Source organism: Rhipicephalus sanguineus, chromosome 8, assembly GCF_013339695.2.
Source record: "Rhipicephalus sanguineus isolate Rsan-2018 chromosome 8, BIME_Rsan_1.4, whole genome shotgun sequence".
Taxonomy (NCBI): Eukaryota; Metazoa; Arthropoda; class Arachnida; order Ixodida; family Ixodidae; genus Rhipicephalus; species Rhipicephalus sanguineus.
Window position 1 is genome coordinate 99,631,349 of NC_051183.1, and position 130,000 is coordinate 99,761,348.

Consider the following 130,000-nt stretch of genomic DNA (forward strand, 5'->3'; position numbering starts at 1 on the left):
GGGATGAACCCGAGTGTGTGCAACAAAATTTTTTTTTGCCTGTTGGCATCCATATAGTACATGACCTTTCCATCGAGCTGGCAGATGACCTACCTGAAGGCACTAAGTCTACCAGAATGAGACCCTCCGCTATGAATGAACGAAAGAAGGGGAATTTTAGGGCCTCGTTTTTCTTTGTTAGACACAACATTAATTAGGACCAACATGCAATCAAGCCAAAGAAGTATAGCTCAATTGGTAGAGCATTGGAGGTGTTATTGGGAGGTTGCAGGTTTGGTCCCTGTTGGCAGCTAGTTCTTTTCATCCACTTTAATTTCTTTTAATTTAAACATAGTTACTACAATAAGGTCCCCTATACTTCCTGGCTTGATTGTCTGTTGTTCTAATAATATTGTGTCTAACAATGAGCCTTAAGATTCCCCTGCTTTCATTTGATTAGCATGTTACAGACCACATTGTACCATGCATGCATGCATGCATGACAAACATGCAATAGTGAATGACCTGTCATGACATGAATGCCTTGATCGCCTCAAGGACAAACAAATGCGGTGTATGCAGCTCCTAGATGACTGCTTCGGATTACATTGATTCCCACAGTATGGGAAATCGCCAGTTTTCTTCATTCAGGTAAACCATTAATTCGATTAACATAAGTGTTACCTTGTTCCGGCATTGTCAGGCTCCTCGTTGCAGAACAACGCATGAAGCATGGGAATATGCAGAACAAAGTTTTAAAAACCAGCACCTCGTGCCTGAAATGCTGAACTATGGTGCGTGCATAGCATCCACCTCCATCCATCTATATTGCTGCAACATTTTCAGAAAACATACACAGGGAATATGCATATTTGCAAAGTTGTCTTTTCGCCCACTTTATTTTCTTCACATCTATGCAACATTACTACAATGCGCTTAAAACAGTACAAGTAATGTCCCCCTATACTTCATTGGTTTATTATAGCTATAAACAAAAGAAAGAGCCCTCAGAATTCCTTCCTGCATTCATAGTTATGCACGTGCATCAAAACTAAGATGTTCTTCAGAGCAAACTAAAAACAAGAACAGATCCTCAACGCATCGCTATGCGACTAAGGAGCTTGTATTTCGCGCTTTTTTTTATGCGTCTTGTCTTCAGACTGCTCCCTGAATAAAAATACAGATCTTGGAGCCTTCTGCTGGCTACGTGCGGCGGAAGCAATTTTAGGCAACGTTTAGGAGCCTGAAATGTTGCAATCTCGGAGGCCATGTTTCGACACGCATATGATGCGGTCACTGACTTAATTTGTACTATTGACCTCGCAAGTATAAAATTCCCTACATATTGCAAAGATTCTACTGTTTTCTTTACGCAAACATTACAGTGAAACCATCACGTCGCACTGACTTTTTACGTAAATTTAGCGAAAAACAGACAACCCATGTAAGCAACAATGTCGCAAACGTCGCGTCCTCTCGCGGCCAGATTTTTTGTTTTTGTTTGGTTTAGTCATTGGTTTATCGCTCGCATGTCTCTTGCATGTGTTTTTTACCTCGTACGTCATCGCGCTCCGTCGGTTTCGCCTTTGTGCCGTGCGCAGCTGACTCCGCTGACAGCTAAGTGCGAACTCTACGATCCCGCGGACGGACGGACAGATAACCGCAATCAGCCGAGCCCCCGAAGTCCGTGTTTATCGCATCGAAAAGCCATGCCAGTCCTCCTCGTGACTGCGAAGGACTAGAAATCGCGAGGAAGCAGCTGGCGACTTCACTCGCGCCTGAAAGCAGCGGCGGTCGCGTTTATGACATCCAGCGATCGATGGCGTCGACGGGGGCCCCGCTGGGACTTCGGCTACTTCAGCTGACATTCCGTAAGTGCTGTGATTCCATTACGGCCGAAAGGAGGCTCGCTTACTACCGCGGCTTCGTGCTCGTGGCCACTTTCTTGGCCTACACTTGCTACCACATGACGCGGCGGCCCCTGAGCATCGTCAAGTCCGTGCTGCACCAGGACTGTCGGTACGCCACGCCCGACGCCTCGATCGTCGTTACCGAGAACACAGCCAGACGTGGTGCAACTGGGCCCCTTTCGACGGTGACGACGCTCCGCGCCTCTTCTCCTACCTCGACTCCATCTACCTCTTCACGTACCGCCGCGTGCATGTTCTTGAGCGGCTTTGTCGCGGAGAGAATGCACCTGCGCTACTTCCTCGGGCTGGGCATGCTCCTGAGCGCGCTCACCACGCACATATTCGGCATGGGCTACAGCCTGGGCATCCACTCGTTCGCCTTCTACTTTGTCGTGCAACTGCTGGCGGCGCCTTCCAGAGCACCGGCTGGCCCCAGCGTGGTGACGTGCGTCGGCAACTGGTTCGGAAAGAAGAAGCGCGGTCTCATCTTCGGCGTCTGGAACGCGCACACGTCGGTCGGGAACATACTGGGCGCCTACATCGCCGGTGCCTTCGTCAACCGCGACTGGGGCCTCTCGTTCGTCGTGCCGGCTGCCATATGCGGTCTCGTCGGCGTCTTCGTGGTGCTCTTCCTCACGCCTTACCCTGAAGAGGTCGGATGCGACACGCCGCGGCGCAGTTCGGCGTCGTTGCAGACGTCCCTCTCGTCCGCGGTCGTTCGGCCGGAAGACGTGCCCAGCGATTGACGAGAAGACGAAAACTACGCGAGCGGCACCCTGAACGAGGACGAACAGCGGTATCTGCTGGAGAGGAGACTCAAGAAGGAAAGCGAGAAGAAAGCCCGTGACGTTTGGTCCAGGCACTGGCCATCCCCGGAGTACTCGACTTTTCGCTGGCACTGTTCTTCGCCAAGCTGGTCAGCTACACGTTCCTCTTCTGGATACCCTTCTACATCCACGCTCCACGACGTTCAGTTCCTCGAGCTCGGCGTTCATATCGACCGCGTTCGACTTCGGAGGCATCGTGGGGGGCATTCTGGCCGGCTACCTGTCCGATCGAAGTGGGTGCCAGCGCCATCACCTGCGTCGTTCTTCCTAATGGCCGCCGTCCCCATGATGTTTGTTTTCGAGCACTACGGAAGCGTCAGCCTCACCATGAACCTGGTCCTCCAGAGTTTAGCGGGCCTTCTAATTAACGGCCGTACGCGCTCATCACAACCGCCGTCTCGGCGGAGCTCGGCACCCACCCGACGGTGACTGGCAGTGCCAAGGCGCTGGCAACGGTCACGGCCATCATCGACGGCACGGGTTCCATAGGAGCTGCAGTGGGGCCCTCTCATAGCGGGACTCGTTCGCAGTACGGCTGGAACACCGTGTTCTACATGGTCATGGCGTCCGATGTTCTTGCTGGTTGTGTCTGCTCAGGGTCACCAAGTACGAGTTCCTTCGACTCGGATCTCGGAAGACAGCTCGAATGTCTCTAAACTAGTCATTGTTATTGTTTTTTTATGGACAACGACTGACTGCCTGTTGTTTGGGGCTGGTGAGACTTGCCCCAAAATGTTTAGAACTTCCATCCTCACGATAATCGTGCTTTAGACGAATTTACAGGTTGTCAAGCAGCTTGCATTTATCGCAAGTGAGACAAAGGGCTACCAGAGGAGTGCCAAGGTATATGTACAGGGTTGACACATCTTACAGGAAACACATCATTAGTATTCAAACTGGTAAAACAGTGTTTATCCTACTTCACGACGGCAATGTACATCATATGACGTCTGATCACGGTGTCGACAAACGCCAGGAATGATTTTCCTAATCATGTATTAAACATCAATTTCTGTGAGGTTTTGAATACTAATGAGGTGTTCACCTGAGATGTGGAACACGCTGTACATTAGGATCACCTGAGGATTGTACATACATATACATAGTATACATAATGTGTTATGCACACTTATACACCAGTGTTTGTTTTATGTGCAAGCGACTACATTTTTGTTGTCCAGCGATCAATTTGTCATCTTCATTTGCACATTCCAAATGACGCAAGTTGTTCTTGCATGTTGTTTCACCTAATGTGAACTAACCTCTACTGCATACACATTTACTGTGCACTTGTGAAAACCTGAGTGGTTGCATCATCGTGTACAGCAAACAAATTAACCATGTAAAGAACCAAATGGTGAAAGTGACCGAGAGCAGCGTGGCATTGCACCGTAAATCTGTGCACTTGTTCATCGTTCTCATATGGGCAGCAGATTTCAAAGATATAGAAAGAAAATTTCACTATGTAGTGCTTTTGTGTAAGCGTGACTGCTTCTAAACAGTACTTTTAACCACGGTTGTGTACAGGAATGACCAGGAGAGCTTTCATATGTACTTACCTGAAAGGAGGGAACTTTTCTGAACCACCCGCAAAAAATCAGGCAGGGTACATTCCAGGAAAATTGTGCATTTTCATTAGGACGGGCATTAGGAAATGTGCATGTGTTGTGAGCAATAATGTGTTTGAGGGATGGGCTTTTCCAGGCTCTGGAGTACGCATGCGGCCAGCAGTAGTGTTGGTCACAGAAGTTCATTGTAATATAAGGACCTGTCTTCCGGTGACTGCCGAGACTGCACCGGCATTTCACTGCCATTAGGCAGACCAAGTGTTTATGTGATGTACTGACACTCCGATACAGCACGGGAACAAAAGATCTGAAAGGCAGTGTTGTGAGTGCTGTATACAAGGTGATTGTTGCAGTTATTAAAATACTTAAGCGCATGGTGTCACTTCTGTGCATTTTGACTGATGTGGCAGCAGATTTGCTGACCCTGACACATGTAAAATAAGATACAAGAAACAAGTGAACTTTGCTTAAACTGATAAATATCACTGTTTTTTTCACGACTCTAGGCTGTTGTGTGGCCTTACTGCAGTCAAGTTCCGCGTAGAACGATAATTTGAAGATTGACCGGTCCAGGATTAACGCTTCGTGAATGTGAGAGTACAGATGCACTTTGACTTTGATTCCTGTTTGAGTTTATGCCATTGATACAGCCTCCACTGTGCTGTGTGTCGCTATAGCGCAGTGTCAAAGACTTGCGGAGGCTACATGAAGCCAGTTAGTAACAATGCCCATGTGGCTCAGACTTTTCTCAAAATGAATGTTAAGCCTTGTGCCACGACTCCGCGCGGCACCCGTTTTTTCTCTAGGCCATGAAATGTCATCAGTCAATCAGCACTACACTAGCGGTACATCTAAAACGCGTACGAGCAGCAAATATTGGTCGAATAACGCGCTCTGCTGCTAGAAGCTTTTGTTCATGGGTTTGATAGATTTGACTGCATCGCTGTGACTATTCGCCTGCGTGATTAAGGGTTCCATTGTTCGTGAAAGAACTTCAGGCGATCAATCCAAATTTGTCGGAAGACCTCCCAGCCAAACTATAGGAGCGAGCCTGAAGCGTAAAACTCGATACGTATCATCAACGCTAGCGAGGAAAGAGCATCCATTTTTTCCGTTGAAGTGCTGCGGCGGTGCATTGTTTCACGAGGACGCCGTTATCTTTTGTGCTTCGCAATGTCGCGTCCTCCATGTCTGCAATCGCCGTCCTTCCGCAGCGGCGAGATAGGGGCTCAATTGAAGTGCATGACGCTTGTGAAAGGTGCAACAATTAACCGTTGACCACTGAGCTTATCTTATGCATGCGCATACGCGCGTGGGGAACGTATAGGGATGGCGCGTGTGCGCGACCCTGAACATTTCAGCGCTGTACGTTTCGGACGCGGTAGCACTTACAAACATGCACATCTTCGCAATTTATTATGTAACTGAGCGGCGCGAGTTTACGGCAGGCAACAACAGCTCGAGCCGCGCGAGCTTTGTTTAAAGTTCCGTTAATTGCCCTTAGCTCTTCAAACACCACAAGTGCCGGAACAAACAGCACTTCACCTCAAATAGTACTAGTTCAAAGATAGCAAGGACGTAGCAAGGATTATATTTATTTATTCGGGAGTATTGCGAAGATATACATCCATGCACGAAGTTATCATTGAAATGTTGATGCCTTTTTTTTTCCTTTTTTTACAACAGGCGTGTGCCCCTTTGTGCCATGACACAGTAACAGTTAGCCACATTTGTTGATAAGATGAGTAAACAGCGGAGAAAGCTGGTAATGATTCATTTTGGTCAAACTGCGTGGTGGACAAACAAGCGCAGACTAACAACCCAGTTGTTAGTCGGCGCTTGTTTGTCTCACTTCTTTCCTCGTGTCCCGTCCCACCAGGCAGTTTGACCAAAGTCAATTGTTAAAAAGATGGCCGCCGTGTTCGGTAGACGAGTTGACGACGCATGGTGAATCATTGCATACGGTCCGGACAATCTTGTCTGGGGCCCGCCCCGCACCCTGATATCGACAGCGTCTTATCAGACAAGACAAGGAGCTTACGTTCAGCCTTTGCTGTCAGCGAACCACTTTCGCGCGGCTTCAAACACAAGGCAAGAGCTAGGCTGATTGCCCGCGGCGAGGTCCTGTTGTCTGCAGCATCAAGTCATATCAAATCAAGTTTATTGGGGAGAACGCTTCGGAACACTGAGCGACACTTTAGGTGCGCGCCGCTAAACAGTAGTAATACATATCGCACTTGTAGCAAAGAAGAAATGGTGACAGTCTGCGAGTAGGTGTGTGCGAATAGTGAAATTTAATCTCGAATCGAGTTCGAATAGAATAGTGCCGAATAGTGGCCAAAAATATCGAATCGAATATCGAATAGTATATTTACACGAAATGTGTACCGCCAGTTAAGGCAAGACAAAGGAAAAATCAGGGACGCTACGGCGTGGTGACAGCTTCATTACGCACTTGTTCGGGAGTGGTTTTTGTTTCAGCTTTTACGGGCGAGCAGGCATGTTGATAGAAGAGCCGCCATTCCAGTCAGCAGCGCCACTCCTAACAGAGGGGAGTTTCTTTCCCTATGGTCGAGCAATAAGGCTCATCTGCAACAACGGTAATGTTATGCTTCATCGCCATGGGTGCTCCAGGCCCGAAAGTCTTCGGGCGCCAGTTCACAGCAGCGTTTTAACTGCGCGCCGGAACGATGAGAGTTTCTGAACTAATTGGTGCGGTGCGGCAGTGGCGACTGCCCAGTGGGAACAAATTTTTACATGCAAAGCCAATCACCGAGGGTTTTGCAGGCCAAAGTCAGGTCGTTTATGGCGCTTGCGGCATATGCAACCGAACTACGCAAGAAGTCCGTGCCTTCGTTTCGGGAGCGAAGTTGTGAAGGACTTGACAGTTTTCTCATGTGTTTTTCTACGTGTGTAAATGACATAATATCCTTTAAGATCAACATGCGCTCGCTTTTGAACCAGGATGTCAGAGAAATTTGAACGAACGGCGACGTTAGCTTTAGTTTTAGCCGCCGTATACCCTAACAGTTGCACCATTGGCCTTTGTCGCGTTTTAGACATTCGTCTTGTCGAATTATTCAAAACTTCGAATATTAGCTATTCGAAAGTCGAATCGAATTATTCGATTAGGAACTATTCGATTCGAAACTCGAATATTCGCACACCCCTATCTGCGAGCGCTTTTTCCGAAGATGTAGATCTTTCGAAGATGTAGATGTGGGGAGGTAGCCGCCCCCTTCGATGATTAAAGGGGTGGCTACCCCCCCCACCCCCTCACTCCTCTCTTCCCTGTGCGCACGCATATGCCTGGTTGTCATCCATTTGAAATCAGCGCGAAAAAGTAACCGCCTACGTGCTTATGAGCCACACCTGCGTCTAGCACAGGTCGCGCGACCATTTGCGACCGGCGGACCAAAAAGCGTCCCGACGCAACCGACGTTCACACCTGCGTGCGACTTATATCCGTCGACATACAGAGTTCACGTTGCTCACATTGCCATCTGCCCCGTAAAATAAGCTGACGTCCTGTTCCTGTGCATTTGATTGGTTAAGAGGTTTGCGGCTGCAGTAGTGCTACTGCAAAATCGAGAAGCGAGCACCTGAGCCAAAGCAGTTGCCTTGCGACCAAGCGGCCATTTGCGACCGTTTGCGAGCAGCTCGCTGTGCGACTAACTAGGTCGCGCGACCAGTTCTAGCCGCAGGTGAGAAAGATCCTTAACGGGACAACGCCGTAAACATTTGTAATCAGAGTTTTTCGATCTGCAGCGATTATGCAGTCTTAATATCACATGCTGCAACCGTGAGAGGTGAGCGCGATAGCGATTATACGCCAGCCGTGGTGACAAGTTATGCCCTAAGTATGAAAAGGCAATGTTACGTTTGCAAAGCCTGCGGTGCCGCGACTACTGCTTTCTAGCCTATTAAATTATTTTACAATAGTTATACTTTGGCCGTACACACGTCGCTTTATCACATTTTAGTCAAGCCAAGCCAAGCTAAGCCTTCGAAAACGAAACAAGCGGTAGGATACACCAGCAGTGCTGTTCATGAAGTGGCAGCAATCCTCCACAGAACAGTAAGTCGATGGCATTTTGCAAGCAGCAGCGCAAACTCGCGTGCTACTCTTCAAAAGTCCGATACGACGAGAGCAGACGAGAGTCGAGCTATGCGGGAAACACAGCCGGACGCCGCGCGCATGCGCCGCAGCCTCCGTTTCACTGCAAGCCACGAAAGCAGCGCCGCATCTCATGCTTTACTTCTTTTGCCTTAGAAACAAACGGGAATTGACAATAACATACATATTCAAATTTTCAGCCCTCGTTCTGGTGCGTGTAAAAGCATTAGACTACGTACAACAAAGTGCTTAAGACTGCATACGACTGGTTCATGGCGCTCGCGAGGCTGCGCGACATACCGGTTTTTGTTACTTTTAAACGCGATTTAAAAATATAAATCCTACTCAGATCGCGAAAAGTATTCTGGAATCTGTCACTATAATTCACGGCCTTTTCATTTCCACCAGGATCTAATCGCCCGTTCTGCTTTCGTTCGGTCTCTGCCGTAGGTCGCATTGTCCAAACAAAAGCCACAAGGACCATGTACTATAGGAAGCCATAGCTGTTGGATTGCCCCGAGTGTCAATTTCTTTCTAAAAATGTACTCTTATTTGGGAGAAGTTCGGGGGAAGATGAAAGCTTGAAAGGATGAAAAATTCGTCAGCACGAGGTGTCGCTGGACCCGACGTTTCGACAAGCGGACTTGTCTTCTTCGAGGCTGCAACTGCTGCAGCCTTGAAGAAGACAAGTCCGCTTGTCGAAACGTCGGGTCCAGCGACACCGCGTATTGACGAATTTTTTAGCCTCTTCTTTGGGAAGCTACACGATGCAGATTAGATCACCAGCAGCGTGCAGTAATTTTTCAAGTGCGTTGACCCGACGGCGACCGAAGGCATATATCGCACTGCCACGTGCCGTCAGAGATCAAACTATATGTGGCTATGAAACCTTTTCCGTTCTTTTCCATATGCGGTAGCATGCTATCTTGTCTTGTCACGCCTCTTCAATCATCACGCTTATATATTACTACCGCCGGCATAAAAAAGGGGGGGGGGGCTGGCGCTTCTGATGTAATTACGTACAATCTTCCTGTCATCTCAGCCATAAAACTTTGTTATCACAAACTTCCATTGTTTCAAATACAGACCCCGGAGGATCGATTTCCTGTGGCACGCGCGCAATCGGAAATGTGGTTGCGGCTTCGCTGATAAGAATATATTGGCTTTTGTACACAGAGAAGGCCTGTGTATCAATATATTACGTTGGCAGATAATGCGACAAGCACTCGCCCGCAGCGGCGTAGCCAGGATTGGCACACCGGGCACCCTTGAGCACCGGGTAATATGTATGGCTTGACTGACTTACATGACCTCCCCCTAGATGCTCTTTTATGTATTTAGTTTTTTTGTTTTTCATTGCTGTGATTTTTCACGGATTCTGTATCAGTGCAAATGAGTGGCCGGTGCTATATATAAAGCGCTGACATCTAAGCAGCGGAGCTGCTTAGCGCAGCTGTTTGTCCCGGGCTGCGCATTGGTTGGTTGGTTGGTTGTTCCTATATATACTCCGTTTCACACATCAAGTGCAGCGCTGTGGAAGCTATGGAAGAAGTTCGGCCAGCAAAATGTGTAAATCCGCGTGTCTTCTGCTTGGCCTCCGCGATCAGTTCCGGCTGCGCGCTGCCAGTGCGAGTCGCGGAGCCCATGACACACACACAAAAAAAGAAAGAGACGCTGAGCGATCCAGAACAAACTATCGACAACAGTGTAAATAACGGGGTTCATTCATTTCTTGGACACAAATCACCTTCTTTTATTACACAGCCCATGAACGAAAACAAAAAACACATTACGGGTGGTAAATTCACTGTACTATTTCTTAGTGCGAACGCATCTACAGCAAGAAGTCTCGCCAGCTTCCGTAGCGTTGCACCCAAGGAGGTTTATAACCTCCTTGGTTGCACCTGATCTATTGAACGGAGTATAGAGGAATGACACAACCCACTACGGGGGATCGGCCCCGAATCGTGCGGCGGTAGGATTTGTGACTGAAGAAAAAAAAAAGGATAATTCTAAAGAGATAATTTGTAGGTAAGCAAAAATATAATTTGTGTTTACGGTTTCCGAAGTGAATGCTAAAGACATATTGGTTGGTCCGTGACGCGTGAACAGAAATGATCATCATCCCGAACCGGCACGCGCTATCTATGTCCTCCATCTTCCTCGTCTTCATCTTCTGCTTCGCTCCCAGACTACATGCGCCAACTTGTCCGGCGCGGGATGCAATAACTCTGATGGGCGAGAGAACGAGCGCAGAGAGAAAGAGAGAGACAGAAATAAAGAAAAAGATAGGAAGAAAGAGGAAGAGAAATTCTTGGGGGAAAATTTTTCTTGGCGAGGCGGGATTCGAACCTGCGTACCCACGATACAAAGGCGAGCGTATTAACCACTCGGCTATCCAGGCACGCTAGCATAGCATAGCATAGTATAGTGAAGAGGGTGGCGTCCCCTCCCCCTCTCTCTCCTCTCCTACGATCCCCTCCCCCCTCTCCTGCGTCTGTCGACCGCGTTCCCCGCTCGCCCTGTGAGAATTAAAGGCCAGGCTAGAGGGAAGACACGACACGCGTAGCGTTCCTCTTCGCGTTCCCCGACGCTTTGAATGGATGGATGCAGCTTACGGCGCGGGACTTCGCCCCAGCAGCTTAAGAACCTGGCGAGCCAGCTCCTAAAAAAGATTACACCATCTCCCGCTCAATTGCGAACCATCTCCCCGCTGCTTCGCATCCACACATGGTTCCCTTTAGCGGGAGATGGCGTAATTTTTTTATTATTTATTTTATACAAGATGATGATTTTTCGCTCACAACCAACGTCGCCGACCCTGGAATTTCTGCGGAACGAGCTCTTTAACGCTATCGCGTTAATAAAATCGGCCATGACCATCCGCGTCGCGGCTGTATGGGCAGTCCGAGACAAAGAGCTGTTTTTAATCACCTCAGCTCTAATCTCGCGCGTTAGTGAGCGCGCCCCTTTGAAAATGGAACGGGGAAGCAAGAACGCCGCGATAACGCCGTGTGTAGATGGTCCGAAGGTCTGTGTTGGCGCTCAAAGACTCCGATAAAGGGACGCGCTCGCCTTTTGTCACTTAGTGGTTCGTGAAGAGACCGCCAGACACAAAAGCACGAACAAGGCGGCGGCAGCTAATCGGCCGGAATGCGCGGGCGGGTGCGCTGACGCGAGACACGCCTTCGGAATGGTCACCTGGTCCGGGTGGCAACATTCACAACGCAATCTTTAGTTCAGAGGCCTCAAACTCACGTCAGCTAGCGGGCCTCAGTTACGAAACTTAGTTTATCGTAAAGGCCGGGACAGTGAAGAAGATTGGAGCGGGGGGGGGGGGGGGGGGTAACGTTACCTAACTTTTTGTTTGAACAAAATGTTAGCTAACATTGCATTTTAAATGTTTTTCTCATATCTTATATATGGGTCGTTTATGAAGGGGATTCGACGTCGGGTTTCACGAAACATATCGATAATGATCGCCACAATGACCGAAATCTCAACGCCGATTCTGAGATATAGTTTTTGTTCCTTGTTCATGTTTCAACACACTGACGACCGCATCGGGTGCCTCACGAAAAGAATACTTGATACCAGTCACGTCTCTATCGCTCATGAATATATTAAGAAAAGACAGTTATGTGCGATCCGGGCCGCGTGTTTGAGACCCCTGCTTTAGTTGAATACCTCGTTGGAGACTTGGCTGCGGACATGTCCGTTTTGTGTGTCCAATTGCAAGGTGGACATATGTGTGACAGGGAGCTGGCATATTTAATCCACACAACCGAGCTCAGTATCCACATCCATCCGCGACGGCACCTAATTTGAGGTCGCGGGTTCGACTCCCGGCAGCTGTGGCATCTCTGTAATGGGGCTAGGAAGCGCAGGGACAACGGTGCACCGTTCCTCGCGTTAAACGACGTCAGGCGGTCGAAAATCAGTCCGTAAATTTCCACTATAGCGACAACTGAGGTCTGCGGCCGTCTTTCATTGCGCGATGAAAACCCTGGTGTGTGCGCATCACTTGTTGTCCTTTATCTTTTTCTGCTGGCTGCACCTCCCCAGTGTAGGGTAGCAAAAATCATGCAAAAATACTTAACTTTCGTTCTTTTTCTTTGTTTTTCTATGTCTCATGAGGAAGTCAAATAACAAAGTTAGAATAGAACGGAAAGGTGGGGTTACCTTTTCGAGATTACAGTCGCCGGGGAAAATTTCTGAGCACCGCAAAGGTACGCGGCATGCAGGCAACACTGGGCGGCCATATCTCTTCCAGGTCGCCCGACGCATTGCCAGCGTGCGTTCAGAAGAGATCGAACTTTCAGCCTGGATGAGTTCCGTTAGGTGAAAGTGGAATACTTTGTGTGTAAATTCTTCATTTCTTAGGTGGTTCCGATATATTGATGGCTATGAAGGAACTGCGGTAAGCGTCGTAACTGTGTGTAATGCACGGGGAGGGTTACGATGTTCGCTAACTCTCTTCGTGGCTTCGTCTATCTCGTTTTTCGTTATGCTGCTGTGTTCACTGGCCCGGGGCAGTAAACATACTTGCATACGTGCTCAGTGAACTCGCATAAAATGTCGTTCAATTGCATACTGCGCGTATCCTAATTGAGGTTGTGTTTGCGCAAAAGCTCGACAGCCGATTCTATTGGCAGTTTTCGAATATATGGTACGCAGAGACAGCGTTCGTTGGGCACAATACGCTATTAGGCAGTTTTAAAATAGGGTACGCAAAGCTTTGCGTTACCGTTTGCCGCCACTGCGCACGCCTCATACGCTATCCTCTTGGGTACCCACGTTAAGTGACGGAAATAGCCCCGCAACGAACGCTATCTTTGCGTGCCCTATTGTAAAACTGCCTATTTCCGTAACCTAACGTGAGTACCCAAGAGGCTAGCGTATTAACGTGAGTACCCAAGAGGAACGCTAACACAAAGCTTTGCGTGCCCTATTATAAAGCTCTCTAATGACCTGCATTACGCAGTTGGTGCTCAGTTTGCCTTCATACTGCTCGACTGCATCCTTCGACCGATCGTCGAAGTACACAAGCAAGCAAAGTATAGACTCTGCTAGCTGCTCTACCGGTTGATCAATGTAACCAGTACGAAGTATATGACTTACGTTTACAGCGTAGCCGTTAGCAAGGACAACAACAACAACAACAACAAAAAAGACAAGTGCAGAGACGCGCGCAGGCTCTGCCATTTTTGAATCTCTATTTTTCGTCCTTGCTAGCGGCTAGCTGCCACGACCAGGGGTCTCAAGCTCACCCCAGCTAGCGGGCCGCAGTAACAGGAGCGTCAAAACGGGTAACAAGGGGGGGGGGGCTCACTTGTACAACATGTCAGGTACACCAGCTGTGCACCGTGTGACGTCACTGCTCCTCGTGCATGCGCAGCACGGCTCTTGTACGTGCACGCCAAACCGCTCCGGCTCGACCAGTGTAGCTAACGCTACAAAAAAAAAAAAAATGCTTTACACCAGTCATGCCTCTGTAGATCATTTATTATTTGTTAATAAAATAAATAAAATATGGGACGAAGACAGTCAGGTGCGGGCCGGGCCGCTAGCGAGAGGCCCGCGGGCAGCGTGTTTCACACCCCTGCTCTATACCAATGATAATGAATCCTCTAATAACCCCATAGAACACCCTTCTATGTTATATGCGGTATAGGTGAAAGTTGCCCACCACGTATTTGCGTGGAGGAGTTGAACGCCAGTAGCCGAGCATATAACATAATAGTTGGGGTTTAACGTCCCAGAACCACGACATGATTATGAGGGACGCCGTACTGGAGGGTTCTGGGAATTTCGACCATCTGTGGTTCTTTAACGTGCACCTGAATCTAAGCTACCACACGGGACTCCAGAATTTTCGCCTCCACTGAAAATGCGGCCGCCGCGGCAGGGATTCGGTTCCGCGACCTAGTGGTCGAGCATGACGGGCACTCGGCGTGCTGCGGCTTTTTATAGTGTACTTCACTGGCGTAGCCAGAAAGGGGAAGGGAGGTTGATTCCCCCCCCCCCCCCCCCATCCGAAAATTTTCAAATTTTGCATGAGTATATATACACGCACGTATACAAACACACGCACGAGTATACTTAAAGAATGGTTGAACCACGAATATACAAAAGGCGGCCAAGTCTACGCGGCCTCGTAGAACGTCGCTCTGCCAAGCCATCGTTTTCATTAGTGCTACAAGGCACGCAGAACCGTGCTCTGCACAACGCTAAACTTAATTGGCAGCCATCTTCCTGCGAAAATCGAAAACCCTTCGAATCCTGGTGTCAACCGAAACTGCCCCAAAAGCTCTGGTCTGCAGCATATAGGGACAGTGAGAAGGGGTTAACGTATTGTCAAGCGCCTTTTCTCAAACTTACGCGAAAATACAGGGCTTGCAAAAAAGATTCATTCGTTTCGGGAAGGCTATAGCTTCAAAATCATTAGGCGTACACGCATGAAAGATATGCACTTTTTTCCCGCTTTGGCCGTCATAATGCCACTCTATAACGCAAGTAGCTAACGCATTGTGTTCTTACCCTAATGCATTGAAAGTACCTTACTCACTGTTACCCATAATCCCATGAGGCATTGACAGCATCGAACGAAGTGTGCCCTTATAATCCCAATGCATTCGAAGTACCTAACACAGTGTACCCTAACCTTAAATAATCGAAAGTACGTAACTCGTTGTATTCTAACTCTAACGCACTGAAGGAACCAAACGCAATGTGTCCTAACCCAAACTCATTGAAAGTATACATTACGCATACAGTGCCCATAGTACCCTAAGGCATTGACAGTACGTAACGCATACTGTATACTTAAGCGAAATATGGAATTTTTAAGGGATTTGTTTTCCCCTTGTTGGACACGAGCTTAATGAAAACCAACAGACAATGAAGCAAAGGAAGGAAACGTTATTTGTACTATTTTAATTGCATTACAGTAATTACGATATAAGTGTCAAGAAATTGAGGTGGACGAAAAGAAAACATGCCTCCGGCCGGGTCCGAACCTACAATCTCGAAATAACGCTTTTGTCTTCGTCCACTTTAATTTCTTCGCATTTATATCGTAATTGCTGCAATAGACTACAAATAGCGTCCCCTACACCTTCCTTGTCTGCATTGTCTGTTGGTTTTCAATTATATCGTATTGTTATTACTCTGACGCATTGAAATTACTTAACAGAGTCTGCCTTATAGCTGGAACGCATTGAAAGTACCTAACGCTCTGTACCCATGGACAGTATCCCAACGTATTGAAAGCAGCTTCGCCGCACCAACAAACATCCTCGGGGATGTAAGTTAAAGGGACACTAAAGAGCAAAACGATTTTTCTCATATTAGTAAAGTGCTCTTTCACGATACCGTAAACACCACGCTTGCTGCGAGAAGACGCTCAGTAAGCGAGAAAACGCGCAAAAACAAAATGTGGGTGGCGACGCCACCTTGAGGTTTCCGCACCATTCGCCGTGACGTCACATGTTTTGACGGCGCCTACTAGGGACTACGTAGTTCCTAATCGGTAAAAATGAAGTACATTGTCCTCTGAGGGGGCCATAGACTTAACATACCAAGTTTGGGGTAATTCTGTTGAGCCAACGGCGCCAAAATACGATAGATACACTTTGAAATCAGTGACGTCAAGCGGGGAGATGTCGGCGCGAAATTTAAAAATGAAACTTTGAATTTGATTTTCTCCTCTATTAATAAATCTATGATGGCGAAATTAACGACATTGGAGTTCTCAGAGCAAATTTATCGATCAAAACCGATTCATTGTTTCTCTTTAGTGTCCCTTTAAAGATGACTCGGCAGTCGCTTTTCGCGACGCATGGAACGCCAACAAAAGCCAAACTGGCATTGTGTTAAGATAACATCGTTCAACATTCCTGCCACACTTGGCCAGTGCGACGCCACGGGCTTCGTTCGGCAAGGCGATACTACATCGCCAGAGAAATCCGGCTCGCTTATCGGCGACGGCTCCATGGTATCGCCAGCGGCGGGTGTGTGCGTGTTTGCATATGTGTGTCCTCTTATCGTTCGCTGACGCGGTTTCCCAGTGGCTGAACTCGGAAGGCACGGTCGGACCACATGCTCCGAGCACGTGGTGACAACAGAGAGACCACGTGGTGGTGGTCGTGGTCCCACGCGTCGACTCAGCAGCCTCGTCAGCGCTGTGGCTGCTGCAACTCCCATATATATAGGCGTGCGCACAGTGGCGGGGAGGGGGGGGGGGGTGTCATTAAATGTGGGCAACATTTATAACAACATGTATACATAATCACACGCGCCTCTTGGGTGTGCAAAAGAACAACCAAACATTTATGTTGCCCGCACTTTGTAATTTGCGCAGCACTTCCCATGGTGAAGCTGTTCAGGGTTTCTGGCCGGCGAATGGACACCTTCGAACAGCCTAATTTGCTTTTGCGCCAACAAACTCGATTTCACTATAACTTATAATTGTAAAACTCGGAAGACTTTTTCGAACAGGAAACGTTACTTTCTGTGGAGTGTTCGAGTTAATAAAACCTCTGGAGCACGCTGAAGCATTGCGTATAGTATTGCGATCCGACACGTTGGTCTAGTGGTTATGGCGCTCGACTGCCGACCCGAAGGTCGCGGAATTGAATCCCGGCCGCGGCAGCCGCATTTCGAAGAAGGCGATATGCTATAGAGGCCCGCGTACTGTATACATGTCAGTGCGCGTTAAAGAACTACACATGGTCAAAATTTCCGGAGCCTTCCACTCCTCGTAATCATATCGTGGTTTCGGCACGTAAAACCCCATATTATTATCACTGAGCATAGAGAATGGTCAAGGAAACAATTTCACAAAATAGTGCCAGGTAAACCACGGCACGTGAGACATGCATGGGATGTACGCAAAAAAAGGCACACAGCACTGCGTTCTTCTACGTTCAAATGTCATTTCAAGACTGCCTTGCACCGACATTGTTTTAAGTAGCAGTGGCACCACGGGTTATCACAGTAACTACATCCAGGTCAATTGCAAAACGAGCTTCTCGCTGCAGTCTGGCGTTCTACAGCAATATGTAGATTCTTCGTGCTTCCCTTTCTCTAAAGGACGTTGTTGTAGGATATGTTCGCAGCCAAAATAATAATAATAATAAATTAATTCATTAATTACCTAAGACACTAATAATAAAAAGTAATAATCAGTCGCAGTTAGCTTGGAACGTGCTATCCAGTTGACGGTAGTTAAGTAAGTCAAGTAACTCCGCCAGGCGCCCCGATATCTTTCATTTCCGTGAACTTAAACCATGCTACATTTCGCCTCCAGGGCTCTTGTTTCATATCCCGCTTTCCGCACCCCCCTCATTTTCTTTTGTTTTCTTTCTTTCTTTCTTTCTTTCTTTCTTTCTTTCTTTCTTTCTTTCTTTCTTTCTTTCTTTCTTTCTTTCTTTCTTTCTTTCTTTCTTTCTTTCTCTTTTTTCCGCGTAGTCTGCTTACCTTGTTAACAGACGATGATTTCGCAGAAACTGAATACGGGCTGTTGGTTGTCGCCAGATATATAGACTTTACGATGTTCGTTCGGCTAGTCAGCTGAAGCTAGTAAAATCGATGCGTTTCCACTAAACAGCTCGCAGTCACATGGGGTCGAGTAACTATAATTATCGCGCTGTCCCTCTGCTTCATCGTCAGCGTTGTCAACGACCGGCGCTAGTCAGCGCCGTGCTAAAAACACACTTGCTTTGCTGCCTAATCCGTACACAGAAAGCAAACAAAAGGTGTACCTGAGAAGCATGAGAGGGGATTTCCGATAAACGTGGAGAGAAACACGGAACACAAAACGCAGCACGAGTCAAGTGCACAGCGATACTGTCTCTATAGAAGGAGCCGATAAAATGAGTGAAAGCTGTGAACTCTGTTCCTCATTGTCTCTTTATCATCACAACGAAAGGTGCGTTGCGTACACGGAAAACTCCACGGAAGGTTAAGTCGGTGTCCAACAGGATTGTAGCGCCATCATCATCGCCTTTTCATCAACATTATCAGTTTCCTGCCACCGCGCCTCTCGCGCCGCTCATGCCTAGCGCTCGAGGTGCGAGGCGATGCGCAAAGCGCCGACGACGCAATCTGCCGCCACGGCTAGGAAGCGCTGACGGGTCCCGGCCTCCCGGCGAGCAGTGTTCCCGCGAGCGTCTACGCGAGTGCACGGATGGATGTGTTTGCGATGTCGAAAAATAACTGCTGCATTGTCGGCTGCTCAAATACACACAAAAAATCGCAGGAACGCACTTCTACAGGTTTCCGGTGCTGTTTTATGAGCGAGAGCGACGGCGGCGGTGGATTGCGGCTGTACGACGTAGAAAGTAAGCAATCGCGCTTTGTTTACGGCAGTGTTAGAACGATTACCGTGTATTTATTTCTCCATTTATGTCGCTACGTATTCAGCGAACGCTACTACGTTTACACTTGGTAGCCTCGCCTGCATTGTCGACGCTACAATGCACATGAGGTTGTTATTAGGGATAAGACGCGATGCCTAGGCTCTCTTGAAAAACGAATGGCGCGAAGCGCAATGCCAGAGAACGTGGGGAAGGTGACGGCTCCTTTACAAAAGCGCCGAGGAATCACACGTGTGCTGGACGAAATCGGCTGCAGTCTACCTATTGATGGCACTGGAATGCGATCATCGGTGCAGAATGTTCGCTGTGCGCTTCTGCACCGATGATGACAAGTGTATCGTTTATTTTAGGGGCGAAGCTCCTTAAGGCGGCACCCGTTCGTCCCTCGTAGTCGTAGTCGTAGTCCGTAACCAGTCTTACGCTTTGACCTCCAAGGTGGTGCCGGTGGAGATTTTTCCTGTGCGTTGTTGAACAATAAAAAATTCGCAGCGGTAGCTAAAAGCCGACTTCTTCTGTCTCTCATTCCCATTAGCAGCCATTCTTTACCTCCAAGGTAGTGCCTGGTGAGATTTCTCCTGTGCGTGATTAAAAAAAAGTCACAGTTTCGCCGCAAGGGCGAAGCAATGAATGCGATAGCAAGGAACTAATGCTATACGAAGTCAGGCTCGCCAATGGATACTCTCAGTTTGAACAGCGCTTCTGTTGCAAAGGCGGCCGAAGCAGCGAAGGAAACTAGCGTGCTTCAAGTGTCGAGCTGTGACACTTGATAGTTCGCGCTCATCTTCTGTTTGTTCGTTTAGCGGCGTCCCTGAGCTCGAGTGACATTCGTACGCGCCGTAACATGAGCGCGGACAGCACGGTGAAAGCGTGAAACATTCCTCTACCCCGCGCCACGAGAAAACCGCGTGAGCAGACAGCGGAAGGGCAAGCTTCTCCCATGCGCAAATATAAGAAGAAGCGAGCGAGCTCGCCGACGACCTTTAAATGCGCCCCTCGGGCTCCTAGCGCCACCTCGCTGGTAATGAAGAAACGCTTATTATCGCCTTCTGTCTCTGAGTCCGTCCAGCGCTAAATGGTGTGTATATAACGCTCGCCGTTAGCTGCGTAGAGGATCTGCGTTTCGTGGCGTAGTGGATAGCGCCGCTGACTGCGGAGCAAGGGGTCCCTGGTTCGATTCCGCGCTTCGGAAGCATTTTTCTGAGTTATTTTTCTTTGGGGCCTTTATATATATATACATACTTATACATATACGGTGCATGACGGCGGCGACGGCGACGGCAAAATCCAGCCGAGACTGTCCATATAATTGCTATCGCAATAAAATAAAAATTTTATTCAAAACACCGTGGATTGATGAAATAAACCAACGAAAGACGCCAGATGTTTTGTAAAAGCAAAACGGAAGAACGCCAGATGTTTCTAAAGCAAAAGGAAAAGACGCCAGCTGCTTAACGAAAGACGCCAGATGTTTTCTAAAGCAATGGTTTTCTAAACAATGAAAATTCACAGCGTACATGTAAAATTAAAGTGAGCTGCAAGTCGTCATAACTCATCGAACCTTTAGTATAAACGCGCCCTATCTCACGTCGGTGATGATGTACTGGGCAGAATTCACGGAAGATTCACGGTTTACCGATGAACCTCCGCAGCTTCGCCCACTCATCATCATTCACTCCGTGGATATGCTGTGATTTTTTTTTTCACAAGTTTATCGTGCTGGTTTCAAAGTTTTACCAACGCTGACCCTTCGCGTGGCCGCACCTGTGAAATCTATACGCCGGTACGACAGCACTCCCGCAAAATCTACTATATAAACACATGGCACGTAAACGAAGCTACTGTGTCGAGAAAAAACGTTGGTTCAAGCGTCAACGCATGCAGGCATTATTGATCGCGACGTTATAACGAAGACGGTGTACTTACGATGAGCTCCACTTCGTAGGGAAGCTTGTTGACGCTTGTCTGTGGCAAACACTTGGCGCGTATGGTGACTTACGTTGTCGTCCCACACAGCTTTGACATCGGACACGTGTCCACTATTATAAAGTGCGGCTCCTTTGCGCACACTATCGCCGCAAAAGTAATTATCTGGGACGTGCACAAGCGGCAAACCGCACGCGCGCAAATGAAGCGTCTGCTACGCGACCCACCAGCGGTTCCAACGGACGCCGCTACGTGGCTTTCAGTGGCGCTGCGCATCGCGGATAGAAAAGAACGTGCTCACGCTCCTGGCGGTCTGGACGCCGGCAGCCGTTGCCGCTTCGGCCATCGCCTTCTAAAGGCCTGAACACACGTACGCGTTGCAGCGCGTGACGTTTTGACGCGGCGTCGCGCCCTCTCCCTATGGAGAGAGAGAGGGCGCGCAGCTTCGCGTAGCCGCTCGCCCTCTCTCCCCACAGAGAGAGGGCGCGGCGCGCGCCGCGTCAAAAGGTGACGCGCTGACACGCTGCAACGCGTACGTGTGTTCAGGCCTTTTTGCGCAGCGCACGAAATTGACAAGGACACAAGAGAAGAGGCGCTGCGCAAAGATGGATAAGTTCCAACTCGCCCGCCTATCAATCCTACTACCCCTTTAATGAAGTGGCGAGATCGACACGGCCGCGTCGGTCGTCTCACGTCTCTTTTTCTCTCGTTACAGGATCATAGGAGAAGAGCATGCTTATTTATGTGAAAGCCTTATAGACGCCTCATCAAACGCGAAAATTGACCGTCGGCCTCATCAACACGAGTGATGAAAAAGATCATCATCACGTGGTGACGTCACCGATCGCCAAAAATTGTGACGTCATCATGACGTCGCATAACATGGCGTCATCAAATTATATTGGCGCTTGGTCAAAGGTGGGCCATGCACGGAGGCGATGCAAAGTCAGTGCAAAACTACGTTAGGTGCAGAAAGCTTTCGGAGGGGGGCGGGGGAGTATCAATAGATCGATTGAGAATAAAAAGAAGGTGGCTTTCGCCTTCGAGTCGTCTTAGGCGAATGCATAAGGGACCCTGCGAGTTTTTCTAATGCGGGAATGAATGACTAATATAAGTAATAATAACCACGGTAAAAAAATTACAGCATATCCACGGGTGAATGATGAAGAGCTTGGGCGAAGCTCCTGAAGCACACATGGTCTCGGGATCGGCTTCTCGTTGAGCCCGTTTCGCAGCGGCGTCCTTGGCGCGCATCGTCACGGGATCCGCCTGGCTGCCGCCAAGCGAGCGCCCGCCGCTGCGCATCGTTCATGCTCCACCAACGATCCGACACGTACGGCGACGATCCAGGAGAATGAGAGAGGCGCTCGCTCCCCGCGCAGCCCGCGCAGCAGCCAATCGGAGAGCAGCGGCACTTCTAGCGCCACCTAGTGTCGATTCACACAAGCGCCATATTGCATACAATTCTATTGGACCAACGCCATCTAGGAAATGAGACGAGAAATGGTGATGACGACACGGATAAAGTCACTGGAAAATCAGAGTACCGCAAAGGTAGGCTGCACGCGGGCAACATTGGGTGGCGGCGGCCATGTCCCTTCCAGACCGTCCGGCGCGTTGCTAGCGTGTGTTGAGAAGTGACCGATCTTTTAGCCTCAGTGCCGTGTTACGCTCGGCAGAACGGCATTATGTATGTGTGTGTTTCTTCAAGAGGATATTAGAAGGGATTTCGAGTCATCGACAGGTATGGATCGACTGCGCGGTTAGCGGTGTAACTAATGAAACGTACGCCGAATGTTGCCATGTGCTCGCGAACTCTCTTCATGGCATCATCGGTATCTTTTCGTGTCACGCCCGGGCGTGTTCGCTAGGTCCGGAGCTGTAAACATAGTTGCATTAGCGCAGTGACATCGTGCGAGATGCCATTTACTTCGACATTTGGTGAATCTTGACTCTTTGCGCTAGCTTTGCAGTCGGTGTTAAGGTTCACTGCACTCGAGAACGTTATCGAACAACATCGAGAACATTCAACATTGCGTACTTCGACTGATCGCTGACGCATAGCTTGTTTGCGCACCGTGCTTGCTGTTCAACTGGTTGATATACGTAATAGAAGTTGTGTGTGTACGGTAATTGGAAGTTGTGCGCGACGTCTTGATTCGGAACGCCAGCAGTCGAACGCACGGGCGAATGGGCGTGCGGTAGGTAAGGTGCATCTTATCTTGCGATACGTAGAAAATAGGCCATCAAAAAGGATTGGCATCATTACTTAAATTGTTTCATTTCCTATTTCTTGTCTCCGTAATATTCCCAACGTTGCAATGAATTTGCAAATATTTTGCTGTGTCCCGACAAACAGTTCTTTTTTTTTTGGCGTTGCCAGCGCGTAAACAGCTGGGGTTCGGTTTCTGCACTGCTGCACTTTTTTTTAAATAATGCACTCTTATCAAAACTTCCTCGGCACGGTGCTTTATGTTCTTTTGATCAGAAATAGCACATCCCGGAATTTTTAAAGCGCATGCTACTGCAACACAGTATGTATATAGACCTAGGATTTGCATAAAATCGACTCCATCAACGCGTGGGATCTGCTTTTTTTTTTTTTTTTTTGCTGTGACCATTTCTCACCAACTATACAGTATTTTAAGGGTACGCTCGGCGCAATGCAGCATTTTTTTTTTCAAAAAATTTAAAAATACGCTTGATAACATTGCCTTATACCAAGTTTATCAACAGAGTTCCACGCTTCTGTTTTGTGCAATGCCAAATGATCATGTCATAATTGCCTTCATGGTATACGAGTAAACAGTTATTATTTTAATAAATCTTTGATTTCGCTCTCGTGCGTGACACGCTTATAACTCGGATAGCCTGCGTAATCTGTTCAACACATCGAGATATAAACAGCCGAGCAAATAGAAAGGTATGTAGTTTTCAATATCGCTGACCATAGCGAACCGAAAATGTGAAGTATCCTGTCGCATAAGATCTTTTCCAGCAAAGTTAGTGTAGTTCACTGCAGGAAGGAGTGTTATTCGAGGGGGGCGAATTCGTCCAGGCCAACTATGCAGCCACGTAGAACGGCGCTCTTTGACATTAAGGAAGAAGGAAACGAAGGAAAGGCAGGGAGGTTAACCAGACGCGCGTCCGCTTTGACATTAATTTTTCGCACACGGCAAACGAGATTCCCAGAGTAGCTCACCAGTAACGTTCGATTTATGGTGAGCTACTCTCTTCTGGCATCTGCATGCAGTGGCGTAGCCAGGGGGTGGCACACCGGGCCCGTGCCCCTTCCACCCCCCCCCTCCCCCCGAAATTTCTTCCCGTGGCATACATAGCACGAGATGGCACTCGATCACATCTGCCTGCCAGGCCCCCGCTTCAGATCAAGGAGGTGCCCCTCCCCCCCGAAAAAAATGTCTGCTTACGCCCCTGTCTGCATGACGCGTTTAAAAAAGGGACGAAGTACTTCTGGGGGCCGTGGTACTGCTAAATGTCCGGCCACGCTCTGCATTGAACGCGCCTGCACCCAAAGCGCTTGGAAGGGATATGGCGGCGAAAGGTCACGTGATGCGAGTAAGCCAATCGCGGCGGCGGCGGCGCGCGGAAATCAGATGCGATACTCTGAAATTTTTCCAGTGATTCACGTTGCAGTGACTTGCAGTTGCAGTGACTCTAGACTAGAGGTGTGCGCCACCGCGCCGCGCCGCCGCCGCCGCCGGTTTTTGTTCACGCCGCTTGCGCCGCCGCCGAAGTCCCAAGAGAGATCACGCCGCCGCCGCCGCCGCGCAATAATTGAGGCGCGCCGCCGTTAGTCTTTTCTTTTAAATCGAATGGGGAACCTGGAAATAAAATACAGCTCTTCGCCGGAGGAGCTCTTCTCGATGTGTCCATGTAATGAACTGTCCATCTCAGCGGCCGCTGAATAGCGGGAGCTCGGCGAGAAGCGCGCCCCGTTTCCGGTTCTTGTTCTGCAGTGCCATCATGACATCACGAAGCTTTCAAACACTCTCGACACAAATGATAGGGACGGAATGCGCTTCAATGCAACGAGCGCAGCCCTCAGAGATCCGATTTTCGGTGCACATGTATTTTGATCGTGTTAGCCATCGATTTAAGGTTTAATGCGGCCGCTCGTCTAACGCAGCTGTAAGCTCGGTACGCGTTCCCTGCATCGTTCTCAAACATCTGGAACACATTCATATGCAAATTCAGACTTGAAAAGTTCCTGTTTCTGTCCATTTCGTCCACTCTCTTCTTGCGCTAGGAATGTGCTGGCGGGTTCGGTGCGGCGACGTGGTCAAGAGCGAGGTGACATCCCGGCTCACCGCTTTTTCGAATCATTGAATGCGCTCTGCCGAAATGGACTGTAGACATCTCCTTTGGATGAACGCATCGAGAATAGCTCCCCAGAAGTCAGGCACGTAGGCAAGGGGGGGGGCCCGGGCTGCCCCCCCCCCCCCCCGAAATTTTTCCAGCCCTCTATATTTCCAGGCAACTTTCTTTTGCTTTGCCATGGAAAGACTGTCTTTCGAACAATTAGGCCTGCCCCCCCCCCCCGCCCCCCCCCCCGAAAAAAAATCCTGGCTACGTGCCTGCCAGAAGTTGTAGTATCTTTTTCTTCTCCAGAAATATCACGAGTATTGCCTGACCTTAACGCTGCCGCGTCCTCCAGCCTTAAAGGGCGACGACGCAACTCGCTGGATAGCATATTCTTGGAATCTTGGGCCTAGTTCACTGTGCATAAATAAATCAAATATATAAGTAATATATATATCTCGGTGCTTTAGTACAGCTTTTCCTTTCATTCTTACTCGACTAAATCGACAAATAAATACAGAAGTAAAACTTACAATATAGCTGAGCTAGTTGGTAGGTACTCATGTTAAGACATGACGTGGAAACACGGACATAAGAGAAAAGTCGAGAGAGTGAACAGCTATCACTCACGTAGACCAGTACTCGCACTTAATAGGTATGGCCTATTATGTGGGAATGCGCAGATGAATATTTGTGTCTACCTTCGGTTCCGCCGTTGTGTGATTTTTCAGTTGTTAGCGGCGTTTCTGGTGTCTTGACTACTCTCCTGTATCCGTGTTCGCACGCCCTGTTTTTATAAAGGGCTCCTAACAGCTTTTGAAAATACCACAAAAAATAAAAACAACGAGCGCGTTATTCTCTCTTGGCGTTTCTTGTCTTTTGGTGCACTTCGTGATGCCAGAACAGTGATTCACGTGACATTATCAGGGTACATACTCTCGACTGGTCCATATACGAGAAATAACAGTTGTGAATTTTCTTCCATACTGCTTTTCTATGAAGCCGCCCACCCGCTCTTGCTTCTCTCGCACGACTATCGTGCGCGATTAACTAACTGACTTCGCTCCATTTTGTGCGTTTGCGACCGCGCATGCGAGATAACAGACTGTAGCCGACAAGCGGGATATCATGATAGGTTCAACGCTTAGTGCTGACATTGTACGCGTGCTTTATGAAGAAAAAGGCGGCCGAAGCAGCGAAGGAAACTAGCGTGCTTCAACTGTCGAGCTGTGACACTTGATAGTTCGCGCTCATCTTCTGTTTGTTCGTTTAGCGGCGTCCCTTCAGCTCGAGTGACTTTCGTACGCTCGGTAACATGAGCGCGGACATCACGGTGAAAGCGTGAAACATTCCTCTTTCCCTCACCGCGAGAAAACCGCGCGAGCAGACAACGGAAGGGCAATGTTCTCGCTGCGCAAATATAAGAAGCGAGCGAGCTCGACGACGACTTTTAAATGCGCCCGTCGTGCTGCTAGCGCCATCTCGCTGGTAATGAAGAAACGCTTATTATCTCCTGCCCTCTCTGAGTCCGTCCAGCGGTAAAGGGTATGTATATAACGCTCGCCGTTAGCTACGTGGAGTATCTGCGTTTCGTGGCGTAGTGGATAGCGCCACTCGCTGCGGAGCAATAGGTCCCTGGTTCGATTCCGCGCTTCGGAGACATTTTTCTGAATTATTTTTATTTGGGGCTTTTATATATATATACATACTTATACATATACGGTGCATGACGGCGGCGACGGCGACGGCGACGGCAAAATCCAGCCGAGACTGTCCATATAATTGCTATCGCAATAATAAGTGGCGAGGAGATGTCCCCTGTAAAACGGATATTGAAGGCGAGAACGAAACCAGTGGAAAAGGCGCCGGATTATATGATTCTTCCAACGGACGCACTCTTTACAGCGGAGACGATGCAGCTTTCCAGGAAAAAGGCGAGCCCGCTTCGACGGTGTTTTGTACATCTTTTATTGTGTTAGCAATTGTATGGACACTCAGGACAGGTTTTCACCGTCGCCGTCATGTTCAGTATAAACTCTAAATCGATAACATCGCTCCGCGCATTGTATGTTCTACCCGCGAGTAAAAGCTCGCGAGCGCGTTGGCAAGGAACATGGCTAAAGCAGAGATGAAACAAGCTGGCCGTCTCCGTCACACGGAATAACATCAACCCGCGTGCGAGGCCTGCCATCGATTACTCCTCAAGCAGAAGGAAACTCCCCGCCCGTCATTTGCTGGGCGAAGGAGCAGGAAGTGATGTCTAGGGAGAGCGACTGCATAACTCGAGCAGCAACTGTGAACTTTGACTATAAGGGCGCGGTCGAGAGCGCTGGCAAGCGGGCTATTTCGGCAGACATCCCCCAGCGAACGGCTCGTATACCTTCTACGCGCTGTGAGCGCTGTGATCTTACTGCTTCGCGCTCGGACCACTGATACGACAAACTTACTGAAAACCGCTTCTCTCCCGGGAGCGGCTGTATTGCCATACACCAGCGTTTTGTAGAGTTAAGTGAGATCGGAGCAAAAAGAGTTAGCTGCCAGCCCTCGTTCATGTAACATTACCCCCCCCCCCGCGCGCCGCGCCGCCGCCGGTCCGATGAACCCCGCGTCGTTCACGCGCCGCCGCCGGAGGTGGAAACACCGGCGCGCCGCCGCCGGTGATTTCGGGTCCGGCGCACATGTCTACAGTCTAGACACGGATTGTTTACAGCGCCATCTAGAATATTGTCCCTGAACTGCAGTTTGTATGTACTTCTATGAGACAGCGCCATCTGCCGTTTACGCCGGACAGAGATACTACCGTTGACGCCGGACAACGGAGACGTGACAAGGTTAGACTAAGAGGAGCTACGCCCCTAAAATCACACGCCTCATCTCTCGTTTTTTTTTACCGCTGTATCCTGGCCAGCCATTTAAAGGTAAGTCGAAAGGGTGGTCCACCACGCATTTAAAGGTAAGTCCGCACTCAAGACAGTCGCTTTTCGCGTGTCTTCAGCATCTTCTGACAGCTGCTCGCATGGTTATCTCGCCGAAGCGAATCCTTCGTCGAGCGGCGCCGATTAGTTTTCTACGAAAGAAATAAAAAGTGTCAGATGTAAGCAAGTCGTAGCCTGTCAACGTCCTTCTCTGTATCCTAAAGGCAAATAACAATTTATGTCAGAATGAAAGGTCAATGCTTGAGAACGTCTAAAGCGTAAATATTACACGCAGCAGCGCTTTAGTAATCGAGAAATTAAGGCAAATGTAGGACACGATTTGCACCGCCAGTATTCTGGAACGCAGGCCCGCCCGATGACGTAGTAGGGCCTCAGGGCAAGTAATTACAAGTGTTCAAACTATCCATGACAGAAAAGAACAATCCAGTGAATTACAAGGCGGAATAAAATGCGCCTAATGCATTTCAGTCTGATTCATGCGATACCCTTGTTTACCGGGCTGTAAAGCCATTTGCTCCGTTGCGCCGCAGCGCCAGCTGTCGGGCAGTAAATCGACACAAAGATGGCTTCGACACAAACATGGCGGACATGGCTTAGTCAGAAGGCCGTTCTCGGAGGCGGGCGGTTTGAATTGCGCTAACGGTACGCAGACCACTAAAACGGGATTTTCTTTGAAACTAAGCATAACCTTGGCACGAAACAAGCACTACGATGTTTCTGGCTACGCTATTTCAACGGTCCACGTTATTAATATTTGCCTTTAGTGTCCCTAAAGCAGCGTGTAATGGAACGAAAAATGGTAGAAGTAACATTAAGAGATCGGAGGACGGAAGAATGGGTCAGGGGATAAACAGGGCAGATATCCTAGTTGACATCAAGCGAAAGAAATTGACCTGGGCTTGCCACGTAATGCGTAGGACGAACAACCGGTGGTGTTACGTCTGGTCTTGGAATTCATCATGGCGGACGCCATTGTGCACGAACCTCTCGGTCAAAAAGCTTTCCCCGGGGATCGGCGCTTAGGCGGGGGCGCTGAACCCCGCATTTTCCTGGTAAGTGCTTATGCAGCTGTGACACCAGTGATCGGGTGAGCGAGGCAACCCCATCATGATATGGCGGCGCTGGAGAGGTTAACATCGATCCACGGCATGTCTTCACCCGAACGCAGACATAAACGTTTGCACGTGCTCGAGACGGCTGCCGCCATCTCCTCCGAAGTCGACGACCCCCTTTTCTGACTCATCCTCCTCGCCGGAAGTTCTCGGGATCAGGTCGCTCAAAGTGTGGGACTCGTACGTCGACATTGTGTGGTGCAGTTGTGGCCGCGTTGGACATCGATCTCGACTATGCTCTTCACCAGGTCACGGCCGGTCTGGAGGCGCGCGCTCGCTCCTTCCAACTAGCGCGTGCCTCCAGACCGGCCGTGACCAGGTGTATCGTGTGGCCCCTTCACCCTTTCTGGTGGGCGGAGCACTGCGACGGCAAGAAACCGGATTGGTGGTAGGTGCTGTCACATCTTCCCGAGTGTCCCAGTGTTAGCAGACGCGGGGCTATATAAGCCGAAGACTTTTATACAAAATATCTGTGCTCTCTCTTTCTCTATCAAGTAACTATGCAAGTAAGCCTCTGTTCTCTCTTGTAAGAACTCACCTTCCTCTCTGCAGAAGATGGGCTATGGGTCCTTAGGCGGGGCCAGCTACCGATGACAAGACCCACCGGACCGGAGTCGTAACAGTGGGCAGCAAGAGCAACAGATTAGTTACCAAAGGATGGGAAACGCAGTCGAGGAAGGCAGATAGTGAGATGGGGTGACGAATTTAACGAGTGGATAAAATGGAATCAGCTCGCACAGGTAGGGTTAAGGGGTGATCTTCGGGAGAGGCCCTCGTCCTGCAGTGAACTAGAACAGGCTGTGAATGATGAGTGTCCCTTTAAATCAAAAGCATAAAGACCAGCTTCTGTCAGCCAACATTACTAGCTATCTTATAAAAGAAACAAATTGTATCACAATCGGATAGGTGCAGTAGGAGCAACAGCTGCAAAATTCAGACGTATGAGCGAGAAATTCTTCACGCTGAATCTAGCGAAGCTGACTAGAGAGCCACTATATATCGCCGCAGAAAGCACTGACTTGTCGGTTTCGGCCGAAAGCTCTACGTACGTCCTGTATATAAGCGGCCGTCAGGGAAACGTTAGGTGGTGTTCGGATCACGCATGTGTAAGAAGAAACTCAGCTATATATCAAATGCATTCCTCACGCTGAGGACATTCAGGTGCGGTTTTACTGCGTAGTTCTGCAGTTTATAGCCTGATCAACCAGTGCACCTAGGAGTCGGTTTCGATACGATCCTTCATGTCTGGACGTCTTTTATGGCACCACCATAAAATATTTCAAAGAAACCTTCATAGATAAAATATTTTTTTACAGCAAGATGGCAAGTTGGGCCAGTTGGTGAGTGTAAGCGCTGTCCTGTCTGCTTCTTCTAGTCTGTGGTTTTTCGGTGCGCTTGAACCAAATTTTCTCCTTTTACATTCGTTTTATATTGCCGGCACAACGCATTCGTATGATTTACATATTGTAGTATTCTCGAAGCGTGGCTGTTTAGCCCAGTTGATAAGAAACTCGCCTTCTGGGCGTGGGGCCCTAGGTTCCAAGCCCAGCACTGCCAAGAAGGTTTACTAATTTTACATTTTATTTCACTATATGCGGTCATTCCGCGCCAAACGTCGCAGCCAATTTAGCGACCATCTCAAATCTGTTAGGAAAAAAATCGTGCTGATTTATTGCATTGAACACGGTGAATTGCTAGAATATTTCGGAGCTGATTTTCAATTGGATCACCACGTGGTGTGAGCTGCGTCTCAATGTGGACCAATTGAAGCTTTTCTCAAATTAGTGATTTTTTTTCTCGTAAGATTCACATACTTCAGCTAGCTGAAAACACTTTTAACGCAAAATACGCCTTCCGTAGAGAAAGGCTTGTTTACAGAGATGCTCATACCTAGCGCAATATTACAAGGGGAAAAAATATATACAAACATAGAACATTATGGCAAAATTTTTGGAGAGGTGCATGACAGAAAAATTTCTGTAATATTGTTGAACGTCGAACACCTTACACCAGGGCTCTCAAATATGCGTCTCGCGGACGTTGCACATGCGTACTACGGCTTCACGAGGAATAAAATGTTTATGACTTTGCCAAATGGTACTCGCGTTGTTTACTCGCTCGTTGCGATTAATAACACTTTGTTCGCGTAAGCTATACGGACACGAGCATCTTTTTCGTGAGGCACACCATGCGGTCACTCTGTGTTAAACGTAACCGCGGAATAAAATCTCTATATTTCTCAATCATGGTCCAGATTTGAATAATTCTGGAGATGAGTATCAAGAATATTTCTCGAATTCTGACGTCAAATCCTCTTTAGAAATGATCCATATATGAGATATGGTAAATACGTTCTTTCAAATGGTAACGTTAGACGACATTTCATTCACCCTCCCCCCCCCCCCCCCCCCGCCCCTGCTTTAGCCTCATTCACTGTCCTGGCCCTTGCGGACGAAATTTCGTGACTGTGGCCCTCAAGCTGAGGTCAGTTTGAGACGCCTGCCTTACACAAACGCCTTGGATTAACATGTAAACCAAATTTGCTATTGAAACGAGGAACGATACTCTCGGAATACATTTTCTGACAAATATCTCTCAGATGACATTCTGCAAAATTCGGAAGGCTCCCTCCCATGTGCCCAAGCAATTTTTTTCACTCCGAAATATTCTAGCAATTCACTGTTTTCAATGCAATAAATCAGCACAATTTGTTTTTTCGAGTACATTTGATATGTCGCCAAAATGCCTCGGACTTTTGGCGTGGAATGACCCAATAGCGATTCGTCTTATCTTACAGAGGGATGGAATCACAGTTTTTCTCGTTGAGTCGATCAGTAAAGATATTGTTCAATAAAACTTGCTGCTGGGCGAGTTGGTTCATACTTGCAAGGAAAGAATATTGATGCGCACACACATAAAAACACGGACTCAGGAGACAAGGACGAGCGCAAAAAATTTCCTTGCAAGTAAAGATATTCTTCAATAATAATAAAAAAATGAAGTGTACCTTATCAGTGCGAAATTTAACTCTGCGTCTGACAAAGGGGGCGCAACAGCATCGACAAAACGGCGCGTGAAGTGTCCTCAGCGGCTTCTGATGAAAGCTCTGCACACGACCGGTAAGTTGCCAAGGAAACGCGACCGTCACCGAAGTCGTCGACTTGATGTGACGTCTTCACAGCAACTTAAGACGCGGCAAGTACACCAGTTGTGTCTGTATTGATTGTATAGGCGTGCCATTGATTGTATAGGCGTGCACGGTGTTCCCAATTAGGGGGAAGGGGGACGCAAAGTTTCATCGCACATCGCTCACCACCCTTTGTTCAAGTTCAAAGAACAACGTGCTCCCCGGTGGATCAGAAAATCAAAATGAAGCGACGACGCGCTTCCAATTGTGGCCTGCGTTCGGTCGCTGGCTTTCTGGGAGTAAAGATTGGAAGTAAACAGTTTTTCATGATAAGCAGAGGGGCGCGATACAACGGTACACAAAAGGAAAACAGTTTTTGAAATGCCGCACCAGGGACCATTATGGTCCAGAACCTGCGTGACCATTAAAGCCCCTCTACATTCGGAAGTAGAGGGGTTTTAGTGGCCATAACCCTGCCATTGAAGCAATGAGGAGACAAGTGCGATTGAGTAACAGTATGGGGCAGATTTAGACCCCCCCCCCCATGCGCACGCCTATTATTGTGTAGTTACCAGAGTGATTACGCATTACCCTTATTGTTGAGTTGCATAACCGTAAACCGAATGCTTTAGTTTTGCGTGATTTCGAAACCTTCAACACTTTCTGTTAAAGAACTCTCACGGCCAAAATAAAGATTACTGTTTGGCACAATCGCTTAATTTTAACTTCCTAACTGAAGTGTGACAAACCTCATCAACTTTGGTGCAATGGCTGCTGAGAAAAAAGAGGTTAATCAATTCCCATGCGTTTAGATATGCAGGGTGTCTTTTTGTTAGACAATACATATTTTTTATAAAATACTATGGCAGTCAGGCCACTCTCGTCTTCGCAAACGAACTTCACGCCGAGGCGGGAAAGCTTGCCGCACTCAAAGTTTCATTGAAATTAGTAATTAACAACACTAATTAATTAAGCAAAAGGGAGGGTTGGGCTAGTTGGTTCGGGTTCATTTCGGAACAGCGCAAAAGACGAAAGCCACAGAAGAAGACTTAACAACACAGCGCTCGTGTTGTTGTCTTCTTCTGTGGCTTTTGTCTTTTGCGCTGTTCCGAAATGAACTAATTAACTAAATTTTTAATTACTACATTGAGTACAGTTTACACATGAGAAAGTTGTAGGACGTGACAATTTATGGCCCATTTTTAAAAAAAAATCTTATAAAACACGGGTAATTTGAGATGGAAGGCCCCGATCCTGGCGATATCAAAACTGAGCGCGCCGGGCGCGCAGGAAATGCGGCAGCTTTTACGTCACACCGGAAGTTTACGTGACGAACTTTGAAAAAAGGCGCATCGCAGCTGAATCTTGTCAGGAAAAACGGGATGTAGTCTCCAAATACACGAGTGGACCGCTTATTCTTTGCGTTTGATCTGTAATGCTTATCCGTTTCTTTGTTAAAACTCTGAAGTGCAAAGAACTTTAAAGTGCAATGCACTTATAGACTGAAGGCGAATGGCGGCATGGTCACGCAGTTCCAAGCGAGACAGTCGCCGAGCTTCGCCGCTAGGCCGAGAGAGGAAGCCACCATCCCATCATCCGAAATTTCTGAGCGTTTCATCGCCAGGGGCCGCTCCCACGCAGCAGCCAATAGGCTGCTGCGTGGGAGCAGGTCCAAGCAAGGGTCGGGCTGCCTTAGAACGCGTAGTTATAAAGCGAGATTCAGTAACGAAGAAGAACAATGTACATGCTGCGGGGGAACTAAGGAAACGATGGAACATGTACTGATTGAATGTGGCGATATTCACCCAGGTATACGTGTGGGCACGAGTCTACAGGAAGCCTTGGGTTTTAGGGACAACAATGGAAAGCTGAACACGTCCGCGATAGAAATAAGTAAGAGACGGTTAGAGTATTGGTGGCAGAAAAGTAGAGATAAAGTACAAAAATAAATAGTGGGAAAAAATAAGGTCATTCTGCTTTAAGAGGCAGAGAGATGGACCGTGAACTTTAGATTTTTTGGTATAATAACATAGATGTATCAGTATAGATAAGGTATTAAGCCAACTTGAAACAAGGAAGTTTTTTTTTTCTTCCTTCGAGCATGGTGGCAGACATGTCACCCGCCCCGTTATAAAGGGGACGCATCATAGCATCCATCCATCCATCCAATATGAAGGCGCCGGTTGGCGGAGGGTCTTTCTCGCCATTATTGTACCGCAATGGGACGCCACTGAGGAGGCTCGCCGAGACTACAGCGCTCGCTCGCCCGAGAACGGCAGTGCCGACGGAGAGCGCATCGCGCCGTCAGGGCTAAGCGAGCAGACAGAAAAGAAATACGTCGATTGCACAACAGGAAAACAGGACACAGCAGCCAAACGCCAACACGTAAGGAAATCTTGAGATGAAGCCAGAGAAACACGCAGCGAAACGCGGGTATCGAGCGATCCCGAGGTGCGGGCGCGAAAAAATGCTGCGCTAAGAGAAACACGGGGACAGGGCGTGCGTTTCAATTTCCCAGCATTCACTTACGTAGAGCTGCCCACAATTTCTTCGCTTGCCTCCGAGAAGTAGCCCACAATACCTGCCGCCCAGTTTTTACGCTGTACAGTGAAAGAGAAAAGGTGGAAATTGTGGTTTCTCGGAGCGCGAAAGAAACAGATATAAGCACTACACACCAAAGCAAAGAATAAGTGGTCCAGTTTGGCATTTGAGACGACTGACCGTTTTTCCTGGCCACATTCTGCTGCGACGCGCCTTATTTCAAAGTTCCTCACGTGAGCTTTCGATCTGACTTAACACAGCTGCCGCGTTTTACGCGCACCCGGCGCGCTCATTTTCGATATTGCCGGGACCGGAGCTTTGATTTAACGATGATAAATATATCTAATTACGTGTGTGTGTGTGTTTTTTTTTTGTATTTAAAAAATGCGTATGCCATCAATTGTCAAGTCCTACAACTTACCCATGTAAACAACTGCCCTCAAGTTAATAATTAAGAAGATAACTAACAACTTCTGGTTATAATTACCCGTTTCAAAGAAACTTTAGGTGTGGCAATGTTTTTCCGCCTCGGCATAGAGCTCGTTTGCGTGGACGATAGGAGCCTGACTGTCATAGCAATTTTATAAAAGATGTGTATTGTCTAAGAAAAAAAAACACATCCTATAGAAGCTTTCGCAGCGAAATCTTCGTCTTGGCGCGTTCCCTTCCCGGCGCGTAGCTCGCAGTTTTGTGCGGCGAACGTCGATGCGTGAAAATGGCAACGCGAAACGAGCCCCGCTTGTTGCGGCAACGGACCCCCCCCCCCCCCCCAAATAGCAAACGTTCAGGAATACTTCAAACGAAGTAGTTCGCTTCGGCGTGGCGATTTGTATGCTGCTAATCACGTTTACTATACGTGACATAAGAACTGCACAGTGCCGTCGGTCCGTCGGAAGTATCGGAAAATACGTCGCACAAATAAAGAGCGTGGAGTACGACGTGCGTTTGGAAGCGAGTAAACTTTTTTTTTTGGCACACGATAGAAAATACTTTTTATCGGCAGCCTCGCGCGTCGCTTGTCTTATGGCCGGCGCGATTAGCAGAAAGCTGGGATAGTTGAAATGACGTATTAGCAACGATAAAGAGATAGAGACCGCATGAAGTGCCCTTCTCTTAGTTTTCTAGCGCTGTTAGTACGTCGAACACTTTGCTAAATTATTTTTGAACATGTGCAACTCTGTTTTCCGTCTCGTACGATCATAAAGCCGATCCTGAGGCCCCTCAGCCCGCAGTCGTGCACAGCCGACAAAGGGGCACTGCAGAGGACTGTTTTGCCTCGCAATGGTTGCCACGAACCTCCGTTCGGGCTAACAATAATAAAAGAACAAGGGAACCAACAATGCGCCAATATTACCTGGAGCAGTAGCGTAGCCACAAATGTTTTTTTTTTTTCGGTGGGGGTTCAACCATACTTGTGTATGTTCGTGCGTGCGTTTGTACGTGCGCGTGTATAAATAAACATGCCAAATTTAAAAAAAATTGGGGGTGGGAGGGGGTTTAAATTCCCATGTTTACGCCAGTGACTTGGATAGAAAGTGAAAGAAACCGCGCGAAGCAGTGGCGTAGCCAGGGGGGGGGGGGGGCACACCAGGCCCTGCCCCCCTCCCCCGCGGAAAAAATTTCCCCATGGGATACAGAGCACAAAATGACACTCGGCCCCACTTATCTGCCCAGACCCAATGGACCCAATGTCGGATCAAGGAGGTGCTCCCCCCCCCCTGAAAAAATTTCTACCTACGCCAATGGTGCGAAGACAGGACGCGTATGCTTATCGGGGGCGGCGAACCACTGCGTTCCAACGTTTTCCGCCGATCAACCTCGTACGACTTCCATGGAAAATGATGAAATTGCACCTTCGGCAGTTTCCCGGCCGTGTTCTTGTAGCTGTTATGGCATGCGAACTCGCAAGAGCAGATAGAAGTCGATTTTTTTTCGCTGCGTACACACGCTTGCGCTGCTAGCCCTAGCAAAAATGCCAATAGGATTTTCTATTGGTCCAATAGAAAATCGCTATTGGTTCTATAGGACATCTATTGGAGCTGTATTGGTTGTATAAGACTTCTATTGGTACCAATATATACCAATAGCCACCACCTATTGGTGTCTTATTGGACCAATAGAAGTTGTATTGGTCAAATAGGGGCTGCCTTTTGGTGTCTTATTGGACCAATAGAAGTTGTATTGGTCAAATAGGTGCTGCCTATTGGTGACTTATTGGGCCAATAGAAGTTGTATTGGTCAAATAAGTACTTCTATTGGTTTCTTAATGTACTAACAGAAGATGTATAAGGCCAACAAGAGTTTTATTGTTCAAAACAGCTACCGCCTATTGGTAGCTGTTTATAACATCTTATGACTGATTGAGCGCGTCGGACACGATCCCGATCAAATTTCTTGATCATGATTGGCTATTATACGCAAGCTGCAGACGGGTCAATTCACTTTTGATAAGTCTGATCCCGATTGAGCTTAATCGTACACCGTGAGACACCGTGTGCAGTTAGCAACTCGTGCGACTAAAAGAGTTATCTGCTGTCGACCACGGCGGTACGGTGTCTCCGTACCTGCCGTGCGGTAAACGGGCACTATAGTAAACACGCTAAAGAAGAACTTGCGAAGGAATCGACAACACAGACACCACGGAATAATAATAAAGAAACCGCCATGAGATCACAACCGGCATAGAACCAGCCAGGTGACAAAAAAAAAAAAAAAAGTGAGACGGTGCGCGGCGTGGCGACGCTGCATGTGTGAAAATTTTTTTTTTTACACGTTCCTTGGTTAAGCAGGCTAAGCCATGTGCTAAGCTTTAAGAGAAGCTTTGGATAATATGTACAGTTTATAACTATTTATGCTAAGCAATATAAGTAGCGCTGTAAAGATACAGGAGAAAGAATTGTGGATCATCAAACGCGACCGACCGTGCGTTTGGCGCGCCATCCGCGCTCGGCCGATACGAAGACAAACCCAGCCTGCGGCCAAGCTAAGCCAAAACGTTCTGTGTCGCTACAGTGAGTCGCCTTCCTTAGCGCGCGCTTTGTGTGATCTCGATGCATCACGTAAGCCTCCTTACACGGTGTTTGCTTTAGTGTGCTTCCGCGACGATAACGTGAAGACTGTGTTCAGCGTGCACCAGATGGAGACGTTCTGAGCCATAAATGTTGGATTTCGACCGATTTCGACTCTTCAAAGTGGCACCAAGAATAATGGCAAGACGAGCAACAAGGTTATACTTCAAGGCCCATGTGCTCCGATTGTTGGTGAGTTGAGTGGGCATGGTTTTACTCCTATTTAGTATTTATTTGGTATCACCTTTCTTTTTGTATTCAAACTTGGGACGAAGCCGAAAGATCGGGAAAACAAGTCCCTCGTCCTTTGTCTCCGGTATTTGATGACAGCGAGACCAGCGACGCCTCGATTGCAAGTCCACACGCTCTAATAGAAGTTGAATGATTGAGCGCATATATTATTGCAGTTTGTTTTTGTGTTGTCAGTGTGCACAAAAAAACGTAGCATAGATTAGAGGTAAAGAACAGGCGCCCTGCTCGTGAGTGTAGTTGGAGTCTCGCAAGCCCTTTGTAAGTATTTACAACGTGCGTGTTGAGCCGAAAACGCGTTTATCGCCTCATAGTAAAACGCTCTAGTCGATGCGGTTTGTGTGTTGTAGTGCGCGCCAATCGGCTTATCATACTTGTTCGACATAATGTCACAAGACAACATAAAGGCCACATGACAATTCATTATACAAAATGTGCATAGCATATGTACTACACTGGTGCGATTTATTAATGTTGTTGGCTTAACTGCACAAGCACGTAACTTGCAGCACGTGTGTTATATCCAACTCATTGCAGCCTGACTGCTGTGTTGGGCTTGCAACGATATGGAATCTAGGCTGCCTTTACTACAGTCTTACATATTACTGTTGCCTCATCGTGAATCTACCCTAGCTTAATTTATTTCATGCCATCTTTAAGTTGAGATTTAGTGGCATGCTCTAGGTATGATAGTCGCACCACTATCGTGAAAAAGAGCACGTCACAGATAGTAAGTGATTATTGAGTTTGCTGTAATTTAAGGACGAGTTTGCAGTTCATTCTTGGGTACAGCTCAAAAAACACAGGACGCAAGCGTGTAAACGGGATAAGGCGCTGCTTAATTTTTTAAAAAATTTTGCCCCTTTCTTTACTTCCTTTTTTGCCGCAAAATTTTGCCATATACTGTTTTCTTTCACGCAATAAGCCACAGTTTGGTGTGTAATATTTCACTCAGTTTTTTGCTATAGTTCAGTTCCTGCAACATTGTGAACATGTGCAGTGAATGAAGGTCTAGATCATTTCTCACTGTGCCGCCTACTTTCTATACATGATTCAAAGGTAAACTTTAATTAAATATGTGTTACTGTTTTCTGATTTCATGGCTCTGTTTACTTACAGAATCTTTCAGGCACTTCCTCGAGTGCGGATGAGGCAGTCCCGAAGAAATTGACACAAGACATAGTTGCCTTGGCAAAATAGTCGCCCGCAAGATCGCCAACATCAAGGGCCAGAAGAAGCACTTGTAGTTTGATTATGAGAATATATTTGAACATATGCCTAATTCATCCACTGTGATTATCATTGCAGGGGCGCTGCCACATTGTGGGCCTTCTGCATGACAAGACACCCATAAAACACTTGCGCAAGACTAATTGTAATGGGGCTGAGAAGTAGGCAAATACAAAACTAATACAATGCCAGCAGGCAAATACAGAACCAATAGGCCAATATAATTCCAATTGGCTAATAGAGAACCAATACACCAATATAGGTCCAATAGGCTGATATAGAACCAATAGCCAAATACAGTTCCAATAGACCTATAGAACCAATAGACCAATAGGTGTCAATAACCCAATAGGCTATTGGTTTTCTATTGGGAATTTTTGCTAGGGCTAGGTAACAGTGGCGGGCTACAAGTGCAATTTTGGCACAGTTGGCAACGATCTTGCTGAGGATCCCGCCCCCTCAGCCCACGAGGGAACTGATGCTTTTTCAATACCCTTGTAAAGAACAGATGGTGCGAGAACCGTTTGCCTGCTCACACCAACACAAGAACATCGCGGAGGAACACATTATCTTGAAAGGTCCCTTTCATGAAGGCACGTTCTTTCTTCATCATTGGAGTGTCAAACAATCCCTCCTGTGACTAATGCAACTGTGAAGGGACAAAAGAACATATATGTTGCGTTTTTTTGTCATTTTAACGTCGAATGTAATGTCCTTCAGATTGTTAAGTGAATCATGTTTCAGGGGTCCTCAAACGGGGTTCCACAGATCGGGCTTGGTGGAGCTGGTGGGTGGAGGGCAAAGGGTTCTCAAATCGTTCAAGAACAAATGCGACACGATCTCCATTTGTCCCACCGATACACAACTTCTCAAAATAGAGAAACAATTTAACATTCCATTTTGGATTCAAGGAAACCATCGCACGATACGCTGCATGCTGTTGGCAATTCGTCGGTCCAAGAGCAGTGAGAGAGAAGCCTGTAGACCTTTTCACAGACGGCTCCCTGGGCGCCGCCATAGTTATCCCTGGGCTGCGCTAAATAGGCGTGACCCCCCCCCCCCCCCCCCCCAATGAACTGCCGAGGCTGTGAAGTCAGCCTTTGTACTCCTGCGTGCAGCCCAGCATGGAGGCGGTTTTTTCTCTCCTGTGAAAAGGTCTATACATGATGGCAATGACGCTGGTCCATAAAGCTTGTCATGATGCAGTGTGTCGAGGTTATGTGGCTCTGCTGAGCGCTTTTACTTTATGCTCATCAGTACAGTTTGTAAGATGTTTGTGAGAGTCAAGTCGCAGGTTCCGCAAACTGAGAGCGCCTTGTTTACGGGATGCGACCGACCTGTTTTGTACACATGGTAGGCTTCACCGTGTAACATTCTTTTGTTTTTTTTCCCCATCCTCTCTCTATTCTTCCACAACCAGTATTTATGGTGGAAGTTCAAAGAATAAACTTTCAGTTGTTAATTTTCTCAGTGTGTGCGCGTTGGCTCCACCATTTTGAAAGTACTCTTCTCTTTCATGTGTTGCAACACACTATCAAAGTGACTCTGTGCACTTGCTCAATGCACGCTTAAGTTTGCCCACGTGACAGGGGTATTAACGCAACAGCGTTAAAGAGCTCGCTTGCAAAAATCCGGTGTCGGCATCATTGCCTGTGAGCGAAAAATCGCTATGAAGCAAATAATAAAAACCATCGGTCCAAGGCGGAGTCGAACCTAGGCCTTCCGTGTGGTGAGCAAGTGTTCTTACTGTGGTGTCGCGTCTTACCAGTTTCGGTTTCGATTGTGTGACGCAGAGCGCCACACAACGGGTATTTCATGTACGAAATCGTATGACCAAATCTCTTTGTAAATAAACTACAGTCCCATCCCCGCTCTTCGACTGTCTTGACGTAACTGCGGGCGCTCCGGCGCTGAGCCGCCTTCCTAGCCCGCCGGACGGTACCTCCGGCGGCGACACTACAAAGTGGCGACGAGGATGGGATTTCGTACAGGGAATACCCGTTCGCCTTCCTAGCCCGCCGGACGGTACCTCCGGCGGCGACACTACACTTACCACAGAGCCACGTCAGTGCTTGAAACTGTTTCGCAAGAACACCCTATACTAATGACATATAGTGCAAGGAGTTGAACTGCACGGCAGAAGCATAGAATAGAGCCAGGTGTCACACCATGCCAGTTGCGCAATGAGTGAGTGGTTTAATAATAACTGCTGGTGCTTAACGTCCCAAAACCAAGACATGATTATGAGGGACGCTGTAGTGGAGGGCTCCGGATATTTTTACCACCTGGGGTTTAATGTGCTCCTAAATCTGACACGGGCCTAAAGCATTTTCTCCTCTATCGAAAATATGGCTGCCGTGGCCGGGATTCGATCCCCCGACCTTCGGGTCAGCAGTCGAGTACCATAACCACTAGACCACTGTGGCGGGTGAGTGGGCGGTTTAAAGGCCCACCAATTACAAAGCTTTCAGACCACCATCAGTAACAGCATCAACAAAGTGTGCATTTGCGCAGGTGCAAGTGTTGGACGCACGGTTTACCTTGACGATTTGCAAAAAGAGGAATTACGCCGTAGTGGGCACTTCGCAACTGTGCTTACAGTAGCCATTCTAGGATAGCTTGAAATGGCCAATGTTACGCAGACAGACGTTACTGTCCTTGCGGCACGGCTGAGGTGTCCACCGAGATGCGAAGTCAGGCTAGCGATTGAGAAGGCAATGTTAACGGGGCTCGATTATGCTATCCCGCTTTACTCTTGAAGGCGACGCTCAAGTGTCCTCCAAGTTTTTATTCATGAACTGAGGACTAAGGCTTTGAGAACCTTCTGCATCACCAACGGTACTATGGGTGGATGAGTATCCGAAATTTTCAAGAAGACAAATCCAACAGTGTCCTTTTCAATTCACTGTACAAATTGCTTTGTCACTACTCTTAAATACATAATTTGTTAGTTTTTACTATATTTCAGTAAATTGTACACTTGGTCATGAAGCACCAAAAGTTGCTGCACTATCTTGCCGTGTATACAGACATTTCGCCAAAGTGCTCAGCGTGCGATCAGCTAGCAACTTTTTCTCATTTAATGTGGCGGTGCTCCCGCTTGCGCGTTTGCACAAGAAAGCATCACGGCAACAAGACAGAATTCTTAAAATGCATCGCAAGTCCGGATCTTGCGAATCAACTCCGGGCAGTCCAGCGAGCCTGCGAAGCGATCGGGAACCTTTTGGTTCCCGACCCCTTCGCGGGCGATGCCCTCCGCGGGTTTTTAGGAACCCTCGTCCCAGGACACAATAAAGTTCCTCTGTCTGTCTGTCTGTCTGTCTGTCTATCTTACCAAGTCTGGTGAGTCCCATGGGTGAGTCCGGTGATGGCGACTGTGGTGTCAATTGGTGAGTCTGGCGGGTTGCCCCACAATACCTTTGCTTTTTGTTAATCTAGTAGAAACAACACAGGTAATTGAGAAGCACTTCCTTTGGCCGCATTTGATTGCCCCACGTAAACCTTCAACTCAGTTTCATTTTGGTTGTTAGCGTACAAGGGAGATGCCAGGGGAAAAGGTGGTGCTGATTGTTCTGTTTAAGAAAGGGAACCAGGGAAATGAATGAAACTCAACTTCTGTTTCCCTGTTCTTATTTTATACCTCACAGTAACAAGCTTTGTCATAATGAGCAGTCAACGTAATGATGCAACTTGTTATGCACCTTGTCAACCAAGGCACTTTGAGCGCCGCCTTAATCCTCTCTGGGTCGTTGTTGATAAGCGTGACCCCCAAAATTGTACTGCCGAGGCTGCGACGTCGGCTTTTGTACTCCCGTGCAACAGCCAAGAAAGGAGGGGATCCTCCTCTCCGTTGAAAAGGTTTATACGTCCTGTACAGTACCCACACATTGAAATACGACATTGTCTTTTTAGTATAATGACTGCTATGATGCAACTGCTCATGATAAACGCATCATGTCGCTGCAAATCTGGCTGTTAAAGGCTATGTTGGCTCTGATGTAAATTGCTCCGTTATGACACAAAGTGTAGACGCTGGAAACAAAAGTTTGTGCATTACTTCGCCGTAAATTTTTGCATTTCATTCCACGGGTACTGTACATAGTACAGCATGTATTCATAACCTCAATATAACAAAGCATATTTATCTGCTGTGTCAATACTGTCACGTGGTCGTGACGTTGATGAAGGCAGCAGTCGGCATGTTCAAGACTAAACTTTTTATTTGGGCGAACTTGTGCCTGGAAAATGAAAAGACAAGGTACAAGCAATTCACACTGTACACTGCTAGCGGCAAAGAGGGCGTCAGCCGTCGGTAATGTGGTGATCGGTGGAACGCGTCGCCTTTTATAGACTATGTTACGTAAGACGTGGGCGCCACCACCTTGGGCTGTTAAACGAATGTTTTCTTATTTTCTATCTCGTAACGTGAACTGATAAGGCTAGCAAACGCCGAATGCACCAACCCAACCGTTTTAATGTGCATACACGTGTACCGTAGTGCTGTTCGTTTAGTTGTTCAAGATAAGAAAGGACAAGTTTAACAGCCCAATATGGGGGCACGGAAACCCATCCGTAAAATAGTCTATACATCATCCATCGAACCTTCCGTTGTCATCGCTGGTGCCCGTGTAAGCTCTTGAATAAACTGCACTATTCGCGTCCTGCGTGCAATCTTAACAAAATATCTCAAACAATCGCGAAGCTTCTCAAACACCGTGGCATGGTCTGCACCAAGTGTTGCCAACAATCTTTGTGGGTGAAGCCCGAATACATCAAAATAAACACGCGCGACAATATATATAATGAAGTTTCACTTCTGCTACGGAAGAATGAGGCAATAAACTGAAACTTCCATGTGTGCCAGTGGTTCGGTTAAAACAGCTCTTGCTACTGCACTTTTCAGGTCTCGTGTCGGAAGGTGGCCGGGCCGAAGCGAAGCTGCGTCTTCCCAGGAGCGGCTGGCCATGACTTTTTCTTAGTTTTGTCGCGACTAATGAAAAAACCAACTTTGCACCTCAATTCCCTCTTACTCCCTGTGCTTAATGTTTCATTTTGACATGCTCATTGCTGTTGTACTTGTACAAATTTTCGACAATACAAATAATAATCAACGTTGAGAGAAAATCATACCAATGAGATTGTCTCGGTACTGATTTATTATAGATACGTTTAGGAATCGCCTGCACCACCATAACCAGTTCACAGGCTTGTGCACCCTGCCGTGCATTTTAACAGTGCAGCAGTGGTGTCCTCTAAACCATGCTAATAATACTGTTGGGTTTTTACGTCCCAAAACCATGGTGCGATTATGAGAGACGCCGTCGTAGAGAGCTCCATAAATTTCACCCACTTGGGGTTCTTTAATGTGCACGAAAGCCTAAGTACACAGAACTCTAACATTTTGCCTACATCGAAATGCAGCTGGGATTCGATCTCGGGATCTCTGAACTGTGCCGATCATTTTAAAAGGAGCAGGATTTGTTCACGATTTTCCTGTACCTTCCCTGGTGACAGTAATGGCATAGCGCAAGCATGCAGGTGCAACGTAGTAATACAGTAGTCAATGCAGCATACAGGTGTCTGCACTGTAGAAAACCAGCTCATGCGAATCTGAAGTGTCTATGTAACGTGACATCGGTGGAGCCAGTGAAGGGGTTCGGGGGTTCAATCTCCCGCCCCCTTCCTCGAAATGTTTGCATTTGATGGGGTGAAATGCAACAGACACCCATGGGCATTTATGTGTGGTTTCTTTTGAAGACGATAGTCTTTCTTGGGATACTTAAATGCAGAAATTTTGGTCTGTCTGTCACACGATTCAGCCAACCAGCCAAAGTTTAAGCACTTGCTGAACGCCCAGCCATCTTGAACTGGCAGCTGCGTTCATACTTGTGAACACTGTCGATCATAAAGCAAATACTACGCACACCTGAGGCGCAACATCAATATGTAAGTATTAGGTGGTGCGTTCCTTTACTAGAAAATACATAGATACGTAATTCTAAAGAACCTAGTGTTTCTTAGGCTGCGCTGATAATGCGACGCTATGAATGAAAAAGCCCGCTGCAGACAATATGGTGCTGCCACCTGGCAGTGGCCCTGGGTTCTGCACAAGCTCATGTCTTCCGACGCCACTGTCAGATGGCGTCCATATCTCACGCAGCGCCTCTATTTTATCAATGCCAGCCAGCCAGATGCGGCGATTCAACATAGAAGAGGAGGACTCATATAGTACGGCCTGCAGAAGACTATCGTCTTTTGACGACACTTGCAGCGAAGCACACATATACGCGGCCAATTTTTTTCTCGCTTACTGGAGTGCCTCACCCAAGTTCAAGGCCTGTAAGACGTCAACTATACATTTTTTGGCTAGGCTATTCTATTCCCTACACCAGCCCACCACCTGCATACCTTGAGGAGTTCCCACTGGGATATGTTTATTATTTCCGTAGATGGTGAAGCTTATTTCCGAAGATATAAGTGCTTCTTCAAAAATTCCCTCCTTAATACAAATACATTGGCATTCCCGTTTTCCTACACTTGCGAAGAATGCCAGGTGTGTACTACGTAAGGAATTGAAATGGGGCTGCACTCTATTTTTGCACAATACAATTTTTTCAATACCTTCTACCTTTATGTACACTCTGTCATGGAAATTACATTGAGGTGCTTAAAGAAAGTAGTTCTGAAAATAAACACAATCTCTGCAGTTACTTCTTTAGCTAAAAGCATTCGTAATCCTGCCGTCTTTTAGAAGCATTGTCATATGTTTTTGCTTTGGAATTGCAAGTTTGGTGCGATATGTCACACGAGCATCAGTCTGTTGCCATTGTCTTTATTATTTGCAATGGGACACTTGTAAACTGTCACACATTTAGCTGCCATTTTGCATGCAGTGCACAAACACAATATACCTAAACGACACAGGTGTGCCATTTTGTCTGTTGCTGGTTCAGCCATTTTTGCCAGCTTGGGATTCTGTGGGACAGGAGCTGCCCCTAAGGTGTCGTTTGCACCTGTGAGCACCATGGTTGCAAGCGTACCGGTCTTCAGAACTCGCGGACACACAAAACGAAGATGCTGGTCAAGCTCTCATGAATGTGCTAGTGAATGCTTCCAGTGCACAAGCTCGTGATGGTCGCGCAATGCACTTCGACTGGGTCCTCTGTGTCATTCTGCCGTACCGCAATATCAATGAGAAACATTGCCCACTATCCATCGTCTAATCACAACTAGGATGTGCGTCTGGCCTAGGATATATGTCATCTAGTGCACATATCCTAGCCTTTTCACTCTGACTTCAACGTCTACATCGCTGATTTCTCTCTTCCTTGTCATTGGCAGTCATTTTAGGCCCAAAAGTGGAGACCACAGATGCGTTCCTATACCTTCAAGTTCTTGACGAGGCCTTGTCACTATGCATTGTCTAGTTTGCATATCCAAGCTTCTTCACCCCAACTTCTGCGTCTGCATTGATGGTTTCTCTTCCTTGTCATCAGCAGCCATTATAAGCCCAAAGTAGACCACACAGAGGCGCTCCTACACTTTGAAGTTGTTGATGAGGCCCAGTCACAGTGCAGTCAGTCGCATGGGTGCTAGGGTGCATGCTTTGTGCGTTCGTGCTTCCTGAAACCACTCAGCCGGGTGAAGCTCTGGTTGCAATGGCTGCACTGAAAGGGCCGCTCGCCTGTATGCCTCCGCATGTGACGCTTGAGTTGATTCCGATCGCGAGACTTTTTTTGACACAATGGACAGGCATGCCTTACGGCATCCGCCGAATGTGACTTCTCGTGGCGCCTGAGGCTGCTCAAATACTTGAAGCGTTGACCACACTCATCGCACTTGAAAGCCCTTTCCTCTGCGTGTATGATGCGTTTGTGCGTCTCGAAGTCTTCGATGCTGCTGAAGCGCTTGGCGCACAACTTGCAATACGCGTGCTTGACCCCGTGGATCTGTTCGTGCGCTGCGTGACAAGCCCTGCGTGTGAGTGTGGAGAGATGTGAGAGAGATTGTTAGTGCATCAGATTGTAACACATTATGTGCATCTTCAACTGACTTCAGATCGTCAAGGCTGACTAAACAGAGGAGCTGGTCGCACCAGCGCTCCTTCCCTCCGCTTTCGCCAACACTCGGTGTGCCCTCCCGCCTCTCTCACCAGTACTCAAGCACGTGCTACTACAGTAGAACCCCGCTGATACGTTTTTGAAGGGGCCGTAGGAAATAAACGTAAGAGACGGGAAACGTAAGAGACGAAAAACAGGAAAAACGGCAAAATATTTAGTGGTACAGAATTTTATTTCAATTCTTACGAGCAGCACGAAAATTGGCGCGCTCAGCCGCGATCTAGTCGATGGATAGAAACGCGGAGCTAAGGACGGCCTCATCCACAGAAGCGTAATCAACGTGTGTGATTTTTTTAACACCAACAGCTGTAGGCATGAAAGAACTAAGCACACGCAATCACGACCAGCGCGGCGAGTCCGACCGCGAACCGCACGCACGACCATGCGAGCTCCAACCAGCTCGAACTCCTCCCGTTCTCCGACAAATAACGATGATGATGAGTCTACGCCAACGCCATAACAGAAGTGAATGCCAATCTCGAAGGCCTTGCTTTCGCAAGCAATTACGTCATACACGCCATGTTTGTGCAATGCAAATCTCAAAGGCTATGCTTTTGTCAATAGTAAATGCCAATCTCGAAGGCCTTGCTTTCGCGCGCAGTTACGTCATAGACGCCATCTTTGCAATTTGAATCTCGAAGGCCATGCTTTTGTTTGCATCAATTGAAAGATTCTGTTACTTGCGCCTCTCATGCGGCTAATATTACGGTCAAACGAGGCCAAGCTGCGTGAAAATGCACCATGGCCGCTCTCTTTGGTAGTCACTCGGTCGGCTCCGAGCGCACTTCGCGACGTATCATACGGGAACGGTCCGACAGTTACGACGTAACAGCGGGGTTCCCAATACATTGTATCCTATGGGAGCTATGCCGGGACCGGCGGAAAACGACGTAACAGCCGGGAAAACGCAGCAGTGAGGAACGTAACAGCGGGGTTCTACTGTATTGGTCGTCTCCTTTCACCGGCACTGCCCATTACACCCCTGCTCTCTCCTCTCCACACCACGTGCTCTGCTCGCACCACAGCTTTGCCTTTGCTCTCCTCCTCTCTACTGAGCTTCACCCTCTCCACATTGCTACCCTTTCTCCATCAGGCTCAACTCGCTACATTAAGCGTCCCTCTCATCCATTTAGCTTTGCCCATGCCCTCCCTCTCGTCAGGCTTGACTCTTGCAGCTGGGCTAAAAAGTGGGGGGGACGACGTATCCCCAGGAATTTACTTCCGTTTAAACAGCTCTACCGTTAAAAATTTGTAAGACTGCCCGGGCCCATTATGAAATGAGAATAACGTTCGAGGCAGGAAGTATGGCAAATTTTGTTTGTTCCCACTGTAGCATACATACGCATTTTCTATACTGCTATTCATGCACTTATGTGGCAAAAAGATATATACAGCAGAAGCATAGAAGAATATTGTACAGTTCACCTCCTGTGACTGAATGTGACAGAACCGTCAAGCTCAACTAAATTATCCCATGCTTCAAATTAAAACAACGAGCAGGAAACAATGCCAAAACACAGTGATGATTCATAAGTAAGCATTCGTGCAGTCCTAATGCACACTTGTTGTTCAATGTAGGTAGAAAATTAGTGTAGAAGTGATATCAAAACTACCAAACAAAGTGGAAATCAAGCATATTCACTCTTGGATATAGGTAGTAACAAGAGGGTGAGCAAACTCTGCCTTAACAGAATGGAAACTTATTTACAATTGACGTCCACAGCCGTCATGGAAAGACGGCACCCAGTCACTGTTTGTGAGTTGCAAAATGCCCTTGGCACATTCCTTTCATATTTAGTACCCGATCTAATGGACATTTAATACTAAGTCTAAAAAATGCAGAGGTTATTCAATAAAAGAATTTCGATATACAGGGTCTGTTCATGAAGTATTGAGACTGGGTCGGGTAAAAGAAATTTAAAGATCCAATCGGTACATATTTAAATTCTTCAATATAGTTTCCTCAGGCATCAATACACAATAGCAACAATCAACAATACCCTCAATACCAAACGATTCCCACACTGCAAAGGCTCTCTGAAAGCCAGCTGCCACGGCCTCTACCAGAGAATGAGACAGCCCGTTGGATGGTGGGAACACCGTCGAAATGATGACCTTTCACATTCCTCTTGAGCTTTGAGAACAGGAGGAACATCAGGTCTGCATCAGCCCTGACCTAAGCCCAGAAGACTTATTCATGGTCCCAATACTCCAGAGAAGCCTGTAAGGTCAACGTTTCGACGGAGTGCCTGCCATCCCACAGGCTGTCTCATTCTCTAGTAGAGGTCACGGCAGCAGATTTTCAGGGAGCCTTTGAAGTGTGGGAATGGTGTTGAAAACTGTGTACTGATGCCTGAGGAAACTATTTTGAAGAATTTCAATGTTATTTACCGATCAGATTGATATATTATTTTTACCGGACCCCGTCTCAGAGTCTGTACGTGTGGTACAATACTATAATCTTGCATGGGATTACGAAGGGGATGCCAGGAATGTTCGACATAGCAAACAATTCAATACACATGGGTTTGACTGTCACTTCTTTCACAACATAGGGAAACGAAACACTGTCTCACTTGTTGTAGTTGGAATAGGAGCAGTAGGAGCACTTGTAAATGAGCCTACCATCCTTTTTGAGTGAGGCATTTTGGTGCGAGGCACGCTGATGACTATACAGTCGCATAGCTGTCACAAATGTGCCACCACACTCCTTGCAGTAGAATGTCAGATCTGTGGTCATACCACAGTCACCTGCAGTGGACAAAATTGGGCTACTCATGCAAGAGGTCTTTTCAGTTGCACACGATGCTTCAAAACCTGTGCAACGGAACTTACAACTAACACAGAATCTCTTATTCGCAACAAAAAGAAAACTCACACACATGCGTCTATTTTTTTTTTTTGCTTCTCATGGCCGCTGCAACATCATATACGGCTCTGAAGAATTGCAGTAATGTTTTCAGATGCCTGCATTCATACCAGCGCTCATAACCACAGTGCGCATGTGCTGTTATTACATACGCGCAGGGCAGTATGTGCTATGGCCCGTGAAATCCAGTATCCCCTTCCCAGACTAACTGCACTTCGCCGCATATCAGTGCACAATGACAAAGCTGACTGGCGTGTGCTGCAGTATGATGTTATCTAAAGCTCATCATAGAGATAAAGATGACATGCCTAACTGTAAATAACCAAGGCCACACACAAACACAGCGGCCTTCCCCTTCCTTTACATCAGTGGGTAGAGGGAACGTACTCTCAGAAAGCACTTGGGGTTCCTCAAGGCAAGCAAATCTTTAGAACAGCTGTCCTTGGTTAGTTCCACTTCAGGTGGGGTTAGGGCTGTTTATAGGGAGGTTTATGGCCGCGCCCATCCAATCGGGAAGACTGGTCACAAATCAAGAGTCTTCTGGTCGAATCGGGAGAGTTGGCAGGTATGCATTTGTTCTGACCACTCGCAAAACTCCAAAACACATTTTGCAAAACTCCAGGGTTCCACGGAAACCAATTTGAGAACACCAACTAGACCTCGTTGTTGGCCTAGTGTGTTGAATATACTAGAAAGTAAAAGGTTGCGCGTAGAAGGACACGTTTGTATTGAAGGGTATGGGGACAAGCGCAAACTCACATTGTTTATTCATGGGTGGAACCACTCAATAAATAAAAATATGTTACACCAAGGTCACATGCGCATAAACCAAGAATAAGGTGCTAACAACACAGGCGCAGCCAGAAACACCATCTAACAACAATATCCGGTGGTTTACGTCCCAAAAACCAAGATATGATTATGAGAGACGCCGTAGTGGAGGGCTCCGGAAATTTCGACCATCTGGTGCTCTTTAACGTGCACTGACATCGCACAATACACGTGCCTCTAGCATTTCGCCTCCATCGAATTACGACCGCTGCGGCCGGGATTGAACCCGCGACCTTCGAGCCAGCAGCCGAGTGCTGTTATTGCTACGCCACTGCTGCGGACAGAAGCACCTTCTTTTCACTGTGCAGGCTGATGGAAGGATAACTAACACAAGTAGTTGCCTTCCGTGTTATAACAAAAACTTGAAGTACCAACCGTGCAATCATATTACCACTTATTCTTAAACTCATACAGTCGAGGATCACACGTGCGTGCATTACAATGCCCGGCTAAATTACTTTTTTTTTCCTTTTCCTTCACCTTTAGCAGACGCTCCCTCGCTCTGTCATTTATGCAACATTTCACCTATGTAGACCTTTCCGCAACTAAGTAGAAAGGTCTACATAGGCGCTTGTCCCCATACCCTTCCCTGTGAACATGTTTTTTTTTTTTTTGCGCAACCTTTTACTTTCACGTATGTTGAGAACCCCTGCTCTAGGGCCATCTCTACAGACAGTTTTTGGGCGCCAAGCGTCTAAACCTGTTCTTTGTTCTCCCAATGTCACAAGTGCCAGGCGAACATTCGCTGAAACAAACCGCACTTACGCGTCCTGCAATTCGAGGGCGCCTCTGGAAGCTCAGTCCCGGACTTCTCAACAACTTCCTGTGTCTGGGTTTCTTGAGTGCAGGTCATTGGTAGGCTCGTCTGGACACATGCAACGGGGAAAACTCAAATAATTTCAAAAGGATCAATTTTCGAGCTCAAATGATGCATTAAAGGCTAACTGAACTAATCTGAATGAACATTTGCAAAGCTGCTGGCCTGATAATGGTACGGTTTTCTAGCTAGCGGCCTTCTGTTCTCAGTTATTGGCCTTCAAACAGCACCTAAGCAGACGACATGTGCATCCGATAGTTTCACTGTGACTCATGTCTATGTACTTTGCCTCAAAGGTTGCATTTTGAAACATTCGTAAGCTAGTACAAAAAATGCCAGGCCTGCTCGGAGCGCGCAGCACAGTCACAGCAAAAGGTAGAAGAGCAGCCTTTCTAAACTCTCTTGGGGAAGCTAATACAAGTACACATGCAAGGTATCCACTACGCCACAAATAATTTTTTGTGAACTAGGGAAGCACCACTATGCCATTATTCGTCTTTCTGTGGATAAGTGAGGTAGCCGCTACACATACGTAAGGCATTATGTGCACTTTGTTGATGCTGCATGTGGCTGATGACAATGAAGAATTATGGTTGAGCACTTTGCAGTGGGTGGGAAGCTTTAAACCACACACTTGTTGTGCAATTAGCACTGTGTGATGCCTGGTTGTTATTTTACTCTGCTGCTACACTATATTACACATGTTAACGGGATTCCTTGCCCGACATGACACCTGTATAGTGTCTTTTTGCAAAGGAGTTTCAAGCACCAGTGTGGCTCTGTGGTAGAATACCCGCCGTTCACACAGAGGGTCCTGGTTCAAATCCCAACCGTTCCTGGATATTTTTTATTTCATTTTTTCTTATTTCGCGCGATAGTGGTTATGGATGCCGGAGGTGGCGGCGAACAGCTACCCCATGCTGTTGTGATGTGATAACAGCTTTCGCTGTGAAACATTAGTTTACGAGCGAATAGCGGTGATGGGATTTAAAGGCCAAATCAAAAAGGGCCGCACTGAGTTTTATATTTGCATGTCTCAAATATCTGCACACACCTATTGTCGATTGCACAGTACACCCACATATAGAATGTAAGCTCCACCCACCAAGGATTCCTTGTCCTTCACCTGTGAAAGACAGTTGTACTAGCCGGTTTCTGGTCGAACCTTAAGTGTTTTTTTCCGGCTAATGCAAATACTTTTAGGCACATTAAGAGTTAAAAGTAGGGATGGGCGAATATTCGGGCGTTTCGAATATTAGAACAAATATTAAAGTATTCAAATTCGCTTCGATACGAATTTAGATTATTCGAAAGCTCGAAGTCTTCGAAATGAACGAATATATGTTTGACCGCACATAATCCCCTGTAAAGGTGGTTTCACTGCAGCGTCGGGTTGCTGTACCGTGAAACCACCCATCCAGGAGAAATCTGCACTGCCGCGAAGCCACACTTCAAGGTTAGGTGTACATATTTTTTTTACGTTTAAAAGCGTGTTCTGTGAACTTATATGCGCTAAGTACAGTAACTTTTAAATTGTACCGTGTTGTACCACTCATAACTTGAACCATACTGCTACAAATTTTGACACTATTCAAGGTTTCTTCCACTTCATTTCGAAACAAAATAGTGACATTCACTCATACCTAGTTCCAATTCTTAAAAATATGGTGCAAGGGTCATGACGAAAATGTTCATTTTTCTTAATAATATGTGATGGGTACTATTCGAACTATTTGATTCGAAATTATTCGGCCAAATCACTATTCGCTTCAAACCTCAAATTTACTATTCGCCCATCCCTAGTTACACAAACCTGTGTCTGTTGAAAACGAAATTCCGAGAAGAGGCAGAAGAGGGCAGAATGTTTGGATACGGTCCCCAGCCCGGAGAAAAAGGTCCCTTTTACGGCCTCTCGGGCGAGCTCGGAACGCGCCCCCCTGGCTGTAACCTGACACCGCCGGGCAGCTGCGGGTGAAGAGAACGAGGGCACCGGACAGCGCTGTGACCACCGGGAGAGAAGGGAGGACGAAGACGACGCGGTGACGGGCCAGTCGCAAATCGCCCTCCGTGCCGAGAAGAAGCATTCAACTCATTGTGTACTCGCGCCGCGTTTTTCGTGTTCTAATTAAACAGTTATTTTTGTTCCCAAACGGACGCATCAGTCTTTCGTTTCTTAACGAACGTGAACGACAGTGTCTGTATGGGAGTCGATTATTTGTAACACTCGAGAAGTGCTTGGCGTTATGAAAATGAGTAAGTGCTAGTACACAGAGCATTTATGCAAATTATCTGAGGGAGGGATAGCGATGGCCGCGTGCAGAGCCGACATTTTTTCTTAGGCTGAAATCGACTATAATATAACCAGGGCTCCATGTTTTCTAGAGTTTATCTTTTGTAAATCCCCAATTCTCCGAAATTCAGTTTAGTTTTGCAGTATATTCTCAATAGTTCAATAACCTAGCTGAAATGATATCTGAACACAAAAACATCGGAACACACTAATGATATTTCAATTGCCTGGAAGGTTTTAACACCAAACACATATGCACAAAAACACAAATACTTGAATACAAAACGCCTACGTTTGTGGGTCTTACAACCTTAAAGCTTGTTGTAATAGATGGAAGCATACTTTATGAGGTTCGCATATTCGATGTTGTCTGGCGCGCCCCAGTGCAGCCAGGGGACCGTATATCAAGATGTCGTCTCGTGCTCCCGGGGGCCCTACGTGCGTTGTACATTGACATGTTTTGCTCCATGCACGACAAGCCCTTCGTTAAATGTGTGATGGGTGTGGTCTATGAGATACTGGCGATGTGAGCTAAAGTTTATATTGGCGAAGCCGGCCAATGTATCAATGAACACTTAGAACATGCCCTTTTGATAAAGAGCGGAACAGGGTCCTGTTGGCTGTTAAAATTGGTGTTTATTGGATAAATTCGAATTGTCAAAAATTTTGCCAGCGAGTGTTTACCAGATGGGCAAAGGTCTTGTAAAGGGCCAAGGCAATCTTGTCAGACATGATAATGGATACTCATGCAAAGGTTTCATGCATGAGATAGTCATCATACCTGACATCCCTTGGATGAAGCTTTCTGCATGTTCTGTGGTCTTTCTGAACTTGTTGTTTCTGGAAAGACAGACAGATTTATTGATGCAGTGCGTCACTGAAAGAAACAAGTTTATTCTTCTGTCTTTTCAGCCAAGAAGCTAGAAGGAAATGTGCCACTTTCTGAAATTATTTTTGAGTGGAGCCGGACGAGAAAGCGGCAGTATGATCCAACACCGGGACTGTTGCCATCTGACCCGGCAAAGCTCTTTGAGAAGTTGACAGAGGTCTCTCCTGGCTGCCTGCTTTTGCAACATGCAAAAACGCATGAGGCATCAAAAGATGTACGTAGTACCTTGAACATTATTAAAAATGTGACACCATGTTTTCGCATGACGAATCGCAGAGCACACATGTCAACAACTAGCTTTCAAACTTAAACGGACCGTCTACCGCTCGGAAAAAATTTTTCTGATTGTGGTGCAAATGAGAAGATCGTTCGTCATATCGGCGGCAACGAGCATGCTTTTGTCCCATTAAAAAGGAATTATATTTTTAATTTGATGTTGAAAATAGTGAAAGAATGACCGCTAGCGTCACCCAACGGCGATGAGGTTCAATCTACTGGTAGGACTAGAATTCCTCGCAGGTAGACTCATTTTGCATAAAAACTCACATGTATAACTTGAAATTGTATTTTACGCACTTGAGGTAGCTTTCGGTTGCATCAGAGAGCAATTTTTTCGCTTTTTTTTCTCACGCGTCCGAAAAGGTGCCCAGTGGCGCTCCTTGCAGCGCCGCCTTCGATTTCGTCTGCTTCAACCCATGCGCTATGCCATGCGGTCCTCCGTGCTGGTCGTACCCGTGCCGCTGTATTGTTGTTAGGATGTCTCACATGTGTTGTGCCGTGAAGGCGTGCATTTATCGTCTCTTTTTGATGAATCAACTTGGCTTGGATTGCGGAAGCAGTGCTAAAATAAACGCATAGACTGTGATTACAGCAAAACAAGTGTACTGTAATCGTATAATAAGGCTTCATTTAACCACTAGCGCGCTGAAAATGGCTGTTACATTCATTACATTAGTGTTTAGCGAAAATAAAGTAATCCTACAGAAATCGCATGTGCTTTCGGTTTTAATTTTTACCGGCAGTACAATCGTCATCGCGTCCGCCAACCAGTGTTGTGGGCATGTTTCACACTAATGGAAGAAGACCGAACGCAGATAGAAAAATTCTGTTTTAAAAATTTCTGCTCACTTTCCAGAGAAACCGTTGCAAGGCTGGACACATCAGACTGTATGCTTTCGATTGCGGTACAAAACAGAAAAGCGATGAAGGACGGTAGACAGTCCCTTTAATGTCTTTATTACCAATGAGAATTATATACACATTGGAGAGTGAAAGTGAATAACAAAAAAAGATATAAAAACAGCATAGATGAAATGCCAGACGTAGGTGGCTAGACAGGAGACTTGTACATAACGCATTACCAGTAATCGATTACTTGTAATCAGTTACATCTTCTTGTGATCTTGAAATATAGTCTACTACATTTTTGAAATTGTAATGTCCTGGGTAACTTGGTTGCATTTTCTTGTAGTTGATTACTGGTAATCACTTACTGTTTTTTTTTTTCAAAATCAAGTTGTAACCAGTCTTCTATGGCAGTTGTAATCCAGAAAAATATGCGACCACTCTGTGGGTACCTCCTGTCCTGTTAGATGGGGGGGTGGGGCTTCATAATGGACATAGACACTAGCATTGAAGCACTGTGCAACTACTAGCTGGTGCGCATGGTGTTCCTACGTTATAACACCGCTCATCCCTCCAGCACATGCTCTGCAAGAGCATTCAGTGTAGCAGCTGGCCTTTAACGAGGATACGGGTAAGAACGAATGACGACAACTTTGAAAAACAACTCCTGCTGAAAGTTGTCATGCAACCCTATCTCAGTAGTGGCAGTAAGCTTCCCAGGCATCACGCAAGGTTCCAGCCTTCTGTCTACCATGCAAGCTGCAGTAGTTTGTTCTAGTGCGAGTAAATTTGTGTTATTGTGTTACAAACAGCTTTCTTCCACTGCACTGCCACCAAATGAGGGAGACAACATGTAATAAATGCGCACAGCATGTACTGACTCGCAGATATACATGCTGCTGAGGTACTTAGGCTCGACATCACTTGGGGTAGGCTTACACAGGTGTCGCTTTTTTGTCTCAGTCTGTGCCAGTGTTCGGTTGCAATGCTTTTTTGTCGTCATGTCTCGCTGTTTCTTTTGGCTAATTTTGTTGTGTGTACCTATGTAAACAATTATGTTTTTCCAAATAAAAATATAGTTGCAAGTTGATCATGTTCTGTTCATTACTTAAACTTCTTCCTCACCTTTGTAAGCACTCCACCAACAAAAAAATGAGTGTTTCCAACGAGCTCAGATTTCTGTTTTAAGTGATAGAGTTGAGTCTGTCATCCAGCAATAGGAAATGTGCCGTAGGCTTGTACCACATGCACAAACAGCCCAAGGTATGCACCTGCCACTGACTATAGCAGGTCATGTCGCATTTTAGGGGGACTAAGCTTACAAAATTCTCACCTGTGGTCTCAGAATAGCAGTTATCTGACTGTTCCACCTCCACAGAATTTTCTTCACCTGAGGAAACAATTTGGTAGGTGTAACTGCACTGGAATACTTGCATAAAAGTGTTGTAGTCTAGCATTTCAAGGCGCACATCCTGAAGAGCTGCCCCAGGGTCAGCTGCCCCAGGGTCTTGTTTTGGTTTGACTGGCGTTACTGAAACAGCTTAAGTTGTGAAAGAAGCAAATCAGTGAAGCAAAAAATTTGCGACGGAAATAAACGCTGGCACTACTTCAAACACCGTACAGTTTAAACGAGATATTTATACCTGAAAGTGTTTAGAAGTACAATATGACGATAAAAAATGGAGTGTTCACCTCATGCAGTCTGAACTCTTGTCCCAAAAAGTACACATAAACAACAAGATTCCTTTGACATATTTGACAGCTACTAATGCAGTGACAGAGGGTAGATAAAGATAAGTAGACTGTGTACAAAAGCTGGTGTTTTCTTATGCAAGCGCACACTCGATGGTCCATGCTGCGTTCGCTTCCAGAAAACGTACCAGGTCGGTGTTTATCGCGTTGTCTTGTTCGCGCTGCCATGCGTGAGAAGCGCTGAAAGGCGTCCTTTTTCTTAAACACATCGGTGTAGACAAACAGTGATGGCACGAAATCGGGGTGCCTGGGCGAGTTGGACGGCGAACCTGCAAAATCCGTGAACATCGCACTACGGTGATTAACTAGAAAAAAGCACGCACGTTGAAACTTCGCTAACATAAGCAAAACGCTGCAAGATTTATGAATCGGTGCGTGGCAGGCACGTCAACAGTCAGGATACGTGGATTTTTTCTTTCTTTTTCGCTGAACAACGAATGTGCTTTGACGACAGAAACGAACCGCTAAACGTTGATGAATGACGGGCAACGAAACTGCATTCATTATGCTCTAGCAGAGGTTTACAGCGACTTTTCTGAAGACACCAATGTAAACAACAGCGTAATTATATGTTGACACCGAAGCGAACCAAAGGGCACTTGGCAACACTTTGCTGTTGTCGTCATTTCAAAACAAATGCAGAAAAGATATCGTAGAAGGCTGTGGCTAGGGTTACGTCCAGACATAAGTGTAGTCACCGCTATCGTTACGTCCAGATTAAAGTCCCTAGATTTTTCCCTGTTGCAGAGCAGGGAAACATCTAGGGACTTTAGTCCAGATGTGGTTTTCCACGAACGTGAGTACATTATTTTCCTGTTGCTCAGTGAAGGCCCTCTGCGCCCTGCGGGCGCGGAAAACTAATCGTGGCTTCGCGAGTGCGGCCATTTCGCTAACGCTCAATGTCTGGTTGGCAGGGTCTCCGTCACGCGCTACTGGCCGCTGTCGCGGCCACGCGCTGTTTAGCCCGCGCGCCTGCGGGCAGGCGTCGGCGCACGTAACCCACGAGCCGCGTCGCGCTTCTCTGGCAACAGACTTCTGCAACACCTTCTGCGACAAAAAAAAAAAAAAAAAAAAAAATCAGCAGCGAGGTTCGAACCAACGTCCTCGCAGTTCGGAGCACGACACGTTAGCCGCTGCGCCACTAGAGCCCATCGGTTCGGTAAGTCATTTGGTAGGGGCTGTATTTGTGTTCTTACGTCCAGACGTAACTGCAACGGCTCCTACCGTTACGTCTAGAGCTAGACACTCCCTTTCTGGCTACCGTGGCTGTTGCTAGGGTTACGTCCAGACGTAACTGTAGTCACCGCTATCGTTACGTCCAGACTAAAGTCCCTAGATTTTTCCCTGTTGAAGAGCAGGGAAAATCTAGGGACTCTGGGGTGCAATCGCGATTCCAATGCCATATTCTATGCTATTCTTATCATCCACCACTCGCGGCTGGCTGATCGCGTTGATAACGCGGACGGACCGTCGTTCTGGCCACTGGCCAAGCGCGAAAAGCACGAAAAGCATTGGAATAAAGAATAGAATCGTTCCGCCATAGCACCCCTAGTCATGTGGCTGATGTGGCTTTCCACAAACGTGAGTACATTATTTTCCTGTCGCTCAGTGAAGGCCCTCTGCGCCCTTCGGGCGCGGCAACCTAATCGTGGCTTCGCCCTCGCTTCGCGAGTGCGGCCATTTCGCTAACGCTCAATGGCCGGTTGGCAGGGTCACGGTCACGCGCTACTGGCCGCTGTCGCGGCCACGCGCTGTTTAGCCCGCGCAGCCTGCCCCTTCGGGGCAGGCGGAGGCGTACGTAACCCAAGAGCCGCGTCGCGCTTCTCTGGCAACAAACTTCAGCAACACCCGAGAAAAAAAAAAAAAAAAAAAAAAAAAGCACCAGCACCGAGGTTCGAACCAACGTCCTCGCAGTTCCGAGCACGACACGCTAGCCGCTGCGCCACTGAAGCCAATCGGTTCGGTAGGTCTAACGGGCTGTATTTGTATTGCCACGCTGGACGTAACTTTTAAGACTCGTTATTCTTACGTCCAGACGTAACCGCAACGGCTCGTACCGTTACGTCTAGACGTAACGCTAGACACTCCCATCGTAGAAAGAAAAGCCGTAGCGCGAGCTTCCTCGCTACTGAGCTGCTGTGCGACGAGACGGACACAAAAGGGCACTCTTGTTCCGCGCCCTGCAGGAAACGTGACATGCTCTCCACGTAAAACACCTATTATAACATATAATTAGCACACATACCTTTAACGAAGTGTTTTTCGCACAGTCTTATATGTTCCGAAAGCTGCCACGGACTGCCGTCTTCATTCTGTCGCCTCACAGCTCTGATCCACGCTTCACGGCGCTGACGATCGCGTTTCACCGATGGGAAGCGGAAAGAAATGAATGTTGCTGCCGGGCACGCCTCGGGAAGTCCATAAGCGGCACACGTCGCCGGCATCGCGCTATGCACAACAAATATATTTGTTGTGCCGCCTGCACATGTCAACACTCACCGCCAATGCTAGGCCAATGCCGCGGCGAGAAGAGAGGAGGCGTCTGCGACGGCGACCTGGGGCCCCTAGGCCAGAGACAGCACATGACATCTAGGGAATTTTAAAATTTGAGTTAGGGAAGGTGAGGCTTTGAGTGGCGGGCAAGCACGGCGGCACGGCAAGCACCGACTGCGCTGCGGAGATACAAAATAAGGAAACACTGCCATGGATGAGGCAACAAATGGTGACAGAGACGGCAAAGAAGATGACGGTGAGTTATTCTACATTTTGTGGCCCGCCGCGTCACATGTTTAACATTCGCATCCGATGTTCCGCGCACTGTGCTATGAACCACATGAACAACACATTGACCAATATCAACAAAGAAACGAACTTTTTATCCATTCCCCTTCTCGTGTGGCCACTGTTGACCGCGATTAGGAGCGATCCAGATTATATTGGTGTCACGCGGGCACTTCTGATGCGATCAGGGCCAATCTGGACCGGATTTTTTGATCGCGATCAACAATGATTGCTGGTACACGGCCCAGACCGAGCTTGCCGCTGTGCGTTTAAGTAGCGATCTGGGAGCCAGATAGCGATGCACATATTGCGATCGTCTTGAATCCGATCAGGTCTGATCGCGATTAAAAGGAATCGTGTGGCAGCACCTGATCCGTATCGAGCCTAATCCCGATCGGCCCTGATCACGATCAAAAGTGCCCGTATAGCTTGCACGTACTGTTTGAAGCGAGGTCGGGTTGCCTTAGAACGCGTAGTTATAAAGCGAGATTCGGTAAAGAAGAAGAACAATGAACATGCTGTGGGGAAGCTAATAAGGAAGCGACGAAGCCTTGTTCTGATTGAATGTGGAGGTATCCACCCATTTATCAGTTTTGGTAACTTTCCCCAAGGCAGCGTAATTACATTGCAGTTAACCTGTTTCATAACGATGCGCAGGGGGCGTAGGCAGAAATTTTTTTTGGGAGGGGGGTGAGGGGTGGCATATCCTTGATCATAAGTGGGGGTCGGAAAGGCTGATGTGGTCGAATGTCATTTTGTGCTCTGTATGCCATGGCAAAAAAACTTCAGGAGGGGGGCCACTGGTTGTGGCCACAATGTTATTGGCCTCTGTGTGTCAATAACAAAAGAGCCTGCAAGTGACATAATGATAACCTCAACGCAACATCACAAACCTTGCGTCCTACCATGCAGTGCACCAACATGGCGATTTTGGTGACGCCAGTGGAAGCCACTCGATGTGGGTCAGCTTATGCTACACAGTCCCCCAGTCCCGACGAAGATATCGCAGTCTCCGTGCCAAACCGATGCATTGGCTAAAATCGATCCGGATTAGTTTGAAACTGCAATCAACTCTGACCCAATCTGATCGCAGTCAAGAGTGCCCTTGCGACACTGGATGCTCTGTCTTCTCGATGTCAATGTTGTCACTACGGTTTGATTCGCTCCTTGGCAAGAGATGATTTCCTTGTCAAGCGGACAGACAAAATGAATAGCGAAAGCAGTCTTTAAATAGCAGTGCTTTGTCAACCCTGACAAGGCAGTTTCTGCGATCACTCCCCATAGCACAGTTAGTTTTGTGACAATCTTCTGGTGCATGCTTGCAAAGGCCCTTGTGTCCAGCAAGTTTAACCGCAGACCTTGCTGGTAGAGTCAGAAAAAAAAAACAAAAAAAAACTTCGTAGTGGACGGATGCAAAAATGAAAATGAAGCAATGAAGTGCTTCTCACAACGGCCAGCCTTATGCACATTATGCAGACAACTTATAAGGCCTTCACACCGTTGGCTGGCTAGCCATTCATCTTTAGTTTCGTGTTGTACCCACACTGCTGAACTCAAACTGCACAATTTCTAAACTTCTGATGCACTGCTGTGAACCGGTTCAGAGTGGTGCACGCAAATCAAACAGGCATTATGACATAGCACAAGTTTCGGAAGTGGCCATTGCAAGGTTTTGCATTAGCGTTGCAATGTTGTTTGTTTGCTCCAGGCGAGAACCCCGCCACCACCCAGTGCGGTGTGTTCTACTGCGACGTATGTGGAGACACGTTCCCAACGGCTGCACATCTGGATCAGCATTCCCAGACCTCGCACAAAGAGAAACGGGAAGGCAAGCACCAGTGCTCTTACTGCCCTACACCAGTTACAATAAGTGAGTCGGTTTTTACTACTTACTGCCACACTAACACACTGTTAATTCAGCCATCTTTAATTAGTTAAACTTCTGCAGTTCAGAATTGTCCTCCTGTTCTATCAAGCTTATGCATTATGGCAAGGGGAAATTAAGTTTTTGCAGTGTGAGAAGCAGCCAAGAAATCAATTTTCTGAAAACCGCATTTTCAGTTTTGGTAACTTTCCCCAATTAATTCCAAGATGGTGTGGGCTACAAAACAATGCTGAGGACTCCACTACATTATTTCGGGGGTTGTGAGAGACATCATGGCTTGTCCCCCCTTTCGTTACAAGCTTTTCCTCTTCTAATTAGCCTTCTTGACACAAGCTCACTTGGCTGATCAGTGCTGTGCTGAAGAAGAAAGGCATGCCACAGATGGGTTCATTCGGACTCAAGTGACTGTGGTTGGTTCTTAAGTGGTATAGGTCGAAAGGCTGACAGTGGGGGCAGATTCAATTCTCTCAAAAGCAACTGTGTCCTCACTCCCATTTGCAACATGGTAAAGTATTGTTTTAAAACCTTGACACCTGGGAAGGGGTCGTCGTAGTGAGGCTAATGAGGATGACAAAACACACCAACACGAATGAATGCTTGAGAGGCCATTTGCAGGCTTGAGCGTAGGAAAATGTCATGTTGACTCCAGTGAGCAGAGCTTGGTGACGTACGGAACGGTTGCATGTCGGTAACTTGTTCCTTAATGACCTTTTGATAAGGTGAAGATCTGATGACAAACGATGCGAGAATTATCTGCCTGAATACTTCGTGCAACTAGTCGACTGACAACAAACATGTAAGGTAGCCAGATCGGGCTGCAGTAAGACCTTAGCTGATGGCGGTGCTAAATCGTTCAATATAAATTATAAATCCAATGTAAGTGGGTTAAAATGTAGTCCAGTTTAAGCGAATCTTTACGAAATAAAGGTCACAGGTTGGCAGAAACGCTAATGAGCTTTTACACGTCTCTCCCCACCCACACCCAGGACCAACATAACCAGGCACGAGTGGACCCACACGGGCGAGTGCCCATTCGCCTGTGACATCTGCCAGAAAGCATTCCGCCGGGCTGATGGACTCAAGGCACACATGCGAACGCACGCTGCGGAGAAGCCGTTTGAGTGCAGTGAGTGCAGCCAGCGCTTCTACGGCTCATCAAACCTGCGCCGACACAAGAAGTTGGCGCACTCGGAAGATGCGCGCAAGCACGCCTGCCCCTACTGCGACAAGACGTACTCCCAGAAGGTGAACCTGCAGAACCATCTGCCGACACACACGGGCAAGCGGCTGTACCAGTGCAGTCAGTGCCACCAGTCTTTCACTCAGCTCGCCAGGGTAAAGAAACACCAGCGCAAGGTGCACATGGCTGCACCTACTGCAGCAAGATCCTCGCCAACAACGTCAAGCTGAAAATGCATTGTAAGTACAGCGCGAAACAGAGACGCTAACGCAGAAGAAAGGTAAGGACGCAAACAAGCCGTTGCCTTTCCTGTGTGTTTGTGTACTCATTTAACGCTGTACTAACAATGGATTCATACGAACTGGCCCAGCTGAAATTACAGATACATGCAAGCCACTCTGAGGTTACAGTGGTGGGATACAATGGCAATTGTGGCATCGTTAGTAACAGTCTCGCTGAGGATGCCACCTGCTCAGCCCACAAGGGAACCGAGGCGTGTTCCAATACCCCTGTCAAGGACAGATGGCGCGAGGCCCATTTTCCTGGTCACACCAACACAAAAACTTCGGGGAGGAACAGGTCTATCTTGAAATGCCTCCGTAGACTGGACCCATCGATGAACAGACCCATTGCTGCAGATCTCATCACGTCTTTCTCGCTGGGACTCAACTTTACTGTGCTGCACCATAGTGGTCCCTTTCAAAAAACATGTTCCTTCCTCATTGGAGTGTCAGACAATCCCTTCTGCGACTGATGCAACTGTGAACATATATGTCGTGCTTGCAGTGGAGCTGCATATGGCTAGGTTCTGGCGGATTGCGTCCGCGGACAAAATGACGTGTAGAACAACAATTTTTCGGTGCCCCTTGCCGCCGCCAATGCCTCTTTCACCAGTGTTGTGATACTTAAAGTTGGCACTTCCCACCAATTGTTGCGCCCCTTTGTCTCATGACGTAGAGATCGGGCTAGTGCTATTATCAGAAGTTGCCCTTTGGACTCGCTCTGGGACAGACGTGTGTCATTCGCTTGGAGGAAGGAGAGCAGGAATTGAAGGAGTGCCAACGCACACAGAAGTGGGAACGGGCGGGAGGCGACGTGAAGCCACTGCCACAGAATGTGCAGCCACAGGCTTTCCTGGTTTCCATCTTCACAGTCGTGGAAGGGCTCTGCATTTTTTTTTGTTATCGTTTTAACTAGAGCTGTGCGAATAGCGAAATTTTGGGTGTGAAGCAAATTCGAATATTGGAGTGTGAGTGCGAATCGAATCGAATATTTTTCGAGTATTTCTCGAATATTTCTAGAATATTTTTCGAATACTTCGAAGTGTAATTGCAGAAAAAAAGTTAGAGAGGATTCCTAAGCATATTCTTATGAGATAGCAACATGAAAATGTTTCTTTTCGCTAGGTTGATGAAGTGCTGGCGGAGTGGTATTTCATAGTTGTCTTATCAAGAATGAAGCAATGTAGAGGCCAAATTGTATTTATGTACATGATTTGGTGCAACCAAAGTGTTGCCGACAACACTTCACACGTGATAGGCAAAGATGCCATTTCCTCAGCCTCTCCTCCTCTTCCAACTTCTGTGGAAGCCCAACTGATGTGGCGGAAAAGGGTGTGCTCCCTTCAAGTACGGAGTTCCAAATCTACCTTGTAGACGTCGACATATAAGAACGACTGAAATTTTGGATGCTAAAAAGCTTCGGCTTCCGAATTTTCGGACTTCCTGCCGAAATTTCAGTTCCAAAACAGCATTAATTGAGCCCCCACCTCTGCCACATCTTTCATCTCCAAGTTGGAACCAGCGTTTTCTTGAGTTAATACAGTGGCGACCGTAGCGGAGCTTGAAAGGCAGCTTTACCGCAATACCGCGGTGTGATGAGGTGAAGCATATTGAAAATCTGAAGAGGTCACTTTTATTCGGACGATGTATCTTGGCTAAGTTCGACCGCAACGGAGCTTGAAAGGCAGCTTTGCCGCAATACGAGAGTGTAATCAGGTGAAGCACATTGAAAATCTAGGGACCATTTTCAATCGGATGTTGGCTGTCTCTTGGCTAACTTCGACCGTAAGAGAGCTTGAAAGGCAGCTTCGCCGCAATACGAGAGTGCAATGAGGTGAAGCATATTGAAAATCTGAAGGGGTCACTTTCAATTGGACGTTGACTGTATTTGTTTTTGGGAAGTTCGAATAGTAAAATTCCAGTGCGAATCGAATCAAATAGCAAACACTATTCGAAACGATAGCAAGAAATTAATGCTATACGAAGTGAGGCTCGCCAATGGATACTCTCAGTTTGAACAGCGTTCCTGTTGCAAAAGCGGCTGAAGCAGCGAAGGAAACTAGCGTGCTTCAACTGTCGAGCTGTGACACTTGATAGTTCGCGCTCATCTTCTGTTTGTTCGTTAGCGGCGTCCCTTCAGCTCGAGTGACTTTCGTACGCTCGGTAACATGAGCGCGGACATCACGGTGAAAGCATGAAACATTCCTCTTACCCTCACCGCGAGAAAACCGCGCGAGCAGACAACGGAAGGGCAATGTTCTCGCTGCGCAAATATAAGAAGCGAGTGAGCTCGACGACGACTTTTAAATGCGCCCGTCGTGCTGCTAGCGCCATCTCGCTGGTAATGAGGAAACGCTTATTATCGCCTGCCGTCTCTTGAGTCCGTCCAGCGGTAAAGGGTATGTATATAACGCTCGCCGTTAGCTACGTGGAGGATCTGCGTTTCGTGGCGTAATATCGAATATTCGCCCACCCTAGTTTTAAAATTGATTTTAACGAGCTTCTGCAAATCGCAAGAGTGGTGGAGGTAGGATGGGGTGCGTAAAGTGTGTTTAGGGTTCTGTTATCATACAGAACAAACACGACACAATCTCAGTTTTTCCCCCGACAACATACGCAACTTCACGAAATAGAGAAGCGATTTCACATTCCACTTTGGATTTAACGAAACCATCGCACACTGCCATCCGCTCTTCGTTAGTCCAAGAGCAGCGTGAAGCCTATGTGACGGCAGTGGCGTCAGTTCACAAAGCTCGTCATTGTGCAGTGCAGGGGGTTCTGTGGCGATGCTGAGTGGATTTAACTTGTGCTCTTTTCAGGGCAGCTAGTAATGCATTTGCGAGAGTCAACTCGCAGGTTCTGGAAGCTGGGAGAGCTTGTCTGCCTCTCTCGTTGACGAGGGATGCGACTGACCTGTTTTGCACACGTGGTAGGCGTCACCGCTTGACCCTTTGCGGTTTGAAGCCTTTTCCCACCTCTCGTCCATTCTGATCCGAAAGTAAGAGACTCAATTATAAGAAGTTTGCTTACTCTTTCACAGATGGCAATAATGTAGCAAGAAAACGCGCACATAAATCAACCACAAAAGAACTTGTCCAGCAGTGCCCGACCATGGACCGCTGCGGCTGTGTTGCAGTGTCGGGCAGGGGCCAACAAGGGACTACAAGGGGTTAATGTTGTTTTTGTATGTTGCAGTGAAGGTGTATATGGCTACGTTCTGGTCGATCCTGTTCATGGACAAAAGATGCGTTGAACGACAATTTTCGGCGAGCCGATTAACTAGGCTAATCCAGCGTTCTCTCGTCAAAAAAATTGATGTGATAGAGCAGTAAACACAGAGGTGGATGTTTTCGCCGACATGGCAGAATGACGTGGACGATTTTGCCTCAAGGACAAGACCACTTGCATAAGAAATGAATGTCTTACCATTTTTTTACTTTTGAAACAATGAGGTTTCTTGTGTACTACACAATTTCATATTGAGACCACCGTTGAGATAATATGCGTCGTGCATAAGACAAGCACCGGGATCTTTGAGTGTGTGTCTCATTATTCGATCAGTACAGTCAATAATGATAATATGTAAATTCACTATACTAATATTCGATACACCAGATCCACTATAATCACAGCTTTCGCTGGCTTCCACCTTCCCAGCAGCAGAAGGGCTCTGAATTTTTTCCATCCCCTGCTTATTCTTGCACAACCAGTACTTATGCCGTGCATTCAAAGAATAAACTCTTTTGTTAATGCACCCAGTATGTGCAGGTTGTCTCCCCCTTTTCCTGGTCCCCTGTGTTTCGAGGCACTGCATTGCAGCAAACATACGTAGTACTGCTGACCATCATCATCACTCATTTCCAAAGTACCCTTCCCATTCTCGTCTTGCAGCACGCTACCAAAGTGACTCCCAATGCACTTGCTTAACGCACACTTAAGTTTGTCCATGTGACAGGGGTACCATATATGCATTGAGGAATAAGGCTTTTTGAACCTTCTGCATCACCAATAAACGAAAGAAGGGGAATTTTAAGGGCTCGTTTTTCTTTTTTAGACACAACATTAATGAGATCCAACAGACAGTCAAGCCAAGGATATATAGGGGATGTTATTTGTAGTAATTGTGGTATAAATGAGAAGAAATTAAAGTGGACGAAAACATAACTTGCCACCAGCAGGGACTGAACCTGCAACCTTCGAATAAAGCGTCCGATGCTCTACCAATTTCCATCCACTTTAATTTATATTACATTTATTACAAATAACATCCCCTACGCTTTCCTTTACTTGATTGCTAGTTCTCATTAATGTTGTGCATCACCAATAGTAATATGGGTGGACGAGTATCCGAAACATTGAACAAGATAAATCCTGCAGTGTCCTTTTTTATTCAAGTGCTTGAATTTCGTTGTCACTATGGTTAAACATGTATATTTGTTAGCTTTTTTATAATTCGGTAAACTGCATTTGATTGTGAAGCACCAAAAGTTACTGCATTACCTTGCTAAGCAAAAAGCATGTTGCAGGACTAGTTGGTGATGCATATTTTTCTTAATGAAAGTTATCCAGCACCAAGTTTTGCGACAAACACACAGACACACATGACAGTGCCCGTCCTGTCATGTCTTTCTGTGTGTTTGTAGTAACTGGATAACTTACATGAAGAACTGTCTTGCTAAGTCTGGTGAGTACAGCTGCACCGTAAAGTTTCAGGGTTGACCCACAAAATCCTTGCCTTTTGTTGCTCTAATAGAGAAAGTGCACATAATTGAGAAGCGCTTCCTTCGGCTGCAGTTTATCGCCCCGTGTAAACCTTCAACTCGGCTTCGTTTTGGTTGTTAGCGTTCAAAGGAGATAAAGCCAGGAAAAATTTGGTGCTAATTGTTCTGTTTAAAAAAGGGAACAAGAAAAATACATGAAAATCAACCTCTTTTCCCCCTTTTTGTGTTTTATGCCTCACTGTGACAGGCTTTGGCATAACAAACAGTCAGCATAATGATGTAACTTTTTATGCATCGTGTACAGCGTAGAGTTTCCTACAATAATTAGTAGAGGGAACTGTGGCACTGCGATTGTTCAGCTACCATGGGAATGGTGGGTAGTACCTGGATTTGCCTAGCCTTCCTGCTTGCGGCTTCGAACACACTTGTGGCTTCGTTTATTGTTGTGTTTCGGCTTTTGTTTCAGATAAAGAAAATGGCTCATTGTGAACCTCACGGGCCGATTTGGATTGGTCAGCCTGAAAGGGTCAGGGTGGTGAAGTAAGACTGCTGAACTTTTTATGTAATTGCCAGTTTTAAAAGTAAGAAAAGTCGCACAGAGCTGAAACAACAAAGCTTAGGCAAATCCATGTAGTACTACCCAGCATGCCCATGCTGGCTAATCCGCCCTGCATTGCAACTTCCATAGACACTAGCGCCACATTTCCCTCTAGTGCATTATTGTGAAACTATGATGTACAGCCGGGTCCACTGTTAAAGGGAACACTTGCGTGCGGGGCATGTCTGGATTTCGCTCTCTTGCAAAAACATAGTGGCTTAGACTTGGATAAGACTACTGGTGGTTGACAGTTCTGCCTCTTCTTGACAGACTCGTGCAGTGCATGAACAATGTTTCCTTGTCCACTTGCGGTTAGAGGGCCGGCAAAATGAAAGATGCTCATTGGAGTGTTCCCTTTAACAGTGGACCGTACTGTACACTACCCACAGATTGAAATGCAATATAGTTTTTTTAGTCTAATGACTTGCATGAGCAATTGGTCACGATAAACACGTCAGGTCCCTGCAAATCTGGCTGCTAAAGGTAATGTTGGCTGTGATGTATGTGCTCAAGTCGAAATTACGCTGATACACGAACTATAGACACTGGGGATAAAAGTATGTGTGTTACTTAGTCCTAAATTTTCATTTCAATCTACGCGTACTGTACATAGAACAGCAGGTATTTGTAACCTCAATATAACAAAGTGTGTTTATCTGCTGTGTCAGTATAATGAAGTTTCACTTCTGCTGAGGAATACTAAGGCAATAAACTGAGACTTGTGCATCTGCCAGTGGTTCAGCTCTTGCTCTATTGCATTTTTCAGATCTCGCAACAGACAGTGGACGCTGAAGTGGAGCTGCATCTTTCCCAGGAGTGGACAGCCATGACTTTTTCTTAGTTGTGTTGCGACTAATGAAAAAACCAACTTTGCACTTCAATTCCCCTATTTCTTCTTGCTTATTGTTTCGTTTTGATGTGTTGATTGCTGTTGTCTTTGTTATTCACATTTCCTACAACACAAATGTTCATGAACATTTAGAGAAGATCCTACCAATGATGTTTTTACTGTGTTGATTTATTATAGGAAGGCTTAAGAATTGCTTGCACCGCCTGAACTAGTTTACAAGGCGGTGCACCCTACCATTCAGCCTAAGGGTTTGGCAGTGGTGTCTTCTGAACCATGATGTTTGTCTTTAAAGGTGTAGGTCTTTGTGATTTTTCTGTGCCTTCCCTGGTGACAGTGTTGGCCTGGTGCAAGCATGCAGCTACAAAGAAGTAACACAAGTAGACAATGCAGGACACGGGTGTCTGCACTGTTGAAAACCAGCTTATGTGAATCTGAGGTGTCTACGTGACATGACATTGATGTAGCCAGTGCAGGGGGTTTGCCATTCTTCTTGAGTTTTGTGTTGCACCATGAACTTCATCTTTAGCTTTGCTTTGCACCATGAACTTGAGCTGCGCAATTTCTGAATATTGTCAACCAAAAGTGCAGATAGTTGGGCTTGTTGGTTGTACAGGGTCGAACACATCTAAAGTGAACACCTCATAAGTATTCAAGCCAGTAAAACTATGTCTATTCTACTTCAAGAGGGCAATGTTCATTACATGACGCCTAATCATGGTTTTGATAAACACACTAATAATTTTCTGAATTATGTAGTAAACTACAGCTTCTATGAAGTATTGAATTACTAATGAGGTGTTCATCTTAGATGTGTATGACCCTGTACATACTCAAAGAACAGCGCGAAAAATGACAGAACAACCGAAGAGATTTCAGCATTGTGTGCGTCTTGTGTTGTCCTGTCATGTCTTGCGCCGTTCCTTGAAGTTTTGTCGACCAGTTCAAAGTGGTGCAGGCGAATCCAACAGACCATACGACAAAGTGCAAGTCCTGAAATGCAAGAGACAGTCGCAAAACTGCTTTTGCACAAACACTGTGATGTTCTTCGCTGCAGGCACGAATGCTGTGATCATCCGGCGTGTCGTGTACTGCTGTGACGTATGTGGAGAAGCTTTCCCAACAACTGCGGATCTGGACAACCACCGGCAGGACCCTCACCACGAGAGGCCGGAGGGCAAGCACCGGTGCTCTTATTGCCCCTACAGCAGTGATAACAAGTGAGCCCATTTTCAGTTCTTGTTATCGCAACAGTGGCACATAGGTGACGCAATCGTCCTATGTTTCCAGAGAGCGTATGCATTATACAGTAGACTACCGCTAAGACGAACTCTAAGGGACCATGGTCATCTGTTCGTCTTATCAGAAGTGCCCCCAAAAAAGAGGCATGCTAACATGCCAAGTGCATCCAAATATGTTACTTGAAAACACTGAATGGAGTGGACTTACAATGGGGCAAAATGACAAGAAAAAAGGATTTTATTGGCTCAGCTTGATAAAAACTATGCCTTAAAGTAGAGTATTTACACGAATCTAATGAGCACCCGATTTTGCGGATTCAAAAACAAAAATGCTCATGAAGGTATTGCGACCACATTTTAATGATAAAACGCTCCTATGTTGATGATTAGAAAAAAAAAGAGAGCCAAGGACAATTTTCCTTCAAAGATATAAAATTTATTCTCCTGGCAGTCAATTTCTTCTGTAAGCCTCTTTTTGCTGGCTCTAAGATCACTTCTGGATACGCCTCGGTCTCGTGCTGTTACCTTGACAAAGTCATTATACGCTGACTTGCTTAAGAAAGCCTGCAAGCTTTTCCTTGAGGTCCGCATATTTTCCCATAGGAACCTTTTCTGATCGACGTGCAGCTGACGATATCCCATTGTGCTACTCACAGTCACAAGCCTTGCGCGCACGAAAAAGACACGACGCAGCTATATTGAGTGTGCAAAATAGCCTTCCTTTGTCGTGCACTTCCATAATAAAATGGCTTATCACAATTTGCACTTCACTGAGAACAGATACAATGCACACAGGCCCTATGCGAACGAACGCAAACTGACCACAAAATGTGGTCGGCCGCCATTCTTTGATGGCAATGACAATGCACCTGATCCCTCTGATGGGAGTGCTAGCACCACAAACTTGGTTCGGTTTCGTACCCGATTCTAATGCAGAGACAATTTTTGTTCTCGTTGTCACTTTCATTTCTTTTCACTCCGCTTGCGTTTGGTCCTTGTGTCGTTTGCCCTTCTGACCACAGCGAGGGGGGGTCCCAAGCTCTTGTGCTCTTCTGTTCTTTGTACTTCAGCTGGGAAACCAAAGAACAGGGGGGAACACAAAAGGACACAATGGCTTGGAGGTCCCAGTTGTAAATCCCCCAACTCTTGTTGTGGCTTTCTATGCTGATAAAGCTGGCACCTCCTCCACCCACAGGCTGGGGGTGAGGAGGATACCAGCTCTATCCGCTGACCTTTCTTTTTCGTTTATTTCACGCCCTCCGCGTCGCGGTTTGCTTCGCATCTTTGCTCCAGGAAGCACTTCTTTGCTTTTTTTCTTTTCCTTGGTCACCTGAATGCCCCACCAAGACTGCAATGTTCATTTCACAGAATTGCCAGTATTGTCGGTCACTGCATAAGTTCGTCTTAACAGAAGAGTACAGTTAGGTGGTTCATCTTAAAGGACTACTGACATGAATATTAAAATTTTTCGGGTTGTTGCTCTAAATGAAAGCACGGGTGTCGAGAACCCTAAAAAGAGTGTCGTGGTGCCTGGGGATGCATTGCATATATTTTTAATACCGCTTCTTTCAACCAGCAGTTTCGGTTTCGGTTTCGAGAGGGCGGCTTCATAGTGACGTGTCAAGTGTGCCCGTGACATCACGGGCAGACTGCAACCCACGAAATATGCACCTGCTGTCCTTTGCTGTCAGTCGAACGTGGTTCATGATGAGTGAACTGTCGTCCAGTGCCTCCGACAGCGATTTCTGTGATTTAGGCTGCATGCAGAACCCAGATTTCGCAAAGCAAGTGAGCTGACTTGAAACGTCATAGGGCTCTCCATGCGGTGAAGCTGCCTTGCAGATGCTGGTAGATGAAAACTTTAAAATCAAACTTAAATATTTATACGTGGTTCCCGGATGCGGTGTGGGGAGAGCGTTAACACTACATGGCAAGGAAACCAAAAACGTCCGTTTTGCTGCACTTCAAAATCGTGTCAGTACTCCTTTAAGCAGATTTTTTTTGCATTGAGTTTATGGGAAACCAAACAAATGGTCCCATGTTGTTCGGCATAAGCGAGAATTCGTCTTAGCCGAGTTCGTCTTAACGGGAGTTTACTGTATTAAAGGGGTGGTGCCACCAAATTTGTGGCTTGCGCGTTCTTTGCTGTAAGCGTTTACTATAGCTCCAGGAAGCATGATGCAGGCACCAAGATTCATGTATTCTCGCTAAATAACTTAATATCGCCTTTTGATGTGGACAACTTTCGGTTTCGGTTTCTGGGCGCCAAGGTTGGGCAGTGACGTAGAACTGTAGGAGGCGTGGTCACGTGACCACACAAGGCTGTGACGCATTTAGCCAGGAAGCGATCGAAACTCGGCGAGTGATGTAGCAACTGATGCTTTGCCGGTACTATAGCGAACTAGAATGTATTCTGGTTCACTACAGCCGGTACGTACGTTGCGGAAACGGCGGAGGTCTGGAGGTCACTCACGTTACTACAGCAGATTTGGTGTGACGTCACTACAACTTTCGTTGCCCACCCTACAGATCTACGTCAGTGTACGCGCGCTAGCGATGGGTTTCGATCGGGAGAATGGGCATTTAGGTACACTTTGGAAGTGAATTAAAATATATTCTAAACGTTTGGTGTGTCCGACCCTTCGTGTGGAATGTCCTTGCATACAGAGGAAAACCACAACGGGCTTGTTATAGCCTCGAAATTTGATGGCACCACCCCTTTAAGGGGGCCGTGGGGATCGTTACGAACAGTTTCATTTTTAATCTTATTGCGATGAAATTCGGCACCCATGTTTGATGCTGCTATAGTATGAGCTAGGCAAGTTATCGCCCTCCTATCTCAAATACTTTCAAAGTTACAACATTTTCTTCCTTGACCTCGTGGATCTTGGCAACCACTTCAGATCATTTTAATGATCTTTGAAGGGTGCCGTTGTAACATGCTTATTTTTACCCTATATTGATCAGCAAATTTATTATAGCCTTTTGTATGTATGCCATTTCTAGCCTATGCAATGAAGGTTACAAAAAATGTGAGCTATACAACATCCTGCAAAAAATTGAAATATATACAAGCATGTTAAAGGGTGTAGCATACACCTCAGAGTATGTAGAGAGATAAAACACATTTCTAGCATATTTTTGAAGTTCTCGACATTCTCCACGAGATCAGTAGAAGAAAAATGTAACTCGGAAAGTATCGGAGATAGGACGGTGATATCTTGCTCAGTTCATACTACAGTAGCATCACACATGTGCCAAATTTCATGGCCAAAAGGATTAAAAATGAAAACGTAAAGATTTCCACGTCCCCCTCAAGGGGAGCTGAGGCATTCACATTGTGAAGAATGGCAGAAAATTCGATTTTCTGAAGATCACATTTCGACTTTTGGTAAATATTTCTCCGATTGCTTCCAAGATGGTGTTGTTCACTTAAAGGGATATCGAGCAAAATTTTTGCCGCCAGGATTTAAACCAAATTCAATGATTGAATGCTAAAATCGATAGACACAACCTTCATTTCCGACAAAAACTAGAGGGAAATAATGAATTGAATGCGTTTTTCACAAACTGCCGTGTCTAGCGGCCGCGCCGTGAACTTGGGGAGGTGACCTTTCATGTACCGGAAACGGGCATGCCAAGAATGCCAGCCGTCGACCGCATCTCTCAACCCGCTCAGCTCCCACTACGGTTGCAGGAACCACTACGAATGGCACTGGCAGCGAACATTGCTCCCGGCTGGGGTAAAGCCCCTAAATGGTGGGGCACGCCTCAGCGTCTTTGTGGAAGGGGGACAGTGAGATGCAAGGGAGAGGTGGACAGGAACACGTGCACCCTGCATATGCCGCGGTGAATGTGATGTCGTGCGCACTGACAGTCCACCAAAAATACAGCCAACTGTTCTGTTCAAAAAATATGTGAAGGAAACTGTTTATTGGAACAGTCGCGTCTTTCGAGTAGAATTTCAATGTTTTCGTCAGTTCTTCCAATTTTTGTTCAGTATCCCTTTAACAGAGTCAAAAACTCTGTCACATTGTGGGTGTTACGAGAGACCCGACTATCCACCCTTTGTCTTCTAATTGCCCCACTTGCACCGGCCCGCTTGACTGACCAGTGCCTTACCAGAAGAAAGGTGCACCACAGATAGTATGTTAATTTGCAGACAAGTGGCCGCAGTCATTTGACAAGCAGCTCAGGGTGGGAGGCACCGACAATGGGGGCAGGTTTGATTCGGGGCCACGAAGTAAGACAGGATCACGGAGGAATTTATGAATCCTTACCAACTAGCCCAATTGTCAGGCAAGGTTTGATTCTCTCGGGAGCAACAGTGTCTTGGCACTATGCGTAGTATAGCAAAGTGGTGTTCCGAAAGCTTGGCAGTTGAGAAGGGGTCATTACAGGGAGGCTGAAGAGGACAACAAAGAGCGCATACCTATGAACGTATGAGGGGACGTGTGCAGGCCAGGGTTTGTACTGGTTTCAAAGGCAAAAATTTAAGGATATTCAAGGACTTTCAAGGCCCTGTAACTCGTTTTTCAAGGACTAAAAATGGCATCCAATGGACAATTGTACAGTGGAGCTGTTATAACTGAGCTTGAACCTTTCAAGGCAATGTTTGCAGCATAGCAGAGAGCGTGTGTGCCGCAGAAACTGGGCAAGCCCCACCACTCACCTCAGGTCTACGAAAAATGGAGAAGCTGTCTATAACTAGTCTAGTGGGTATGTGTCAAGCAGCTCCTAGCATAGCATAGCCACGTATAGTAGCAAGGGGGTGGGTGGGAAAGGGAAATGAGGCTGAGGAATGATGCAAAGATGAGGCGGGGAGAGGGTAAAGCATGACATAGCTTCGTATATTATGAGAACTAACAGACAATAATTTATTGCCTAGGAAAGTATAGGGGATGTTATTTGTTGTAATCAGCATATAAATGTGAAGAAAGTAAAGCAGACGAAAAGGTAACTTGCCGCCGACAGGGACCGAACCTGCCGCAGGTTCGGTCCCTGCCGGCGGCAAGTTATATTTTCGTCCACTTTACCTTCTTCACATTTATATTCAATTACTACAAATAACATCCCCTATACTTTCCTTGGCATTATTGTCTGTTAATGCTCATTAATATTGTTTATAACAAAGAAAAACGAGCCCTTAAAAGTCATCTCCATAGCTTCGTATAGTATAGTATATCAAGGGGTGGGGAAGGGAAGCGACAGTGAGGGAAAATTATGTGAGGGTGAGAAGAAGGCAGGGTATGGCCTGCTATAGCGGAGGCAAGTGGAGGAGGGAGGCGAGTTTCAAATTTCTCCAAAAAGCCAAAAAAAATGGCGAAGCTTGCACTAAGACGCGCAAGGCTTGAAACAGTGAAACTGGATGATTCCGAAGACTAATCTGGTTGCTTATAGCTTGTTTCTAGGCCTTAGCTAGGTTATGCAGGTTCTAGGTTCTTCTAGGCTGTTGCTAGGCTTTAGCTAGGTGATGCTAGGTTGTTTCTACGTTGATTCTCAGCACAGAGAAGTTCGAGTTAAACCGCAGACAGTCACAGACACGACACGGTTGTCCAAACTACAGAGACAGAAACTCGCGCTGAAACCAAGCGTTCGCACCTCTCATAGATCTACGGGCACGTCTTCGCTGGCATAGCCCTTCCATCAGTCTTCTCTCAGCCGCCGTTGCCTCTCCTGTTTCCTAGTATTCTCTCGTACATACTCGGGGTCCTCGGCCCTCCGCCTTTGCTTCGCAACCATTTGTTGGGCTAACTGTTGCCTTCTTCATTTTTAGTGGACCAGTAGTGAGTAGTGGGATTTACCCATCTGTGGCACATACCCGCTTATGATGATGATAGTTTTCTGGATCGACTCACAAGGGACGGTTTGCTAAACAGCTTTGCTGTTAAAAGGCAAAGGCAGGAGCCCACAAGAAGGATAGCTTCTGACTGGCTGCATAAGCAAGTGCTGCAGACAGGCCGGGACGGTATGTTTTCAAGGGGGTGCCAGCGATACGTCTGGCCATGGCACAGTGGAGTGTAACGTAGGGCCAGACACATACTACTGCCAAGCTCAACAGTTGAACCTCATTATAACGAATTATCGGTTATAGCGAACTTACACACTTTGGTTGGGCACGCTTCATTTCAGTGACATTCTTTTTATAACGAAACCGAAAACGCAAGAGCAACCCCAATATTGGCTGTCATATTTATGTCATTGCCCCTCCACTCCCTTTTGTTTTATGAATCTCTTGATTCTCGAGGTCCCTAGGTTGGCAGGTATGGATAACTTGATGTAAATGTGTTGGATATAAGTGGGTTTGACTACACCTTTATGAAATAAGGTTGGCAGGGATGTTAACGAATTTTTCCACGTCTCTCCAAGCCCAGGTCCCACACCACCAGGCATGAGCGAACTCATACGGGCGAGCGCCCGTTTACCTGCACTGTCTGCCAGAAGGGCTTCAGCCGAGTCGACCTACTCGAGAGACACATGAACATACACGCTAGGGAGGTGTGGGTGGTGCACAGCAAGCACGGACAATATGTCAAGCCCGAGGCGCCACAAGAAGCAGCACTCGCAGGACACCAAGGCGCACACCTGCCCCTGCTGCGGCAAGATGTTTCGCCAGAGGGAACAACACCTCAGGCAGCATCTTACAACGCACACACACAAGCGGCCATAGCAGTGCAGGAGGTGTTTCCCTCATTTCGCCACTTTAATATACTATCGCAAGAGTGCAGGGCTTTGGACAATAGCGCATGCTCTGCCGCAGCAGCCTCGCCAACAGCTACAGGCGGAGAATATGCATTCGTGCGAACCACTCAGGTTACAGTGGCACTTGACAACAAGGAAGAGATGATGCAGACCGTGGAGTTAGAATGAAAGTAGTCCATACTTAGGACTGTGCAGCGCTCAGCAAAAAGACGAAGGATGAAAGAAGTGCTTGTTGTGTGCACTTCTTTCGTTCTTAGTCTTTTTTGTGAGTGCTGCATATAGTCCCATGTGTGAATTCATATCAACTAGCTCATTTTTGTTGTATCCGCCGCCATGACCTGCCGGACTACGCCGGAGAGCTGCAGGACAGCGAAGTTCACTGCACCAGCCCAGTACATAGAGCAACTCTGTTTTATTGTTAGTCCATGATGGCATATACACAGATTCATGTGTTAGCTGACGCGATAAGGAGCGTGCCTAGCGCCATCTAGGTCATATAATCGCAACTGCTGAATACCACTGTTTTCTATTCGGAGAAAGCAGTCCGATGTGTGCAGTGTTTGGCACCTAAACAGGGTGCAGTGAATGGTGTGTTAGCATCGCTAGTGTGATAGGGCGAACTGCAGCGTGCTCGACTGCCCAGCGTTTCCAAAGCCTGGCACTTTAAAGCACACCTATTGCTACTATCACGGGGTGCTCCAAAGGTGTTTTAGAGAAGCACTGACACAGAATTTTGTGTCATGTTTTTTTTCTGTTGCATTAAAGGACCCCTGACAGCAAAATTTTTGTTGGTGACTTTTTTACTGTAATTTGTAGCTTTGGGTCTGGTAATCCCTAAGTTAAATCGTAAATGCTCTAGCGTATCGTATAACTAATTCTAGCGTAGTTAATTGTGACCATTTTAGCGTCACTTCAAAACGCCCGCCATAAAAACCACAAGAAACTAGCGACCCATGCGGGGAGCGTCAAAGACCACGTGCACTCAAGCTGTGGTGACGTAGAAAGCGCGGTTTTCAAATCGGGGCCCCGCGCGCGGTAGAGATTGAAAGTATGTGGGTGCCTCGGTATGGGTTAAACCTGTTAAGCGCGTGACCCCTCACGAAAACTACCTCGAGAGCAGCCCGACAACAAAGCGAGAGGGGTGCGGAACAATAGGCCTCGCCGGGTGCCAGTCGTCGTATTGTGCATGTGCGCCCCGCAAACGTACGCCGCACGCTTCGGCACAGCAAAGAGAGTGAAAGCATGGCTGGCAGTCGGCTCGAAACACACTCAGAGATCGTCGACGTCATTGTTACTAGCGTATCGTCACTCAGGGTGATTTTTGTGCAATGTATCACACCGAACACGTAGCACTAGTGTCGATGTTGCAGGGCAGCCGATTTTTTGTTTTTTCTCCTACGCTGTTTGACATCGAATTAAAATAACTTCCACGCGACGGATGCCGTTCAAATTTGGCCAAGAAGACCTATGCATACCAAGCGATCGAATGATGGGCACATCTCGATCTTGAAATTTGATGTCAGTGCTCCTTTAAGTAGGCAATGACCCACTTATGACGGCTGGAACTGTTGTTTTGCTCAAGCGTGTGGCAGTTAATTATTTGGAGATAATAAACGCAGCTGCAGAGGTGAGCAAATGAACAAGTGACGCACATAGGCATGCATGTGGGGGGGGGGGGGGCAATCGTACCTGTCTTGTCATTGTTTTAAGAGCAAGGTTATGGCCATGCACAGTTTTGTCGATAATGGAGCCCGAGGACTATTGATGTTGCATTCCAAGAGCTGTTTACTTCTCATTTTCACCTCCGGAAAGCTGGGGACCAAAGGCAGGCCGCTCTGAGAAGCACGTCACTGGTCTACTTTCATTTTTGCATTCACTGTTGAGCTTGTTTTTGTTTGAACTCCTCGACCAACGGCGGGGGGGGGTGTCGCTGTAGAAAGATTCCCCCCCCCCTTAATGGTGAGGCATGCACCGTGGACATGAACAGGCTCAGATCAGTACCGCATGACAACAGAGGCAGACAGCATGGGCAAGGACCATGGCAGCCAACACGAACTCGTGACTTAGGTGATCGTTTACATTAAAACCAAGTTGACATTCATGTCGCAAGGTTCCCATTTTTGTGCTCAGTTGTGCAGCCTACACATTAAATTGGTTCTCAATGTAACATCGCCTTAACTAACGTCGTGCAGTGATGTGCCTGCAAAGCATACACTCAAACCTCGATATAACGAACATGGATATAACGAATTATCGGTTATAACGAAGTAAATGAGAAATAGTCTTGTAATAGATACAGTGCACAAGTAAATGTTTATAACGAATTTTCGGATATTACGAAGTTATTTTTGTGGCAGATGCCACTTTGTTATAATGAGGTTTGAGTGTACGCCGTTATTGTGTTTGCTCTTCTATATATTCTATATATATAATTCATCTATATAATGCACTCTTGAAATAAATCGTTTTTGGTTACTGGCTCATCTGCTGTCCGGCGTGAGTTATTGCAGTGGTGACAAGACACAGTGTCCTCGTCCGTGCGGCCAGTGAAATAAACGAAATGGCGTGGAGTGTCTTCATTGCAGAGTTCGGTGTTAGTAGTACTATAACATGGGAAGAATATGCCGAGCGCATCAAATTATTGTGTGCCATTAACAAGTTGACAATGAATGCAGACAAGAGGACTGCATTGATTAGCTGCTACGAACCGGAAACGTAACGAGCAGAGATGCCTGTCAAGCCTCTGTGACTGCCGAATGTGTATTGAAAGGTTATCAACACCGTGGGGAAACATGTCTAGCCAAGGCCATCCGTACTCTACTTTTGAGGTACGCGTTCACGAAACCTGACCAGTAAAGTGGGAAATCCGTTGCTGATTATGTTGCCACCTTTATGCAAGGTAGCCGGAAACTGTGGTATCGAATATGTTGCGTAAGACTATTTCTGCAGCCCTTCTAGGAAACTACAGTTCACTATAGTTCAACACCTCCAGTGGCTCAACTTATTCAGCCACAGTTGTTTTCATGTTGCAATAATTGTATGTGTGATGGTCTCTGCTACAAAACAATCTGCTGCATCTGCTACAAGACAATCTGGTATGTTTAGTGCAAAAGAGGGGTATGAACGAGGAAACAGGCCTATCATTTTTGTTCAAGTGTTCATTCTTTACACGAGTGCGCATCGCACAAGATTCAAGCAAAGAATGTATTGGCCCATGTCAGAGCGCACAGTATGTTTAGCTTGGGTAGAGATGGGGCAGCCCAGTTGATCGTCATTGGACATTTGCAAGCAATACACTGTGTCCAAGAGGGCACATGTAGGGCCGATATATTGCGAAAAGGAGAGGAAAGAGTTCTTTTGACAATGACGGCTACTTTACACACATCACAGCAGTGGTAAAGTGGCAGAGCGTGCGCCTCCAACATAGGAGGCGCTGGGATCGATCCCTAGTTGTGCTGGGCATCCACGAGTCTTTCCAATGGAAAGAGAGGTACAGTACTAATGGATTCAAACGTGACATCAAATTTTTTAGTGTAACAACTGGTGTGCGTGATTGCTCGAGATAACAATGTCATGTCGTGACGAATCTGGTCTAAAGGTAATTTTGGCTCTGACCTTTGCGTTTGAGACAAAATTACGCCAATATGACCCGAACTGGCGATGGTAGAAACGAAAGTATGTGCATTACTTAGCCCTAAATTGTCCCGTTTCAAACCGCGAGTACCGTACATATGACACCAGAACGTTGCCTCTCCTTCCTGCTATCTACTACCTACTCTAATCCCCACAACATGACTCTGCGCAGAGCTTTGTTATGGTCTTCTAGAGCTGAAATGACGGTCTTGCTCTTTCACCTAAGTACTAGTTTATTCTGCCGTGTGCTTTGCTACAGTAAATAGTTTGCTCGCATCAATTGAAGGAACTAGGTCGAATAAAATGTAGCGATTCCGAACATTAACTGAGTAAACCATACTGCTGTTCTTAGAAAGTGCTCTGAGCACTACGCCGAAGCAGAATGAGAAGCAGCCTTAGTAGCACGCAATGTTGCCATAACGTTGAATCAATGTATGCCTTCAACGTTAAGGCAACATTCACAATGTTGCCTCAACAATTGGTGCTACTAGGAAGTCTTCCGAGACTGATAAACCACTCTATAATCACGACAGCTTCAGCTTTCAACATTATACAATTACCCGAGTCCTCTAGCATCGTTTGGTGAGTCGACTCATGAGTCTGTTAGCATATACTTAACTTTTTTGAAGATGGTGTCAACGCTCTTTAACACCAATATCTCACATAATTGGAGCTCTACTTCGTGCCTCCAAATACGAGTTAGCAATGGTTGCAACCCAGAAAGGACATTTTTATTGAAAGAGACGATTATTTCTTTATCAAGAACTTCCCGTGAAAGAGCTTTTGGGAGGGATGTCGACCCCCCTCCCCTAACTTACCACTCTGATCAATAAATATTGAGCTGGTGTATGAACGCTAGTCCGTTGAAGTATGTGCAAGTAGACGTGGCTATAAACGTGAGCCGATGTCAGGCCAATAGTAATGCTGAAGTTGAATAGATGGGACCATAGGTCGGCAAAAAGACTTCGAGCTCACTCACACTCAAGAAATATATTTTGCTCTAAGGGCTCACTCGGGCTCAAGCTCTCCAAAATATTGCCCACACGGACTTAATGAGACTCGGACTCGTGGCTCGATCCGAGTGGAGTCGACTGATGGGTGAGTTTGCCGACCTACGGTGGCGAGTGACCGCAGAGCTAGCAGCAGGTCAGAAACCGCAAGATACAAGTTACTCAGAGCCAAACAACTTACACAAAGCCGTAAATTTGTGCATTTCAATCCATGAGTAGTGTACATGGAACAACTCGTATTCATAACCTGAATATAACAAAGTGTGTTTATCTGCTGTGTCAGTATAATGAAGTTTCACTTCTGCTGAGGAATACTAAGGCAATAAACTGAGACTTGTGCATCTGCCAGTGGTTCAGCTCTTGCTATATTGCATTTTTCAGATCTCGCAACAGAGAGTGGACGCTGAAGTGGAGCTGCATCTTTCCCAGGAGTGGACGGCCATGACTTTTTCTTAGTTGTGTTGCGACTAATGAAAAAACCAACTTAGCACCTCAATTCCCCTAACTCTTCTTGCTTATTGTTTCGTTTTGATGTGTTGATTGCTGTTGTCTTTGTTATTCACATTTCCTACAACACAAATGTTCATGAACATTTAGAGAAAATCCTACCAATGATGTTTTTACTGTGTTGATTTATTATAGGTACGCTTAAGAATTGCTTGCACCGCCTGAACTAGTTTACAAGGCGGTGCACCCTACCATTCAGCCTAATGGTTTGGCAGTGGTGTCTTCTGAACATGATGTTCGTCTTTAAAGGTGTAGGTCTTGTTTGTGATTTTTCTGTGCCTTCCCTGGTGACAGTGTTGGCCTGGTGCAAGCATGCAGCTGCAAAGAAGTAACACAAGTAGACAATGCAGGACATGGGTGTCTGCACTGTTGAAAACCAGCTTATGTGAATCTGAGGTGTCTACGTAACATGACACTGATGTAGCCAGTGGAGGGAGTTTGCCATTCTTCTTTAGTTGTTGCACCACGAACTTCTTCTTTAGCTTTGCGTTGCACCATGAACTTGAGCTGTGCAATTTCTGAATATTGTCAACCAAAAGTGCAGATAGTTGGGCTTGTTGGTTGTACAGGGTCGACCACATCTAAAGTGAACACCTCGTAAGTATTCAAGCCAGTAAAACTACATCTATTCTTCTTCAAGAGGGAAATGTTCATTACATGACTCCTAATCATGGTTTCGATAAACACACTAATAATTTTCTGTATTATCTACTAAACTGAAGCTTTATCTATGAAGTATTGAATTACTAATGAGGTGTTCACCTTAGATGTGTACGACCCTGTACATACTCAAAGAACAGCGCGAAAAATGACAGGACAACCGAAGAGATTTCAGCATTGTGTGCGTCTTGTGTTGTCCTGTCATGTCTTGCGCCATTCCTTGAAGTTTTGTCGACCAGTTCAGAGTGGTGCAGGCGAATCCAACAGACCATATGACAAAGCGCAAGTTCTGAAATGCAAGAGACAGTCACAAAACTGCTTTTGCACGAACACTGTGATGTTCTTCGCTGCAGGCACGAATGCTGTGATCATCCGGCGTGTCGTGTACTGCTGTGACGTATGTGGAGAAGCTTTCCCAACAACTGCGGATCTGGACAACCACCGGCAGGACCCTCACCACGAGAGGCCGGAGGGCAAGCACCGGTGCTCTTATTGCCCCTACAGCAGTGATAACAAGTGAGCCCATTTTCAGTTCTTGTTATTGCCACAGTGGTACATAGGTGACGCAATCGTCCTATGTGCATTATATTAAGGGGGGTGCGGGGATCGTTATGAACAGTTTCATTTTTAGTAGGGGTGTGCAAATATTCGAAATTTCGAATATTTTTCGAATAGTGTTTGCTATTTGATTCGATTCGCACTGGAATTTTACTATTCGAACTTCCCAAAAACAAATACAGTCAACGTCCGATTGAAAGTCACCCCTTCAAATTTTCAATATGCTTCACCTCATTACACTCTCGTATTGCGGCAAAGCTGCCTTTCAAGCTCCGTTACGGTCGAACTTTGCCAAGACGCAGTCAACGTCCGATTGAAAGTGGTCCCTAGATTTTCACTATGCTTCACCTCATCACACCCCGGTATTGTGGCAAAGCTGCCTTTCGAGCTCTGCTACGGTCGCAAATGCACTAACTCAAGAAAACGCTGGTTCCAACATGGAGATGAAAGATGTGGCAGAGGTGGGGGCTCAATTAATGCTGTTTTGGACCTGAAATTTGGGCAGGTAGTCCGAAAAATCGGAAGCCGAAGCTTTCTAGCATCCAAAATTTCAGATGTTCTTATATATCGACGTCTACGAGGCAGATTTGGAACTCCGGACTTGAAGGGAGCACACCCTTGACCACCACATCAGTTGGGCTTCTACAGAAGTTGAAAGAGGAGGAGAGGCTGAGGAAATAGCATCTTTGCCTATCACGTGTAAAGTGTTCTCGGCAACACTTAGGTTGCACCAAATCATGTACATAAATAGAATACGGCCTCTACATTGCCTCATTCTTGATAAGACAAGTATGAAACACCACCCCGCCAGTGCTTCATCAACCTAGCGAAAAGAAACACTTTATGTTGCTATCTCATAAGAATATGCTTAGGAATCCTTTCTAACTTTTTTTTTCTGCAATTTCGCTTCGAAGTATTCGAAAAATATACTAGAAATATTCGAGAAATATTCGAAAAATATTAGATTCGATTCACACTCAGACTTCAATATTCGAATTCACTTCGCACCCAAAATTTTGCTATTCGCACAGCTATAATTTTTAGTCTTACTGCGATGAAATTCAGCACCCATGTTTGATGATGCTGCAGTATGAGCTATTAAGCAAGATATCGCCCTCCAATCTCAAATACTTTCAGAGTTACAACATTTTCTTCCTTGATCTCGTGGATCTTGTCAACCATTTCAGATCATTTTAATCTGCTTATGATCCTTGAAGGGTGCTCTGCACTGTAACATGCTTACTTTTACCCTACATTGATCAGCAAAATTATTATACACTCAAACCTCGATATAACGAACATGGATATAACGAATTATCGGTTATAACGAAGTAAATTAAGAATAGTCTTGTAATAGATACAGTGCACAAGTAAATGTTTCTAACAAATTTTTGGATATAACGAAGTTATTTTTGTGGCAGATGCCACTTTGTTATAATGAGGTTTGAGTGTATAGCCTTTTGTATGTATGTCATTTCTATCTTATGCACTGAAGGGTTGCAAAGAATGTGAGCTATCATAGGTCGGCAAAAAGTGTGGAGCTCACTCAGACTCACTCATGAAATATATTTTGCCCTTAGAGCTCACTCAGACTCAGACTCAATAAAAGTTTCCTCAGCCGGACTCGCTCGGACACAGAATCACTAAAAATTTTCTCAACCAGACTCACGCGAACTCGAACACACCAAAATATTATTCACTCGGACTCACTCAAACTCAGACTCACTGCTCCATATGAGTCTGAGTGAGTCGACTCATCAGTCCGTTAGCGCATCATTAGCTTTTTCAACCATGGCGTCAACGCCAATATCTCGCATAAATGGTGCTCTACTTGGCACTTTTTGATCTCGTGCCTTCAAATATGATTTATCAGTGGTTGTAATCCAGTAAGGACATCTTTATTGAAGGAGATGACTCACACGAGATATTTTATTAAGAACTACCGGTGAAAGAGTATGTGGGGGGGAGGGGTCACCTGCCCCTCACCTTCCCTCCGTAACTCACGCCTCTGATCAATAAATATTGAGCTGGCGTATGAACACTAGCGCTTTGAAGTATGGCTGAGTCGACGGGAGTATTAACGTGAGCCGACATAAGGCTGATATTAATTATTAAGAAAGAAAAGTGGACGAAAAGATAGCTTCATAGCTTCCGTCCACTTTTCTTCCTTCACATTTACATTACATTTACTACTAATAACGACTCCTATACTTTCCTTGGCATTATTGTCTGTTAGTGCTCATTAATATTGTGTATAACAGAGAAAAACAAGCCCTTAAGATTTCCACTTCTTTCCTTCATTCATAGCGAGGGTCTCGTTCTGGCAGACTTGATGCTTTCAGGTAGTATGCGAGGGATTATTGGTCAGCTGCCAGCTCGTAATAAGTTCACGTGCTACGTGACGCCAACAGGCAGAAAAAGAGTGTTCCACACTCGCAGTGTCATGGCTACTGGCGGCGCTGACTGACGGCGCTTACTGACGCTCCCACATTTAAAATACACATATATACCCCATAAAGTGGACGGGGGGATGGCCGCCGCAGTAGGTCGCAGGTTCGGTCCCTGCCTACGGCAAGCTCTCTTTTCATCCACTTTTCTTTCTTCACATTTACATTACATTTACTACTAATAACGTCCAATATACTTTCCTTGGCATTTTTGTCTGTTAGTGCTCATTAATATTGATGTAAATGGGTTGGATATAGGTGGGTTCAACTGCACCTTTATGAAATACGGTTGGCAGGGATGTTAACGACTTTTTACACTTCTCTCCAAACCCAGGTCCCACACCACCAGGCATGAGCGGACCCATACAGGCGAGCGTCCGTTTACCTGCACTGTCTGCCAGAAGGGCTTCAGCCGAGCCGACAGACTCGAGAGACACATGAACATACACACTAGGGAGATGTCGATGGAGCACAGCAAGTACGGACAATATGACAAGCCCGAGGCACCACAAGAAGCAGCACTCGCAGGACACCAAAGCACACACCTGCCCCTGCTGCGGCAAGACGTTTGGCCAGAGGGCACAATACCTCAGGCAGCATCTTACAACGCACACACACAAGCGGCCATAGCAGTGCAGGAGGTGTTTCCCTCATTTCGCCACTTTAATATACTATCGCAAGAGTGCAGGGCTTTGGACAATAGTGCATGCTCTGCCGCAGCAGCCTCGCCAACAGCTACAGGCGGAGAATATGCATTCGTGCGAACCACTCAGGTTACAGTGGCACTTGACAACAAGGAAGAGATGCAGACCGTGAAGTTAGAATGAAAGTAGTCCATACTTAGGACTGTGCAGCGCTCACCAAAAAGACGAAGGATGAAAGAAGTGCTTGTTGTGTGCACTTCTTTTGTTCTTAGTCTCTTTTGTGAGTGCTGCATAGTCCCATGTGTGAATCCATATCAACTAGCTCAGTTTTTGTTGTATCCGCCACGATGCCCTGCCAGACTACATCGGAGAGCCGCAGGACAGCGAAGTTCACTGCACCAGCCCAGTACATAGAGCAACTCTGTTGTATTGTTAGTCCACGATGGCATATACACAGATGCATGTGTTAGCTGACATGATAAGGGGCGTGCCTAGTGCCATCTAGGTCATATAAACGCAACTGCTGAATACCACAGTTTTCTATTCCAAGAAAGCAGTCCGATGTGTGCAGTGTTTGGCACCTAAACAGGGTGCAGTGAATGGTGTGTTGGCATCGCGAGTGTGATAGGGCGAATCGCAGCGAGCTCGACTGCCCAGCGTTTCCAAAGGCTGGCACTTTAAAGCACACCTATTGCTACTATCACAGGGTGCTCCAAAGGTATTTTACAGAAGCACCGACACAAAATTTTGTATTGTGCTTTTTCTGTTGCATTAATAGGTAATGGCCCATTTATAACGGCTGGAAATGTTGTTTTGCTCAAGCGTGTGGCAGTTAATTATTTAGAGATAATAAACACAACTGCACACACGACCAAATGAACTAGTGACGTACATAGGCGTTGTGCACGAGCGGGGCATGGGGGGCCCGAGTCTGCCACACACCTTTACTTAATCGTACCTGCCCTGTCATTGTTTAAAGTGCAAGGTTATCGCCATGCAGTTATTTTATGATAATAGGCGGCCGAGGACCATTGCTGTTGCATTCCGAGAGCTGTTTAACTTCCCGTTTTTACCCCCTGAAAGCCTGGGGACCAAAGGCAGGCCATTTTCTGAGAAGCACGTCATTGCTTTATATTCATTTTTGCATCCACAGTTAAGCTTGTTTTTGTTCGAACTCGACCAATGAAGGGGGGTTGCTGCAGCGAGACTTTGCCACCCCCCTAATGGGGAACCCTGCACATGCCTATGGCGACGCATGCACCGTGGACAGGAACACGCTCAGATCAGTACTGTATGACAACAGAGGCAGACAGCATGGGCAAGGAGCATGGCAGCCAACAAGAACATGTGACTTAGGTGGTCGCAAGGTTCCCACTTTTGTGCAGCCTACATTAAATTTGATTTTAAGTGCGTTCTCAATGCAACATTGCCTTAACTAATGTGCAGTGACGTGCCTGCAAAACATGCGCTGTTATCGTGTTGGCCACCTTGAGCACAGATTCATCTATAATGCACTCTTGAAATAAATCTTTTTTGGTTACTGGCTTATCTGCTGTCCGGCACGTGTTGTTACAGTGGTGTTGAGACATGGTCTCCTCATCCGTGCGGCCAGTGAAATTGACGAAATGGTGTGGAGTGTCTTCATTGCAGAGTTCAATGTTAGCGGTAGTGCAGCATGGGAAGGATTCGTCGAGCGCATCAAATTGTGTGCCATTAATAAGTTAACAATGGATGCAGACAAGAGGACTGCATTGATTAGCCGTTACAGACCAGAAACACAACAAGCAGTGATGCTTGTCAAGCCTCTGCGACCGCCAAATGTGGATTGCAAGGTTAGTATCGACAGCATGGGGAAACACGTCCAGCCAAGGCCATCCGTACTCTACTTGAGGTACGGGTTCGCGAAACACGATTAGTAAAGTGGAAAATCCGTTGCCGATTATGTTGCCGCCTTTATGCAAGTTAGCTGGAAACTGTGGTATTGAATGTATTATGTAAGACTATTTCTGCAGCCCTTGAAGTTCACTATAGTTCGGCATCTCTAGTGGCTCAACTTATTCAGCCACAGCTGTTTTCGTGTTGCAGTCATTGTATGTACTGGCCTTAGCTACAAAACAATCTGGTGCATCTGGTACAACACAATCTGGTACGTATAGTGCCAAAGGGGGTATGAACGAGTAAACAGGCTTATCGTTTTTGTTCAAGTGTTCATTCTTTACACAACGAGTGCGCATCGCACAACAAGATTCAAGTCAAAAGAAGTATCGGCCCATGTCACAGCGTGCAGTATGTTCAGCGCGGGTAGAGATGGGGCAGCACAGCTGATCATCAACAGACATTTGCAAGCAATACGCTGTGTCTAAGAGGGTGCATGTGCAGCCGATATATTGCGAAAAAGCAAGGAAAGAGTTTTTTGACAATGGTGGCTACTTTACACACACCACAGCAGTGGTAAAGGGTGTGTGTGTGTGCCTCTAATGTAGGAGGCACTGGGTTCGATCTCTAGTTGTGCTGGGCCCCCACGAGTTTTTCTATTGGAAACAAAGGTACAGTACTCATGTACTCAAAACACTACATCAAATTTCTTAGTATAATGACTGGTATGCGCAACTGCTCAAGATAAACACGTCACGTTAAGATGAATCTGGTCTTTAAAGGTAATGTTGGCTCTGATCAACGGGTTCGAGTCAAAATTACGCCAATATGACCTGAACTGGAGATGGTAGAAATATGTGCATTACTTAGCCCTAAATTGTTCTATTTCAATCTGTGAGTACTGTACATATGACACAAGAATGTTGCCTCTTCTTCCTGCTATCTACTCTCGTCCTCACAACATGACTATGCGCAGAGCTTTATTATTTTCTTCCGGACCTGAAATTACTGTCTAGCTCCTTTACCTAACTGCTAGTTTATTCTGCCATGTGCTTTGCTACCATAAGTAGTTTGCTCGCACCAAATGAAGGTACTAGCTAGAATAAAATGTAGATATCCCGAACATTAACTGAGTACACAATACATTTTTAAAAAAGCAAGCAAAAAATTCGAATTGGAACACTAGCTCGTGAGCTCGAAAGGGCAGGGCCTTTTAGGGCGTACTTACCGCAGAGTGATTACAAACTTGGATGTGTGGGTGGAAGGAATTATGAAAAGGCTCTTCTGGATGAAGAGCCACGGATAAAGTATATCTGAGGAAAAGTGTCAACGCGTTCCCACCGTTCGCGTGCTCTTCCATAAACGCGAAGCAAGGAAAATCCGATATCGTTCCATATCTACTGCTAGCGATCCCAGATTTCACTCCGCGATGTGCAGAAACAGAAGTGACAGACATTTTAGCGGCGCGCATGTAGTTATTACTGAACATTGCTTTCCTTACGTGCCGTGCGACGCTTGAAACGAGCTATCAGCAGCGTTTCGGGAACAGACGACGTCCGCCGATGAATCACCGTCGCAACTTTCTCGCTACCGATAGGCCTAGACGTCACGAGCCTCTGCGGAGATCGCATTTTGCTGTAGAACCGACTTGCAGAACAGAAGCGGCGTCGGCACCGTGCATGGCATGGTGGCTTACTCGGGACGCACGCACGAGCGCTATTTATTCAGCGGAATAATTCTTGGTCCGTGGTTGCGACTTTGGCAGCCCCAAAATCAAGCTGCACATGTTCTGACGCGCCGGCGGTGCGATTGCCGGTGATAGACGCCCCCAAACCTGAGACTTTGGCGCAGTTTGGCGCAATTTTTGACGATATTATCAGGATGGCGCAGTAAATACAATTTGGCGCATTTTGGCGCAGTTGGCGCAGGAGTGGAATCGCTGCAGTAAGTGACTAGCCGCCATTAGTTGGGCAAACTGCATAGCAGGAAAGCTAGCTTTACAATTATGAAAAGGGTCTCTTGTTATCTTATTCATTTATATTTTGAACTTGGTCCTTTGAGTAAGGCATTAGCAAACACTGTATGGCCAGGCATTACAAATGTGTTATATTACTATCCTTTATTACTATGCTACTGAATTGTACTACTGTTCTACTGTTGTACAACTCATTTCCAATTTACCACTTCCCTCTGTAATGCCCTGGGGCCTTGAGTGTACCACAAATAAATAAATAAATAAACAATGCCGGACATCCAGAACGAAACTTGCATGCCGAATTGTACAGATGCAGCTTTTACAACTTCATGGCATACCTTGCTCCACTACTTGGACACAGTCAGCAGCTGCTAGGTTGATTAGTTCGGCAGTATTAGTTTTCAAGGGGTGTCGACAATGCATCAAAACTAAAAAAAATTGGCGGATCCCACGCGTTGTGGGAGTCGGTTTCATGCGAAGTAGTCAGCGAGTTCTTCTATGCTCTATTTTATGGCTTTGAGCCAAGCGTTACGAGGTGGATCGACGTGTTTTTGTAATTGTAGTAGCTGTGTGCACATCGTGGACTTACGAGGCACGTTGACAACACTGGCGTTTAAAGGGTAACTTATGGTGCGACGTCATGTCAGCCCTCACGTTAGAGTAAATACGTCAGTATTATCGAAACTAAGTGCAATTGATGGTGCAAGAATGTAAATATCATAGGTAATCATTCTAAAAAGACAGGGCATGCAAACATGGACACAAGAAAGAAATCGGGACACCACAAACGCCGACTCCTGACTTCTTTCTTGTGTCCGTGTTTGCACGCCCTGTCTTTTTAGAATGAATACTTACCAACTAGCTCAGCTCTCTGTTATTCTATTATACGTAACTTTCGTTAATGTATTCCTTCTCACAAGAGCAGGTCCGGCGAATGAAGGCCAGGATTGCAGAATAGACGATTGGCAGTGAGGTCATGGACCTGTGGGGAGACATCGAACTAACATGACAGATTTCTTTTCGTCCAATATTTTTTAGAGAGTTTTTTAGAGAATTGAGAAAATTTTTCGCATCTGGTGGCATCACCATTTGTTTCCTTCATACCTTCACTTCTTTTGTGTTGTTGGTCTTTTTTTCTTTCTCTTTTGCTATGTCATTCTTACTTCGTTGTCTAAATGATGTATGAAAGGTTCGTGTACCTTGTGGTTTCAGTGAAATTCCAGTTGCGAGTCAGCGTACCATGCTGTTGCTCCCTCATTTCTGCGCGCAACCTTTGCGCTGTTTATCAATTACGCGTTCACTTTTTAGTTAAACTGTACAGGGTGCGTCCTGAAATTTGTTGTTGTGGGAGCAGCATTCTGGGCATGCTGGTAACCGATTATTTCGGTACGATCGCGCATCAAGAAGACACGGACAACAAAGAAGAAAACACGCCTTGTGCAAATTGCGCTGGGTGCTTCCACTTCTCTATTGGCCATGTCTTTTTGTTGCGCAATGGTGTTCAAATTATCGTTGTGATATGGATAAAACAATTCAGGCAGCTTCGCTCTAGTCGTACCGAGCCTGAACGAAGCGTGGAGCTGGGCGGCCTTCTTTTTTTCTTTTTTATTTTTCATTTTTTCACTTTTTTCGGTTCTCTGTGGTTTTTCGACGTCTTTTTTGTCTTTGTTTATTTCTATTTCTTTCTCCCTTTCGCTATATATTTGTTTATATTTCTCGGTCCTTCTATCGTTTTATCTCTTTCTTCTGTTCCCTTCTCTCTCTCTCTTTTTCTCGCTTCCTCTGTCTTTCTCTTTTTCTTTCTATGCCTTACTCTCTCTCCCCTCCTCCTTTCCCTCATCTTCACCATCACGTCTCTGATCCTCACCTTGACTTGCCTTTCTCACCCCTTCATGCACTATACTATACAAGGCTATATTATGCTTTGCTAGCGTCACTTGATTGCCGAGTGATTACGATGCTCGCCTTCGGGCCCTGAGCACGCGGGCTAGAATCCCGGCTTGTCAAGAATTTTTTTTTTGCCAGTATTCCTCTCTTTCTATGTCTTCCTTCGTTTCTCTGTCTTTCTTTCTCTCCTTTCTCTCTCTCGCTGTACTCGTTCTCTCATCCTTCAAAGTAATTGCAGGCCACGCACGACAAATCGACGCACGTGTGCTAGGAGCGAAGTAGAAGATCACGAAGAGGAAGAAGAGGATGAAGCTGGCACGTGCCAATTTATTGTGATGATCATTTCTGTTCACGTGTCACCGACAAATGCGCGGCATACGAACCGGCACTGTTATAGAGTCAAAGCAGTTCAGTTGCCCAAGTTACCACCCCACTCCCATCCTGGCTAGTCCCAAGGCATATGCCCCTGAGCTGGTATGACTCGAACGCCGTAGTGGTAGCTTTAATCTTACAAAATGTGTTTAGGCAACTTTAGCTGTGTCTCGGCAACTTGCATTTCACCGATGTGACGTAAAACAGCTTACGACGTCATCAGTTCGAGTCTTCTGGTTACTTAGAAAGTCACCGCGCACCTTCATCGCGCATTAAATGAGTTATGCGCGCATCTGAAGGGGAAGTATCTGTTGTTTTTTGAGGGGCGATGCTTGTGCACTGCAAGCAAAATCTAGCCAAATTGGGCGTTTTAAGGGCCACCATCCTTCTTAATACTACCTGCATCTAGACGGTACTCCCTTAGGGTGTAATGAGGTGGGTGTATTAAGGTTCTGCGTCCTCAATTTTACTTCGTTACAAAATTATGTGGGATAAAAGAGGTAAATTCACTATGTGACACCATTCGTCAAATGGAGTTCGCGAACAAAAAACTCCCATCTCACGTCTCTGGCATGTTTTTTTCTATTTTTTCCGAAGCTTTCTATAATGCCTTCAGTGCTGGCGGGTATATAAGCCGCTGCGCAGGGGCGGGGGAAGTAAAAGATAGAAATAAATAAATAAAGAAACTTAAAGGAAAAACCTGCGTACCCTCGTTTTGGCCTATCGGCACCGCATGCACACGCTTGTGTTCAAGCCCAAAGAAAAAATCATTCATGCCATGGCATCTAGTCCACCATATATCGCCATGCCATGCATGCATGCATGCATGCACAAACTAGTGTACACCATGCCAATGAAACGCATATTCTGATATATAAATGCATGACCTGTCGTTTATGTTCATCACGCACTCGTGTCATGCCATACCAATTTTGGTATATATCACATTAACAAAACGGCTGGAAGCGCACCATGACAGTGGCATGTAAATCATACCGTACATGACATGCATAACATGATTCGCATGTCAAGACCTCTCATTTATGTTCGTCACATTCACATCGCGCAATACCAATTTTGGTGTATATCAAAGGAGCGAAATGGCCGCAAGTGCACCATGAGTAGAGCATGTAAATCATGTCATACATGACATGAATATTATGGTTTTTCATGTTACCACCTGTCACTAATGTTCATCATACAGTCACATCGCGCAATACCAGTTTTGGTGTATATCAAGCTACCGAAACGGCCGCGAATGCACCATGAGCGTGGCATGTAAGTCATGACATACATGGCATGCATGTCATAGTTTTCATGTTACCACCTGTTATTCATGTTCTTCATACAGTCACATCGCGCAATACCAATTTTGGTGCATATCAGTCTAGCGAAACGGCCACGAGTGTGCCATGAGCATGGCATGTAAATCATGTTGTACATTTCATGCATGTCATGATTATCATGGTACCACCTTTCATTTACGTTCGTCATACAGTGGCGTCGCGCAATACCAATTTTGGTGTATACCAAGCTAGCGAAACGGCCGGGAATGCACAATGAGCGCGGCATGTAAATCATGACACATAACCTGCATGTCATGATTTTCATGTTACCAACTCTCATTTACGTTCGTCATGCAGTCACGTCGCGCAATACCAATTTTGGTGTATGTCAAGCAAGCGAAATGGCACGAGTGCGTCATGAGCATGACATGTAAATCATGTCGTGCATGTCATGATTTTCATGTTACCACGTCTCATTTACCTTCGTCATACAGTCGCTTTACGCAATACCAATTTTTGTGTACATTGAGCTAGCGAAGCGGCCGCGAATGCATCATGAGCGTGACAATTAAATCATGACATACATGACATGCATGTCATGGTTTTCATCTTACCAACTGTCATTCATGTTCTTCATACAGTCACATCGCGCAATACCAATTCTGGTGTATATCAATCTACTGAAACTGCCGCTAGCGCATCATGAGCGTGGCATGTAAATCAGGTCGTACATGACTTGCATGTCATGATTTTCATGCTACCACGTCTCACTTACGTTCGTCATACAGTCGTGTCGCGTAACCCCAATTTTGGTGTATATCACGCAAGCGAAACGGACGCGAATGCACCATGAGCGTGGCATGTAAATCACCACATACATGTCACGGATGTCATGGTTTTCATGTTACCACGTGTCAGTTATGTTCGTCATACAGAAATGTCTCGTCATACCAGTTTTCGTATGCATCCCTTCATTTAAACGGCCGCGAGTGCCCCGAGACCATGTCATGTAAATCATGCTGCACATGACATGCGCGTCATGATTTGCATGTTAGGACCTGTCATTATGTTCGTCATGAACTCTTGCCACGCCGGGCCAATTTTGGTATATATGAAATTAACGGAACGGCCGCAAGAGCCCAAAGGCCATGGAATGTAAATCATGCTGTTCACGACATGCGTGTCATGATTTTCATGATATGACCTGTCATTTATGTTCGTGATAAGGCCATGTTATGACACACCAGTTTTGGTATACATCCGATTAACGGAACAGCCAGGGAGCCCAAAGGCCGTGGAATGTAAATCATGCTGTTCGTGACATGCGTGTCATGATTTTCATGATATGACCTGTCATTTATGTTCGTAATAAGGCCATGTTATGACACACCAATTTTGGTATATATCTGATTAACGAAACGGCCAGGAGAGCACAAAGTCGTAGGCGGCTAGATAGATAGATAGATAGATAGATAGATAGATAGATATATAGATAGATAGATAGATAGATACGCTCAAAGTCGCAGAAGTTCGCTAAGAAATGCTTCGCATTTAATATTGCCATTTCTTTGAAACTCTGCAGCCAAACTAGCACACAGATCTGCAGCTCAACTTCGAATTACCACTTGGGGTGCTTTAAAGTGTCTCAATATTGCAGTCATGGTCATACACTAGGCCCGTGGGGCCAGTGTTAGTGCTGTTATTGGTGTCTGGACTATCGGTTGCCAACTGTATAGTCAACGGAAACCTCGACGTTAACTTTTGTACCTTGAGATGCAGTTTGAAATAGATAGCTTACCTACTTACACTTTTGTTATATGCAATAGTCGGGTAAAAGTTTCTCCTCATCCACGTGTAACTTCTTTTCAGTTCATGGATTACCTCACACAACACTAAAGCCCGCAAGAGCTCAGCTAAAAATTTTCTGGCTCGGTGGTTAACTCTGCGATTTCACTCCCCCTACCCTTAGCACAGCCTCGACAGTTTCCACCAAAATCGGTTTATTACTGTTGCTGGTGGTGAAGCCTATTTCCGTATACACAAGTGTTCCTTCGACAAGTCTTTCACAAAGTTTGTCTGAAAATACAGGCCACATTCAGGTTGCTGGACTTGCTGGAGTGCAGGGCAGACACACATGATTCAAACATGGTGACATGGTATATTTCTTTCCTATTTTTATAAACCAATTGTTTCCTCCATGTGTACTCTTTCGTGGTTAATACATTTGGCACTGACTTGAGTGATTATGCAACCAATACTACCTCTGCAGGTGTTTCTTTGGCTCAAGGCATCAATCATGCCGCTGCATTTAACAAGCCATCTGCTTTTGCTTCAGAAATTCAAATTTGGCGGGACGTTTTGCACTAGCACAACCCCGCCACCACTGCCTTTATTATTTTTGAGGTCCCACTTGCAGTCCTTCATGCTCTAAGCCTCTGCTGCTGTTCCTCTAGAGCAGAAACTTCATTACACCAGATGAAGTTTGCATAGTGGTTCTTTAACTGCTTGCCGAGCCCTTTTGCCAGCTTAGGCACTAGAGAAAGAACGTCCACTCAAATGCTCTCTGAGCATCACTGTCACAAGGCATTTGCAGTTCAAAAGAACTCTGGCTCGAAGGCCCTGGTCAAGCGCTCGCCAAATTGCCAGCTTACAGCCTGTGAACACTGGACAGTCTAGTCTGACTCGGCCTTTCACTTTGTGCGCTCGCAACACCGGGCACTGCTTACCACACACCATTCAGTCGCCAAACATTGTGCATCTCCGACCCCTCTTACTCCAACTTCACTGTCTGTGTCACCTTCCCGCCTTCCTCGTCGCTGTCCACCATTTTGAACTCGAAGTGGCGGGCGCGGAGGTGCTTCTTCAGCTTGAAGTTGTTGGCGAGTCCCTTGCCGCAGTGTGGGCAGTAGTGTGGGTACTCGCCCGCGTGCAGCATGCGCTCGTGCTTCCTGACGCTCCCGAGCTCGGTGAAGCGCTGGTTGCACTGGCTGCACTGGTAGGGACGCTCGCCCGTATGCGTTCGCATGTGCGACTTGAGGTGCACCTTCTGGTTGAACGTCTTGCCGCAGTCGGGACAGGCGTGCATTTCAGCATCGTCAGTGTGGAGCTTCTTGTGGCGGTTCAGGTTGGACGAGACGTTGAAGCGCTGGCCGCACTCTTCGCACTCGTAGGGCTTCTCCTTGGTGTGCACGCGCATGTGCGTCTCGACGTCGTCGGCCCGGTAGAATCCCTTCTGGCAGATGTAGCAGGAGAAACGGGCGCTCGCCGGTGTGGGTCCGCTCGTGCATTTTGACGTGGGCCCTGAGTGTGGAGAGATGCGAAGGAAAGTCGTCAGCGTACGTGACAGCCTGAGAACACTAAGAATGATAAACATATCCATGGCCTTGACAAATGGAGGTTTGTGAATACTTTGTCAGTTCAAAATGTTGCTCAGCCAGGCTTGACGGTCAGAGTGCCAAAATCAGACAGAGATTACGGAAACGCAAATTCACCAATGCAATAATATAGGAAACTGGATGAGTTCGCAGGAATTCACTAAGAAAAGTATTCAGTGCACCCACAACAAAGACGTATGTCTTTGTTTGTTGTGTGTGTGCTGAATAGAGCTGTGCACGGGCCGTATTTCCGAGCCCGAGCCCGGCCCGGGCCCGCTGACTTTGTCGAAGGCCCGCCCGAGCCCGACGGCAAAGGGCTGCGAGCCCGTCCGGCCCGGCTCGACGTACGAAAACACAATCCCGGGCCCGGCCCGGCTTTTTGAAGGTTCGCTGCGAAAACAAAACATCGTTTTCCGGTAATTTGGCATTTTATTGAGCATATCAAATATGATCAAACGACACACGACGAACAGTCTCTATTACGCAGATTACAAATTACAAGTAGACGGGCCTCATTCCAGCAACAATGGAGTTCGCTCGCCAAAGCCGTCACGTGCATGGGGTATGCCCATGCAAGCGTCAGCTCGCACGATGGCGATCTACGTCGGGTCGCTCGTTGCTGTCGCGTGCATTTTCACTCATATGGGATTTGGCCCTAAATCTAACGCGAACAGTCGCGTGGCGCCGTCACCAGCTCAGGTGGTGTCACTTCTCTGTTTGTCGGAGTGCAACAGAGGCAGTGCTTTACCTGCTCCCCTTTTGTTTAAAGTAGCGAATGGAAAGGAAAAGCGGTAAAGGGCGGTCGTGGAAAAGGCGCTGTATGCGTGCTGGAAAACAATTCCCGCTCATTCTCTATATTTCGGGCTTGAGTCAGGCTTTGCGCCGGGCCCGAGCCCGGCCCGATAAAACTCCAGGTAGCCCGAGCCCGACCCGGGCCCGAGGTGAAAATACATCGGCCCGCCCAAGCCCGGCCCACGGGCCGGGTCAGGGTTTCGGGCTACCCGGAGCCCGTGCACACCTCTAGTGCTGAATACTTTCCATAACAAATTCAGCACTTGTGTCATGTGTTCCACTAATTGCTATCCAGTTTCTGCACCTATCCAGTAGTACAATTTTTATCAGCCTTTCAATGTGTCTGCAATCTATAGTTACTGATTATTTAATGCGTACCGTAAGCCCATTTCCGTGAGCCCGATTACAATGACAACTCAACTCCGGCAGAATTGGCTGTGAAAGAGTACGACTTCCTACTGACGCAATCTTAGCAAAGTTTCAGTGAACAGATTGTTGCTTAACTTTTTCATTATTTCGTAACGCAATAGCGTTTGCCTAAGACAGTTGGTCGCACATCGTGAGCAGGGTTTCCAGCCAAATGCACAGACAACGACACAGGAAGAAAGACGACACACTGCTGGCTGCGTTTGGCTGAAAACCATTCCTCAAGCATTTCGCTCACCCCTAGAGAATAGCCATCATTTTTTAAAAAGAAATCCATTAGTTGCATTATTTTGCACTCCATCCAGTGCCAGTGTCAGCACAATTGTGGGTGGCAAACATGCATACGCAAAGGCACATAGGCATTGCAAACCAAGTCAAAACAAAAGTGTACAGATGGGCAAATAGTAAACTTGAGGTTCAGAGCGAAATCGAAGCGAATAGTGATTTCATCGAATAATTTCGCATAGAGTAGTTCGAATCATACGATAAAGGAAAATGAACACTTTTGTCATGACCCAACTAACTTGCACAATATTTTTAAAAATTGGAACCAGGCGTGTGCGAGTGTCACTTTTTTGGTTTGAAGTGAAGTGGAAGCGAATTCGAATAGTGGCAAGATTTTAATAGTAATAGTGCTCAAGTTACAAGCTGTAGACTACGTGGTTTTAAAATTTGCTATTACTTTTTGCACATAACCCCTCATAACACGCTTTCAAACTAAAAAAAAAAAGGTTAATTGAGGTGCAGGCTCACGAATTGAAACAGGACAATTTAGGGCTAAGTAGCACACATACTTCTGTTTCCACCGTCTTCAGTTCAGGCCATATCGACGCAATTTCGACTCGAACGCATAGATCAGAGCCAACATTATCTTTATTAGAGACTAGATTTGTCACAACATGACACAGTTATCTCAAGCATTTGCGCATACCACACGTTATACTAAAAAATTTGATGTCGCGTTTGAATCCGTGAGTACTGTACGTTTTAGCACTGAAGTGTTGCTTCACAGCAGTGCGGATTTCAACTGGATAGGTGGGAATCCGCACTGATTTCATCGTTACTGCGGGAACTGAGCCGATAACATTTACTGAAAGTTGTGCGACACCAAAGCCTTCATTGGCAAAAGTGGGGTTCTACAAACCTCTTTTGACAGTATGCTTTGTTTGTTTGCCTGAAAAGCCAAGGTACTGGAGCGTGCACATATATTTCTTCACAGTGTGTGCTACTGTAATACGCAGCAACAAGAGGCACCAAAATGTGCGCACAATGCGTTCAGTCTCCAAGCACTGCCTCTGAAAGTAGCACAAACTTCCCAACAATGTGGCCAGCGCGCATGGCCGAAGCAAACTACGCGTTTCAACACTACGTCCTTCGAGCGTCTGCTCCTACGAGAGCTGCTGGCGCGCGACTGCAGTGCTCGGCACATTGTGATGCTATGCTGCTCCGAGATTTCCCCTAAGTGTGAAAAAGCCTGTACGTTTATTCGTTCCATTTCAAATACTTTGAAATTTTGAATAGTTTAAATTCTTGTCGAAGCAAATTCGAATACTGTGCTATTCTTCAGAATATTCGAAACGCTCGAATACAGTGGAGTCTCGTTGATATGATTCTGCATAATACGTTTTTTGGCCTAATAAGTTTTTCTTTTTAGTCCCGGCCAATGTCCCATGGAAATAATACATTTCCATGCATTTAATACAATCACATTTTTGCCCGAGATTGGATAATACGACCGTGAAAAGTGCCCGTTGACCGATATATCTACAAATCCTACGTCTTTTCATTGGTATACTAGCTCAAACTGCGTTCCAATAAGCCACAATCAGCATGCTGCCGAGGCCGCAGCAGCTTTTTTACTTTTCAGAAGATTGTACTCCTAGACGTTGAAAAGACGAAAGTGCAGCGCAAGCTGATCAGCTACTTCAATGTTGCTCAATAAGAGCAACCTGCTGACGGAGCATGCATATTTTCCTCCTTTTTTAAACCTCTTTGGTTGTTAAGATTTTTGCATAATACGTTTTATTTTCCGGTTCACGTGAAAAACGTATCAACGAGATTACAATATATTCGCCCATCCCTACAAACATGTGATTGCTGTGAAGGCTGCAAACGAAATCGCCGAATGAGGAAGGACATACTTTCTGTCGCTGCTGTAGGTGCAGTAGGAGCACGTGTGTTTGCCCTGAGGCCTCTTCCGATGCGTTGTCTGCCAGTGCCGGTGCAGGTGCTTGGCCGCCGAGAACGCGTCGCCGCATGCCTCGCAGCAGAACACGACGCACTGGGTGGTTACAGCATTCTTGCCTGCGGCAAACAACATCAGCAATACCTTTACGGGTGCCACTATTTTTCATGACCCGCACTTTTATCGCCAGAGTAATGAAGCAGCATACTACGGCCAAATCTAGCGATCTTCCAATGTCAATGCATCTAAACCAAACATGCAAGGCACTTCTGTAATTTATGCATACAACAGGCTTGAGAAATGCACATATTAACCCTTTGCAGTCCGAAATCTTTACCAACTTTCCATCCGTTACAGTCCGAAAGTAAAAACAAACTCAAGTAAACTTGGTTTACCTATTTTTTTTTAAACATGGGGCACAATGCAGTGAGAAAACGCGTTGGTGAATCAACCACAAAAGAGCTTGTCCAGCACTGCTCGACAACGAACCGCTGCGGCCATGTTGGGTTGCTGCACCCTCCTCTTCCCATTTGTGGTCCGTAAATGATAAAAAAAAATAATTGATTACCTTAAACCATTACAACATTTATCGGCTACAATGTGTAGGAAATATATGCATGTAAACAAAGCACGCTGGGTATGAATAGTAGACAATGAAAGCAAACGGCAGCGTTGAGTACAACGATCATGAGTTAGTGTTCGGTGCTACGCACTGCTGTCGCTAGAATTTATGTTATGTGTGGGTGGTGACATGACGGGTATCAAGTAGGAGAGTGTGAATAGTGAATTTCAGAATGGAATCGAATAGCGATGACAATGAATCGAATACGAATTGAATACTATTCGAATAGTTTTTAAATGGTAAGGCAACCATTTTCAATGCAGCTCTAGAATGGCAATGTAACCATTTTCGAAACAGTTCAAGAATTTCACAACATTTTATTTGAAACAAATATTCACTAGCTTTAACAAAGGAACATTGCTGTTACTTTTAACTGACAAAAACAAAAAGAAAACAATTTTGTAAACTGAGGCAAGCTTGTATACAGCAGCAACTACAGCCTTAGAAATATTTTGTAACTGCAGGTTGAAATACAGCCGTGACTACAGAATTCAAGAGGACGAAGAGAGCATGTGCCGGTTCCTGATGATGACAATTTCTGTTCACCCGCCACGAACCAATGCTCGGCCTAAACAGCTCCGCCGCTCAAACAGTCTCGTAGTCCTCTCCGGGCCTTTCGGTTTCCCCGGCGTTGGTCGTGATGTAAGCACCCGCATCTAGTCATGCATCAGCAGCAGCAAGAACCTTAATGTCTGCAGCAGATATACGTGCGTTCTCTGCTCTTACTCCTTGCACGGCGAGGAGCCCACTGCAAGGAGGAGAGAAGAAGCCAACGAACGAAGAGTAGCAGAGGAAAAAGCGAAACGAGCAAGGGCCGTGTTACGATCATCAAACGAGTGCAATTCCGCTAGTAAGGCACCATTTCGAAAAAATTCTCACGGCTGTGTGTTCACTGTAGACTCGTGCACAACTGCAACTACACATCTAAATTTCTAGATGGGGGGATTTTAGGGGCCCTTTAAAGGGACACTAAAGAAAAATAGATTTTTCTAATATTAGTAACTCACTCTTTCCCAGTTAAAAAATCACCAAGCTTACCACAAGCAGCAGCTTGGTAAGCAAGAAAATCGCACAAAAAGAAAGTGCGGGTGGCGACACCACCTTGGGATTCCTGCACTAAGTGCTGTGACGTCATACATTTTGATGGCTTCTACTAGACCCTACGCAGCTTCTGATCAGTAAAAATGAAGTACATTGTACTCTGAGGGGAGCCATGGACTTCACAATTTAATTCGTGCCAAAATTTTGGCACACAAGTTAATAACGAAACTTCGACCTTGATTTTCTGCTCTATGAAGAAGCCTATGATGGTGAAATTAACTACATTAGAGTCCTCACCTACATTAAAGTCAATCTAACCCAATTCATTGTTTCACTTAGTGTCCCTATACGCCCTAAACCACCCACAGGTCAAAATTGGGTTGTGATGTTGCAGCTGTGCATGAGTCTACAACGAACATGTAGCTGTGAAAATTCTTCAAAACGGTGCCATAATAGCGGAGTTACATGTTTGATGATACAAAAAAGGCTCTCGTTCATTTCGCTCTTTCCTTCGCTATGCTCCGTTCATTGGCTTGTCTCTCCTCCTGAATGAGTGTTCCTCCTCACCATGTGAGGAGGAAGAGCAGCGAGCGCACGTACATGCAAGCAGACAAAGAGGTACTGTGGATGACACATTCCCGTCTGTGGAAGCAGACTGGAATGTTGACGTCACGGCGAACGCTGAGGGGCTCAGGACTGCCGAAAGGCACGGAGAGGAGAAGGGACTGTTTCTTGGAATTCGTGGGGTGCCCGCTAGAGCACTGCACGGGCCCGGGCCGACCTAAAAGCCCGGGCCGGGCCATCCGAAGCGTTTTCCGGCGGGCACGGGCCATGCTTGAAAGTGCGGGCCGGGCCCGGGCTTGAGGATGCAGGCCGGGCCGGACTCGGGCCGGCCTGCAGTGTGTTAGTTGTACACTTCTTTTAAATAAATTTTGCTGCTATGTTTTATTTTCACTATACTGTTATTGCAATGACTTGCCATGTGCCATATAGGCAACATTTCATTTGGTATTATGTGCCCAAACTACGATATGATTACGAGGCACGCTGTAGTGGGGACCGGATTAATTTTGACCACCTGGATTTCTTTAACGTGCACCTAAAGATAAGTATGCGGGTGTTCTTGCATTTCACCTCCATCAAAATGCGGCCGCCGTGGCCGCGACAATCACACCCGCATCCTCGGACTTAACAGCGAAACAGCTTAACCGTTGAGCTACCACCGCCGCCAAAGCAACATTTCGATGCATGTACACTCCGGATTTTCCGTCCGATTGCCTACTACGAAGCGCAAGACATCATTAATAATCATCATCAACAAGTAACATCCTCTAGCGGGCCTGGGCCGAGGCTGGTCATGAACAAGCGTGCCCTGGATAAGTTTAGTAATAAACGACCGGGCTTGGAACTACGGGCCTGGGCTGGGCTCGGTTCGGTGGTGTACGTCCAGTAGAGCACTGCACGGGCCGATTTTTCCGGCCCGGGCCCGGCCCGGCCCGAAAACGCCATGCTCCGGCCCGCCCGAGCCCGGCCCGGTGTTCTTAAATGTGGCCCGTACCCGGCCCGGGCCCGAAAGGTTTGGGCCCGGCCCGGCCCGGCCCGACCCGACCCGTTTCAGCTAGTTATGCCTTGAGCATAATGGCATGTGAATTCCCAGCTGGAAATCGGGTTTCCAGCCTGGTTTTCAGCTGGAAACGGCTCTTCAGGCTGGAAATTTTCCATTCCCAGCTGGAAATTGTATTTCCAGCTGGTAATGAAAACCATTCCAGGCTGGAAATCGTATTTCCAGCATGGATATGGAAATAATTCCAGACTGGAAAGCTATTTCCAGCTTGAAGTTTCCAGTTCCAGTTGGGAAGTTATATTTCCAGCTGGAAATTTTTCCAGCTTCAGTTGGAAAATAATTTGCTCAGCATGAAATTTTCCTGTTTGAGCGAGGAAGTGGTATAGTTGACAAAAGGAATTCCAGCTGCCCAAAGATTGATCTGCATACAAGCGATAGCAGATTAAGTGTATAATGCATACCGTGCATTTAGACAGGACTTAAAACAGTGGTTCTCAAATGGGGGTCCGCGAGGTCATTTTTCGAGGTCTGCAAAAGCCAAGCTTGCAAAAAAAAAAAGAAAAAAAGTTCTTTGAATCCCACAACTTGCTCTCTCCGACGCCGCGGCCATGAAAAACGCCGCACCGGCCGCACTGGCGCGATGTTTTTTGGCATCTCAGTAGCTCTATTCTCGTATCATTTCTTGGTGACTTATGACGTTAATGCTAAATAATAACCTACTCTGTAATATAAATGCAGCGTACAAAAGTTGCATTTCTTTTTTAAGGTTAACACCATTAAAGACAGAGGTCCAATAGACCGCATGAATCATTATGTCGCCGCAGTCAACCACAGTTTCGTACAGCACATGGCGGCTAGTCGTGGTGATATTGGTGATATCTGTACGTGTGTGTGCTCGGTGTTCGTTATTCTTGGGAGTTTCCTTGATGAATATCTGTGCGACAGTTACATGGAATAGTTATTTTTGGTCAGGTTTATCTCTGGAAAGTGTTACGAGTGATGACCAGCATGTTCGAGTGGTTTTTATTTCTGTACTGTGTGCGATGTCTTGGATACACCAGCGCCGATCAAAGGACAGCGATTTTCTCAGCTCTGAGTGTTCCATTTGGAGGTAAGTTGCACTTATATATTTCAAGTATAAGTGAACGTTTGTCCCGAATGTTTGTGGGCTTCGTTATCACGGTGTCGCGTTACCTGGCTGTGTGTAATGTTTATATATTCGCGAAGTACGCTACAGGCCGGTTTGTGTAAGCAGCCTTTGTCTCCAATAGCCCTGTGCCGTGCAATGCTTGCGCCTACTGTTGCGCATGCGTCTATGCAGCAAACGTGAGTAATTACATATGTTCGAGTGAACTCATTAGACGCCCATTCAGAGTAGTTTAAGGTCGATATAAATAATCGTTACATGGCACCGCAGTGCTCATCAGATCTTGCTCCCCTTTGCTTTGCACTGCATTGACTTTGTATTGTGGTACTTCTTTTGAAAGCTGTATTGATGCTGTTCATGTGATTTGGTAAAACTATACTTTTGGTAGAATTGCGTTTTATGGATCATTATGGATTTGATGTTCGCTCACTATGTATAAATATTTTTTTTCAGGTGGTGTACGAGGATATGAGCAAACTCATTCTTCATCTCGAGATTTGTTCCAACACTTGCTACAAGCGTTCAGATAAATGCTGTTAAAATAAATGCTGTTAAATTTCACCACCATGTTCTTTGACTGTGTGCAGTTCACTGGACGAACAGGTCCTGTAGAATAACTATGCTAAAGCGCATGCGATAGCCGCGAGGTCAAATCTGGAAATTCTTCCATTTCCAGCTGGTAATGAAGGATTCCAACTGGAAATTTTGCCATTTCCTGCTGGAAATATTTGCTGGAAATATTTCCATTCCCAGCTGGGTTATGGAACCTGGAAATTTTTCCAGGCTGGAAATTTTTCCATTTCCAGCTGGGAAAATTTCCAGCCTGGAAAGATTTCCAGGTTTCATAACCCAGCTGGGAATGGGAATCATTTTCACCTGGGGAGGCACTGTCTAACCTTCGGTTATTGTGAAGATACCTGCCACACACAAGATATTTTCTAGAGATTGTTTTGGGCACTTCTTTCAGTGTCACGACTTTCAGTGGTACTGTGTATACTTTCGGTTAATTACGCCCGTAACACTCTTGCTAAATAATTGCAGGGCAATATAAAATATAATTGGAGTCATAGCTGGCTGTTTCATGTACGCACGCAGTGCTAACTACGCAATCTTATTTTTGCATTTCAAAGAACGACTACAAAATATACCTTCATAAACTAAAAAAAAACATGGCAGACATTTTTAGTTTAAGTTTTACATCAATTGCATACGAGCTAGGGCTGTTGAGTAAAAGTAGCAAGTCTGCAAACTTCAGCTATTGCACAATGCAATGAAAAAAAAAAAACGTGCTCTAGCTGATTTTGATAGGAATGCACCGGGCTGGGCAGCGTTACGTAAATTAAAGTTGTCGTGTTTACTCCTCCGCAGGCAACTGCACCCAACGTACACAACGCTTTCGTGTTCAAAACAAGAACGTTCTTTGTCCCACCCTTCTTCCCCGAGTCACCGCCACCGCAGTGCCATAGATCTGTCAAAGCGAGGCACACCCTCTGCGGCCTCTTTAGCGATCCCCGTCGACGTGACGTGTCGGGTGTCCGGAGCGTGATTATACAGATACGTATGAGACCCGGGCCTAATACGGGCCTGGCTCAGGCCCGAGCCCGACCCGAGCCCGAAGATCACGGGCCCGAGCCCGGCCCGGGCCCGATCCAACGATCCCTTACCCGGCCCGGCCCGGCCCGCGGGCCGGGCCGGGCCCGGGCTTTCGGGCCGGCCCGGGCCCGTGCAGTGCTCTAACGTCCAGGCCCGGGCCAGGCCCGCGCTTGGGACCACAGGCTTCATAAAGCGGGCCCGGGTCGGGCCCTGGCCGAAAAATCAGGCCCGTGCAGTGCTCTAGTGCCCACGGCTCATGGCGCTGCAGCAGTTGGCATTGCTGTATCGTGATGGCGTTGTGAACTCGAGGCGTGCGTTTACTTGAAAGGTTGAAAAATTATCGGAGGTGCTTCGGGGCCCTTTAAAGCGAGACCTGCTCTTTTGCTTGTCTGAAATGCCAAAAGTGTGCGCCAAGAACGATCTCTTGCTAAACACCCGCACTCACGTCTCCTGCGCCCCTTCTTCTCCGGCTGTGGGAATGTCTTCACGAGTGCAGTGCAGGGCTCTTGCTCCACTTCCTCGGCATTTTTCCGGCCTTGCGTCCTGTAGATTCTGGTCGTCTGCACACGGGCGACAACGAAAATTCAATCAGTCAAAACTTGGCCTTTTTTTGGCCTTGGGTCTGATGAACTCTGGTTGCCTGTACATGGGCAACAATGAAAATTCAGTCTGTCAAAAGGTGTCGCAACCAAGGTTTGCCAGGTCTAAAATGTGAAAAATCCTTCAAAAGTAGCCAGAAAAGTAGCCAACTTTGGCCAAAGAGCAGTAATGTAGCCAACAAAGTAGCCCCATAAAGAAGAAACGTTGAATCTGCTTTTATCGTGCTACTGTAAGCTATTATCACAGCTAAAGCTGTTTTAACTAGGTTTAGGAACACACAAAAAATTATGGAATGTGTAGAAATAACTAAAGCTATCAGCACTTTGATTAACAGCTTTTGCAGAATGTCTCTGGCCTCAGCTGCTTTTATTGCACAAGCAAAACAATTGCTAACCCAATTCAACAGCAATGCACCCTTGCTGCACTGCTTTCTGTAAGAGCATGTACAGCAGGACATCTGATTTCGTTAACAATAACTTTTCTGCAGCAAGTTAGAGCGAGAAAATTAAGAAGCTTGCAGGGATAAAATAGAATCAGATCGAACAGGATAGGGTAAAACTAGAGACGATTGGGAGATGCCTTCACCTTGCAGTAGACATAAACTGGCTGAGAATTATGATGAACTTTTCTGGCGTTGCAGGAGTCTAGTGTGTTGCTACAGCTCAACTAATTTTTCTCTCTACTGTCCCTTGCGCAGAGCACTGAACCGCTGAATCACTGTGAGGTGGGAGGGCTTTAAAGGGGGCACTGACACCTTTTTTGGAAGGTGAGTTTACACTGCCATACAAATCTCCTGCACTATACAGAGACAGCTCTGAGCAGGTGCGAAGCTCAGCAAATGCTGATACAATATTTTATATTGATATTATAGTCGATTTTTCCCATGGCGCACCTATCGACATCGGCACTACTTTGACGTCAGCCCACAGTACTAATTCTGGTGTCTTCGCGCAGCAGTCTGGCTAGTTGTAATGACGTCAGGTGCCAAAAACTTCCAAAATGGCCGCTTGCGCGTCACCAACGGAGCCACGAGGTGGAACGGCCATGGATACGTCACGATATCTTGCGTGAGCATGTGATGAGAAGCTCATACTGTGTCGTGACGTCAGGGTACAGTAGGAACCTGAACTAGCTTTTAAAAACATACTGTAATGACTTTTTCAGGGTGCACTCACGCATAGCAGTACATTTTCTAGGCTTTGAGGGCTTGGCCTTTCATTTGACGCAAGAAAAATTTTCGTGTCAGTGCCCCTGTAAACAGAGACCTTTTTCCCTTGTCAATGGGAAGACAAGGACATACAACAATATCAATATGACGTGCATCTGTAGTGGGGAAACTTCGGGTAAACTTTGACAACCTTTCTTTATCCTGCACCTAAATCTAAGTACATGGATGCTCACCCAACAGCAAAAGCATGCGGGACAGGAAATGTTTGAAAAAGGTATATTCACGCTTTGTCTGGGAACATAACCTTGGAATAAATGTTCCAGCCTGTAGTAGGTATTGCAACCTATACAGTCACCAGCTGGGTTAGATGCATTATGCACTGACAGAGCAGCGCATTTGTTGTGGAACCAATGTCCCGAAAACTTTTTGCTGTTGGGTGTACTTGTATTTTGACCCAATCAAGATGCCGCCACCATGCTCAAGAATCAAATGCATGCTCACGCACTTAGCAGCACAACGCCACAGTAACGAAGTAATGGCGCTACGGTAAGAAAAATAAACAAAAAAAAATGCAAGACATAGCCATCATACCTGGCATGCCTTGGAGGTCATACTCTGTGTTTTCTGTAGTTTGTCTGTAGGCTCTGCTTCTGAAAAGGTAGATAGTTTCACTCTAACAACAAATGCATTATGAAACAAAGCTTTCATATAAAACATCGCTACATAAACACACAGTCACACACATGGCCTAAACACGTATTGCCGTCTGCCAGCAGCCACGAAAAGCAGCCGCAATGGGAGAGTTCCCACGTGTTCAAGGAAGGCGGGAAACAGGCACCTCTACTGAAACGGCTTCTTTATCTAGCTGCCAGTAGACGGCCATGCAAGTTTATGCCAGAGCCACCGAAAGTTCAATCATACGAGTTGCGAAACTCCCCTTAGTCTCCACGTGTCAAAATCCGGACAAACCACTGGTTGAAATCGCGGAGGTCAGCTGATTGTGGCACCATTTGTAGGTGAAAAAATAAGCTACTAAATGGCCTTTTCGTGTGTTCTGGTGCTAAAGCCCACAAGGGATGCCGCACTGATGAGGCTAGCAGAGTGCGTTGCGCTTGAGGTTTACATTTTGTAGATGATACTGCATCCATAGAACTCATCAACCTTTCTTGAAAGTACTTCCGAATTCTTGCAGCAACTCGCACAATAACAGCGAAGACTTCAGTGACTGTGGTGATATCGTGTAGTTTCAGTCGCTGCCCCCGCAACGGTTTCCAGACCTCCACAATTTCGTCCACAGGCATGTCTGCGTTTCGGAATGGAGTTTCGCAACTGGTAAGATTGAAGAACTCTGAGTGAAATCCTTGTGGCAGCTAGCTCTCCTAAAGGTGGAAAAAGCGTTTCTTTTATTTTTTTTCGAGCACCATGCAGAGTGCTACACTGAATGATCAGTATGCTATTTTTCCGTGAAAATTGAGCAAGAACGGACCAACTGTAAGTGCAAAGACATTCTTCTGAGGTCTTAGGTGAAATATGCGTGTCCTTGTACGATTTTGACTAGACTGGGCAGGGGAAGACTCACACGAGCCAGATCATCTTGCAGTTCCTTGCAGGCTTCTGTTACACCACTTCAAACTTCCCTCTCCTATTTGATGTCACTTAATAACAATAATATCTGGGGTTTAACGTCCCAAAACCACGATATGATTATGAGGGACGCTGTAGCGGAGGGCCCCTGAAATTTCGACCACCTGCGGTTCTTTAACGTGCACCCAAATCTAAGTACACGGGCCTCAAACACTTTCACCTCCATCGAAAATGCAGCCGCCGCTGCCGGGATTCAATCTCGCGACCTTCGTGTCAGCAGTCGAGCACCATAACCACTAGACCACCGTGGCGGGGCTATTTGATGTCACTTCCAGGCAGTGTTGTACACGTTCATCTAAAACAGGAACGACAGCTTGTTCCTCGTTCCTTCCCAATTTTGAAACGAGTTCCCATTACAAGTTCCCCTAATGTGAAAGGAATGCGTTCCAGTTACATTTCGAAAATTGGAACGTGTCGTTACATATGACTTTTTAATCAAAATATAGTGTCGGATAACCCTGAGGTGAAATAAAGTTAACAACATGTAGCTCACATCGAAGTACACATACAGTACGAATTTGACATCGCCGGAAGCAGGTTATATGTACATAAAAAGAATATAATGAAACGCTCCTAGACGAATTTCTTTAGGGACCACCGGCCGTACTACACACAGTCTAACTGCAACTTCCGTGCTCGTCTATTAAAAGTGCAACACATGTCGCACTTTCCACGTATACACCAGAGCACGCCTGTCTCGCACCCAGGCTTCTGGCGAGCCGAGCGGATGCTCTCGCACCCAGACGCCGGGCTGACCGGGGCTGCCAAGGCGCGCGCGGGCTGCACCAAGTAAACAGGGCAAGCTGCAGTTCTGAGGCTTTAAAGTGCGAAAAAGTACCCGTTCACGCCGCTTCAGCGTATAAGAGCTCGTCTGGGCACTACTGCGTCGTCTTTGGAGGCCAAAACAAGCCGCGCAACAAGAGGATATTAGCGTTGTCTGCGACGATTACGACGCGCCACGGAAATAGTGCCGGTGCGGTGTTTTCAGCTTCGCCGCGAGTGGATAACCGTGATTCAAGCAAAAAAATTAGGAGCCGAGTGAAAATGCGCGAGTAAGTACACTAACAGCGTGTATTCTGCAGTGTGATGCCCACCTATTTTATTTTGCGAACCTAATTTGCGTGACACGCAGCTGGGTTGAAGGCAGGCGCGAGCTTTGTGTGAGCGTGAATTTCATACCTTTAACCCTTTCCTTTGACGAAAATCTAGTGCAAGGTAGTGCTTTCGAGCACAAGCAATCAGCATGCTTTGCCACTTTCAACGTAGTATTAAGCTTTAGTGCTTTTGACGGCATTCACGCCTTCGAGATTTTGTCTTCAAAAGGTAATAAATGGCACGGTGCTCCTCAACAGCTGGCCAGAATTTCGTGCTTTCATTTCAGTGTTTGATGTCCCCAAATTTGGACACGAGGCATTCAGCTGCACATAATACATATATTGGCACGTAAGTAAACAGTACTCGCGCCAGTGTCCTTTACGTTGCAGGCGTAGCTAACCGGCTTAACTAAGAGTAGCACAGTTTCGCTTGTAAGGCACCATCGTTACAAGAATAAAATAGTGCAGCTAGCTTCCAATAGGGATCGCTGAACGATACTTCAGGTTATACTCTCTGATAGCACGCTTTTGTGAGCAAGACGCATTATTGTAAGAGCGCCCGTGAAACAAAAATTACGTTCCGCGAAACTATAATTATTACGCGATGCATGCTGAAATGATGAGCTTTCACAAAACTTTGTGCACAACTTGTAATATGGGGCAAGAAAACATCGTTTCACTCTTTCGCGAGCTGCACTGCAATTACGATTCACGCGTACTACAGCGAAAACGTTTTTTTTACAAATGTAACAGCGTACGTATCTGACGAGGTTGCTTCCGCAGCCCACTTGCATGAGGAACATGTTCCTAATGTTCCAATAAAATCAGTGAAAATGTCCAGGCTAGAAAAGACGCGAAACATGCTCTCCAACGGGCTGAGTTTCGGAAGTTTCACGTTTGCTCTGTGTAGCGTCTGCTGGCGTGGCAGCCCGCGCATGTTGTTTCGTCGCGTGTGCAATAGATGGCGCGACGCGCGATGCAAATATGGCGATGCGCATGGAATTCGCTGTGTTCTGGTCTATAGGTCTACAAGTGCACAGTTAGAATACTGCGCTTGAGATATTAAAATAGAAATTGCCACAGATGCACAAACATAAATTTATTGCGCGGGAAACGTCATCAAAAGGGACAATATACAGGCGTTTAATGAGTTCTGATTCAATATTGCAGTGCGAGTAGAAAATAATGTCCACGATACATATTTGCAACTTAGTAAAGTCCCTTGTTCGCACTCAGCAACAGTTGCATTTCGATGTTGGTATCCGTCAGACGGATACCAACATCTCGTCAGCACTTCGTCGATAATTTTGAGGAGCCATTCCATGGAAATGCTTGAGGGTACTACCGTGTTGTACACAAATCAGAAAGTCAACCGAGGTCGTAGGGGCGAGGGCAGGGTCAGCGGGCACAACAAGAATATAGCACTGTATGTACGCGTATTGTTTATTGCAAGACAGAGACGCTACCAGTATGACGGCTGTCGAACCTCTAATAATATTGTAGACCGATAGCCGCGAGAATAACTCGAATGTTGAAGGAATACCTTCAACAAGGATTTAAACTGCGTGAAGAAGACCGAACGAAAACAGGAACACATACGCACGCACAAGCGCAGAACTTCCCACTAACTTTATTTACGGAAAGCATGTCAGTTATGTGTTCTTCAAAATAACAAAAGATAAGAGCAAGGAACAATAGCGCAGTGACAATGTTAAGAAAAATAACAAGAACACGTGCTCATCACGTACGCGGGAGTGACCTGATGTGTCCATCTAAGGATTCCATTTCATCTCTTTATAGTTATATGGAAGGAGAGCTGACACAGCTGTCGCGGCTTTTTGCGATGTAAAACACCTTGATGACTCCTCTTTCAGCTCTATACTCTAGATCAGGCAAACAGCTTTTACTATCGCATTTCTTGCAATGCACCTAGGCCAGATTGCTGTCCGTGCCGGTGTGCAAAGATCGGTTGTGCTCCTGTGCACGCTCATTGAAACATTGGCCTGTTTGGTCTATGTAAGACCGACTGCACGAAAAGGGCATCGCGTATGTATATGACGTCAGAAACACAACTGGTGAACTTCGTCTGATGGTGCTTCTTGCACGACATCTCTTGTTTTGTTCTTGTCAGAAGTGGGCACACTTTTTTAGTTTGTAAGGCGCCAAGAAGACGATGCTAATCCCATACCGTTGCGTGTCCTTCTTAACGTTGTCGGACGCAGTTGCTCCCGTACGTGGTCGATCTCGGTGTCGCGCGTTTCCCTGCGCCCCAGCGAGGGCCTTCAAGTGAAAACCAGGGTGCTTCATAGTCACGGGACAGGCGAGCGGTATATCTTTGTGCCTCACGCGGTCGCCCATCCGCCCTGTTCTGCACGATGCGCTGCATGCGTGTGCCTGTTGAATACGGTGGAACAATTACAGAAGTAACGCCGTTCCCTCGTAAAGGTAACGAGTTACCGTTACAGTTCCACCGATCCTAAATGGAACGGTGGCGTTCCTCCGTTCCTCTCAAAAGGAACTAGTTCCTGGAACACCATTCCGTACCACGCTGCTTCCAGGTTACACTAAACCACTCTTATACCTGTGTCAGACAGATAGATAGACTATGAACTTTATTGTCATCCTGAGGGGCGACTCGGAAAGGCCCTTTACGGGGGAGGAGCCACCGTGGGCAACTCCCACGTCGGGACGGGCAGGCCACGCCTGACCGCCACGTCGCGGGCCCTCTGGACGGCCCGTTGTGTCACGCAGGCACTTTTGAATGGCCATCCACTCAAAATGAAACACCACAACTCTATCGACTGATGGAGTTGTAGCACTGCTACACGGAAGTTCTGAACGGCTGTTGAGTGGTTCAGGCGTCTCTCGCAAAAATTGTGTGGCGCTGAGAATCTTTACTTTCGTATTCATGCCAACGAAAGTTAAATAATACAAATCTGCTTAAAAACACAAAATATCTCTGTTGTTCTTGTTTAAACATTTTAATAAATTGTTTATTTGTAGTAACGAATACATATTTAGTGTTTAAGTTGTTGAGCAGTGAAACTGTGGCGAGCGATACACAGCAAGACAGCATGATGAAGACAAGCACGTTGCTGTTGTCAAGAATATGTGCAGTTCGCACATTTCAAGTGGCAAAAATAATTTATTATATAATTCTTAATGCTAACATATACTGCTATGAAGCGTACTGGTTAGATTCCTTGTTTCTAATCGTTCTTACAAGCACACTGTGAACTAGAGGGCACGTACGCACTGTTTCCCTCTTCTGTCCCTCAATGGCCATCAAAGTTTCGATGGAGTTGTGGGGTGCTCCGTTGACTCGATATCGTTCGAAACCACCCATGTGGCAGTTCGTGCTTGGCCACTGAGTCAATAGACTATCGGTTGGAAGGCCTTCCAAATGCCCGTGTGACATGGGTGCTATAAAGATTAACAAAAAGGCGAGCGAGTTGGTTTGGGTTCATAATGATGTAAAAGGGCAGCGCTAGAACGAATACAAAGGACGATATGAAGACAGGACATGCGCTGTCCTGTCTTCATCTTGTCTTTAGTATTCTTTATAGCGCTGCCCTTTTACATCATTATGCACTCATATAAAACTTCTGGCCCTCATGTCGACCAATGGTACCCATGGTACCCAATAGTATTAACCGCTTTTGGTTGACTGACTACTGGCCTGCACTTTCAATTAGAATGCCTGAATTACTTCATAAGAGAGTCAAAAGTTCAAGGGAAGATGGAAGCTTGAAGAGATGAAAAATTGGTGAACATGCGGTGTCGCTGGAGCCAACGTTTCGATAAGCAGCCTTGATGCACCCTTGATGAAGACAAGTCTACTTGTCGAAACATTGGCCCCAGCAACACTCCGTATTCACGAATTACTTCATATCATTTATGTTATTTTACACTTATCTAAGTACATTACCTGCATACTAGTACCCCAATCTGATGTGGTAGCATGCATGCAGCCATTAAGAGCATTTCGACACTCCCAATGCTTTGACAAAAAAGAAAACTCACTAGGACTTTGTGGTGACTGCTGCAAGACCTTCATGTGCACGATCGTCAGTTTCTGCGGCCCCGCTGCTTCTGAAATGGGCCCACCACTCTGCTGGTTGAACATGTGGACTGGCATGCGGAGCGGCTTGCCCACATCCTTGGCTTTCACCAGCATGGTGAGTCTAGAGTGGCTAGCAACGGGCAGCGGCGAGTTTTGAAGCCCCTGCGACATGGCGCTCCCGGTGGGCTGCAGGATGCACCTGCGCACAATCACGGGACCCGCCGTCCCCGACGGCACACGGGATCCAGCCACAATCACTTGGCCCTTGGGTGTTGCTTCGGAAGAGGTGCCGGACGAAACGATCTTCACCTTCTTCGATTCCGGGCTCTCGGTGCTGGCGGGAGCAGGCCTCTTTTCCGAACTCAGGATCACGGACGCTTTCGGGAGATCCCTGGCCGGTGGGACTTTCCCGCTGCTGGCCGAGTCTACCGCGTAGCAGTGGTCTTCGTTGTGCGGGGAGCTTATCGTTACGCCGTCACTCACTCTGTCAATTCCTGCGGGCGGCTTCCTATCTGTGGTGTCGCTGCCCAAGTCTTCAGTGGTTGAGACGGTCTCGCAGGCTAAGTCGAGGTTCGCAGCATCGATGATGAGCTGCAGCGGGTTGGGCTCGTCAATGTACCCCACCGTTTCGTTCGCCGCGCACACAGCCGGACCGCAAGCTACCTCATCGGCAACTGCATCCAGGGCCTCATGACCATCAGCACCTGCATCCAGGGCCTTGTGCTCAGTCTTCGCATTACTGTTTTCAGTTGCACCTTTTGGAATACTAGAACCGTCCCCCTGGTTTTCTAGCTGCAATAACTCGCACACTTCGTCCAATTTCGCAGCTGCTTTGTCCTGGACAGTGCCGTCGACTTGCGCCTTGGCCCTGATTGAAAGAGGATGCATGACCAGTGAGTGCGCTGTTGTAGTTAGAAAAGCAAAAGAGTGTCCAGAACAAACCTCTGATCACACTAGCAACCAATAACACTGCAAGAGAGTCCCAAAAGCACGCACCTGGCCTTGGCAAGCTGGGCACGTATCTCCTGCAGCTGCTTGCACAGCTGCAAGACATCGCAGTCTGACGAGTCTTGCATAGTTGCCCTTTCCCGCAGCTGCTGCTGAAAGGGTTACACCTTCTCCTCTGCAAAAGACAAGCATGCATTTTGGAACTTAAAGCAACAGTGAAGAGAAATAACGAACCTGTTTTATATCAATAAATTATTGTCTCGTAGCATTACTCGCATTACTTTTACGGCCATACTTTCATGATTTGAAGGGCAAAATCAAGTGAAAGGTTAATATCTTGAGTATCAGTTGTGCGAGCTGGTACAGCATAAAGTTTAAAGGGACTGACAACCGATTTTTCTTGAACTGGTTTTTTACGGCGCTACGAAGAGCTCCTCCTCGGCAGTGGTTAAACCTGCAGCAGTTGATTCCAAAAGCATGTGGCTATCTTGTAGGCCGAATTTTTCGACCTGAGAAGCCACTATAAAAGCTACAGTCCCTCTTCCAGCAACGCTGAGAAGCGATAGCGCTGCTGATAGTCTTCCTTGCAAACTGTTCATTACGCTGTATGTTCTGCTTTCACTAGAGTGAGTGCCACTGTGGTTTACTACCTTCATTTTGACATTTTCAACCGTTTTTTAATATAAAAAGCAGGTACAATAAGTTTTCCGAACACTCGTCATCAAGTGTAGTCTCTTTACCCTCGCAAGCCATGCGCTCCTGATACCTCAATTTGCTGGCAGTTGCTGCTAGACGCTCTGCTAACAACTGCTGCTCATGAGCATTGGATCGTATGTCAAGCGAAGGCTTGATGTACGATTTGATGTAAAAAAAGTCACGGCATGTGTAAAAAATGTCATATATATCAAGTCTTAATAAAAATTGTTTACTGTAGATGTCTGTGAGACTGCGTTGACGCCATTAGTGTTATGCAGACTGCACTTTGACAGTGTGGCTGGAAACTCGGATAATGAAACTTTCGGGAACTAATTAATTAACTGTATGGCAGAAAATAAAAACAATCCACTTGAAAATAAAGATAATTAACTGTTATAATGAACTATTTACCTTTTAATATATATTCGTCCGCGGCACCTCTTTGGCGAGAGTACTCATTTATGACAGAAACGCATTTGAATGAGTTCAGAAAACTCATTTTGTTTGTGCAAGTCATTTTTGTTTAATGACATTAGAAGTCCCCTTGTGGCAGCCAGTTAACCACATTAAATGTAAATGTTATTACGTACAAATGACAAAGTTTTTCGTGTCGTAGGGATATTACAGATGCACTCCCTAGTAATGTTACAGAGGGGCTGGATTTCCAGCTCTGTTAATGTAAGATAAGGCGAGACCAAGTCAAATCTAAAAATTCTAAGCAGGATTTCACAGTCACTTTAAAACTCAGGGCACAATGTTTGCCACACAGGCAACGTAAATAGCTCACATACACTCAACGAGCCAAACTTATCCAAGACAAGCACATTCATTCTACGCGCATTCAACTCTCAAAGCAAAACTAGCGCAGATTCTGTTATGAGTGATCAGGCGGTAAAAGATCTTGACATAGGGACAAACCACGAGGCAAATGTCGATGCAATGCTATTTGTGAGGGACGCCGTAGTGGAGGGCTCGTAAAAATTCGACCACCTCGTCTTGTTTAACGTGCGCCTAAATGCTATCATTTCATGTAACGAATTAAGGTTTTAATAAGAGTGAATGTCCCGCAATAGGCTTTCTGAGCGGAAATATGAAATACGTTAGCACCAGCAGTCGAGATGAAGTCTTCGCAACTGATTTTCGCAAACATGCGTCTCCTGGAAACGCATCTTTAGCATGACACTCTACCAGCGTCCCTTTGTAACTCATGTTCCAGAAAAGCAGTTGCGATGCAGCTTTCGTGTTTCGCATTTTTTAAATCTCTATTTCGGCCTTGCCTCTTTGGCACAACGATGCTGCCGTCATAACTACCTGAAGTTGCTGGCTCTTAGATAAAAGAAATTACAGAGAACACTCATTTCCCACGCTGCTTACGGGGTCAACTTACGGTGAAACAACTCGCTCATGTATCTACCTGTTGATGGAATAATTATGCGAACGAAAAAAAAAAAAAAATCGGCGGGTAGCGGCGAGTGCACAAATCGAACACACACGCTTCAAGTTACCGATCGCTGGCGCGCTTCTCGTATTGTTGAGTGGCAACAACACCAATCAGAGCTTCAACACCTACCAACAACAATCAAAGCACGAACACAACTTTCAAGGCAGTCAGGCAGTGAAACAGAAACAAACTCACTTCTAGCTAGCGGTCCTGGCTGCCAGGAGGTAAACTGACCGATTTACTGGTCCCGCTAGCCTCGCTTCACAGAGGCCTCGCTTCCTGGGGGACGAGGCGACAACAGTATCGGCACAAGGATCATAGAACGCGGCTGTTTGCAGGCCTTCTCACAGCGTCCTCTTTACTAAAGCTTCGGGCACTTTGAATGCAAACGGCGACACAACTAAGGCGAACTTTTTACACAGAGCAACGTAACCATGGGTAGGGTTAACGGAGGCCAGCTATAAAAGTAGGGCTGCAAGCGCTGCAAGGCTGCCAACATAGAGTTTCCTAAAATTAACTAGAGGGGACTCTGGCGCTGCGATCGTTCAGCTACCATGGGAATGAACGACACCTTCAACAGCACGACCTACTATACTCCTGACCTGCCCAGATAGCGGGGGTCCTATGGGAGCGCGCGTCCCCGCTCTTGTTCAACCGCTCGCCATAGGTGGCGCTACCTATAACCTGTTCGTCTGCTACTCTGCGGCCGTCCGGGAGCCGTTGCAATGATGCCATGTGTGTTTCTGTGACGAACTGCCCGTACATGTGATTGTTTTTGCTAACCAGGCTTACGTGAACTATTCATTTCATTTTAGTATTTAGGTTACACTGGTTCATTGACTTGTAAAGCCGTCTATTTGCATGTGGGAAGTTTTGCTGCACGGTTGTTTTTTACCGTTCCACCCATTAAAAAGAAAAAAAAAACTCAAGTTAGTGTTTATGAATCTGTTGACGAGTCAGATATCCATTGCAAATACGATGTGAAACTGACTTTAGGTTGATTAGGGCGCGTCAGGTGCAACGCAGTGCCCCTGTTGAGCACTTACCTTGATACTCACCCTCGACAAGTGTGGCAATTGTGGTTGATTATAGAAGAGATAAAAGGACAAGGGGCGCACATCAAATACAGGCACAAGTACTGCAGCTGTAACCCTTACTGTGACCTATACAACAAAATTTGTCTGTGAAGTTATGCTACGAGAATTTATTCGCCGGAACGGGGCGCACTGGCCGATGTGCTTCTTTTATGATTTTATATGTGCAATGAGGCAATGGTAAAGTCACTTACATGCCTACCGAGGGCATGTCAGTGCAAGGGTATATACCTTTGAAGAAAAATCAATATGTTTATAAGTCAAAAATAACTGTTATAAATATTGATTTATCGCGCCTAAGGCGACGGTCGCTATGTTGGGATGTGAAGCGCGTATACCGGACATCTGCCATTATACGTTTTTGGCCATGAAAAGCGGATCCCTAAAAGTGATAGGAAGGTTTCTGTTATAAGAACTTTGACGCGCGTATGTGAGTGATTTGAGCAATGTTATGTCGCCTCAAAACTTAAACAAAACACATCTGTCAGATTACTTATTCGTACTACGTACATGTCAGTTCGACCTCATATTTCAAACAAATTAAGATTTTGCGCTTTCGAAGAACATGCTTCTTGCTGGAGCACGTTTCACGGTTGGTGTCTGCAATAATAATAAACAAACATATGCACGCGTACACAGCTGCATTTGGGCCATAACTCAATAAAGTTTATTTACAGGGTCCTGGGCGCGCGATACGATGGATGCATTTAAACTCTGAAAATCTTGCGACATCTTGGCTTTTCAGCTATCCTCTTTGCCTTTCCCTCTTTGGTTGTCTTGTCGCGCACGTAGTTCGAGAAAAAAGGACGGCTAAATTTCTGCAAGACCAGCCGCGCGATGGCTTCTCGGTGCTCTCTTGTAGCACCTTCATGGCTGAAAAGCGGGTTCAAGGCCACTGCAGGTAGCACTGTTTGCACAAAAAGTGCCATCGGCCTCTTTTTGCAGATGGCCAGTGGCGCGAATGCTTCCGCTGCCCTTTCTAGAGTGCCCACAAAGGAAAGAAATGAAAGCGTTGGGTATGAGAGCCCTCCCCTGTCTAAGTTGAATATGACAGCAGTTGCGGGGCCAGACGAGCTGGGAGCCTTGATTTTGTCGATGCATTGATCGCAACTGATGCAGTCCTCAGCTGCCTTGACCAGGAATCCCGCTATAAGGCCAAGCGTGCTGGCCCTAATGCCCGGCTGTGGGGGACCTGAGGGAAGATAGAAATGAAAGATGTGCACGAATTATATCAACTATAGGTAGGTATGATTGCACCGACACATCCGTATACAGAAAATGGGGATTGTACAGGCTGTTTCACACTTAGGGGAAAACTCGAAGCGCATTGCAATGCGCTCCGAGTTTTCCCCTAACTGTGAAACAGCCTGTACATATATATAACGTGCAGATGTGTGCTAGTGAGGGTACGTGAGGGCTGACACAACTCTAACGATCTATCACTGCAACGTAGCTATATAATTATTATTGCTACGTGTCAGTGATGACTAATACTACTGCGATAACAGTGGGGGGGATCAGTTTCCAGGGAAGGAGGACAAAATTGTTATTCAAAACCAACGATATTTTTTTCCTCGATTGCGGGATGCGACGACGGCTAGTCGAGGGGTATGATCGCCTGGAGAAGGCCTCTTATATTTTGAAATGTAAGCCGTAGCACCTGCTTGTACCATGGGCTTATCGTTACAGCCAAAGACTGCATACAGTAAATTGAGAAACACTTATTCATCTACATTGTGCATTGACGCAAACGCATGCAGCCTCGATCGCGCCATTATAGGCTGACATGTAACCATGCACTCATGAGAGTACTAACAGGAGCAGCAGAGTTTATAACACTGGCACGATATGGTATAGAGGAGAACCGTTTGACGCTGTGCAATAATTTTTGACGAATGGAAATAATCTCATTACAATAAATCCACGAGAGAAAAAAAAAACGCACCACCGTAAGTGTGCAGGGCTTCCAGATGTGGCCGCATCGTTTGTGTCATAGAAGCAGATTTCGCTGCCTCACAGTCGTCTGATGACCCAAATTTTTGGTGTGCTTCTTTGTGCCTTTGATGAGGTTTTGCGTCTGGTGCTCTGGAACACGACGCCTGACTTGCATTGGGGGATCCAAGAGGACATGTTGCTTGCTCCGTACTTCCGCTTGGCGAAGAGTGAATCAATCCCATCACTAGGACTTTCTGCAGGGATGAAAGCGCAGCACGAGCGTCTGTCTGATCGTTGGATCCCTGTAGCTGTCTAATGGTAGAGAAAAGTGCTTCTACAGGGTCGCTGGAAAATTTTGCAGTCAACACGTATACGAAACCGGAACGGATAAGAAATTGTGTGCACTGTACTGTGGATATTGTGGTCAGCTGCAGAGCTTCGTATGTCTCAAGTGAAATGAATGCCTTCTTGTGCGGTGCCGCGGCTTTCCATGCAGCGAAAAAGGGCAAGAATTCCTGTTCCAGCCATAACAACCTGAAATTAAAGCAATATATTGTAGAAAACATGGAATTCAGCGAGACAGTGTAATGTACCTGTCATCATCTGCGGAACTGAACGGCATCCTGTTTCGGTCCCGGCTTACAATGTGGAAGGTTGTATTCCTGATGTTGTGTATTGTGAACCACTTGAATATCATTTCCATTAACTCGATGGTTGGCAGGCAGTCTTCGAAGCCGAAAATGCCAAATCTTCGGCCGTATTGCATGAGGTATCGTAGTGCAGATGTAACCTAGAAAGGAAGAAGATACGTGACATTTCATAAATAATTGCGGGTTATTCGTAGAGAGGCTTCTAAGTTCGAGTATTCGTAGACAGCGAATGAGAAAAGTAACAAGTTGCGTTGTACAGGAATAACGTGCACATTTAGTTCAGTATATGTCAGTAACCCTATATTGATCGTACTAAATGCGCTGTTAGCAGCAGCAGCAGCAGCAGCCCAAGAAAACTGCATACTTTTATGTGTCCATATTAATAAATATAACAGGAGTTATAGATGTAATTCATTAGATATTCATCTATTGGCTATCCCTAGGGTTTTACGAACAAATGAACAAGAACGCAACGCCAATTTTTCGTGTATTGTTTGATGCGGATTACTATTAAAACGCTTGTTTTCTGCTTTGTTTGAACGAAAAGCTGCGAAATTGTGGAAGGGAAAAAATACGACGGGGCCTCACAGGTGAAAATGTGTAACTGGGAATCCAACTGGTTTCAACTGGTTCCACTTCAACTGGTTTAAGGAACACATTTCCAGTTGGTAACTGGGACCAGTTGGGAATGCATTCCCAGTTGGCGACTGGGACCAGTTGGGAATACATTCCCAGTTGGCGACTGGTACCAACTGGGAATGCATTCCCAGTTGGAAATGCTTTCCCAGTTGTGAACAGGTCCCATTCCCCGTTGGTGCCCAAATGGGCATGCTTGTACTCCAGCTAGCTCAAACAATCTTCAATGTGCAAATAATGTTCATTCTGAGCACATCAAACACTCCAATGGAACACTTGACACTCCATGTTAAGTGTAGAAGATGATCATGATTATTGCTATTACACAAAAAATTACACAGCTCTAGGCATTCCCTGCTGTGGCTGGTTTGGACCAGCACTGTGGTTGCACATTCAGTGCAAAGATATCCTCCGCTCGGCTTTCATGCAGTGCTGTATTTTCTCAACCAATATACTGGTGAAGTTTCGGGCTGCGCAGCTGATGAATCTGTGCCATTCACCCGTGACCAATGAAACAGCGTTGCTGCAAAATAAGAGGTAACATGTTTCATGCATGTCTCAGAACAGTCATATAAATTTATAGATATACACAGCAGACCTGCCTTCTAACAATTCACACGACAAACAGTGTCTACAGAGATCATGCGCTGCATCTATTCCGAATTTTTAGAAGTCGAGTTTATATATCAGCAGCAAAAAATAATAAAAAACACCATTATTTTCACTCGAATTCATATGCCTACACATGCAACAGGTTCAGGAATATTCATTTAGAGTGCAAATACGGGCCCTTAGCGCTTTCTTTGAAAGTCGCGGACAGAGTTACGAGTACATAGTTATTTAGCACGCCGTTCAAAGCACAACTATTGCACGGCACTCGTTTTCTGCGATGCTCCCAAACATATGGCAGCAAGTTTGCGAGCACTCCGCACAAACCCATAAACAAACTTAGCTAGAGCAGTATAGAAAGCATTTGTTAACAATGCAACGTTCCATCGTCTCAACACTCAAAGCACTCTGCCTGCATTATACCTACATCTTCTCTAGGATACTGAACAACTAGCACTCGAAGCATAAATGGTATAATTACCTTCAAACGGCTGCATCGCTGACAATTGGCAGGCAGCATTCCGCACACAATGGGTCCATATGTCCGTCTTGTCACAGGCGTAAACACTTGTCCGGCGTTCGCCTGAAGTCAAAGTCTTCCAGAGATGAAGCTGCCGAACACTAATTCGACAAAGTCTAATTTACGCACGCCATGACTGCACGTTCCTTTTGAAAAACAGCACAACTAAGCAGCGCGACCACGGACCACTGAGCGCTCGGTAGCTAGCCCTCGTCCCATGTGGTGTACGAAACTAGCATCGCTGTTTTTTCTAAATTTATGTCTTTGTTATCCAGTTTCTTTCTTCCATTAAATATTGCCGAATTGGCACGAAATAATTCATTTCAGTTTATTTTATATGTAATATTTATGCTTGATTACTTTACTGCTTCGTTCAATGTTTGAGCCTATGAGATACGGCACTAATGTGACGGCAGTCGATGTAGAGAGGCTGCGTTTGTGCAACGGTTTGTGGGTTTGTGTCGGCAGGATGTCAGCAGTCTGTGGCAGTCTCAGCTGTGGTAGCTCTCGGCACTGGCACTACTCCATTTTTCGTTCTCGTACGGAAGTAACCGCTGTGCTGCACACAAGACTATTAAGCATGGCATGCTCCCAGCGAGACGACGGCAATATTAACACCCCAACGTCAATTGGGCCCGCCTCGGTTGCGCGTATTGTCACCGTGATGGACGTAAAAAGATTGACAACAGCTTTTTAATGTTAGTTGAATGTACTGATGCTAAAACAAGCGTACGCTTGTGTGCACTGTGTTGCACATTTGCGCAACGGAATAATCCACGATAATATGATTTTGAAAAATATATATCAGGTGAGGTAAGACTGTATATATTAATGTAATGGGGTCTAAACAACACGAAGAGGATGACGTCCTAAACAAGAAAAGATAATTCATTCGCAAACCATGAGATGCTATTTTCTTACTCTCTCATTGTCCTAGGAATATTACTAGGCCAGTGATGGTACCCTTCTGCGAATAGGACACAAAAAGCTCTTAGATAAAACCCATTCGCTCAAGTGCAGTGATGCTGCGTATGCGTTCGAGTTCAATTATCTTTCTTCTTTCACTTTGAAGAACCGTACAACCAGGACAACTGGTCGCACTTCCAGTTAGGGCGCAACTGGGACCACTTGCTTCCAATTTAACTGGTTATGGTTTCCAACTGGGATCAGCTTCCAGTTCAACTGGTCATGGTTCCCGTTGGTGGCCAGTTGAGCTGTAACTGGAACCAGCTGCTAACTGGGACCAGTTCCAACTGGAATCAACTGGGACCAGTTGAGTTCTAACTGGGACCAGCTGCTAACTGGGACCAGTTGCAACTGGAATCGACTGGGACCAGTTGTTTCCCAACTGGAACCATTTGATCCCAGTTGATACCAGTTGAAACCAGTTGGATTCCCAGTTACTCATTTTCACCTGATGCTCTGGCGTGCATATTCAGTTGACGTAATCTAGTAGTTGCAACGTAATATCAATGAAGAAAAGTATGTATGCCCGAACGCGCCACACTGTCTCTCTTTGAGAATTAGCGATATCACTACTGATAGCAAACTGCAGTCTTGATCCAAACTCAATAAGATGTTTTTTGGTGTGATACAGATCGCAGTGACTGTGAATAATTTGCAAGCTAACAAGAACGCAGTTCTTGTTTCAATAATTTAACAATTATGCACTTTACGTAAGTTATGCCGGTTTCACGCGGGCACTTATGATCGCGATCAGGACCGATCTGGTTTAAGGCGATCGCGATCCGTGCATCGCGATCTGGCTCCCAGATCGCAATCTGTTTCAGGTATACGCTAAACTCGATGCGCCTCTGTTTGGGCCGTGTAGCAGCGACCACTGGTGATCGCGACAAAAAATCGAATCCAGATCCAACCCTGATTGCCGTCGTAAAGTGTCCGTGTTACGTCGGTGTGAAAGGAAGAAATGACAAAAATAATTTCTATGATTTACACTATGAGGGGTTCGTTTTCTTTCTTTCTTTCTTTCTTTCTTTCTTTCTTTCTTAGCGAGGTTGATATGACATAACAATATCGCAGTGAAAATGTTCCCGCGTAAGTTGTGTGCGTCACGCATCATGATGCCGACAAGGAATATAGAGGTCACACTTTTGTGATACAATAACACTAATACTAAACAGCTTTACAACTTTCATTATACATGCCTGTGGAGAGAACACTTCAAGGGCCCTCTTCACGCTCATTTTCTCGAAGTTTGTCGGGTAAACGTGCTTCCGTGTCAGGTTCCGAACAAGCTTGAACGACGACTGTTTTTCCGTTATGTCCAGCAGCATTCGTAAATACTTGGGGCTGTAGTACCGTCCATTGTTACACAGCACTCGATTGGCGGACAGCAACTGGTTGCGGAGATTTTTCAGGATATGACAGTGGTCAAAAGCAAGGAATAGCTTCCGATTATTGTCCATTGGGTGTCTGCAATAAAGAAAAAGGAGGAGCGTGTTTGCGACGTAAATGTTTGTCAACTGCGTACAAGGTTTCTTTCCTGATTTTTTTTAAGTAATGGAAACGTTAGCCGCAGGGAAGGCGTGTGCGTTATTAATTAATACCTTAAAACAAAAATTCTCCACACACGCCATAATCCCGCAGGCCTCTGTATATATTCCATGCAGATTACCTGCAGCCTAAAACAAGAATTCCAAAATTTAAAATTTACGAACCCACAGATGCAGTCGAATGCAGGCGTATAATACGCGTACATGCAACATCCATTTAAATGTAAAGGCAGGTCACTTACAACGAGTGCATTTTCGATAACAGTTCTTGTCAAGGACACGACTTTCTTATACGTCGGCGCTAATACAAAAAAAAAAAGTCTAAAATGCTGAAGTACGCCTTTTGCGTGAACACCTCATTTCTATCACTCAAACCCGGCTGCGTGCACATGCATGTATTGAGGGCACACTGCAGGCCCGTAGCCAGGGGGCGGGGAGGGGGGGGGCAGCCCCCCTCGAAATTTTGATGATACACAGTGCGTTTTATCGAAAATAAATCATGAAAATAGGCGTTTTCTCAAACAGTCAAGGCTTTCAGCAAGTGCCCCCCCCCCCCCCCGAAAAAAATTCCTGGCTACAGGCCTGGCCCACTGTGGATATAAAATATCGACACCCATGGGCGTCCGGAGGGGGGTGCAAGGGGGGGCGGCTGCCCCCCCCCCTGGAATTTTGGATAATATCTTTCTATGCAGTAGCAATAAGCTGCACACGTTGGTTAGCACACAAAAGGTCCGCATATCCGTGTGAAACGGCCTTCAGGATTGCCAGCCAACTTTGCACATTATTAAATATTATTGACTAACCTTGTGGTCAAGTCACGGTAGTGAACACCCCCCCCCCCCTAATAGATGCACCCCCCTGGAAAAATTTCTGCGGATGCCCTTGTCTACACCAGACATGCATCTTAAATGTGAGCTCCCAGCAACAATACTTCGTAACTTACGGCACAACTGGCATCATTTGACCACTCCCGAATATGGTGAACATCTTTGTGTTCGAAGCGTGGTTGTCAGCTACAAGTCGGACCACTTGGAATCCTGCCTCTTCGATGGACTTCATTACTTCAAGCGCTAGTCGATGCAGTTGGTCTCCTTTTATTGACTGCGTGAAATAATATCCCCACAGGCAGGCTGAAAAAGATAAAAATGCACGGTGTTTTATTAAGTTGCTACAGCGCACCATTGATTGAGTTCATTTTTCTGATGTCGATGAAAGGAAATAAAGGTTTTGTTTGTTTATGTCGAGGTGTCGTCAGCCTTTCAATCACAGTGAATCATCTGCACTTGTGCCAGAAAAAGTGATGATACTCTTACGTGTAATGCGTTGATAGGCCTACAAACACAAAGGCGAGAAGGTGTGTTGCAAGCTCGTTCTGGATGCCCACTTCTTTTTCTAGGCCTCCCATTTCGACTAGGCCATGGACCTTGTCTCCTTTTTTTTCGTACGTCGCTGCTTGCCTTAATGACATTTCATCCACAACTAAAGAGCCCATCTTTTCCTGAAAAAAAAAAGCAACAGAATTCAATGTTCATAGACATGTATTGTATATCGGCGGTGAAAAAATGCTGTTGCATACATGACACGTAATTTAAAAAAAAATAACAAAACGTAAAAAAATATATATCGAGCTGCCACACATTCAAATTGTACATCTTACGTTGCAGTCATCCTTGCCACAGGTCTGTTCCCTGTTTATTCACTTTAACTTTTCATTCGGTTATAATAGCATGTATTTTGATCAGTAAAACAGTATCGCATGCGCTGCTTCCTTCGTCATTGGCATGTATAATGTAAGAAATCATTCCTCTATGATCAAAGTAACGTACTCGTTCGGACAAATGTGCGCTTTCCATGTGCAGCCTTTGCTTCATCAGCGACGAAACAACTTCTCCATTACAACAGCCAGTGTAGCGCTTCAGTGTCGAGCGACTTGGAAGGGTGAGGCATCCAGACTTCCGCAACATTTCGTAGCCGCATGGAGATTTAGCTTGCCACAATATGGCCTGCCTGATGGTTGCCTCTTTCCAGCGGTGATTTTTCTCACTCAGGCATTGCAACTGTTCCTTCAAAAATTCAGCTCTCTGGTCGTTCTCGTCCAGCTTTTCCTGAAAATAAAAGGTAGAATAAAATGCGTAAATCACGCACAAGAAAAGACATTGAAACAAAACAGAAGTTCAGGGGAGAATGGAAGCTTGACCCGCTGAAAAATCGCGGAACAGGGAATGTCGCCGCATCCAACGGTTCTGCAATTAAGTGGACTTGCCTTTGTCAAGATAAGTTTGAAGGTTACGGGAGATTGAGCAAAACGTAGATAAACACGATACTAAGGGAGCCAGTCGGTGTCCTGACAAAGAGAAGTCCACTTATTTCTCGAAACGTTGGATCGGGAGACATTCCCTATTCAACGATTTATAATCACTAGAAATATAAGCGTTTACTGTGAAACCTTATAGATATTTAACGTCCCCATGTGCATATTCATTTGCAGATATACTCTATTACGCAAGTTCAGGTCTGCGTCATGTTCAGGAACCCGCCATCGTCTCACAGCTAGAAACCAGCGGAAACTGCTTGAT

General features: G+C 46.4%; 4 protein-coding genes and 1 pseudogene across 6 annotated transcripts; 2 read left to right on the forward strand and 3 right to left on the reverse strand.

Moving 5' to 3' along the window:
• The first annotated feature begins 1,798 nt into the window (after positions 1–1,798).
• Positions 1,799–3,572, forward strand: LOC119402259 (glucose-6-phosphate exchanger SLC37A2-like; annotated as a pseudogene).
• Positions 3,573–45,893: 42,321 nt separating this feature from the next.
• LOC119402260 (zinc finger protein 267) lies at positions 45,894–60,467 on the reverse strand. Its single transcript, XM_049418561.1, has 7 exons — positions 60,225–60,467; positions 58,108–58,248; positions 57,561–57,767; positions 54,995–55,053; positions 51,872–51,971; positions 49,983–50,157; positions 45,894–47,260 (listed from the first exon to the last, which is right to left on the reverse strand). The coding sequence occupies exons 1-7, from the start codon at positions 60,421–60,423 to the stop codon at positions 46,879–46,881; spliced, it is 1,263 nt and encodes a 420-aa protein (XP_049274518.1). The 5' UTR covers positions 60,424–60,467; the 3' UTR covers positions 45,894–46,878.
• A 10,767-nt stretch (positions 60,468–71,234) lies between these two features.
• LOC119402261 (zinc finger protein 135-like) lies at positions 71,235–89,771 on the forward strand. 3 transcript variants are annotated; one of them, XM_049418562.1, is made up of 2 exons: positions 71,235–71,492; positions 87,365–89,771. In XM_049418562.1, exons 1-2 carry the CDS (start codon positions 71,314–71,316, stop codon positions 87,855–87,857), a joined length of 672 nt encoding a protein of 223 aa, XP_049274519.1. In that variant the 5' UTR covers positions 71,235–71,313; the 3' UTR covers positions 87,858–89,771. The 3 variants fall into 3 exon arrangements, 2 of the variants coding, with proteins under 2 accessions (XP_049274519.1, XP_037525325.2); XM_037669397.2 differs by lacking the exon at positions 87,365–89,771 and adding an exon at positions 77,888–78,972; XR_007417185.1 differs by lacking the exon at positions 71,235–71,492 and adding an exon at positions 83,574–84,541.
• Positions 89,772–97,898: 8,127 nt separating this feature from the next.
• Positions 97,899–119,959, reverse strand: LOC119402263 (zinc finger protein 37). The gene is made up of 7 exons (XM_037669399.2): positions 119,663–119,959; positions 117,379–117,505; positions 116,343–117,250; positions 110,173–110,231; positions 108,259–108,373; positions 101,803–101,965; positions 97,899–98,369 (listed from the first exon to the last, which is right to left on the reverse strand). Exons 2-7 carry the CDS (start codon positions 117,456–117,458, stop codon positions 98,165–98,167), a joined length of 1,530 nt encoding a protein of 509 aa, XP_037525327.1. The 5' UTR covers positions 117,459–117,505; positions 119,663–119,959; the 3' UTR covers positions 97,899–98,164.
• Positions 119,960–121,268: 1,309 nt separating this feature from the next.
• Positions 121,269–128,619, reverse strand: LOC119403411 (uncharacterized). The gene is made up of 6 exons (XM_037670350.2): positions 128,604–128,619; positions 128,368–128,554; positions 127,077–127,344; positions 123,090–123,286; positions 122,507–123,030; positions 121,269–121,753 (listed from the first exon to the last, which is right to left on the reverse strand). Exons 1-6 carry the CDS (start codon positions 128,617–128,619, stop codon positions 121,269–121,271), a joined length of 1,677 nt encoding a protein of 558 aa, XP_037526278.2.
• Positions 128,620–130,000: the final 1,381 nt, after the last annotated feature.

What these genes read in the sequence shown, in the direction of transcription:
- LOC119402260 (XM_049418561.1), bottom strand. Translation starts at nt 60,423, where the DNA reads ATGCCGGCGACGTGTGCCGCTTATGGACTTCCCGAGGCGTGCCCGGCA. An exon ending in ACGCGATAAACACCGACCTG is followed by an intron (nt 57,768 to 58,107) that starts GTACGTTTTCTG and finishes TCACAACTTAAG; the next exon opens with CTGTTTCAGTAACGCCAGTC. An exon ending in CTTCATCCAAGGGATGTCAG is followed by an intron (nt 51,972 to 54,994) that starts GTATGATGACTA and finishes GCATGTGTCCAG; the next exon opens with ACGAGCCTACCAATGACCTG.
- LOC119403411 (XM_037670350.2), bottom strand. An exon ending in CAAATGATGCCAGTTGTGCC is followed by an intron (nt 127,345 to 128,367) that starts GTAAGTTACGAA and finishes TCTTTATTGCAG; the next exon opens with ACACCCAATGGACAATAATC. An exon ending in TTGAAGTGTTCTCTCCACAG is followed by an intron (nt 123,287 to 127,076) that starts GCATGTATAATG and finishes CTTCCTTTCTAG; the next exon opens with GTTACATCTGCACTACGATA.
- LOC119402263 (XM_037669399.2), bottom strand. Translation starts at nt 117,458, where the DNA reads ATGCAAGACTCGTCAGACTGCGATGTCTTGCAGCTGTGCAAGCAGCTG. An exon ending in TGACCTCCAAGGCATGCCAG is followed by an intron (nt 108,374 to 110,172) that starts GTATGATGGCTA and finishes GCCCGTGTGCAG; the next exon opens with ACGACCAGAATCTACAGGAC. An exon ending in ACCTACAGCAGCGACAGAAA is followed by an intron (nt 98,370 to 101,802) that starts GTATGTCCTTCC and finishes CTCCACACTCAG; the next exon opens with GGCCCACGTCAAAATGCACG.
- LOC119402261 (XM_037669397.2), top strand. Translation starts at nt 71,314, where the DNA reads ATGTTCTTCGCTGCAGGCACGAATGCTGTGATCATCCGGCGTGTCGTG. An exon ending in CCCTACAGCAGTGATAACAA is followed by an intron (nt 71,493 to 77,887) that starts GTGAGCCCATTT and finishes CTCCAAGCCCAG; the next exon opens with GTCCCACACCACCAGGCATG.